The sequence below is a fragment of the Eretmochelys imbricata genome, chromosome 26 (assembly GCF_965152235.1).
Source record: "Eretmochelys imbricata isolate rEreImb1 chromosome 26, rEreImb1.hap1, whole genome shotgun sequence".
In the NCBI taxonomy this organism is placed as follows: domain Eukaryota; kingdom Metazoa; phylum Chordata; order Testudines; family Cheloniidae; genus Eretmochelys; species Eretmochelys imbricata.
This window is the reverse complement of record NC_135597.1, coordinates 13,457,757-13,566,185: the sequence shown is the minus strand read 5'-3', so window position 1 is coordinate 13,566,185 and position 108,429 is coordinate 13,457,757. Positions and strand designations below refer to the sequence as shown.

Here is a 108,429-nt window from a genome sequence, read left to right as displayed (position 1 = left end):
CTTTGCTTCACATTCTACTGGAGAGGAGGGAAGGAAACTTTCATTGTTGGACTGCTCTGTTCAGACACGAATTTGTTAAAGCTGAATGTCTACTTAGCTGTGCAGCCTACAGTCTGAAGCCAGCAATGGAGTTGGTTGAAAGTTTTCTGCCACAACTGACTTTTGAGGAAAAATTGGATTTTGAATAAACTTCCACTTTTCGCAAAAAAATTTGATTGATTTCCCAGGGAAACCTTCAATTTTTCAGGGGGGGGGGGGGAGAACAAACCTCGAAATATTTGGAAGTGTCGCTGTGGTTCCTCTTGGGAGCTGTAGCTTGGGTGTCTCCATTCTCCTTTGAGGGCCAGACTCCCTGGCTGGACTACATCTCCCAGGATTCAGCATGGTCTGGGACCCTCCCCTCTCCCATGGTGCACTGATGCGCCTCTCTAAGGGTGTAGTGCATCATGGGCAATGTAGTCCAACCAGGGAGCCCAGAATATAGAGGACAACGGGCTGATGACGCACCTGAACTACACCTCCCATGGGGCACTGCAATGGTATTTACAATTAAAAAAAAAATCAAATTTCTGCCAAAAAAAATCTAAATTTTCCACAGGGGTGGGGAGGGGAACTTTTTGACCAACTCTAGCCAACACTGGGATGCTCCCCAGACTCCAAACCAGAACTCTGAGTGGCCTATGCAGGCCATTTCCCTGGACAGCTCTAATTTCTACCAAGCATGTTCGAAACAGGCAGCGGCCGAACCCTTCCCTGTTTGCGATGTGGTGTTAGGTAAATGACCGGCTGACGGAATGCACAACCTTGGCTTTGGATCAAATAAGAACCATCCCGGTGAACCCGCTCCTGATTTTTTTTTTTCAGGGTTACAGAAGCTGCTGCTTGGTTAAACAAAGAGGGGACACGGGATGTTTACATGGATACAGACAGAGGGAGGCAATAAAGGGGATGATTGCTAGTGGGGCATAAGCCCCCTGAGGGACCCTCGGCAGAGATGGTATCAGGAGCGGGGATGCCGCTGCCTAGCTGGTTTTAAGGTTGCAGATGGGGACTGCCCAGGCAGAACTCAGACAGTCGCGAGGGAGTAGCTGCACTAATCCTGCTGGGGAGTAATTTGAATAATTCAATATAATAATTTAAATGGTGTACTCGTTGCTGAATTAGTTGGGCTGGGAAATCAGCACTGTGCTGCTGTAGCAACTCGTTTGTCTCTCAGTGAGGCAATAACTCATTCTTGGGCCCCATCGGTCCTGATCATGCAGGAGACAGAGTACGCTGGGTCGAGGGACCCAGCTACAGAACTAACTCTGAGAGGCGATCAGATGAAGCCAAAGTCTGAGCATCTTAGAAGATGCTGCAGAACCTTTCTGTTCAGAAAAATATTTCTAGCTTAAGACTGACCCCCCCTGCCAACACACACACACACTTCTGCCCCTAAACCTCAACCTACACTAAAATAAAAAAGTAAAGTAAAATCTAGAGAAATGCCCCCAATTGAAAACCCTTCCCCAAGCAGAATTTTAACTGTGAAAGGGAGAAGAAGTGCCAAAGACTATGAAATCCACTAGGGACTTCACTGTTGCTATTGACTTTATGTGAAAGGCACCCAAATCCCGTGATGCTGGGTGGCAGGATGAAACCCTAAAATAGATTCTGATCTGCCTACAAACTCTGAAAAGCAGATTCCTCCTCTGTTATGTGGCACCAAAGGAGCAATTCCTCCCGGTCCTTAAATCAGGCTTGGGGTGGTGTTGCCATTTCCAATTTCTTGTGTCACCATCTAAAGCGTCCACCTCACCTTACGGTAACATGGTTGCTTGGTGCACTTAAGAGCAGAACGGGGTGGAAAAAGGTGCGGAGTTGCAAGAGAGATAAGGAATCCCCAGGGAGCAATGAGCTGAAAAACTCGGGCCAAGACTGAGGTATGAGCATGAGGGACGTATGTAGAAGCAAAGGCTGGCGTGTCAGCAGGGCCAGAGCCATGGAGAGACTTGACAGAGAAAACAAGGAGGCTGAATGCGATGTAGAAACAGGAAGGAAGCCAGGGCAACCATTTGTGAGGAAGTGGATGTGCAACTGAGTCAGAGTGATGGCGAAGGAAGATTTTTGGCCACAGCATTTTGAATAGAGTGGAGGGGGAAGTAGCCAGGATACGGGAGAAGAGGCAGCTGCAGGGATCCAGGCAGGGGCGAAGGGGCAGCCATTTAAAGATGTTGTAAAGGGAGATGTGTAGGATGTGGCAAAAGCCCAGATGTCCCAACAGAAAGATGGGGAGTCACTCAAGTGGAGTAGCAGCAGTGATACGAAAGGGAAGGGAAGGAGGTCAGGAGAAAGGATGAGGTGGTCAGGTATGGCCAGGGTTAGGCTGAGGGAAGCAGAGAGAATGGGTGTCTGGGGAATAGTGGGGAAGACGATTTGGGAGTCATCCCTTGGAAGGTGGTAGGTGAAATTCTGAGTGGAGGAAAGTGCTCCCAAGCACCTGGGAGAAGGTAGTGAGGAAGGACCATCAGCAGCCACCAAGTGAGCAGAAGGAAGCTGGACTAGCCCAATTTCTATAAGTCTTTGGCGGGTCACCTTTACACTGGCAAAGCAGCTTTGCATTGAAACTCCTTATCTTTGAGTTGCCAGGATTTTCCAGAAATTCCCTACTTGGTCTCTGCCCCAATGGGTCTGGGGTTTTGGCGGTCAGTCCCTGCTTCCCTGAGTGAGTTCTGACACAGACCTTTCCTGCAGTAAGAAATTCAGAACCATGGGGACAGGGGTGGGACGGTGTTAGATACGGCTAACGCAGGAACATCTCAAGTAGGAAACGGGTTCTGGGCAGCATCCTTGCTGGGGGCTATGATATGATGGCATTGCCCCAGTGCTTCTGCTGGCACAGAAGTCCCATATGGCCCAGTGAGCCGGGAATGCAAAAGCCGCGAGGCACAGCTCGCAACCCTCATGCGCCACATGTCCAGCATTCAGGGAGCCGCAAAAGGAGGCAGAGCACGCTGGTGGCTGGGAGGGGCCCTGCATCCGGTAGTCAACTGTGAGCCAGCTGCTGAGAAATTCCGACAAGGAGTCCACGATATAAGCATCTACCCACAATCCATCCTGAGCCCCTCCTGGTGCATGTCAATGTACAGCTGGGCTGGCAGCATATAACAGAGAGAAGGCTGGTGGGGAAAGCTGAAGAGTAAATTCCCTGCATTTCAAGCCTTTGGGTTTTGTTAAAGGAGAGCACCCTAATACTGCCCTTTGTTTCTGGCCCTCCAGGCAGTTTGCAGCCCAGGGGGCGGCGCTCCCAGGGAAACCAAGCTGAATGCATTTCTCAGGTGAGATTCAGGGAGCCTCACAGCTCAAAAACTCATGTTGCAGCCTGGGAACCGAGTTTCCAGTTGCCTCCAGCACGACGACCTCACCAGAGACAGCGATGCAGCTACCCAGCAAGAGAGCCCCTTCCCAACAGGTTGCAACATTGTCCTTTAACAGAGGCAGAGATTCTGCCAGGAAGATGTTACTCAGCGCCAGGACCCAGCTCCGGGTACATTCAAATCCACATTTAGGCCACTCAGCAATAGGCCGACTTTCAGAGATAAGCACCCACAACTTCTGTTCAATTCACTCGGTGTTCTGAGTGCACAGTACCTCTGGCAGCAGGGTCCCTTGCTTAGGTGGCTAAATGTGGAGAGTGGTCCTTCCCTTTAGTCAGCAAGGTGAAACTGGTGGTCTCAACTGTGAGTCTCGAGCTGGCTGATCACATGGTGCTGGCTTCTCATTGCTAACTATTAAATTGTGTGGCCTAGTGGATTGAGCACAGGACTGACAAGATTTGGGTTCTAATCTCAGTTCTGGCCTGCTGGGTGTCTTGGGCAAGTCATTGTCCCTCCCAGTGCCTCAGTTTCCCCATATAGCACTTTGAGCTACTGATGAAAAGTGCTATATTAGAGCTAGGTATTAACAACTATTCCTATTAATATTAAAAGATGTTTTAAAAGTATTAAATACATCGCTGATATTAATTTTCCACGTAAGCAATCGCTATAGTGCCATGGAGATGTATGGGATTGTGAACAGGAGGGGGAGATGGCTGATGGGAGTAGCTGTGGTCTGTGCCATTAAGAATGGGAGGGCAACTGGTAGGGTTGCCAACTTTCTAATGGCACAAAACCAAAGACCCCTGCCCTGCGGTCTGCGGGAAGGGACTCTGGGCTGGGGCAGGGGGTTGGGGTGCAGGAGAGGGTTCAGGGTGTGGGGTCCCTGCGGTGCTTACCATGGCTGCCAGGTCCCTGCAGCCCCTATATGCAAGGACAGCCAGGGAGGCTCTGCACGCTGCCCTCATGCCTGCAGGTGCCACCCCCGCAGCTCCCATTGGTTGCAGTTCCTGGCCAATAGGAGCTGCTTAGCCAGCACTCGGGCAGGGGAAGCACATGGAGCCTCCCTGGCCGCCCTTGCGTCTAGGGGCTGCAGGGACCTGGCGGCCACTTCCGGGAGCCACACGGAGCTAGGGCAGGCAGGGGGCCTGCCTTATCCCCAGGTCCCTGCTGCACCACCGACTGGACTTTTAACGGCACCACCAGGGTCCCTTTTCAACCGGGCGTTCCGGTCAAAAACCAGATGTCTAACAACCCTAGGAATTGGCAGCTGGGTGATGGAGAATGGGAAGGGAGGGGTTTGTGACAATCCCAGTATAAAAACATGCTCTATGCTATGAAAACGTTTGAGGACCCCAGCTCCAAGTAGGGGGATTTGCACCTCATGTTTACCACGGGTGTAAGTGAGTCTGCAAATATGGAGGTCGAGCTGAGGCCCAGATGAAAATCCAGCCCATCACATTTATCTGTGAAAGCACACAACAATTACCACTAAATACACATGGGGGCTATGCTACCAAAACAAACAGCTTGCAAGACATTCACTTCCACCCATTGCAGCTGCCTTGGCTTGACTAGCTGAAAAGCATGTAGGCCCAAATCCTCAAGGTATTTAGGCACCCAGCTCCCACTGATTTCAAAGGCAGTGAGGGGCCTAAATACCTTTGAGGATCTGGGCCATAGGGCTTTGTTGCGTTTTACTGCCCTTCCTCACTGACCAGGCATTTGCTGTAATTTGCCGTAGAGCCCAGCTCTGGGAGCTGGCCAGTGTCTCATTAAGAGCCTGCAGAGAGTTGTTGGAGAGCTTGTTCTAACCCCTGGTGAGCGGGGTAGCATGTGCAAGGCTGCTGGTTGTTTTCTCCAGCTTTGGCATTAGGGTTACTTCTGCCACCTCCACTCCAATGGCTAATTGCAGCCATCTTGATTAAACACCCCTCTCCCTCAGCAACACCGGCTGTTCACTAATTGAAATGCCTAATGAGGTCCCAGCAGGCTCCTGCAGAGACAGAGCTAATGAGGGGCTCCTACGTGAACCCAGCTAACGGCACAAAATGAAACGAAGACTTCCTTGAACCTGCCTTTTGTGGAAGGCGGAGTAGCGGGATGCCAGATGTCCTGCTTCCCAGCTCCACACTCCAGGGCAAGGCTGGCGCTGCCCGGATTTCGGCTCGCCTGCCGAAGCAGCTGGCACAGAGGCAGAGGCTACACTGCATACATTTTAATTAGCATCATTAAATGCATCTATTTGCTAATGGTTTCTCCTTTTGATCTTTCCTTCTGACCAGCTTAGCCCTCTAGAGAGGGGTCCGGCAAAGGGGATGAGGGTGGGTTCAGACACTCTGACAAGGTGAAGACATTATTATTTCCCGAGTGAGACTCTACCGGCCGACTGTGGCCAATCAAGCCTGGCCCTGCCAAAATGCCACTCAGTAAGCCTGGTCTCTACAGCACGCTAACTGCAGGGACTGGCAGCCCCCAGGGTACTCGCATATTTCCACAGCCCATGGAAAGAAACCGTCTCAGGCCATGGCATTCCACGGATGTGTACAAGGCAGGCACTGCATGTCCCAGGACCGGCTGCACACGAGACAATTCCATCCAGCTGCTGAACGAAATGGCAACCTCGCGCGCACCGTTGATGTGAGATTGCACCGCCTGGAGGATGTCATTTTGCATGCCAGTGCATAGACGTGTCCCCACATGCTACTGGCCCCGGGAAAGAGGAATGCCAATAACATTCCTGGGGAGGAGATTTGTGAGATGACAACCTTGTGAAGCCCTCGGACCACCAGGGAATTATAAAACTCTCCCCCACCACTGCGGTCCTTTGCCTCTGAGTTAAAGAGCTGGGGAAGCAGGGACCCTTTGGAAAGTGCCAGTGGGTCGGGTGCTAACCTAGCACTTGGGCATCCTGGGTTCAAGTCTCTGCTAAGCCACAGGCTTCCTGTGTGACCCTGGGCAAGGCACTTAGGCCCAGATCCTCAGATACGGAGGTGCCCTCTGCCTCTTTAGGCACCTCAATCCACCACTTAGGCACCAGTGACATTTCCAAAGCTGCTGCTCAGCTGCCCCCTAACCTCATATGTGCCTAACTCCCCTAGGTGCCTAAGTTTCCACCAGACACAAAACCAGCTAGGGGCCGATGCCCCCCACTGCTAACAAGTTCCTCGGAGCCCAAGCTCAAGCTGAAGCTGCAGAAGCTCTAAAGCAGGATTCTCAGACTAGCCAGGGGAACACCTACCTCCCAGTGGGGCCCAATCCTGTAGGCATGGCTCTGAGCAGGTCTAAGCCCTGATACCTGCCAGCCCCTGCAGCAGGAGGGCTGGATACTGGCCATTTACAGGTGGGGGCAGCACAATACCCACACAAAGAGCAGCTGGGGGCACAGGGAAACAGGGTGATCAGGAGACAGAGACAACCGGCCTACCTAAGTAGCTGACCTGGCTCAGGTACCTTACTCCTAGCATGGGTTCATGGTTGAGGACCCTGAGTGGAAGACAGTGCTGATCTCTGGCCCATCAGTCTGCTGCACCACGTCAGCCACTTTGGCGCCTAAGCCCCCCTCTCCCTACCTCTCTTCTTGGCATCTTGCTCATTTCCCTGCTCAGCAGACCGGCTTCTAAAAATCCCTTCCTTGGATACCTAGCTCTCCCTGTGCATTGTATGGGGACCCGTGCACCTAGCTCGGGGCACTGGGCCACCAAGGGGTGAGGCACTGAAGCACTGAACAAGGCAATGCCTACATGCCTTTAAAGATCTGGGCCTTAGTCTCTGAACCTCATTGTCTCATGTGTACAAGGGAATGTCACATGGCTGGCCCTTTAAGGGAGTCAGCTGCCCAGCCTACCTGGGACAGGCTCCACTGAAGGGAATGAGCCAGCTCCACCTGGGGATGGTTAACTGCCTAAGTAGCTGGAAGGCAATTCATTAAATAAGGAGCACCTGGGCCTAATTAAAGGCTTCAGAGAGCTCTAAGGTAAAGAGAAAGGAAGCTCTAAGGGATGGAAGCTCCCAGGGAGCCTGAACTAAGCACAAAGCTCAGCTCTCTAGACAGGGAAACTGAAAAGAGACCCTGAATATTGCAGACAGGGGAAAGCCTGCAGAGTCCTCCAGGTAATGGAGAAGGCTGAGGCTGGACAGCAGAAAGAGCTGCTGGAATCCAGAGACTTTTGGTCTGCGGCTTTTGAAAGTTTTATCTGGGCTCTGAGATAAGTCTTTAAACCATGGCACAATTATCTAGTTCTTTTAACCCAGCTATTTTTTTGGCCTTCACAACCTCCCATGCCAATAAGTTCCACAGGTTAATTGTGCATTGTGTGAAAAAGGACTTCCTCGTTTGTATTAAACCTGCTGCATATTAATTTCATGGGGTGACCCCTGGTTTTTGTATTCTGGGAAGGGGTAAATAACTTTTCTTCATTTTTTCCACATAATTCATGATTTTATAGGCCTCTAGCACAGGAGTGGGCGAACTATGGCCCGTGAGCCATTTTAAGCTGGCCTGCAAGCTCCAGCTGGGGTGCAGGGTCGGGGGCCGCACCATGCGGCTCCCCGAAGCTGTGGTATGGCCCTACTCCGGCTCCTACGCACTCGAATCAGAGCTGCAGGGGCGGTGCCTGCGGATGGGGCAGCGTGCAGAGCAGCCTGGCCGTGCCTTCCTGTAGGAGCCGGAGATGGGACATGCCACTGCTTCCAAGAGCCGCTTGAGGTAAGCGCAGCTCAGAACCCGTACCTCCTAAGCCTCTCCCCATGCCCCAACCCCCCGCCCCAGCCCTGATCCCCCTCCCGCTCTCCAAACCCCTTGATCCCAGCCCAGAGCACCCTCCTATACTCCAAACTCCTCATTCCCCAACTCAGAGCCTGCATCCCAAACCAGAGGCCTCATACCCTCCTGCACTCCAACCCTAATTTTGTGAGCATTCATGGCCCATCATACAATTTCTATTCCCCGATGTGGCCCTCGGGCCAAAAAGTTTGCTCACCCCTGCTCTAGCTTATCCCTACCCTTTGTCATCTGTCTTCTAAGATGACCGGCCCCAATCTTGTTAGCCCCTCCTCATATGGAAGCAATTCCATACTCTTAGTCATCTTTGTTGCCATTCTCTGAACCTTTTCCAGTTCCACTGTATCCTTTATGAGATGGGGTGACCAGAACTGCCACATGGGGGCACTTGGGAGAGGAGTGCTGTGAGGTGCTCAGATACTATGTGGGCCAGATAAGTGCCAGGGATGATTTGTAAAATAATAAACCCCAGAACTGTTTCACCTCCTCTTAGCAACTAAATTTAACCATATGTTATATATATATATATATATATATATATAATTAAAAACAAAGCTTTATTAGCTGCCATTTCTGCAGGATAGGGCAGGATGGAAAATATATTCTCTCTGTGATCATTTGTTGTCCCCTGGGAGAGGCCTGATGATAGGCTATGGTGAAAGAAGTTGAGTGAAGCAGCAGAAAGGAGTCTGATGGAGCAGACCTTGGCTGCTGGTTATAGAGTCCCTGGACTGGAACATAAGGTAGAGGGCAGGCTTGGGTTCCCCTACCAGCCACCAAGGGGGGGTTTCACACCACCTTCCGACGTAATGGGATAAGGGCTTTTAAAAGCCCTGAGAGGTGAGGGTATAGGGACCATGGGGCTCCCAAGTTGAGGACTGAAAACCTGATTGTAAGGATGTTGGACTTCTGTTATGTCAGACTTTGTTACCTTTGAAGTGTTGGAACTAAAATGTGACCTGACCAGAGGACTGAGTCATGAGAAGAGGCAGAAGTGTGGGGCTGGAGTATCTGTTGGTAGGGGGCCCTAGAGAGGAAAGCGCTCCCATGCTCTACTCAGCTATGAGGGGGCATACCTGTGGCAAGTCCACTCTTCTACAGTGATGGACAGACAGTTAAGCTTCATGTGGTCTTCAAGCTAGAATTTTGATATATCTATTCTTTCTGGGCTTTTGAATGCAGGTAAGGCAGAGAGGTATCCCAAATTTGACCTTGAACTTCTCAGTCAGCTTTCAGCAAAAAAATCAGTTCAACAATTTTACAAAAAGATTGATTTCTCCCATGGGCTGGATATGATCAGTTAGCAGTAGTGTTGAAAGCCAGACACGAGAAGTAATTCTTCTGCTCTATTTAGCACGGATAAGGTCCCAACTGGAGTACTGTGTCCAGTTCTGGACACCACTCTTTGGGAAAGATGTGGATAAACTGGAGAAAGTCCAGAGGAGAGCAACAATAACTAAAGTTCTAGAAAACATGACCTATGAGGAAATAATTGCAAAAATTGGGTTTGTTAAGCTAGAGAAGAAAAGACTGAAGGGACATAACGATCTTCAATGTAAACGTTTCTTATAAAGAAAAGGACGATAAACTGTCCTCCTGTCCTCCGTGAATAAGCAGCAACAATGGGCTTAAATTGCAGCAAGGGAGATTTAGGTAAGACGTTAGGAAAAACTTCCTAACTGTAAGAGCAGTTAAGCACTGGAACAAATTACCTAGACAGGTCATGGAATCTCTGTCACTGTCAGGGATGGTCTAGATCAGTGGTTCTCAACCAGGGGCACATGTACCCCTGGAGGTACGCAGAGGTCTTCCAAGGAGTACATCAACTCATCTAGATATTTGCCTAGTTTAACCGACTACACAGAATGCACTAATGAAATCAGTACAAATTAAAATTTCATACAGAGAATGAAATGTTTATACTGCTCTGTATACTATACACTTAAATGTAAGTACAGTATTTATATTCCAATTGAGTTTATAATTACAGAACATGGTAAAGGTGAGAAAGTAAGCAGTTTTTCTGTAAAAGTGTGCTGTGAACCCGTTTTTGTATTTTTGTAAGCAAATAATAGTTTTTAGGGGAGGTGAAACTTGGGGGTATGTAAGACAAATCAGACTCCTGAAAGGGGTACAGTAGTCTGGAAAGGTTGAGAGCCACTGCTCTAGGTGTCAGAGTAACATACTTAGTCCTGCTTTGTGCAGGGGACAGGATTAGATGACCTGTCAAGGTCACTTTCTATGAAAGTGGATGTTATCTAGGGTCACCAGTTCTGTTTATTAAATGTTAGACAGAAAAAAAAATGCCCAAGGCAAACAAGTGCACTGGAAGGTCCCAAAGATTTGGCCTGATATCACCTTGCACTCACTATTCTGGACATGATTTTGCTCAGTTACAGGCTAGGGGATCTTCTTCAATTAGTTGAAAAGATGCATCTTTTGCTCTTGAGCAGTTTCAGCATCAGAGAAATTTGCTGTGGTAGGTCACCAGAAAGGATGGATTTGACAAATCCTTTTGACCTAAATTACTGCTTTATCATTGTACTAGAAAACCAAACAAATTAAAACTCAGCACTGAATTAACTTATGAATAACTGATTGTTTCCACAGTGTGACTTCACCTGGGCCTCCCGGGTGTGGAGGGAGGAAAAAGGGGGTAGACAGCAGCACATTCAGCAATGTTTATTTGAAAGATTTCTAGCACATCAGGCTTCCTGTGTGAATTCATTAGGATCAGCTGCGAAGTGGAAAGCTAATTTTCTGCCTTTTGATTATGGAGAAAGAACTGCTGACTCTCAAAGAGGAGCCAGGTCAGTAGGAAGGTGTATTGGTCTGATTCACAGATGTGAACATAACAAAGTCCCAGAAAAACTTTCAACACATAAATGCTATTTCTGCTCCTTGTACTAATGGTCTGAGCAAAACTGGGGAGGAGGGTGTGACCCTGGCAGACCAGGTGCCAGCTCATGCTAAGGCCCCTAGCCCCCAACTCCTGAATGCATAAGCAGGGAACCAGTCTGGCTCACCTGAGTGTTAGCATGGTTAAAACAGATCTGAGGTTTATGAGAATGTGTTTAGCCTTCATGAAATGTTTGTTGGATTCTCCATGTAGTACTCTCTCTTATAAAAATCTGCCCCTCATGTTGTAAGGTTATACTGACTGGTTGCTTTGATGACTAAAGGGTATGTCTACACTGGAAATTTCAAAGCGCTGCCTAGGGAACGCTCCCATGGCAGCGCTTTGAAATGCGAGTGTGGTCCATGAGGGGATTAGCTCAGAGTGCTGGGAGCATGGCTCGGCGCCTGTCTACACTAGCACTTTAAAGCGCTCAGGGGGGTGGTTTTTCACACTCGTGAGCCAGCAAGTCAGAGCGCTATAAAACGGTAAGTGTAGACGAGCTCTTATACAATTACAGAGGTTTACAAACAGGAAAGGAAGCATTCATTAAGGTAAAGGCTGGTTTCCTACAGAAGATGTTGGCTCCTGCACACAGGAAGGCCCATTGAAACCTTGAGCCATTGTGAAACAAATGAAATACTTTGTTGATTGCCCCCTCCACACCGATGAAGAGTTGTTGTCCCATCAGCTTGAACTCTGGGGGAAGGGAATAAAAATCCTTGACAAGAAGGACTGTATCTCTGTGCTGCTTGGACTTGGAGAGGGCAAGATTTCTAAGCAAAAGTAAGGGAACCCCAGTGGATTAGCCCTAAAGGACACTGAGCTTGCATAAAGAAAAGGAGTACTTGTGGCACCTGAGAGACAAACAAATTTATTTGAGCATAAGCTTTTGTGAGCTACAGCTCACTTCATCAGATACGCATCCGATGAAGTGAGCTGTAGCTCACAAAAGCTTATGTTCAAATAAATTTGTTTGTCTCTCAGGTGCCACAAGTACTCCTTTTCTTTTTGTGGATACAGACTAACACAGCTGCTACTCTGAAACCAGAGCTTGCATATTACAACAACAGCTTCAACCACTTTCTGAAGCCAAAGACTAATTCATTTGTGTATGTTTACCTGCTTTAACCTTGTAAATAATTTTTTCTTAGTTAATAAATTTTTAGTTTAGTTTATTCTGAGACTGGCTATAAGCATTGTCTTTGGTGTAAGATCTAAGGTGTAGTTGACCTGGGGTAAGTCACTGGTCCTTTAGAACTGGCAGTAACCTGGATATTATTTCAGAGTAACAGCCGTGTTAGTCTGTATTCGCAAAAAGAAAAGGAGTACTTGTGGCACCTTAGAGACTAACCAATTTATTTGAGCATAAGCTTTCGTGAGCTACAGCTCACTTCATTGGATGCATACTGTGGAAAGTGTAGACAGTATGCATCCGATGAAGTGAGCTGTAGCTCACGAAAGCTTATGCTCAAATAAATTGGTTAGTCTCTAAGGTGCCACAAGTCCTCTTTCTGGATATTATTGTGATTTAAGTCACAACCAACTGGGTGGTGTATCTTGCTTCTTAACAGCCTGCCCCAAGGCTAGTACTCATATCCTGAGACAGCTTGACGGGGGTACCTCCCAATCTACCCAAGTGGCATCAACACTCAGTCTCCAAGGCCATGCTTTTGACAGCATCAGTGTCACAGCAACAGGGGGCCCTTTAACTGAATACAGTAACATCCAGCTAAAGCAAGGGCCAGGCAGACCCACCTTGCTAGCCATTCAACCAGCCCTATTGTCTCCCTGAAGGCCTTTGCAAAGAGAATTAGAAGTATCATCTTAGGCTACAACACGCTCCAAACTGCAGAAGGACTCATGAGATTGCTAGGCATTAGAGGAGGAAACGGTCACAAAATGTCAATGTTTCAGCCAAAAGGGCTTGGCTTTTTGAGGCACATTCCAGCAATAAATCCACTGTTTCAACATTGTCTCCTGCCCTTTGGCCCTTTCCCAATTCCTTCCTTCCTCTCCCCTCACTAAAAGTTAACTTAATGGAAGGACAGATCAACAGAGTGTTAGAAACTCTGTCCTGGCCCAACTTGACCACCAATGGGCACCACTAATCTGGCTTTTTGTGGGTAGGCTTTAGGAAGAATACAAGTTCATGGCTTTGAACAGGAGAGTAGTTGCCATGTTAACTTTGAGGGTGTGAAGGAGTGTACTCACCATTGGTGTGCCACCTCATGGAGGGGTGTGGCTTAGCAGCTTTCCCTGCCCACGGTTGCTGGGGTCCCACGTTGGTTTCTCCTCCTGTAACTCAGCCCTCCGGCCAGGTCATGATTTAAGTTCATCCCTTCTGGGGTAACAAGATCCAAACTCAAAGGAACAAAAACTCTTCTATCCTTCAATTCTCTGCAGAATATCCTCCCTGGCTCCGCAGCATTCCTCCTCCTCCACAGAGCGCTGCCTCCCAGGGGTTTCTCCCCCAGAGGCCCAGCTACTCCTGAGCCTCAGGGCTTCTTCCCTAAAGCAGGCCTGGGAGGAGAGAGACTTTGAGAGTCTCCTTCTCCACGAAGAAAAGGAGTGCTTGTGGCACCTTAGAGACTAACCAATTTATTTGAGCATAAGCTTTTGTGAGCTACAGCTCACTTCAGCTGCCCTCTCCTCTGGTACAAGCTCCTTCCTGCAGGTACTTCTGAGATTCCCTTGCCCTTTAGTCTGAGCATCTTCCAAAGCCCAGCTTTCTAACCTTACTCCTCTTTCAGGGCTTTAACTCCCTTTTCAAAGCCTTCTCCTGGGTCCTGCCCTTCTTTCAGGACCTGCAGCCCAGGGATATTCCTTTCCCTTACAGCTCAGCTTTCCTGACCCTTTGAACAGCTTCCCATCAAGAAAGGGTTCTACAGTCTATTTTTTCCACTGGACCACCACTTCTGGCCCGGCCCCTCCCCAGCTGGGTCTCATCCCAAATTGGCTGTGGCCCCTCCTCCAGGTGCAACAGGATGCACTCATTATGCTCTCCAGCTCCTCTTAACCCCCTAAGTACTGGTGGGGGTTTATACCCTATCAAAGGGTGAAATTCTAACCCCATTTAAGTTAATGGCAAGACTCCCAGTAAGGTCAACAGGGCCAGGATTTGGTTTGAGAAAGTTTAACACAAAGCAAAGATGATTTTGTTAGATGACTTTTAATGCATGGCCACTGATAACCAAAGATGGGGGTGGGAGGGAAATCAATATTCAAAAAGACTGAACTAGACTCAAACTAACCTGCTAACATTTTAAAAAAGCCCCTAAGGGACCAACCATGCGCAGCATCTTGGAGCCAATGAAGCAGGCTCATGCTGCGGCTCTAAAAACAGCTGTGTAGTGGTTTATCATAGAATATCAGGGTTGGAAGGGACCTCAGGAGGACCTCCTGCTCAAAGCAGGACCAACCCCAACTAAATCATCCCAGCCAGGGCTTTGTCAAGCCTGACCTTAAAAACCTCTAAGGAAGGAGATTCCACCACCTCCCTAGGTAACGCATTCCAGTGCTTCCCCACCCTCCTGGTGAAATAGTGTTTCCTAATATCCAACCTAAACCTCCCCCACTGCAACTTGAGACCATTACTCCTTGTTCTGTCGTCTGCCACCACTGAGAACAGCTGAACTCCATCCTCTTTGGAACCCCCTTTCAGGTAGTTGAAAGCAGCTATCAAATCCCCCCTCATTCTTCTCTTCCGCAGACTAAACAATCCCAGTTCCCTCTGCCTCTCCTCTTAAGTCATGCGCTCCAGCCCCCTAATCATTTTTGTTGCCCTCCACTGGATGCATTCCAATTTTTCCACATCCTTCTTGTAGTGTGGGGCCCAAAACTGGACACAGTACTCCAGATGAGGAATGACGAATAGAGGGGAACGATCACGTCCCTCGATCTGCTGGCCATGCCCCTACTTATACATCCCAAAATGCCATTAGCCTTCTTGGCAACAAAGGCACAACGTTGACTCATATCCAGCTTCTCGTCCACCGTAACCCCTAGGTCCTTTTCTGCAGAACTGCTGCCGAGTCATTCGCTCCCTAGTCTGTAGCGGTGCATGGGATTCTTCCGTCCTAAGTGCAGGACTCTGCACTTGTCCTTGTTGAACCTCATCAGATTTCTTTTGGCTCAATCCTCTAATTTGTCTAGGTCCCTCTGTATCCTATCACTACCCTCCAGCGTATCTACAGTAACTCCCCCGAGTTTACTGTCATCTGCAAACTTGCTGAGGGTGCAATCCACGCCATCCTCCAGATCACTAATGAAGATATTGAACAAAACCGGTCCCAGGACCGAGCCTTGTGGCACTCCGCTTGATACCGGCTGCCAACTAGACATGAGCCATTGATCACTACTCATTGAGCCCAACAATCTAGCCAGCTTTCTATCCAACTTATAGTCCATTCATCCAGCCCATATTTCTTTAACTTGCTGGCAAGAATACTGTGGGAGACCATATTCTTTGATAAACTCAAGGAATAACACATCCACTGCTTTCCCGTCATCCACAGAGCCAGTTTAGGTTCTGAAGCCCAAGGAGGGGGCCCATAGAAGCCTAAATCCCACTGACTGTTTGACTCTGGCACCTGTCTCCCCCAGCACCTCCCTGGACCAAGAACTGTGCAGGAGAGACTCACCATTCTCTGGAAGCACTAGGGACCTTTGGACATCTAGAGAACTTTCTACCATTTTGATTGGCTGTTTGTGCCAACCTTCTTGCTCCCCCTTCCCCACAGACTCTTCACCTAAGCTTCACTCCTCACCTGCCACTCTTACCTTTTCTCCCCAGCTCTGTCCCTCTCAACCTCCTTCCTCTCCCAAGTAACCCCTCATTCAAAAAAACAGTCTCACTAACATGCCATTTGCTACCATCTCATAATTTGTGTTTTCTCCCTGTGTCTGCCTTGTCTATTTAGACTGTAAGCTCTTTGGGGCAGGGACTGTCTATCACTCTGTTTGTGCATGACCTAACACAATGGGGCCCCACTCTTGATTGGCCCTTAGGCATTACTGTAATAAACATGTTAAATAAAAAAGTTTGCCTTGGGCCACAAGATGGAGCTGTTTTACGGTTACGGATAGTGCTCAAAACTAAATGTGGCAAGGCCAACAGCGACCATTAGATGGAGCATTTGACCGCTCAATAAATGGAGAACGATTTTTCAACCTGGGATTTAACGTTACTAGAACTATTTCCCCTTCCAACGCTATTTCTATATTCTCCCCCCTTTTTTTTTGTGCTCCTAAATTTGCCTCCTCAAAACCAATTCCCCATGAGGCGATCGCTCAGGTTGCTCTTAGCACTAAGATAATTAAACTGCATTGGGATGAGAATGGGTCACCTGCTACTGAATAGACCAGTGTGAAAAGTGTCCCTTGCTAACGATATCCCATAGATGCATGCCTTGAAACTTACCTACACATAAATATTGTACCCATTTAACCACACCAGTATAATTAAAGCATACTCCCTGCCTAATGTAGAAACAGTTATGCTGGTATTAAAATGTTTTATACTGGTATAGCTTTTTGCATATGGGAAGGCAAATTAGCTGTATTGCTATAAGGCACCTTTACTCCGATATATGTGTCCATACTAGGGATTGTAGCAGGATAACTATAAACTGGTGAAAAATCACCCCCTAACTGATAGTTGTACAAGTACAAAAATTGTCTGTTGACTCGGCTTTGTGAAACACTAATGAAAATAAAAGGAAACTCTCTTGCTATGCGTAGTTGGGTCTCTATATTACTAAGTAGGAAACAGTACGTGTCAGTATTTATCTATTGGTACACATGACTAGATGTTTGAGAGAGATCAAAGGCCAAAGGGAAAGAACAGGAAAACCAGGCAAAAATTATGCTATCCATGGCAGCAGGGCCAAGTCACCTTTCCTACAGCTATATAAAACTTTTCAGGTCATTTTAACTAATATTTAATTATTCAATGGAGGGTACCCCCACCATTGATAACCCCCCTCCAGCCTCTGGAAACACTCCCTCTGCTTCCCAAAACACCCCCCCCTCAGAAACGCCCCTCGTCCCTCCAAACAGCCCCACTAGACCCCCTGCCCCTGAAACACCCCCACTACACCCCCCTCAGAAACACCCCTGCCCCTGAAACACCCCCACTACACCCCCCTCAGAAACACCCCCTGCCCCCCACTACACCCCTCTCAGAAACACCTCTGTCCCCCCAGACACCCCTGCCCCTGAAACACCCCCACTACACCCCCCTCAGAAACACCCCTGCCCCCACTACACCCCCCTCAGAAACACCCCTGCCCCTGAAACACCCCCACTACACCCCCCTCAGAAACACTCCCTGCCCCCCACTACACCCCCCTCAGAAACACCTCTGTCCCCCCCAGACACCCCTGCCCCTGAAACACCCCCACTACACCCCCCTCAGAAACACCCCTGCCCCCCAAGATACCCCTACCCCTGAAACACCCCCTGCCCCCCACTACACCCCCCTCAGAAACACCCCTGCCCCTGAAACACCCCCACTACACTCCCCTCAGAAACACCCCCTGCCCCCCCTGCCTTTCCGGTCCAAAATCTCGCGAGAGCTCGGTCCCGGCGCGCGCTGCGGGGAGGCGCCGGAAGTGGCCGTCTCGGTGTCCCGGCAGCTCCCGGAAGCGGAACGAACGGTCACGGTCACCATGGCGGCGGCGGCGCGCGGGGCTCTGCGGCTGCTGCTGCTGCTGACGCTGACGGCGGCGCTGCTCGGCGGCCCCCTGAACTCCGCTGCGGGTGAGACGCGGCGGGTTCCCTCCCTGGGGCCGGGCCCGCTCGGGGAGGCGGGAGCGGGGCGCGGGTCCCAGGTCCCGGGTCCGTGGAGCGGCGGGGGCCGGGGGTTGGGTTCTGGGCCTTGTCTCATCCGGGGCTCACGCCGCGCGCCCGGGGTAAACCTCCCCCCGCCTAGCCGGCAGCCGGTGTCAAGCGGAGCGCCCCGGGGGTCGGTGCTGGGGCGGGTCGTGTTCAATATCTGCATTAACGGTCTGGAGGACGGCGTGGATTGCACCCTCAGCGAGTCTGCAGAGGACCCTAGGAGAGGAGGATACGCTGGAGGGGAGGGATAGGACACAGAGGGACCTAGACAAATTAGAGGATTGGGCCAAAAGAAATCTGATGAGGTTCAACAAGGACAAGTGCAGAGTCTTGCACTTAGGACGGAAGAATCCAATGCACCGCTACAGACTAGGGACTGAATGGCTCGGCAGCAGTTCTGCAGAGAAGGACCTGGGGTTACAGTGGACGAGAAGCTGGATATGAGTCAGCAGTGTGCCCTTGTTGCCAAGAAGGCTAACGGCATTTGGGGCTGTATAAGTAGGGGCATGGCCAGCAGATCGAGGGACATGATCGTTCCCCTCTATTCGTCATTGGTGAGGCCTCATCTGGAGTATTGTGTCCAGTTTTGGGCCCCACACTACAAGAAGGATGTGGAAATATTGGAAAGCGTCTAGCGGAGGGCAACGAAAATGATCAGGGGGCTGGAGCACATGATTTATGAGGAGAGGCTGAGGGAACTGGGATTATTTAATCTGCAGAAGAGAAGAGTGAGGAGGGATTTGATAGCAGACTTCAATTACCTGAAGGGGGGTTCCAAAGAGGATGGATCTAGACTGTTCTCAGTGGTAGAAGAGGACAGGACAAGGAGCAATGGTCTCAAGTTGCAGTGGGGGAGGTTTAGGTTGGATATTAGGAAACACTATTTCACCAGGAGGGTGGGGAAGCACTGGAATGCGTTACCTAGAGAGGTGGTGGAATCTTCTTCCTTAGATATTTTTAAGGTCAGGCTTGACAAAGCCCTGGCTGGGATGATTTAGTTGGGGATTGGTCCTGCTTTGAGCAGGGGGTTGGACTAGATGACCTCCTGAGGTCCCTTCCAACCATGTTATTCCATGATTCTATGATTGACTTCCCGGGTGCAAGGGGCGGGCGCCAAGGGGAGCTGTGTGGGGTGATTGCCCCAAGTGACTGCCGCAAACAGAAGCCATAATTGGTGTGTTTTTTTCTCAATTCCAGCAGCCAGAAGTTCTCGAGAATCCAACAACAGCAAGACGCGTGAGAAGAGCCAGGGGAACAAGGCACCTGACGGGACCAAGGCGCCCGGGGAGCAGGGGAACAAGGCACCTGACGGGACCAAGGCGCCCGGGGAGCAGGGGAACAAGGCACCTAACGGGACTAAGGCGTCCGGGGAGCAGGGGAACAAGGCACCTAACGGGACCAAGGCGCCCGGGCAGCAGGGGAACAAGGCACCTGACGGGACCAAGGCGCCCAGGCAGCAGGGGAACAAGGCACCTGACAGGACCAAGGCGCCCGGGCAGCAGGGGAACAAGGCACCTGACAGGACCAAGGCGCCCGGGCAGCAGGGGAGCAAGGCACCTGACGGGACCAAGGCGCCCGGGCAGCAGGGGAACAAGGCACCTGACGGGACCAAGGCGCCCGGGGAGCAGAGGAACAAGGCACCTGACGGGACCAAGGCGCCCAGGGAGCAAGGGAACAAGGCACCTGACGGGACCAAGGCGCCCAGGGAGCAAGGGAACAAGGCACCTGACGGGACCAAGTCGCCCGGGGAGCAGGGGAACAAGGCACCTGACGGGACCAAGGCACCCAGGGAGCAGGGGAGCAAAGCACCTGATGGGAACAAGGCACCTGACCAGGCACCTGGCGGCCAGGGTGCCCAGGTTGCTGAGGGGAAGGCAGATGGTGGCGGCACTAGCGTTGAGACTGTTGATGAAAAGGTGGCCCCCGGCAGCCACTCTGGTGACGAGAAGATGGATGAAGCTGCTCAGCCTGCTGAGGGGAGAGAGGAAAGTGCCCCTGCTGCTCCCCCCAAAGATGAATCCGAGAGTAGCCACTTCTTTGCCTACCTGGTGACCGCAGCCATTATCGTCGCTGCCTTGTACATCGCTTATCACAATAAACGGAAGGTGAGCTTTTCTGCATGTAGTGTGGACCCCGTCTGCTTCAGGGCTTAATCAGTGCTAGTGGATGGAGAGGGCATTTCCTTGCCGTTAGACCAGTGCAGTCACAAGCAGGAAATTAGTGCTTCCTTCTTGTACTGCCAGGAAGATTTTTGATTCTAAATATCAAAGTTTCCAAAGTGTTTTGTTACTCAGGTTCTTCCTTTCCCTGTGTGTGGGTTGGTGCTTCTGGCTGGGGCGGAAGAAAACTTTTTAATACACTGACCTATTTTTGGCTTTTCTGTTGTTTAGACTTAATTTGCTGATAAATTCAGTAGGTCAGAAAACACTAACTTGGGGTTTTGTCCAACCCTCAAGTCCTGTTGGGATGAGCAACGAGAGTGTTGTATTCAGGGGAGGGTCTTAAGTCTTAGTGAAAACTATGTGGTCTTAGTCCTGGTGGTCATCTCCAGGTGTGGAACTAGGGTGGCAAGGAATGAGAGGAGTAGCAGTTAAGATGCTTTTTCCTAGTGACTGCTCCTTTTCTCTTCAGCACTGTATGAAAATTCCTTCAGATGCTGAGAAGTGGCCAGATAGGAGGCTGGACTATTGTTTAATACATAGCGCTCATAATGCGTTAGGGTTGCTTCAGGCTGGCTCAAAGACATGGCCTAGACTAGCTGAAGATCATTCTTTATGGAGGTATCCTAGTAGACCTTCCTGAGTGTTATCATGCCAGCAGCACCTTGATCCATACAGTGCAGCCTCTCTCCTATGTGCCTATGACCCAGGCTTTTAAAAGCTTTAATCCTAGTAAGAAAACCTATTTGCATTTCCTTATTGTCTGTGCAGAAAGCAGTAACCTTAAATTGAGGAATCTGGTTCAGGGAACACCTGCTAGGAGAAATGTCGTAAGGAAAGGAGCTCTTCCAGTGATGACTAGAGATACTGATCAGGGCAGACTTCAGTGTTCTGTTTCCGGCCTGATGTTCCTGGCCTGGTTCAGAAGGCCACTAGAACCGGTGCTGTGTTGTTGTTTTCAGTTTCTGTTTGACTTACAGCAAGGAGAGGCCAGACATGTTACCGTATTTCACTCTTGCCTCTGTCTGATATCCTGTTTGCCTGGGTGGCTGAAGAGGTTGGGATCTGAAAGGGTGACTTGATTATGATTATTGGAGTTTTGGTGGGGAACGTCCTGCCTATTGGGTTGTGGGGAGCATTTTGCTGTGGGGTTTGCCAGTGATGGTCACAGTGTCAAAGGCACCTACAGTAGCAGATGGGTCCTCTTTTTTCTAAATTCAAAGAAATAAATTACATTCAAAACACTATTAGTTTTTTTGCAAAGGGCTGGTCTGCCCTGAACACGTACATCAGCATAGCTGTGTCTCTTGGGGGTGTGAAAAATCCACACCCTTGAAAGATGTAGTTAAGCCAACCTAACCCCCATTGTAGACAGTGCTAGGTTGATGGAAGAATTCTTCCGTCTACCTAGCTACCACCTCTCGGGGAAGTGAGTTAACTACAGTGATAAGAGAACCCCTCCCGTTGCTGTAGTGAATGTGTATACTGAAGCGCTACAGGGGTGCAGCTGCAGCTTTGCTGTTGTAGTGCTTTAAATATAGACCCAGCCAAAGATTTTATACCTTTTTAAACCCCAAATCTTAGAAATTCTGAAAACAAGCTATAAAGGGGTTTCGCCTGTTCCCTGCTCTTCTGCATTCCTTCACTGTCATCTCCTCCTCCACCCACACTTAACATGTCTTCTAAGAAAATGTGGAAAGGTGAAAACAAGAAATTAAAAAGCGATCCCATTATTTTTATTCAGGTGATCCACTTTCCATAATCTAGCGACTTGTGTTCACCTTTGTGCATGTTTCTGTAAATCACATTGGGAAGCAGTGTAAGCTGAGTGGGGCAGTAGTGAATAAAGAGGAATTATATGGCAGTGTGGTACTGGCCATATCTCTTAGTGTAATAGGCTGGCAGTGTTCTGTGAATTCCTTTGGTTAACAGATGAAGTTGGTCTTCATGGAAGATGCATTATTTGTCAGCCTCAATTGTTCAAAAATAACTAGATTGACTTTCACGTCATTATTTTAAAAAATAAATCTTGGGTTCTTATTTGCTTTCTGATATGTGGGAACCTTTAAGTTCATGTTTTCAAGCTTTCATCACAATCATGGCTAGAAAATTACTCTTTCATTTAAAATTAAAGCTGCGATTCTTATGGAATATGATTCTACAAGGCATGGGGGCTTAAAGAAAAACCTATCGTAAGACTCATGAGAATTGGCATCACTGGGGCTCCTGCCGAGTCATTGTGTATGGTGTCATCATACCCAGATAAAGAATCGGGGGGAGGCTCTTTGGAGAGTGACGAAACCTCTGGTGTGGGTTAGGCAGTCCTGAATTTGGAAATCTAGGAGCTGCCAATCCTGGGGAAAATAGGCTTTGGTCAGGTGAGATATTTCATTGCTATGAGAGTGGAACACATGAGCAGAACTATCTGTCCCTGAAGTGGGAAAAGAGAATACTTATAATGCCTGTAGTTTTGCATCAGCTCTTTTCAACCACCACAAAAAGTGGTAACCTATCAGGATTTGCTTGCTGATTTATTTCTTCTCTTCTTTCTGTCTCCAAAGATCATTGCTTTTGCTCTGGAAGGAAAACGATCAAAAGTACCCCGGCGGCCCAAATCAAATGAATATCAGAGACTGGATCAAAAGGTAAGAGTGAATTGGGTCTTGATATAACAGCCCCTCAGATAGGCAGGGCTTGAAAATGAACTTAACTGTCCTTTGCCAGTAGCCAGGAAGATTGGGGAGTGGGTGCAGCACTGCCTACTGTTGCTTTGTGCTGTGCCAGCTGAGGAGCAAGTGCAGCAGCTGGACTCCACCTAGCCAGGGCCAGTCATGAAGTTGTCGGGAAGCCGGCTTTGGCGAGAAGGTTTTTGGTAATAGCCCTGCTGTTAGTCTGATGAGGCTTTGTTCTGCCCATTTAAGTTCTCTTTTGTTTTCAACATGCTGTTCCTGAAAAGGAAGTATCTGTGCTGACGGTTGGGCTTGTGGGCCCCACAGCAAAGAGCCTGATTTCTCAGCTGATGTAAATCAGCAGCCTACACCAACTGAGGATCTGGCCCACAGAATCCTGGAGGCTCATTAAGGCGTTGGAGGCAGATGCGGATCAGCAGGGCAGGAGCTGCTAAGCCTTGCTGTGAAGCCATTGTCATAACCTTTTCCAGCAGATGGAAATGCACTGAAACCTATTTAGTAGGTCCCCATCAATTCAGCTCCCCCTCTGCCCACCCCACACAGCTCCCAGCCCCCCATTAGTTCACCCCCTCGCCCCCCCGCCTCACTTCTGTTGCTCGGGTTCTTCACCTCGTCCCAGGCTGTGGAGGGGGGTCTTCAGTTCACTCTCCCCCTTGCAAGCTGGGGGGGCAGCTCTGAGGGCTCTCTTCCTCCCTCCCCCTTCCCTGGCCATATGCTGCAGGGAGAGGGAAGAAGCAAAAAGCCGTCCCGTCCATAGAAGGGGAGTGGGGAGGAAGGAGTGGAGCTTCCCTGAATACCTGAGCTCATTCTGCTCCCTCTGTCCCCCTCCCCTCCTTTTAGAAGAGGGGAGGGGAAGAGAGGTGAGAAAGAGCGAGCACTCTGCTTTTGGGAACCACTGCCCTAGATCTAGGGAAATTTAGCATTGCACTGAACTTTGCTTAACCTCATATAGTCAAATATGAAGCGTGTATGATGAGTCAGGTGCAGAAAAAAGGAAATGCAGAGAAAACCTGCAGAACAAGAATCAGCAGGAAGAACTTCAGAATATTTGGACGGAAACCAGGGAGTGCGGAAGGAGAGAGAGAGACTGTAATCCTCCAGGTCCTGGCCTAGATGAAGCGGAGGAGGAGGATGAACGTGAGCCATCTCATTTTTCTGTTGAGAACGTTCATTCAAGTGCAGGGCCTGTAAAACAGGATGGCATAGATAGACTTGTGCTTCATGAGTGGAAGATTAAAAATCCACCCAGAAAGAGACCAAAGGAAAACGGTGTCCCGATATACTTCTGTCCTGCACTCTTCCTAATGGAGAAAAAGTGGGACGTGACTGGATAGCAGTGACACAGCATGCTGTTCGTTGCATTCCATGTCTACTGTTCCCTCTGGATGCAACAATTCAAGGGTGTTCTTCCAGGCTTAGCCATGCTAACTGGGTGAACTGCAGATTGCATCTGGCACCAGTAGTGAATCCCTTACCATGAGAAAACAGTGCATGGAGAACATGCTATGTGAAATGGATGGACACAAGAAGAAGATTGAAAGGTGATAAAACCATCTACACATTATTGGAGACAAATTTTGGAAATAAATAAGAAAAGTGGAAGGAAGTTCTGAAGTGTATTTCAATAAAAGAACCTGCACGCATGCTCATAAGCCTGTCAGAGATCACCCCCTTCTTCTTCTGGTTGGTGATTAGTCTTTCAGACCTCAAACAGGTTTTTTTTGTGGTCACCAGTTTAGCATAGCTTCAGCTCAGAACAAGCGCTCTGTGAGTCGCTCAGTTATCCAGTCTGGGCCTATGAAGAGTATTTCCTAGAAAATCCACTTCAGAGGACTTTTTGGGACAATACATTTGAAGTTCCTAATACTCCCCAGGGATTTCATTAAGCACGTTTCTTAGAGAAGTTACATACAATTCCACAATAACACATAAACAATTGCATTTTTAACACAGTGAACTCCTAAAATACTTAATTCAATAAAGTTGAACTTAATTCCATAAGATTGTCCAGGATATTGTCGTATCTGTCACACTAATAAATTCCTTACTAGGTTCCAGTCATTCACATGGCTGTAAGCCCATTCATTGAGTGCCTGAGTACTGCAAACATGTCACCGAGGGTATAATTTGGCTTGTTGAATCTTTTACTGGTGAGGATGCGCAGGAAGGAAATCACCCAGGTTGAATCTGCTGCCATCTCTTTATTTGAAACTGAATCAGAGCGCGCAGAAATCCAGAGCCCCATGGTGCCATTTTTACAGTAACTTTCCAGAATAGTGTGTGTGGAAAAGCTGCTCTGACAAACGATTGAAAACTCTCTCCTTTTTGTCTTCAGATCTAAATTATCCCCAGAAAATTCCTCCACACTGCTGACCCGGGTAAGGACTGCTGAAAATGAAGATGCAAGGATGTCCTGTGATTCCCAACAGAACAGCTCTGATTCCCTTCAGGTCTTGGAGCGTGGGAAGAAGAGAAGTGCTTTTAGTTTTGCACTTGCACTTTGGTAACACTAACTCCTCAGTCTCTAAATATTTTTTCCCCTTCCCAGCTGCCTGATGATGAACTAGTTTCCAGCTCTGGTCTCTTGCTTCCGTACTGTGATGTCAGGAAAGCCAAGGGAAGACCCAACAAGTGGCAGAATTTTTTTGTGCCCAGACGATATGGATTTTACCTTCTGCTGTATTGACACACAGGTCTCTGTTTAGGAGAGACCTGCCTGCTGAATGAGCCTTCTGATTCTCATCCTCTAGATTCATGGAGCAGTCTTTATAACCAACATGGTTGGTCTTGTAGCTGACATATGAACATTATCCTCTTCTGTCCATTGTATTTGGACTCTAAAGTTCACAGCATGTTTGTTTGCACTAGTTCAGAAATGTTTTTGCCAAGGACTTTTATTTGATTGCTTCTTTGTTCTCTGTGGTGAAGACAATGGTGGAAGTTAACATCTGATTGTCTCTTAATGCACATCTTTGGAGATGTGTGTGGAGATGTGTGGGGAATCCCTGACACTTTGATTTTTGCTTGTCCACCCTAAATGTGCTAGCAGATTTCCTGATGGACTGTTTTTCCTGATGTCATTCCTGGTGTTTAGGTGATTGCACTAACGGTGATGAAATATTTAGAGAGTGGATGCTGTGAAAGAATGCAAGGAGTGTGTATGAAGCTCTGTGCCAAGCCTCCATGGCAAAGTCTGAGTGAACTTTGCCTCTGTAAACCTTCCCACCTCCCCCATGCTGCTGTCACAGGAACTTGGCAATGTTCAGGTGGAAGAAAACAGCGTCACCGCTTGTAGTTCATACCCCCTTCCCACAAGTCAGTTCTTCCACCCCTAAATTTCCAACATAGCTGATTCTCTTCAGTACTGAATGGACTCTCCCGCTGATAGAGGTCAGATCCATTGTACTTGTATAGTACAAGTCAATTCCCACTTTGTCTGGGGGGGGTGTCCATTTTTTTTATCCTGTATCAAAGTGCGGAGAGAGTATTTGAGTGGAAATAGGGCAAGGACGGCTGGTGACTTGGTGCATTGGACAGATGATGGCAGTATTTCATGCCTGTGTTGCATAGCAGCAGTATGGCTCCCTTAAGCAGGCAGCTTCGAAACAGATGTCTTTACAAGGCATTGATTTGCACAATGTGGAGAGCTGTGCAATATGGGCTCTGGCCTATGTCATTCATTCCTCAAATTGGGAGTGCTGTTATGCCATCGTGCACGGCAGCTCCCACACAGAGCCCATGAGAGAAGCTTGTTGGGTTAGTGCAGAAATATTTCCTCTAAAGTAAATGGCAGATTGAAAATATATAGAAAGGAATTTGTTCGATGTAACAGAATATCTTCCTGCAGAGTCATCTACAGGATGTCCCCTCTCCTCTTCCTTTGGCCTTGGCCTTCCTCAGCTCTGAGCTGTGCTTTTATTTAGTTGAACATACTTATAACCAGCCACTCCATGCAGAGCTGTTACCTCAGTGTTGTTGTGGAACTCTTAGATTCCTTGTCTGCATAAACCAGGGGCTGATGTATACTGGTATTGCTTCTATTTCTGATATAAGGCTGGGAAAAAGTGTTGAATGAGGCCCACTATTTATTCCTGTCTTTATTTTCATAGTTATATTCCACAAGGTCTTTACTTTTGAGACCAGGAATGTTTGGGAAATCTGTATATGGTGGCTGGCTGGCTTGTTCTTTTGTCTGTGGCTGTTTTCTTTATTTCTCGGTTCTGAGTTTTACAAAAAAATTGCTGACACACACACCTGCATAGGAGGAAACTTAGAATACATATCTAAGCCTGGATGTGAAAAGCTACATCCTCGCTTTCAATGCACTTGTTAGCTGATTGAGGCACAGGGAAGAACCTGGCCTCCGTCTTGGGCAAGTTGCTGGTTAATAGTTGGGTTACTTCTCTTGGCATGTTCCAAAAATGGTTGATGAGGCAAACCTGCCCCGGTCTCTTCCTCCTTGGTGTCTACAGCATTTGGTGACCTGCAGGAACACTAAGAGACTGCAGTAATATTTAAGACAGCATCTGGGCTAAGAAATCTTCACATCTGGACATTAAAGCCATCGCTGATATTTTCAGAGTTTCGTTTTCCACATAGGAGGGAGAGGGATGTGTATGCAGAGCTTAACTTATTTAAAAAAGAAAACCAAAGCAACTTACTTTTACTGAAAGACATTAGCCGAAGTGTAGGTTTGACTGCGGGGGGAATCATATATTTGTTTAAATCTATTTGGAAGCTGCCCCTAAGAAAGATGACTTTTCTGAACTCTGATATGGGAGATCCTCACAGGAGCCATTTTTGGGAGGTGGGGGGGAGCATCCTGCTCTCAGGAGGATAAACAGGTCCAGGTCTCTAATGGAAATGCACCTTCTCAAAGACAGGGAACTTGTGTGAAACATAACTGTGCTATTTATTTTTAAGATAACATATAACATAATTTAGGAAGCCTGTGATGCTGTGTTCTATGGCCCATTTATTTAAGGGGTGCAGAATTTGAGGCTGCGATTTCACGTGTGTTTATGATAGAGGCAAAAACTTGAAGACATGATAACTGTTGCAATTCTTAGCCACGTCTTCCTGCTTTCCTGGGAATTCCTGTTTTTATTTTTTACCTGCTTTGTCCCCCTTTGAATCAGAAAACATTTTGGAAGGATTTGTACCAAACCTGTTTGTTTTGTCACAGAGTCTGGAGGCCTCCTTACTTCAGTCTCTTCGACTGACTGTTTTATTTTAATCTGAAAATCTTTCTGCTTTGTTTTGGAAACGCAGCCTCATAAATGTTCCTGCAGGCATGGACTAATGAGGAACCCTGTTAGAGCTAGGGCCCTTCTGTCTATGTACTGTTAGCAGTACAGTCTGGTATGTGCAGAGAGAACTAAGATACAGGGATAGTTCCTACGCTTCTGTCAGACTAACAAGAACATCCATAGCTTGTGTGTAGGAGCATTTTCCAGTTATCTGTAGTTTGCCATGTGACTGGCGTGTGGGCTGGCTCAACAGAAATGCATAGCACACAGTGAGTGCTAACTTCACAGGGTAGTAAAGACACCACATGTGGCCAGGAACAACCAATATTTATATGACAGCTCTTAACATGGATCTGTGCAGCTACTGTGCTGTTCATACCCATAGAAACAGCTCTTCAAATGCAGTGTAGCTCTGTACATTTCCAAGCTATCAGTGAAGGATTCACACGTAGTCTCCTCCTGCTATCCTCTTAATTCGAGCGTGGACTATTTCTAGTGACAGTTGCTGTAATTCTTGAATTGTACGAAATCTCTGGGAATGGTCTCCATGTTTCATTGATTTCTGTGGTATTAAACTTGATGTAGGATATTCTACAAGTCTCAAACAGGTAAAGGTCCGAACAGTTTTGGCTGTGTTCAGATATGGCATAAACTTCAAACTAACAGTCTGCTGAATACATTTCTTGCCAAATGTCATTAGTCTGCTAGGTCAGCTACTTTCCTGGGCTGACTTCATGAGTTGTTTGGGTTCTGCTGCGGTAAAATGAGACTCGCTTTGAAGAATCAGAATTTTCTAATCCTTTGTACTTTTCTGTGTGGTGAAGTCAAGAAATGGACACAATAAAGAAATGTAATTTCACCCTTCTATTTACTGCCTGCCTCCTTTAAAGCCTCAGAACAGCAACGCAGATTGCGTTGTTGTATTGTCTGAATACTAGGCTAGAGCTGATCCCCGTAAGGAGGCAGTTGGATTCCCCATCTGCCTCCCACCTGTAACAGACCAGATGTTGCTTGTGAACACTTTATTAGGGTTGTTTAATTTATTGCATTCTCCTAGCACTGTGCAAAAGCAGCATTGTCTTGCTGATCCCAACCACCTGCTGACTTGAAAATAAAACCCAGTCCAACAAATTCTCATGATCTAACCCCCACATTCCAGTCTTTCACCCTCTTGGGCTGCTTAACCAAATAATCCCAATTTTTTTTTTACCACAAACTCAGTAATGCACTAGAATTTAAACTACACGTAAACCCAGCTGCGGCAGAGCAGGGCTGGGCAGAGTTTACCTTAAACACATTTATCTGTAGTTGCAACAGCATGTACAACAGAACCACCCAAGACAAGATTTGGCAATGAAGGGACTTTGTTGGATGGCTTACTACACTGACAGTAGTGGGAACGTGCTCTCCGTCCATGTGGATTTTTGATCTGGCGGAGGAATCTTTCCCATAGTGCGGTGCTCCGGCTGGGGGTGTGGGCTCTGGGGTGATGCCAGGGATGAGGGGTTTGGGGCAGGGTGTTGATGGGGGTGCGGGCTCCAGGAGGGAGTTTGGATGCAGGAGGGGACTCCGGGCTGGGGCAGGGGGTTGGAGTGCAGGAGGAGGTTTGGGTGTGGGATTGCGGCGATGCTTACCACTGCTCCTGGGAAGCGGCCGCCAGGTCCCTGCACCCCTAGGCGGCTCCATTAAGATGTGCCACCTAAACCAGGCTTGGGGCGTGCACCCTAAAGAGGGATGTATGTACCAACCTGGCCCTTCCTGCTAAACTGAGAGTTCAGACCCTCCTGAGCGTCAGATAGAGGGTGCAACGCGCTTGGGTGAAAGTGCCATCTGCTTTTTTATTTGATTTCAGTTTGCACAAGCTGACCCCTGGCTTCCTGCAATAAACGAGGCGCAAACTCACTTTAAACAGGAAATCCTTCCCCTCTTATCAACTCGCTTATCTCCCATGCAAACATAACCATTTGCACTTTGGTCCAGTTTGGCTGTAACTAGCAAAGCTCAGAAAGAGTTGATCAGGTGTTCCACGCTCACAGCAGATGGCAGCTAGCCTAGCATAGGATACTGCTGATCTGTGTATTGACCACCTGGCTGAGCTGAGGAACTTGTGTGGGGCCCTGGTGACTGAAATGTAAGTCACTGAGGGCCGGACGGTGTTCGGAGATACTCAGCCAGACCCAACAGACAGCACTGGGGTTGCACAGGGGCCCTTGGGTTTTGGCACAGATGCAACCGATCAGCACATGCTGTAATCTTTGATCCACACATGCAACACCGTTAAGGTTCAGGTGCTCAGCTGAGCCCTGAGCTCCTCCACCCCCTCTGGAATGGGAGTTTTCTTCCCAAAATGCACGTTGGAGAATGGGGAAATGCAGAGTATTGCGTGCACTGCTGCCTCCCACCCTTAACTCTGCCCCCTCTCGGCTGCCAAGAGTTACCGGCATCATCACAGCACCTTACCCAGCCCTTACTATTATTCTTAATATCAGATACTAGATTTCAAAGGAGGCATTCGGCTAGGAGAAGTTTCAGGTGAATCCTGCCTATTCGTTTTTTGCCATCTCTGCAAAAAAAAATAAATAAATAAAGACAGTTGAAAGAGTTAAACAGAGTGGTGGCTCCTATCTCAGGAATTCCTTAACCAAATAAACTCAAATTTACTCCACCTGCTCTGCCTTGGGCCTGGAACTGGGCCACCAGTTTTCAACCTGCTCTGATTGTGTATGGGGATTTTAGAGGCTGGAAAATTTAGTTGTAAACAGGCTGTTGCAACTTTAACGATTGCGCAGCCAGAAGCTGGCCCAGAATCAAGCAGCTGAGTCTCTAGAATACGTGTTAAATAATAGTGCAGTGCTAGTTTTATTATTCATAGAGCACTGGAGAGGTGCGTGGCCCTTTATTTGCCCATACAACACAAAAGGCCTTGTCCTGTGGACTTGGGAAGCCGTCGGGACAGAAAAGGTGCTGACCCTCACGCGCTCTGTGATTCCCCTTGCAGTGACTGGCCATGTACAGCGCTCCTGAAAGAGTTGGAAAACAGCTGGTGGCTCCCTCCGGTGAGATCTGAGTTCTCAGAGGCTGCCGGTCTCCGTGGTTTGGGTGGAGAATGGATAAACCTCTCGCACCATGTTGGTGACAAAGCAGGGCATTTCCTTGTTCCCCTTGTATTGCCCTTTGGCTTCGCAATGAAACGCGACTTTCCAGCTGATGCGGGTCATTAGCCGTGCAAGTTCAAGATGCCTCTCATCTCCTTCCAGAAACTCCAGCAAGGTTTGGAGAAACATAGAGCCCAGTGGATTTAGGAAAGCGCTATAGCCTGAAAATACCAAAGAAAGGATGTTGTCGTCTCTTGTGGGTGTAAATTCCCAGAGGGCTGCTTCTTTCACTGTGCTGGTGGCAGGGAGGAGACTGGTTGACCCACTGTTTCCATGGCCCCCTCTACACTACAGAATGGAATCAGGACCCCATCATGCCAGGTGCTGTACAAACACAGAACTGGTAGCAGAAACGACTGCCCCTGTTTGCCAGCCATGGTGCGTTGCCCTGGTGCTAGAAGAGAAGCTATCCTGGGGCCTCGGCTCAGGTCTTTCCAGCACCGTGTTGTGGAAACCTGCAGGTTTCAGTTTAAATTAACCTGCATCAAAAAATGTCTCCCTCCTTCCCCTCCAGAGGCCTGCTGAGAGGTGCAGGGCCGGCGTGGGAACAGGGGCAAGCGACTGATTGGAATGAGGGGTGCACTATGCCCGTCTGGCGGAGGAAAGCCTTGGGTTGAGGGAGTGGGAGCCAGGGGCGTGAAGGGAAGGAACAGTCACTCCCTCCTTTTTTCTGTGTCCTCTGCCTCTGTCCCACCCCCCCAAATGCAAGACAAGAGCAAGTTCGTTCCCTTCTCGGCCGGCAGGGGGCAGGGCTGGCCCTGGGGCAGGGGAAACAGCCTGGAAAATGTCTGCAGCTAGTGTCATGACTCCCGCATCAAACCCCATATCAGGGCCCCCCTCATTGCACAATTCCCCCCCCCCCAATGGCCCAACATTGTACAGTGAGCAGATATCCGTCGATACACCCCTGGGGTGATGCGGGGGCACTCTGTGGGCCACGGGCTGTGCAAGTCTAGCGGAGATCACCCTGAGCCCATATCCCTGCAGATCCTGGGCTGAGACTTGACTGTTTCCCTATGAGCCTGTGGCTCGCCTTTTCAGCGGGATTCTCCCCACCTCCTCCGCGTTTAACTGAGGAAAGAAGTTCCACGTTTCTTTCCCAAAATAGTGTGAAAGGGGGCAGCTGTTGACTCTGGCACCAGAGCTACAGAGTTGAATTGGTGGCTGTTGCTGGAGACGAGATGGCTCCCTGTGCGGCAGCAGGCCTCCGCGGCCGTTGTCCGAAGGGGATGGCTGGTACAGCACGACAGGCCAGAAGGGCATTAGACCTGAAGGAGCAGAATCACCCCTGGGGTACCAGCTTCTTCCGGCCTTGGGTCCCGGGGCCATCTCTGCTCTCACTCACCTGGGCTGCAGGCGAACATCACGGCGGTGCTGTCTGGGATGGAGAGGTAGTGCGAGAAGCTGTCTGCTGGGGGCCGGGCGCTGTCCGTCTCCACCCACACACCCGGATCCATCTCATTCCCACGGCAGGCCTGGAAACACAAGCCCCGCAATCAGCCAGCAAAGGGCAGTGCTGGGTGCTGTTCATTCCACTGATACCCCCTCTGGTCTCCTCTGGGGCAGGCCTGAGCCCCCTTTCATCTCTCCCTCCCCATAGGCCTGGAGCCCCTTTCATCTCCCCCTCCCCCCAGGCCTGGAGCCCCCCTTCATCTCTGCTTCCAGTCCCCACAGGCCTGGAGCCCCCTTTCATCTCCCCCTCCCCACAGGCCTGGAATCCCCTTTCATCTCTGCTCCCCCTCCCAACAAGCCTGGCTGGAACCCCCAGCTATCTTCCCCTCCCCACAGGCCTGGAGCCAACCCTTCATCTTCCTCTCCACACAGGCCTGGAGCCCCAGCCATCTCCCGCTCCCCACAGGTCTAGAGGCCCCATCTGTCTCTCCCTTCCCCTCCATGGCTGGCATAGAACCCCACACACTAACCCTTCCTGGCGGCAGTTTGGGGGGTCTGAAAAGATCAGCACTCTGGGCAGGGGATAACAAAGGAGACAGCTTGGAAAATGCCACTGCTCCGCCTTCCTTGGAGCAGACCCCTGCCGTGCAGCTGGCCAGGCTCAGTCTGACACCGGGGTAGCTGGTGCTGAACATTTATTACTTGTCTAGATTGCAAGCCCCTTGGGGCAGTGACCAGGTCTCTCCAGGCTCTGTTCTGCACACGCTCAAAAATAGACACCACTGGCCGGATCCTCTCCCTACTTCTGGCCACGCTGTGCCACAAAGTAGCCAGAATCTGCCCTTGATCTGGCAGGTTCATAGTGAGTGAGGTTCATTCACACCCCATGCCTATTTGGTGGCCGGTTACAGGGGTACTAGCCCTTTAAGGAGGTTGTGGCTCAGCTGAGCCTGTGGCAGGCTTCACCCACCTCCCCAGGTGAAAGGAATGAGCCCCAGGGGCAGATAATGGGAGCATGTGACTCAGACCCAGAGGCTAAGTGTAGGGGGATGCTTCAGAGAGCAGGAAGGTTGTGTGAGGTTCTTACAGGGGCTCTGGAAGGGTCTGTCTGCCAGTGAAAAGTAAAGAGCTGGCTGAAGTCCCCTGCAGTATATGTGTGGGGGAATGGATTGTGGAGCCTGGGAGGGTAACTGCAAAGCTCCAGGCATGGTGGTCTCCTTTCCCTGTGGAAGAAGGGAAACTGAGGCAGTAGTGGAGTCTGATGCTACATGAGGAGAGCCCTGGGTACATGGCCCCTATGTGACATGTGCGGTGTCTGGGAATGGGTGACGGGGATGGATCACTTGCTGTTCTGTTCATTCCCTTTGGGGAACCTCCCATTGGTCACTGTCTGAAGATAGACCACTGGGCTAGATGGACCTTTGATCTGACCCACTGTGGCCGTTCTTATGTCTCAATTTGTTATACAGTGGGATGTGTGTCAACATGAGTCCTAATTACCAGCAAGGATGCCAGTCCCAGGTAAGGGGCATCCTAGGGCTGGAAGGAGGCCTGTGGGCAGGGGCTTTATGCGGGGGGTGGGGTTGCATTGCAGCTGTTTTTCTGGTACCTGCCTATCGATAAACAAAACTTTGGCTGCTAGCACTAAAGGCTTACACGTGGCTGGCAGAATCTGTGCACTGCATGCATAGCCTGAAATTGCCACCCCCCCACCCCTTAGTAGGCACCAAACTCTCTCTGGAGCAGCCTCTATTGTTATTACGCGTAAAAGAAGTGGTTATGATACTGTGGTGGTGCCCAGAGGTTCTGAGCAGGTGTTTATTGCGCTAGTTGCTGTACAAACAAATATGTCATTAACCAGCTGACTTCCAGTAAACCCCAGCGCAAGAAGCTGGCTCAATGCAAGCATGAGCAGGCAAGTGATGTGGGTGTGTTAATGACCTTTCAGTTCTGAGCGGGGGACTTAATGGTCTGGCTCGTAGTGAGGGCATTTCTTGTACAACAAAGGATGTATTCAGTTAATCCTCTCAATGGCGTGGGCAGGGAGCAGGCACCTCCCGGGACTGTTCTGCAGCGGAGTCGCTGCAGACGGTCCAGCTCTGACGCGGCTTGCGCTGTTCATTGCGGGGTGAACACATTAGTAACCTGCGTTGCCCGGCTTGTTTCGGGGGGTTGCTGTCAGGCAGGCCTATCGTTTGACCCATGAGGTTGCGTGTGCTGCATCATTTAAAAATGCATGGGAGGGATCCCTCGGCAGGGGGGTAGCTCAGTGATTTGAGCAATGGCCTGCTAAACCCAGGGTTGTGAGTTCAATCTTTGAGGGGGTCATTTAGAGATCTGGGGCAAAAATTGGGGATTGGTCCTGCTTTGAGCAGGGGGTTGGACTAGATGACCTCCTGAGATCCCTTCCAACCCTGGTATTCTATGATCCTATGAACCTGAGGGCTAGGGAAGTAGCAGATAACACAGGCTACAGCCAGGTGCTATGCAAGCGTCTCTGTTTGTGCTGAATGGTGGACGAACGGCTTCCCCTGCTACTGCATCTCCATCATGCCTTGCAGTCCCCAGCGCTCCCTCAGCTCGGACCACCAGCGGCCCTTGCTCCTCCAGGCCTGGGTGTCTCTCCAGCTGAGATGGCCAGTCACGCAGAACAGTGCAGTGACTCGGGGCCATGGCTGTTGGCCACCATGACGATTCTCTCTTGTGTCCTGGGGTGGGATCTGAACCCGGGATGGGGTTCCTTGGCCCACTCTGCCCCCTCTCAGCAGTTAGTTCCTGATGCCCCACAAGTCCTCTTATTACGGGAACCCCCTGGGAGGTGATTATTTCTCCCCGTGTTTTAGGGAGAGAAAACATCGTTTGCCAAAATGCTGTGCTGTAGTACTCTGAGCTCATTGGCCTCTGCTAGCTAAGCGAGGTTCCCTCAGGCTAATCTGAGGATGGGAGACCTTCCCCCCCCCCTTCCAAAAAGCCACCCCCAGAGTCCTGTTAGGAGTGGCATTGGTGATGCCCTAAAGTGGAGCTCTTCTCAGATATTACTGAACTGATGCGACTGACTGGCGCTACAGGGGGCTGGAGCTGTCTCAGAGCATGGCTTTCTGTCTTGAACCACTGAGTTCATGAAAGGTCCCATGACATGTTTTCGAAGAGTTGGCACATTAGCCCTTAGGCCCTGGACCAGTTCCAACTGGTTAATTACTTTCAGCCTCTGTAAACTTCCCCTTTGGTTTAGCAGGTAAACAGAAATCATTGCCTCTTTCCAAGTGGAAAAACCCAACAATCTCCCTGAATAATGCAATGTTCTGCAGGAGACTCTTCCAACCATCGCCAAGTCCCCAACTCCTAGGCAAACAGACTGCAGACCATGGAGTCTATGCAGAGCAGGGAGACCGCCTGCTAGCACTAAGGGACTAATGGACCAAGCCTGTGGGTGAGATTTTCTAAGCCACCTAAGTCCCATTTTCAAAACTGATGTTGTCACAGGTTGCCATGGGATGGTCATTTCTGAAAATGACTTGCACAGAAGAGCCTCTTAGACACTATTGAAAACTTTGCCTGACCCTCTGCTTGTACTGCTACATCCCACTGCTGCTTTCAGCACAGTAACCGCTGTGATTCCACTGGAGAAGATGCCACAGCTCTACGCTCCAATTGTTCCTCTCCAACAGGACCCAAAGAGGGTGAGGGGGCGGGGGGAGCCCATCCCACCAGGAGTCATCCTGTCTTTACTGTTCATCAATATCTACCGGAGCCCAGGTGGAGACACTTTCTGCTAACGGTATGCCAATGACACCTGGCTGCTTATCTCCTTGTTCACAGATGCTCCAGGAAGCTAGAATGTCTGTAGATCAGCACCAGCATGAAGAATTCCTGGCTCCAGGTGAACTCAGGTAAGATGGAGAAGATGCTGTCAGAAGGGTAGGGAAGGCTTTAGGGAATTAGCTAAGACTCTGTCCTACATTTCCACTAAAGCCATCCATTGGCCATTCATGAGGCCTCAGGGAGCTGTTCGATTGCTCACTAAGTCTAGTTAGTAAGGTAGCATCACTGGAAAAGATACCACCTTCATTCTCTAGGTTACTAGGATACCCCACCCCTTCTACCATGATGAGGCAGTGGCCATGATAACCCACATGTTTGTTGCCTCCAGACTGGATTGTGTAACTTGCTATGGGGTGTAGGAAGAGAAACCAGTGACATGGGTATATTCTTAATGCATGATTTTTGGTCATGCTACAGCCACCAGTCCTTGAACAGCAGTGGTTCCAAACAGCATGTAGAATGGGATCTCAGCCCAAACACCCAATACCAATTTCCCAGGGAGCTGAGGCCCGTATGAGGCAAAGACTGTGTAAGCCTTTAGCCATTAGGCAGAGAACTGAGACTTGTGATGCTATCACATATGCCACAAAATATCTGTGAGCTGTAGAGCACTTTGGGTCATCCTGGAGCTGGTGGTAAACGGGCAAGATTGAGGCAAAGTGATCCGTTAGCCTTGGTCTCAAATGTTCAGTCCCCAGATTCACTCCAGAGCTACAGGAACTCCTCGGTGCAGTGTAAGCCCCTCTCTTTGTTAGTGAGACCTTGATGAATGACTCTGTCATTCATGGGGTGTGACCATTCGCTGAATTGTTGGGATGAATCATGTGGTGGTCTGTCGCTATTTGTATTGGGTGGCTGTTCCCATGGCATGGACGACTGACACATGAGAACACAAGAAAATAATGAAGAACGGGCAATGCACCGCACGCTTTCGGGAGCTGATTTTCAGCAGCGTCCTGCGTAATATCTGTGAACCTTGCAATGCCATAAACACTTGCACAGATGGCTGCTTATTGGAATACGTGTGGCTGTCTAATGATCCGACCCTCCCTATCAGAGCTGAACTTGATACTTTTGGTTGTGTAAATGTTTGTCAATTGGGCACATTGCTCTCCCACCAGCTCCAATCTGCCTCTCTAGCACAGCTGTAAAAGAACACAGTTGCAGCTCGAGCCGACGTACCTGAGCACATAAACCCGGTACTGATCGGATCGTACCAAATGGATTACCGTGCCAATGACAATGACTTAGTATAAGGCTAGGCAAGCTTAACAGAAATCCATCAAAATCCACCATCTGAGGACCTGCTATGTCTGGAGGAATCAGCTTTGCTAATTATTCATTGTTGTGAGTAAAAAGTGCCCAGTAAGTGGGTTTTATTTCTCCAAAGCTTCCCATGCTTCCCCCCCACCCCATACATTCCATGCTCCCCAGTATGAGAACCTCTGGTCTGGAGTAGGTTGGGAGCTTCAGTTCTCCCTGTCTGTAACAGGACAAGGGGACATTCAAATGAACTCAAAAGGTGAGAAATTCAAACCTGAGAAAAGGAAACAGTACTTTAAACAGCATGTGATTAGCCCGTGGAACTCACATGATGTCACTGAGGCCAAGAACTTGGTGAGATTCAGAAAAGGACTGGACATTCATATGGCTAACAAGAATATCCAGAGTTGTTCTAAGTAATGACATAAGTTCTGGAAGAGATATTAAACCTCAGGCTTAAGGGCTTAAACCAGGCTGAGCCCTAATGTGGAGGTCCCACATCTGCTGTTGTGGGGCTCTTACACCTCCCTCTGAAGCATTGGTGCTGGTCGCTGACAGAATACTGGGCTAGATGAACCTCTGGTCTGATCCTGTTTGGTGGTTCCCATGTTACCTGTATGAAGAAGACCTTGGGCTTTCCAGCTAGCACTGGGCACCTTTGTGGTGATAACATCTGGAAAATCCTTGTCAGCTTGACCAGCTCTCCCCTGCAGTCGTATATGGCCCCCTCCTCGCCGTGGCTGGACAGAATGCTGACAAAGCAATCACCATGTTCCTCCCGGCTCTCTGTAAAGACACATTAGCGCAGCAGCTCCTTAGAGTAGCCTGATGTCTGGCTGGTACCCACTAGGAGAAAGGATGGGCCTGTTGCTTGGGACATAGGGGAGGAATAGCTCAGTGGTTTGAGCATTGGCCTGCTAAACCCAGGGTTGTGAGTTCAATCCTTGAGGGGGCCATTTAGGGATCAGGGAAAAAATCAGGGATTGGTCCTGCTTTGAGCAGGGGGTTGGACTAGATGACCTCCGGAGGTCCCTTCCAACCCTGATATTCTATGATAGGGGAGCTGGGGTCAATTCCCTGCCTCAGACTCACTGTGTGACCCTGGACCTCAGTTTCCCTAAGTATTTTGCCCAGAGAGATCTGTAAAAATGGGAAGAATGCCCCCCTGCCTCATGGGGGTGTTGTGGGAATAAATATACTCGCTGGGGTCCTCTTTAGGGTATGTGTATGCCCCACCCCTTCCATGAGCACCTCAGTCCTCTACAGCAGTGGAACCCATCACTCAGACCTCTGATGGTAAAGGGCTCTTTAACCTAGCATACAAAGGCCAGGCAAGATCCAGTCGTTGGTCCCTGAAGTTGGATAAACTCAGAGAGGAGATAAGTCGTCCCAGTGGCCCAGCACCCTCACTGTTAACGTGTTATCTAGGGACGTGGTGGGTTCTCCATCACGTGGAGTTTCTCAATCAAGACTGGGCATCTTTTTCTAAAAGATCTGCCCCAGCGCCACCTCGAGTGATGGGGCCTGACGCAGGAATCCCGGGGGGAGACTCTGGGGCTGGCAGGAGGTCCAGGCACCTTTTCAGCCTGGAGGAAGGGTGTGCCCAAGGCAGGAACAGGCAGTAGCTGTAATGCACTGAGCTCAGGTTCTCCCCAGATGGCATATAATGATCCCTTAGGGACCAGAGCAGCTGGCACAAGCTAGAGCAGCCTCAAGACTGCTCTAAGCTGGGCTGGGGCAGAGAATCAGGGAGCTGTACCCTGTTGGTTTTTAGTATATCTGGTTCTTCCTCTCTCTTGGGCTGTATGAGGAGGGGAGCCGTCCTCAGCAAGGAGCTCCCTTTGGTGCAGACAGAACCAGCCGTGCTCCTTTCTGCTATCCCTGGGATTGTGCAGCCTGGCAGGGAAGCGGGCATTGCAACAGCCAGAACAAGTCTGTTCCCTCCTGTGATGCAGCAGGTTGCCAGCTGGGCAGGGACAGCTGTTCCCTGCGGCCCCACCAGGAGGTAATTGAGGCGACAGAGCCTCCTACCTGTGGCAATGGTGCTGACTCAAATCCTCCTGTGTGGACTCGCTAAGAGCTCATTTTCCACCCAAACTCAACATTTGCCCCTTAGGCCGGTCACCCCCCAGGGACGCAGTTTACAACCTCACATGCTACAGGCTGGTCGCCCCAGGGGTAGGTGATCCTCATGGCCCTTTCTGGCCATGAGGTTTAGGATTCCCCCCTCTCATTCTTTGGTTGCTCTCCCATTCCCCGAGACGTCCATCTCAGTCACATCTCTCCTGAAAGCAGGACCAAGCAAGGGAGGGGATTATAAATATACCCTCCCTAGGGGACTGGGGGTTGTGAGTGGCATGTGCTGCCTGGGATATGCCAGCCCAAGGGGTGTGTGTCTGTGTGTGTGGAGGAATAGACAATCACAACTGTACACAATTGATGTTCCAAACTGCAACAAATATAATGCAAGCCCCACCCATCCATCCATTGGTCCCAACACGCAGCTTCGCACACTGCCAGGAGCAAAGCAGGGGACGCGTACCTTGCTGGTAGATCTCCTCTATTTCCTTGGCTGTCTGGTCATAGTGCAACTTCACTGCATAGTTGAGTTTGGATAATGCTTTAAACAGCTTGTCTGCTTCTCTCTTGGCCCCTTTCCTGGGTGATAGCGACTCAGCCCTGCTGTGGAACTCATAATTGACAATGATGACAGCCCTGTTCTTTCTCTGCTGCACGGACATGCTATGAAATCCCTTTGGCAGTGCTCAGGTGAGGCGGGCTGGCGGCACCTAATGCTTCAGCAGGAGTGATCTCGGTTTCCTCTACCTGCGATATCTGTCTTCTCGCTCAGCGAGGGTGGAGTATTCCTAGAACAGCATATCCTGCTTCACGGGGTGACTCATTGCTAACACAGCTGTCCTACCCGGCCCGCTCCCATCCCTGCAGAGCTCACGTAATGTGCAAAGCAAGGCCAGACTAAGGCGTAGATGGGGCTGTAGACCTAGCTCCAACTCCTGGAGTCAGGGGATGACATCAGTCTTATTAGCTTTTTACTTAAATAAAAGGTAAGTTCCTAGCCCTTGGCGCGGTCAGGCTTTTCCTCTGCAATGTGTAGCAAGTGTATCTAAAGCAGGGAAAGTCTGCCTGAGTCTGCAGCCAGCCTCAGGCAAGCGCAGTGTGGCTGAAACACCTCATGTTCTTAATGGGGTGTTGGCACCAAGCCTCGATACTAGGGCAGGGGGTGGCCCTTGGGTCAGAGAGGTGCCTTTTGCTCGTCCTATGGAAAGCTGTCTAAATTTGGCCAAGCTCGAATCCTCTTGTCAAGGACTCGAACCCCAGATGGTACGGTTCGTTGTCTGACCAGAGAGAGACAGGCAACACCAGCAAGGTCTGAACACAAAGCTCTTTATTGAAGAGTGCACACAACAATAGAGAGCAGCCCATCTCCAAAGAGAACCAGCAGCCTCTAAGTAAAACTAATAGGTTTTTATAAACAGTTCCGTCGCGTCACAAATTTATTCATAAAGCAGCCTACCCCTCCCCTATATTAGTTAAAATCTTCTTTCTCTATATGCATGCACATCTACCCCCCTTATTGTAGATAACTTTTAGCAAATCATAGTGCTTCACTAACTATCTTATCGGTATGGGTGTCAACCAGGAGATGAGGAGTTAAAACAGACATAACACAAAAGTAGGGAGTGGAAAGCAGCGCCTCTGTATCTCAAGGACTGTTCCCAGCACATCTGGTACAGGAATGCAGGCCTCCCCTTTTTTCTCACTCTCTGTAACTTAAACAAATATTCCTTCATTCTACTTTCAGAGACTTTCCCAGCAGCCTCTCTTAGCCTGACTTTGGTTCGGTTGGCATAACTGCCTCCTGTTTAGCTTTTCTCACCTAACAGTCCCTCCTTTGCCCCAAGAGTGCCATAGGGGAACTCTTGGGACATACTGGTCTCTGTGTGGAGTGACTTAAAAATATTCACTGGTTGGTAGGGCACAGCTTGGTACCCATCTAACAGCCACATCTTAACATAACATACAAAACTATTAGGCCACAAACAATCACAACGGCACTCCGAAGCAAGTTATGTAACCAGCCACCTATATCTGGAACCCAGTTGAACAAATTGCTCCACCATGTGTTGACTCGCTCTTCTTCATGGTCTTTTGCAACTTGCATAAGGTGGTTTGCTCTTTCCCAGGTGGCGCTATAAACGTCCGGAACATATACACAGCCTTCTTGCCCAATTAACGTACATGTTTCTCCCTGAGAGGCCAGCAAAATATCTAATGCCAAGCGGTTTTGGAGAACCATCTGCCTTAGTTTTTTTTTGTTTGGTTGCCAAATCTACTAAGGCGTCGGCAGTGGTATTTGCCATCATCTCCAACACTCCCTGAAGTCTCGTGACTCCTTCCCCACTACGCCAGGGGCACCTCCACACGCGAAGACAAATCCTGCACAAGCACCCGTCCAGTCATTGAGGGCACACCAAGTAAGGGGGCGAGAGTCATTTACGTCTTCCTCAGCCCCCGTTACATTCCTAATTCTTCCTTTGGGGAGACATGTGCGATATACTACAGGTTGTTCTAACCAAGCCAAGTAGCAGGATCCACTCCAGGAAGGAGGGAGGGCTAGGTATGCTTTGTTACCACACACCCAGTATACTCCAAAAAGGGTAGGAGTGACTTTGGACCAGGTATTATTAATAAGTTTGTACCATCCGGTCCAAGATGGGAGGAGGGAGAATTTAGCCGCGGAGGCGTTAGAGGAACATAAACACATAGTATGAGTTGGCAGGTTATACCCAAGAGTGCAATTTATAGCATAATGGTCAATCAACTTATGATCTTTATACAAAAAACGTTTTTCCCCATGCAGACTGCACTTGTTACCCGCGAATTTATACCACGCAGAGGTGCAAGAGGTTGCCCCATCCAGGAGAGAGATATTAGGACCTCTTTTACTCCCGAAATGAGTGCCGTTAAAGTAGGCTGTGCACTCAGTATTACCCAAAGCTATTTTCCCTTCTCTTAAGAGGCACCATTGACCAACTCGTTTCCAAGCTATTAGATACCTGCTTTCAGAGATGCCAGTATCAGCCCAGGTAATATTTAAATTGCCTGTAGAATCCTTCCAGGACGGGGTCCAGGTCATATTTATTGCACTAAGGGGAATAGGAACCATGGGAAGACCTTTTTGGCTATCTGCTGGTATTAATGAGCACACCCAGCATGAAGTGTTTTGTAGGGCGGGCATACAAGATTTCTTTTCATGGGCAAGACGTATAAATGTGTTAGAACTGTGTGAGTCTATAGTCTCAACTCCTCGTACCACCAGAAAAGAAAGATAACAAATACTTAAACACATTAAAAACACAAGAACCCAGCTTAGAGAACGGGGCCATCTTTCCCTGAGAGGACACCACCAACTCAAGGTTTTTTTAGCTGCAGCCGGAGTTTCAGGTCGCCCAAAGGGGTAGCAGTCCATTTGTCTTGAGCACAGATGTCGTCTGCTTCTGATTCACCCGGTTCACGGTGGGGTAAACGTGCATAGCTCCCTTGAAGTCCGACACCGTCTGCTTCTGGGGAACCTTTCTCTAGGTCAGGTTCCCAAGCCATGCTCCTCTTGACTCTGGTATGATGGATCCAGGTGGGTAGCTCCTTCACTCGGATAGCGGTAGGGGTCACCAGAAGGGTTTCAAAGGGTCCCAGCCACTGTGGTTGAAGCGGAGTCTTCTTATATGCTTTTACCCACACAGGATCACCTGGTAAAAAAGAATGAACAGCTTCCCACAAAGGTAAGGACTGGGAGTGTGCAGAGTATTGTTGCAATGTCACTAGATGTCTCTGCAATTCTTTTGCATAAGTCTCTGTGGCTTTGGTCATATCAGTATCGTTGGGAACTGATATCAAAGGAGTGAAAGTTGGGGGTATATGTCCAGACAGGATTTTGTAAGGTGCCAGTTTAGTTCTGGCACTCGGAGTTGTTTGAATGGTATAGAGAGCTAGAGGAAGGACTTTAGTCCATCTCATATTGAGTTCCCGGCATAATTTTGTCAAAAGATTTTTTTAGAGTTCCGTTCATCCGCTTCACCTGGCCTGAACTCTGGGGATGCCAGGGAGCGTGAAAAGCGCATTTTGTTCCTACCGCATTGGTCAGTTTGTTATAAATCTTTGTGGTAAAATGAGTACCTTGGTCTGAGTCAATTATTTCAGGGGGGCCAAATCTTGGTATAATTTCGTTAAGTAATACCTTACATACAGCAGTTGCAGTCGCTCGAGCGGTGGGATAAACTTCCACCCATCCAGTGAGCTGGTCTATTATGACTAATAAATGCCATTTTCTTTCAGAGGGAGGTAAATCAGTAAAATCAATCTGTACATGCTGCATAGGCCTGTGAGCCCACCTGCGCCCCCCCCAGGTGGTGCTTGCTTATTTACACCCCTTGGGTTACATTGCTGACACAGAGCACACTTTTCTACTGTCCTTCTGGCTACTTCGTAAAGTCCTGGGGAAACAAACTGTCTTAACATAATTTGGGCCATTTTATTTGCTCCCAAGTGTGTATTTTTTGTGGATCTGTTCCATCACTGCACTCTGTTGGTTTTTAAGTAAAACAAAACAACCATCACCACTCCCACATTCCCGTGGAATCGGGCTTAGCTCCCCATTTCTCTCAGATTATTTTTTCACTATCTGGGGCTTGCTGTTGCCAGGTTAAAAGAGGTAAATTTAGTATTTTGTAAGGCAGCGGTTCTAGCAGCCTCATCGGCCAAGCGGTTACCTACTGATACAGGATAAGTGTTTTACAGATCTCACAGCTGCTTGGGCACATTCAAGCCCCCCTCTTTCTTGGCTGTTAGCCAAATCCTAGCTGTGAGTAGTGTCCTTGGGCAGGCCAGCGTCTTATCTTTGGACCGAGCCTGCCAGCTACAGCGTTGAATTAGCTCGTCCTCTGTTGTTTTTTTTTTTCTCCCCTTCTTGGCTTCTATTAACCTGCAAAGGAAACTTTCACTTTCCACTTACACACCTTTGTTCAGAAATGAACACATGTACATTGCCCCATTATACAGCACTTTAGTCTTATTGTTCAATGTATGCCACATACACGCTTCTAGGAAAATGGCTTTATTACAGAGCTTTGGAGCAACAAGCCAGGACAACCACACCCACTTTTGAGGAGTCCACTTGGTACAACCTCTGGTGTCCAATAGCTTTCCTCCCTCCCCAGCCCTCTGGCTAGAAATGTGAGGTAGTCAGGGATCCCATGTATAATATGGGGAGTGGGTTAACCTTTCATGTCCTTGCCTCCAAAGACCGTTGGTGTGTGAATTTTAACAATTTTTTTCAATTAAAAGATCTGGCCAATGAAATTTAATACATTTGCTTAAGAAAGAAAAATAAACTTTGGTATATCACATTTTCCTGATATTATCCAAACCCTTTGTATTCCAAGTTGAATAAAACAAGTATCTGCATTTTAATTTAACCCTTCTATTTAGTTTTAAACTAAACTGTCCTATGAAAAATTAAACACAGCAATTCTGGCCACAAGACAAGCACCACAAGACAGGACACATAGAACACAGAACAGAATTCCTATTGTGCCAGTAAATTCATGAGATGTTGAATTGCTTTTCAGCTGGCATCAGTTTTCTCTAATTTTCTGAAAGACAAAAAGAACATAGATCTACCCCTTCTGGGCAGTCAGTCATTATTTAAAATATTTCTTTTTTATACAAATACCCTTATTAATTGCAGGCAAAACAGAGGAATTACCCATATGTTCTTGTATTTGTTTCATAGGCAGCCCAGGTTTCAGTGGCTTTTACCTTATCAGTTAGGTAATTTACATTAAAACAAATGCTTTTCGGCTTGCTTTTGGATCCACAACTTAAAGATTTTTACTTTAAAAAGGGCATAATAAACTTTACCAGACTTTTGATTGCCTTTTACTTTTAACTCCTGTTTTCACAACACGCAACTCTAAAAAGGAAAACACCAAAACAGGAAAACAGAGTCCTCGACACTCTGAATGTAGACGTTTGCATGTGCTCAGAGCCTTAGAGGAGGCTCAACCTTGGAAGCTAAATTTCCCACAGAGAGAGAGACTCCTTCTGGAGGGAGAACCATCAGGGCTCCAGGGGCTGAGCCGGACTTTCCCCACCGTTGCTGCTCCTGGCTGCGGAGGCGTGAGAGCCAGGAGATTGTTCACATGCTGTCAATGCTCCTGCTGGTTGCTTCCTCCTTCTCTGCCCCTCTCCTCTCTGCTTTCAAGGGGGGGACAGGTGCAGAGGACAGGGTACGGAAGGGATAGTCGCAGTGGTGATGGAGGCAGGAGCGGTGGTGATAGGGACAGAAGGGGATGGGGTTGTAGGAGTATGAAAGGAGCTGGCTGAAGAGGGAATGGGGGGGGGGGGGAGATGGATCTTTAATCACGTGAACTCTCCCTTCCCGAATATAAACGAGAACAAGATTTCTGAGTCAACTCTCCTCCGCTGTTTAGCAAATAGCTGTGAAACCCACTGGCAACGTGTGTGTCCGTGCCCCTTTTGTGGTGATCCGCATAAGAGAAAAGCCTACTATTGCTACCGTTCCATTAGCTCAAGTGGTAGAAGTCAGTGCTGTGGATCTAAAGGTCCCACCCTTGCTGATGATCCATGGGGGATCAATATGGTTCCAAGTGCTGGAGCTTCTATCGTTTCAGATTTACAGTCCGTGTCACCTGAATGAGGCGGGGGAGGGTGTGGAACAGGATGTGATTGTGTAATTACAGGCTGTATCATAACGCATATGCACTAGGCTGCATGCCTGCAGCCTTCTGGTAGGGTAGCTGCTCTTAGGGACAGATCTTTGCTGGCAGCTCAGCCCCCTCACCCCTGAGCTCCCTCAGAACTCCTGAGCGTATAGAGCATGACAGGGGCCTGGCCTGTGACTTGCCTCCGCTATACAAATAATGAACCGGGCCTGGTAACTTATTGTGCCAGCACCACCTTATCTGAGCCCTTTGTCTTGAACCGCACCTTGGCTTCATTACCAGGCAAGAGCAGGTCTGGGGTAGGTATTCCCCAAACAGCTGCGGTGATGCAAAGAAATCATTTAGCTTCTCAGCAATGTCCTTATCTTCCTTCCTTGCTCTGTTTAAACCCTGTGATCCAGCCGGCTCAGAAATTCTTTCACAGGCTTCCTGCTTCGGATGCACTTAAATAATATCATTTGACTCCTTTGGCTGAGGAAAGGATTTTGGGGGCAGGAAGTGGGGAGGATTTTGGGATCAGGCTTTCCCCTTTATTCACTCTCTATTCTCCTCCCCTTTTCTTTCTCTATCGCCAACCTCAAGTGTACACAAACCATGAGGCAGGCCCCCCCAAATCAGGAGATTGGCTTTAAAAGAAAAAATAAATTCTGAGTTCATTACGTTTGCTTTCTGAGTTTTCAGGGAGTTCTTGGGTCATGCTTTCAAGCTTGTTGTATGGGGAACCAGGAAGGCTAGAAACTTCTTTAAAAAAATGAAATCTGATAGTCTCACCTAATCACATGACTCCAGGAGCTGGGACTTTAAGAAATGCACCAAGTAGTGAGACTCATGATTAAAATCAGAAGTGGCCTTGCTTCAGGGCATGAGGAGTGGTGGGCGGCAGCCTCTCTGCTGTGGGGAGGGATCTCACGGACACGGGTCTTGTTTAGATTCCAAGTCGCACCAGGCTAACTAAAGGCCTGGCCTATCCACAAGGCTGCTCCCTTTTAAGCAGAAGAGTGAGTATTGTTTTTAAACTGATTTAGTGAAACCCAAGACAGCTTTGCATGTGGAGACTCCTACACTGATTTAAGCCTGGGTAAGATGAGTTTAGCTTGCCCCTGTGTAAATTTTCAGGGACAAGCTAAACTGCTCTAACCAGGTTCAAAGTGTTCCACACTGCTGTCTGCACCGGCTTAAACAAATAAGCTAAAGGACCCTGCTGCAACTTTGTGTAGACATCTGAAAAGAAACTGTGTTAAATCAATGCAAAACCCTGTGTAGGCACTTATTGAGTTAAGCTAAATCAGGTTTTAAAATTTTGAAAGAGGGAATCTACTTTAGCTAAAGTGAGCATTAAGTCAAATGGGGCAGGGGAGCATCCACATGGCATTTTGCTGCAGTTTAACTGAACCAATGCAGTTCTGATGTAAACAAAACCTTAGTCTCTCTCTACCCCTTCTGTTCTCTGGTGGCAGGATCCAACCAGTTCTGACACCATGGTGAGTTGTGATGCATGCAGGGAGCAGAGACAGGCCAGAGCAGGGGGCATAGAGGAAGGGCTTTATGAGTAACAGACCCTGGAGTGACCCAGAAGGGGCATAAGAATGGCCAGACGGGGTCAGACCAAAGGTCCATCTAGCCCAGTGTCCTGTCTTCTGACAGTGGCCAGTACCAGGTGCCCCAGAGGGAATGAACAGAACAGGGAATCATTAAGTAATCCACCCTGTGTCGCCCATTCCAGCTTCTGGTAAACAGAGGCTAGGGGCACCATCCCTGCCCATCCTGGCTAATAGCCATCCTGGCAGCGCTATTCCTGGTTGTAGGGAGGCCCTCGGAGGTAGCTGAGAATACTTTCCAGCAGAGGGTAAGGCAGGAGGGGGCCACAGTCAGTGAGAAAGGAAGGAACTGTGACCATGTATTAAAAAACAGCTGGCACCTTCTGGCGGTGGCCATCTTAGAACCAGTTTCCTAGGACTCGATGATGGAAGGTGCTCGGCATCAGGCCCCTTACTGGATCCAAACCTGCTGCCCCTGGATTTCCTGCCTAGCTGATTACAAGCATAGGAACGAATCCCACTCTGGAGATGGTCAACCCGGAAGCTGGTGAACGCTGTTGGTTTTGGACTCTGCTCCCTGGTGCGTCCTACGAACGAGGCACGGGGTTTGGGAAGCAGGTGTGCAATGAACAGCCAAGGTCCAAGGCAAACCTGAGAGCCATTTGTAGATACGGAGGGAGTGGCGGCTGGCTCTAGGCACCACCGAGGTAGCAGTGATGTCCCTGGCTTAATCCACAGAGTTGAGCCTTTAAAAATTTGTACGGTGGGTTTTTTTTTGGTTAATTTTTATTTAAAAACAAAAGTCCTACAAGTCACGCTGTGTTACAAGTGACCAGACACCCAGTGTCTGGGCCTGAGTTAGGGCACAGCCATGGGGGAAGGGGAGCAAGGCAGAGAGGCGCTGGCTGGCTGGCTGGGTCCCTGGAGCTCAGTCTTTCTTCTTGGAGTTGTTAGCCGGGCTCTTTCGCCACAGACGCAGCATGTCCCTGTAGAGGTTGCGTTGCAGGACAGTGTTGGCACACAGGACGGCTCCTACCAGCGCTCCCATGAAGCCACACAAGCTTACGTCCTGCCCTAGGAGACAATGGCACGCCGTCACAGCCGCTTTCCCAGGCACCGCTCAGAGGGGGCCCCCAAGAACGCACTGCCTGGGGTTGCGCTGAGCCCAGTGGGGCTGGTGGAGAGCCTGGCAATCCGCCATTCCTGCAGGGGGTTACCCTGACAGCCTGGCGCTACAGCCAATCCTGGGTCCTGCCTGACCACCCACCAACCTGCCCTCTGCCTGTCCCCAAATCACTCCCACCCTATCTGCCCCCTGCCGAGCAGCCCTTCGCTTCAGCCTTCGTTGCTGCCGTATCCAACCCGCTGCGCCCTTCGCCTTCCTCGAGCTACTGGCATCTCCCTCCTGGTGCACGGCTGTGCCAGCTCCTCTCCTGGCAGGTGCTTGTCAGCATTCCTCCCTGCTGGGCACAGCTCCCCATGCACCTAGGGCAGCTCTCCGGGCAGCCCGTTAGCCGCTGGGAGCTGGGCACCTGCTATTTGTGCCTTTGGACTGTTCCCCTGCCTCCTCTTCTAGCTCCTTAACTGAGGTATCAGGGAACATGGGGCCTCATGACCCCCGCTAGCCACCTCCTCCAACACTGAGCTGCTCGGACTCACGGTGGGGACACCTACTCACCAGAGGGAGACGCTAACGTGCCGGGTGGGCAGAAGGCAAGGTCCAAGCCCACTGCTCCTAGCAGATGCTAAGGGGCAGGGTGCCCGGATTTCTACCCGGGTGCTGTCCTGTATCTCCTCTGGTTATTAGGTGCCGTTAGCTGGAAGGAAAGACTGAGCCTCCAGTGCCCCCTGCTGCTGCAAGGGGAGCGGGTCTTCTCTACTTGTGCCCCTGTCTCCATTGTGGGCCATCCTCCCCTTGACTAACACCAGGCTCTGCTGCTCGGAGCTCCAGCAGCATGAAACGGAGGGGTCTTGATGGTTCCCCTGCTGCCCGCGCGGCTCTGAAGGGCCTTGCTGGGGTCGCTCTGTGGCTTTGGCAAAGCTCTGAGCAGCAGCATGGGAGCCGCCTGCCAGCTGGCTCAGTAAGACAGCGCCATGGTGGCCACGCTCAGCCCTCTTTTCACTTGCTATGGTTCTTGCCAGAGATTTTGGGCTGCTTGTTTCCCCACTTCCTTCCCCCCCGCCCCCGGCAGTAACCTCAGCACTGCTCTTTCCTTACCCCAGCCCACCTTGCCTAAGACCGTCTGCTCCGACTTGCTTGCCTTCCCCAGAGTCTCAGGTCTTGGAGCCAGTCTCTCACTAGCCCTTGTGACATCCCTCCTTTCTCAGAGAAATCCTGGTCTGTTATGTTCTCACCATCGCATCCTTCAGGGTTTTCCGCTAGCGGACTTTAACCCCTTCATTCCTGGTTGGTTTTAAAAATTCAGGAAAAAGGAAGGGGTATTGGCAGTACTTCCCGGGACGCGGTGGTGTCAGCTACATGGGGTACAGGGTGAGCTGCTAAGAGCCACTGGGGAAGCATCTGGATAATTGAAATTCAATTTCCATCCCTTCTCTATGCTGCATTGTCCAGTTCTCTCTCCCTAGCCCTGAAGACGCTTTGAACATCACCCTCTGCTAGGTAAGGCGTTCCCCGGATAGAAAGTCAGCCCGGCAGGTTGGCTGTGGGAAACGGAGGCGAAAATACAGCCATGCTCAGGGAAACTGAGTCAGGAGTGGGGCGATCCAGCCGAGACCCCCTCGGTGTAGCGTACCTGTCAGGTAGAGGTTTGGCACACAGGTCTGAGGGCGTAACATGGCCGTAGCTTCAGCCTGCAGGCGAGAGATGCTATGGGCAGCTCCATACAGCTCTCCTTTGGGGGAAGCTATGTAGTGCTGGTTGGTGAGTGGAGACCCGGACGATACGCATTCGATCTGTTGAGGAGAAAGGCATTAAGGGAGCCCCCCAAGACCTGTGTGCAGGACACAGTAACTGAGCTGGGCCCGTGCAGATAAGGGGGCTGCTGGAGCTCCGCAGAAATCTGAAAAGCCTCTTCTGCCCAAGAAAGCGCGTTTCCTGGGGTTGCTGCTGCAGCAGCCAGAGGGAATGATCTAATCAGCCACTTCCCATTCCTACTGATTTGATTCTCCCCCAGTTTCTCCTTGGGGACTTGGTTTTCTCCTAAGTTTTGGATGGTGCCAGGATATTCGTTGCTGCTTCCGTTGCACCTTGTAGGGCACGTCCTGGGTGTCTTAGCACCTGCATTTCTGCTTTGGGAAGAGTTGTTGTAGCAGCTATAGAAATGGCCGGGAGGGGGAGGGGGGAACAAAGAGGACAGCAATGCATAACCCTACCCCACCAAGCCTGGAAAGGCCAGGTAAAGCTATAAACCCATATATATGCTGCCCGTTCTCCTAGCCGTTCAGCTTTAGTCAGTCACCATCACCAACGTCTGTCCCCTGGGGAGGGCCATGCAGAAAAAATGCGGAGATCTAGTGGATAATACACCATAATAAGCACACCAGAAATCAACATGTCCACACAGCTAAGGGCACATTGGCAGCTGGGCCTCACTGCTATCTAACTAAAACCGTTTATACACCAAAGCAACTGTGCACAACGGACAGAGTTCGCAATGCATAGCATACGCAAGCTGTGGCGTGCAGGGGATCACCTCGCCAAAGCTTTTCCTTTGGTGCAATTATTGCTTTCCAAGAGTGCAAAACTCCCTGAAAAGGCCAAAATCTCCCAATATAAATACACTGCAAAACGGGTCTGTGTTGTGATAACCCCTAGGAGTCAGTCATGGGCCAAGACCCCATTGTGCTAGGTGCTATACAAACAGAGTCAAAAGACAGTCCCTGCCTCAAAGAGCTCCCACTCTTAATAAATAAAAATATGTTTTGAAAGAAGGTCAATGGGCCACACATCTGGGAAAAAAAAAAAAAAAGAAGTGGTAGCATATTCTAGTTCCCAATATTACAGACTTGTGTTGTAACAGGTGACTGTTCCTAACGGGGAAAGAATGCTGAAATCCACTACCACAGTGGGGCATACAGCTAATACCCCAGGGATACTGACCTCAGACACTGGGCAGGGCAAAGGCTATGTGGGGTGACCTTGGCAGCTGCGGTGGAATAGGACTGAACAGCTATGGGAATGGACAGTGTATGTAGATTTTGGCTGTCGCACTGTTCCCTGCTTTGGGGGGTGGAGTTCTACGTTGCTGGCCTGGGCTTGCAAAGAGCCTCTATGCTCCAATACAGAAACTGTGATTTTTATCCCCACATCAGTACAGGTGGCTGGCTGGTCAGCCTCTTGCCACTCAGACCTGAAGAGGTCCCTGCACTGCCCACTCCCTGCGTCAAGGGAACTAGGGGGTTGACTCCCTGCAAGAGATTTCCCTGATCTGCCACCTCCCCACTGCATTGTGTGTGGAAGTCAGGCTGGTGGCTCACCCAGGTCATACCCAGAGGTTCCTGAGTCCAACATGGTCCTTCCCTGTATAACAGACTCTTAAGCCATGTTATCCACAAGAGAACACTGCTGAGCAACGGTGATTGTGTTATAAATAAAGGTTTCCTTACCTTATCCTCTATGTGAGGGTAGAGTTTCAAAACAGTCTTCAGAATGGACTCTACAATAGTGTTTTTCAGGCTCTCGTATACTGCTCCCCTCTTCTGGACCGTCTCATCTTTCCATTCCTCAAACCATTCATACTTTGCAAACGCCAAGATGCACAGAGTCGACTTGCCTAGAATGACAGAGCGCTAGGTGTTTATTGCATTGTCACCACTGGAGGACAACTGTAGCTATGGCAGGTGGTAGCTTCTGCTGTCAGGTGCCATGTGTCCCCACTCACTCCTAACAGACAGTTCTCCCTCTGTCCAGTTCCACCAGTGCCTATGTCCTGCTTCTTTGGCTTCCCGTGTTTCAGCTCCTTGGCTTCATTATGGCCTCTGCTTTTACCCACCCATCTTGGGTGTCATCTGTAGGTATCCAGAAAACGTCAAGTGAGTCTTCTTGGTGCACCATCTGTGCCTGCTTGAACCAACGACACTCGCTCAGCTCGGTGTCTCCAAGACAGAGGAGCTCCTCTTGGCCAGCATGAGCGCCCCACCCTCAGAGGCAAGGCTCTTTCCAATCTCTCGTTTGCCTCCACTGCCTGGGAGCTTAACTTCCAAAGTCTTCTTAGGAATTTATTAATTCCCACAGCAGAACAGACCACCAGCACGATGCCCTGTCTTGAGCAATGGCCCATTCTAAATGCTTCTTGGGTAGAAGCAATGAAATGCGGTGTGTAGCACCTATGTGGCAGAAGTAAGACTGCTGGGGTAAGCGGCTAGGCTTTTGCATTTAACCTCCATAATTCCAGCCCACCCAGGTAGTGATTAGTTCTAACTCCATGGGGATTTGACTCTGCTGTTGCAGGTTAATTTCCAGTTAAACCTCCAAGGGGTTAGCAATAGAGGGCAACGCAGTGCCGAACCGTCTCTTCTCGTGTCCCCTTGCTCTCTACATGAGCAGAAAGTTCTAAAACGTCAGCTTCTGATGGAGAAAACTAGCTTCCCCTCCCTCCCGCCCATGGAAGACAGTTAATTTAGTCCGCATTTGAAGAACTAGAAAGCGGCTGAAAAGACTGTTGTCTCAAACGTCCGAGAAAAATCCCTCCTTGTGGCCAGCACGCTGAAAACAAGGGCTAGAAATAGACTTCCCACCCCCACCCCATTGCAGAGTTGTTCCGGCCATGGTACAGAGACCACCCTTACCTGGGTATCTCTCCTGCCAGGTGGGGTCCTTGGATGACGGAGATGTAACAAAGAGCATAGGAATGTTCTCTGCAGCTTCTTCTCTTGAGGCAGTAAGGAGGCAATTCATGCTGCAGAGAGACAGAGAAGCCTTTCCATGAGCTCTGGCTCACGATCAACCAGGTCAGTACATGTGCACGAGGAAACAGGCAGGCAGCACCATGCTGCTGCAAACACCTCCCCCCGGCTCTGGAATCTCCGCAGCGACCATGCGGGCACCACTTCTCTGGGGTGGTTTATGCCGCACCAGAGCAGTCCCCAATGCGCTTGGGGCACCAGCAAATGGCTGCTCTCCTGCTGTTTAATTCACATCTTTCTCCTCTATAGCAAAAATGGGGCCTAAAACCATCTTGTCGTGCCCTGTCTCAGGCTGATCGTCACTTGGAGGCCTCACCAGGTATGCAAGGCGGAGAGTTTTGTTCCATGCCAGCTGGGTAATCCCTCGTTATCAGCCATGAGCAACTAACGCTATGGGATTTTCTCTCGCTGGTATTTATCCAATTGTTTTATCAGCTTCCTTTGCTGTGCTGTACAAAATCCAAAGACAGACAGCATCCCCTCAGTGCCTGAATCAGCAACTGCACAGAAGAAACCTGTGAGTGGCTTATATTTATAAGCCTTGGGTGTTCTACTGGACACTTTCCTCCTAAACATTGATCTGTCGAGCTCCTGGTTATATCTGGCGACTGGTTTCCTGAATCTACCTTCTCATCCTTGCTCCTACTGGTCAGAGAGAGCGGCCTCTGGTTTGGAAGATATGGGAACCTCTGGAGGCTGGAGGTTCTTTTTGAGTCCTCAAGACCATACCTTGCCTCGCCTCATCTGTGATGGTGCCATGCAAATTACTACTATTTATTATTTGCATTACTGTAACATCTGGGGCATTGTGCTTGGGCCTGTATATACTCACATAAGAGAGAGTCTCTATCCTGCTAACTAGACAAGACAAATGATGGGTTATCTCCATTTTGCAGGTTAGGAAATGAGGTACAGAGCAATAAATTACCCAGGGAGCCTCTGGTAAAGCAGGGAACTGAATGTGCTGTGTGATGCCAACTGGCCAGCACCCAGATTGTGACCTCCTTGCATGAACAGACATTTCACTGTCAATGCTGCTGGGGTCATGCTTAAGGTTGCGTGTGGCAGAATGAGTTGGGTGAAGCTGGGTGCCTGTCGTGCTCCCCTGTAGCACAGGTCAGACTAGGTGACCAGGGCGGTCCTTTGTGCTGGCATGAGGCAAACGTCTCCACCTTCCAATGTGTGTGACGCCCCTCCTGCTGTAACCTTTCCTGGAGGGGTGCTGCTGTCATTTCCCTGCAAGTCACCCCACATCTGAACTTAGCCATGTGATAAATTAGGGGACCTGGGCACTTCTCCAACTTGGACATTATTGGAAACTCTACTGGGCCCCTCTGAAGAGATTCACGTCTTCTGAACTGGAGACAGACTCCTGGGCAAGAACCCAACTGTTTGCTCTGAATTCTGTCCGTCACGCTTCACCCTGAAGTTGAGAGGGACAATTTTACGGCTGGGGACTGGGCGGACTTTGTCGCTTGCTCCAGCAGAACACGTAGGTGGGTAACAATATTGTGGCACTAGCCAGGGCTTGCATAGGTACCATCCTGCTTGTCAAATATAAAGTAAATCGGATGCCAACTGGGGAAGAGGCATGCTGAGCCGCAGAAGCAAAGCTTCTCCTTACGCTTCATCCAGGTTCTGATGTGAGTAGATGAAGTAGTTTGTGGCTTCCAGTCCCAGCTCTTCCTTTGAGCCTTTGAGTCCGATGAAGACACTGAACCCTGATAGGCCGTGATCCACCATGCGAAGCTGAGCCTGAATATCTGCACACGGGGGCAGCAAACAGAAGATTAATCTCCCATCCCCCATGGCTGCATCATGGAGAAGTGGTAGCTTCTCCCTAATTAAGACTGAGCCCAGCTTCCATGCCCAATTTAAATCCTGCCCTTTTCCTCCATACCTTTGGCTTTTCAAATGGGATTGGCCTCAGATTTCCCAGATTTACACTAGAGGCAAAGGAGAAGATTTCTGCCAAGTTTGAAGAATCTGGTCCAACTATTTGAGTTACAGAAGAGTAACAGAGACCCTAAATTTGAAATTTTGATTAATTTAATATTTGGCTCCCATTAGCTCACCATGTTACTGTCACTTCAAATTTTCCATGTACTTAAATCTCCTTGAAACCTCAAGTACCAGAAGACCTAGTTCAAATTTTTGCACAAAAGTTTTGTCAATAGAAAAATAACTCCCCCACACAAAACCAAAAGACTTGGCAAAATTGTGGATCATGCTTTTAAAATCAGTGTTTTTATCAAAATGCATTGAAGTCATTTTCAAAGTTTTTCGTGTACTGACAGCCTGTTCTTTAGTGTAAAACAAATGCAGTTTTTGGTCAACAGAGTTGTGATAATTCTATAACTGGTTTTGATAAAAATATGATGAAAACAATCAATTTAAAAAAAAGGAAAGTGGGTGATTTCGAACTCTGCAAAACAGAAACAACTTCAAACATTTTTTTTCCACAAAATCATTTGGAATGGAAACAGTTTTGCATCCTTAACCATAGGACTTGCTATCAAGCAACCCCCCTCTAATACCATGTGTTGAATATGGTCCAGTATTAGTGGGGAACTGATCTGGGAGGAGATTAGTACAACAAGGATTTTTAGTATTTTAGATCTCAGGAGCTGCCCGTTGTTAAGTGCAGTGGTGTTGTGGAAAAGCTTATGGTGTTTTACCAGGTGAAGTTCGTATCTCCGCTGGCAAAAGCCGCTCATAGGTGTTAAATATTCCAGCGTCAGAAATCACAATAGGAGCAAAGACGTTCACGAGATCTTGGCCTTTCTGCACGCTAACACCTGAAAGGAAAAGGTGAGATGAAAAAAAAATTAATAATCCACCCCTAGGCCACTTTCCTCTGCACTGGCCGGGGGCAGAAGCCCTTTACTCTCATGGGGCTGGAGTGACAGACACAAACGGTGTGTGATCAGGTCAGGTGCAGGAAGGAGGCTGGATCGAGTATGGGGCAGGGACTTACCACAGGAGCATTTGGACATGGGGGCAAAAACATAAATAACCGGGGAGAGCATTTATAGGCTTTTTGATGGCACTTCTAGCATTTCCAGGCGCTCACAGGTTGGGAAGTATTAGATCCATTCTCTAGATGCCAAGATACTGCCGTGGTGGATGCTATAGAAAACCCTGAGGCCAGAGATTAATGGGAGGTTTTGCATCTGTGAAAACAGGGCTGACCTTGGCTTCCTTGCCACTGATGGGAGACAAGGGGAGCTGGCATCTGGGAGGGGAATTGGGTTTTGTGGATGGTTGTCAGAAAAGGGCCTTAGCTGGAGTTGTCAGGGGAGGTGCTAGGACTGGACAGCAGGGAGGGGGTACTTGTCACTGGGAATGGGGGTTGGCAGTATGCAAATAGTTCAGATTGAGAGCCGTTGTGGGGAAGGTGTGTCTATTGGTGACTTATCCCTCCTCTTCCTCACACCCATCGCCATTCCAGCTCTGCCTTCCCCTCCTTCTTGTAAAAATGACCTCAGGGCCCAGCTGCATCTCCATGGGGCCCCAACTCCTTTTTGTCTGTGCTGGGGTGCAGACAGAATCTGGCACACTCCAGATTCCTGTCTCAGGGTAACCGAGACTCCACTCTCCGTCCAATAAGGTGCCGCTCACTTGCTTAGCCGTGCAGGTTGCTGTGAACACCCTGCCCTGCTCTCTGCAATAGTTCCCCATTCTCCATAGGTTCGTAAACCCCCGTCATCGCCACAATGAGCTGAGCGCCAGCTAGCAGTGCATTAGGCGACGTATCTCTCACATGCAGTTCGATGCCTTCACTAGGAATATTGAACATATTCCTTCAATAGAGTCCTGCGCAGGGTCTGAGATGCCATATCAGGATCTAGATAACTTGGTGGCCTGCATGGGCCCAGCATACAGGCAGCTGGGGCCAGAGCTCCTTGGAATTAGGCAGGGGGCAGTGCCAGGGGAGGGGAGGGTGAGATGGTGGCCAGCTGGCTGACTGCACGGAAAGCAGAACAAAGCCCCAGTCTCTCTACTTTGCCTGCAATGCGCTGGCTCATCTCCAGCAGCTGGCCAGCCCTTCTAGTGCTCCTTGGCTCCTCTGCAGGGCAAGCTCCTCTGCACGCATCCTCACACACACACACACGCTCTGTACTCTGCAGTTTGGGATCTGTGCAGAGGGTACCTTGTTCCTCTTTGATATAGGGGCTGACGTGAGCTTGAAGGGAGAGGCTTGACCCAGCCTCACTCACCACAGGCTTTGCCTTCTGCATTCACCAAAATGCTCTGCACCACCGCCTTGGTTAGAACAGCCCCGCCAGCCTGCTCAATCACTGGGATGGTGTGGAAGGCGATTTCACTGGGGCCACCTCGGGGATACCATGCCCCTTCCATATAGTGATTCACAAGAACTGCATGTAGGGAGAAGCTGGCGCTGGCTGGAACCACTCCTGGAAGACAGAGCAAAGAAGAGGGATTGTTCCCATACAGAACTTTTCATTGCTGCGTTTCTTCCTCGGGCAGCCTAACTGAGAAGAGAGCTGTATTAAGCTGTGGAACGGTCTCCCATCATTGGAGCCGCTGAAACTAGACAATGCATTTGAGAACACAGTGTACGGAGCAATGCTGCAATGAATAAATGACTAACAGCTCTTTTCCTGCTATGGTTTGAAGACTAAGGGAGACCATCACACTAATTTGGAGATGACACCAACTCTATCTACATCTCCTCGGACCCAATCTCAGATGCACACTGGAGGAGGAGGGAAGTCTTGGGTTAAAGATTATGCTGAGGTTACGGGCAGTGGAAGGTGCAGTCAGGAAGTATATGCAGCTCCCAGGGGAGATGTTCCTTTTGCTTAAGAGGGGTACTCTGTTTTGGTGACAGCTAGCTGAAGGAAGCTGAGACAAACCAAGAGGTACACAGAGGGTGGACGGGGATGGAAGAGGGGGTGAAAGGTGTGGCCAGTTAACACTGGCAGGGTAAACCTGCTCAGAGTAGAGATAATAGGTCTAAAAGTTAGACAGAGAAGAGCAGAGGGCCAAGAACTGCGGCACTCCAGAGAATAGGGGGCCAGACAAAGGAACAGTCTCTATCATAAAGTGAGCAGTTTGATCAGTCAGAGCACAGCCACCATAAGACAGTTCATGTTTTCAAGTTTTTCTCCCCAACCGGGGGCCAGAATTTTTTTTAAGTGAAAACTAGGCTTAAGATGTTTACAGTTACCTAATAACCTGACTCCAGGAGCTGGGGCTTTAAGACCACCAGGAGCTGGGGCTTTAAGATTCTGGATAACAGTGCAAGACTTGGCAATGCTGTCCTTTACTAGTTATAACTAATACACAATTAAACCTTTATAGACAAATCTGGAGAAATGAGATGGAGTCCTAGGACTAACTTTGTCTGGAACTTAAAGCCAGACAAATTCAAATGAGAGAGAAGGTACAAATTTGTAACAGTGAGGGTGATTAGTCAGTGGAACAGATTTCCTAGGGAAGTGCTGGCTTCTCTATCTCTAAGTCTTCAGATCAAGACTGGAAGCTTTTCTGGCAGATATTCTTAGCTAGTTGAGTTATGGGGCTCAAGACAGGAGTAACTGGGTGAAATTCTATGGTCTGTGATATGCAGGTCATCAGACAAGATGATCACAATGCTCTTAATTTTTTTCATAGTTTTTTTTTAAATCTATAAATCTCTGACTAAAGGGTGCCAGTGTCTGAGAGCAGCTTGGCATACTAAGCCAGAAGTTTTAATAATTTCCATAGCACCTCTGGTAGTAGCAATCTATGCACACACATGGCAGCTGGGTCTGCTTCTCTTTCTGCTGGGCTGGATCATCCAGACTCATGCCTGGAGAGCACCGATTTTGCAGGCAGCTGAGGATGGCAACTTGCACCACTCGGACTGACAGTTGGCTTTCTCCTGACTTTAATTCTGCAGTCATCTGGAAATTTGCATGCTAGCAAATTTTTTGTCTGACCCAGCCCAGCAAATGCCTGCGTGTGAGTCACCCCAACCATTAACTTGTATATTGCTGTCATCTCTCTTCTCCAACCCCTGCTGGTTTTTTTTTAAAATAGGGTTTCACGTGGTTTTTACTCTCCACTGATCTTCTTTTCCCACTCAGTGGGTCCTGATTCTGTTTAATGGAGTTGAAAGCGAACATGACCTTTTAGTAGTTGATAACGCACCCTGACGTGTACATAGCACCTTTCATGCGAAAATCCCTGTGTACTTGGTAGATCTGAAAAACCTATTACAAACTGTATGGTAGACACATGTTTTAAAATGCTGCACTAAAAGAGCATGATTTAGGTTGCAAAGTCAAGCCCTGCAACGTTAGGAAATGCCAGCTTTACAGTTGCCCATCCCACCTTAATTCTGCCCCCTTGCATGTCTCTCCTGCGCACTGAATGAGGCAGGGATCCTGGGGGAAACACATGGTGTTTCATCCTGTAATTAAAGACAGTCCCATATATTGTATGCACCAGGATCAGAGTAAAGGTTGCTGGGCAACCTCAGGTTGATCATTTTTTGAGTGCTTGACTTTGCAAACAATATAACATCACTTTGACGCAGGTTTTTATATGTGATTTCCTAGGTTTCTTTGGGGGGGCAGGAAAAACGTAAAAACAAATTCTGGTATGTACAACTCTGACAACCCCTGAATCATCAGGAGAGTTTGAACCCTGAACCTTTAACACTGCGGCACGGACGGCTTCCACTCAACCTGCGGGACTAGCTACGTTCACGGACGGCTGGAGAAGGCTGTTATTCCAGACAAGAGGATGGTCTGATGGGGCCAGAAGCTGGAGCTGGGGAGTGGTTGTGGGGAGTCCAGCGTCCCTTCCCCTGGTGTTGGGAGCAAGTTCCTGCCCCATGTGAGGCACCCAGAGGCAGGATGGGACACTGAAGACAAGTTCCATGTGTGTGGTTGAAGGGGGAGCCAAGCCAGCCAGCCGAGCCAAGCCAAGCCTAGACAAATTGGAGGATTGGGCCAAAAGAAATCTGATGAGGTTCAATAAGGATAAGTGCAGGGTCCTGCACTTAGGATGGAAGAATCCAATGCACCGCTACAGACTAGGGACCGAATGGCTAGGCAGCAGTTCTGCGGAAAAGGACCTAGGGGTGACAGTGGACGAGAAGCTGGATATGAGTCAGCAGTGTGCCCTTGTTGCCAAGAAGGCCAATGGCATTTTGGGATGTATAAGTAGGGGCATAGCGAGCAGATCGAAGGACGTGATCGTTCCCCTCTATTCGACATTGGTGAGGCCTCATCTGGAGTACTGTGTCCAGTTTTGGGCCCCACACTACAAGAAGGATGTGGATAAATTGGAGAGAGTCCAGCGAAGGGCAACAAAAATGATTAGGGGTCTAGAACACATGACTTATGAGGAGAGGCTGAGGGAGCTGGGATTGTTTAGCCTGCAGAAGAGAAGAATGAGGGGGGATTTGATAGCTGCTTTCAACTACCTGAAAGGGGGTTCCAAAGAGGATGGCTCTAGACTGTTCTCAGTGGTAGCAGATGACAGAACGAGGAGTAATGGTCTTAAGTTGCAGTGGGGGAGGTTTAGATTGGATATTAGGAAAAACTTTTTCACTAAGAGGGTGGTGAAACACTGGAAAGCGTTACCTAGGGAGGTGGTAGAATCTCCTTCCTTAGAGGTTTTTAAGGTCAGGCTTGACAAAGCCCTGGCTGGGATGATTTAACTGGGAATTGGTCCTGCTTCGAGCAGGGGGTTGGACTAGATGACTTCCGGAGGTCCCTTCCAACCCTGAGATTCTATGATTCTATGATTCTATGATTCCCGCCCCAGCTGTTCTGGTAGCTTCCAGATGTTCCCAGTGCAACATGTGGGAGGGCAGGGGCCCACCCCTTTAGAATGTTCATGTTTGATTATTTTGGCAGGCTGCCCACTTTACCTTGGGAGCACACGTGACAGAAGGGAAATGGTGGTATTCAGTAGTTTAACCCGAATGGAGTTTCATCAGACAAAGAAAAGGCACTTCTCTAACCTGAGGGCTTTCCCTGATGAATTTCAGAGGCCTGCTGTAGACGGCAGAGATGTCAGAGCTTCTTAGAAAGAGGTTACAAAAGTCTTTTATACTGGAAAGTGTTAGGCAGCCTAACTATAAAGCTCACTACTACTTCCCCATACAAGCCAACTGTTCTACCCACCTAAAAGCAGCCATCTCTGGGGTTAGCAGCTCAAAGCAAAAACAGGAGTTCAGAGCAGGGTGTGAAGAAAATTGTGCCCGATGGAAACTGCAAGGAAAACTCAGGGCTGCAGAAAGTAAAGGTCAGAACTGGACTCTGACCAGCACCCCAGAGCTAAAACATGGACTTCTGCGAAAGGGGACAAGGAATGGACAAGGTTTCCCATGCACCACAGGGCAGTCCAGGCAGGATATTTTCGGAGAAGAGGGTTTATACCAGAAAACTGGTCTGTCTGCTAAAAACAAGTCACCTACCATAAGTGGGAAAGATATAGCTAAATACCGCTCTGAGCTCTTCGTTTGTGGTGAGTTCACTGACCACGTCTGTCAAGCTTCGGGACGTCATCTTAAAGAAAGGGGAGAACCATGCCAGCAGGCCGGTGCGGCTCAGGAACTTGACCAGGGGCACAGGCAACATTTTCAGAACAGTCATGTGCGTAGTTCCTTGAGCAACTCTCTGAAAGGGGAAAAAGCAACAGCTGTGAAGTATCACAGATGGCTTTGGGGACTGGGCTGGAGCAGAAGTTCCGTGAAGTTTTGCCATTGCAAGGCAAAGGGCCAGAGAACTTGGCTGAATAGAGGGAGACATTGATCACACAGCAGCTCCCAGAGCTGCCCACAAGCTGCCTTCTTGCCAGTCACTTGATAAAGTACCAAAAGGCCAGCTCAGTCTCCCACTCTGGCTCAAGAATGTTAGTTACCCAGCAGCTCTGACATGCAGGACACCCCAGGGATCTCTGATAACACCTTGGCCCAGGGGTCATTTCCTCCGACAGGACGCGCTTGCCCTTAGGCAACCCCGGTAGCCGTACCACCTTGAGGACAGTCGTCATCTTACACCCAAAAATCCAATCCTTTTTAAAATCACAGCATCCCAGTGGGAAGAGCTGGACACTCGTGTATCCCTGTGTTTGAAGTGCAGGGTGTTGTTCTAGCTGGATGACCATTGAGACTCGGAGAGGAGGAGTTAACATCATAAAGACAAAGCCAGTGTTACCTTTACAAGTCTCACAAATTTCTCAATAGCCACGGCTTCATCTGGAAACTGTTTCTTTAGCCCTTCGACATACTCCTTCTTCCCGCTGTACAAGCGATACATTTTGCTGTTTCCAGGCTCCCCCAGAACTACTGCATCAAAGACAGACGGCATCTTGGACCACTGCAGCTGCCCTTCCGTGAGCTGGTCCACAAGGAAACGCATCAGGGACCTCTCCCCTATCTGCCCTATGTAATGAATACCTGGAAGGCAACGGCGAATGGTTACACAAGAAAGCCACAGCCCAGAGATTAGATTGCAATGGGATGTGGCTATGTGACATGCTAGATACAGTAGAATCTCAGAGTTACGAACACCTCAAGAATGGAAGTCGTTTGGAACTCTGAAATGTTCGTAATGCTGCACAAAACGTTCTGGTGGTGCTTTTAAAAAGTTTACAATTGAACATTGACTTAATACAGTTTTGAAACTTTACTATGTAGAAGAAAAATCTTTTTTAAAATTTTCCCTTTTAGTTTTTAGTAGTTTCCATTTATTACAGTACTGTACTGTATTTGCTTTTTTATTTTTTTGGTTCCTGCTGCCTGATTGTGTACTTCTGATTCCCAGTGAAGTGTGTGGTTGACCAGTCAGTTCGTAACTCTGGTGTTCGTAACTCTGAGGTTCTACCGCACATGCAAAAGGCTAGAGGGGCATTTTAACAAATACATTTGTGACAGGAAAGGCTGCAACAGGACACACTCCACCCAGTCAAATCCTCAAAAGCATGGAAATAAGAAGGTAAGGGTAAGATTTCCAGCATTCCTTGTCCCACACCTCCTATGGCTCTGTTGATAAACACTCCATGAGGCTTTCACTTCCACCTCTAATGCCTACTGAAAAGCAGCGTATACCCCACCTTCATCCTGCTTGCTCTCACACAGAACCTGAAGGGTGACCCCATACTCATGTATCTCAACAAATCAACACATCTGACAACCTCACAGTCTGTACCTTTGGAAAATTATTCTGCTTTCATATTGCTGAGGTCACTGTTAAAACTGTAAGTCTAATGTGTCTTTAAAAAAAGAGCCAGTTGAATCAAATCTAGGAACACAACTTGATTAAGGGTAGGGTTGCCAGGTGTCTGATTAAGGGTAGGGTTGCCTGGCGGCTCTGGTCAGCATGGCTGACTGGACTGTTAAAAGTCCAGTTGGTGCAGGGCTGGCAGACTCCCTACCTGGCTCCGCACGGTTCCCTGCAAGCTGCAACGTGTCCCGTGGCTCCTAGATGGAGGGACGGCCATGGGGCCTCCGTGCACTGCCCCTTCCCCCGGCTCTGCAGCTCCCATTTGCCAGGAACTGCATCCAGTGGGAGCTGCAGGGCTGGCACCTGCGGGTGGAGGCAGTGCGTAGAGCCGCCTCACCGCGCCTCCACCTAGGAGCAGAGTGATATGTCGCTGCTTGCGGGGAGCTGCCTGAGATGAGCACCACCCGGAGCCCACACCCCTCACCCCCTCCCACACCCCAACCCCCTGCCCCATCCCTGAGCCCCCTCCCACGCCCAAACCCCCTCCCAGAGTCCGCACCCTCACCCCCTCCCACACCCTGAGCCCCCTCCTGCACCCTCACCCCCTCCCATGCCCTGAGCCCCCCCCCTGCACCCAAACTCACTCCCGGAGCCCACACCCCAACCCCTGCCCCAGCCCCAAGCCCCTTCCCACACCCAAACTCCCTCCTGGAGCCCGCACCCTCTCCGTGCCCCAACTCCCTGCCCCAGCTCAGAGCCCCCTCCTGCACCCCAAACCCCTTATCCCCGGCCCCACCCCAGAGCCCTCACCCCCAGGCCCCAACCTCCTGCACCAGCCTAGATCCCCCTCCCACACCCTGAACCCTTCATTTCTGACCCCATCCCGGAGCCTGTATCCCCTCCCGCACCCCAACCCCCTGCCTCAGCCCGGAGGCCCCTCCCACACTCCGAACCCCTCGGCCCTACCCGCCAGCCCAGAGCCCCCTCCTGTACCCTCATCCCCAGCCCCACCCCAGAGCCCGCATCCACAGCCAAAGCCCTCCTCTCCCCCCACACCCCAACCCCCTGACCCAGCCCAGTGAGTGAGGGTGGGGGAGAGTGAATGACAGAGGGTGGGGGGATAGAGTGAGTGGGGGTGGGGCCTCAAGGAAGGGGTGGGACCTTGGGGAAGGGGCAGGGCAGGGGTGTTCGGTTTTGTGCGATTAGAAAGTTGGCAACCCTAATTAAGGGCTGGGCTGGATTCTCCATCACCGCCAATTTTAAAATCAAGATTGGACATTTTCCTAAAAATAGTTCAAACCGGAGTTGTTTTGGGGAAATTCTCTGGCCTGTGCGATACAGGAAGTCAGTCTAGATGATCACAGTGGTTCTCTTCTGGCCTTGGAATCTGAATTTACAATTGTGTGGTTATTGCATAGCATCACTGCAAGACAGAGTTAAGTTGGTTGAGTGACTTAGCTGTGCATTTCTTACTCTAATATGTCTGGATTTCTTTTAAGTTTAACCTTACCTGTGAATTCCCTGGGTTTGAAAGGCTAGCTTTGGAAAGAAATGCAAGATCTCTAATGGTTTTTATCTCTAAGTGACTTATATGTACTCTCAACCTTAATTCCAATTAACTATGTTTTTATCCGGGAATTAAAATTATCTTAGTCACCAACATTACTGTGACTAAGAGAGGTAGAGACATTCCCTGCTGGGTATTGTTTCTGGCACTTCCTTCATGTCTCAGAATTCTGTTTGCTCCTATGAAAACAAGCCAGTATCTGAAGGGCAGTCAATCAATTATCTAGCTTACAGTGGGGAAAAGGAAGAGCAGCAAAATCCATACTCAGAGCATTCAGGCTTCTCAAAATCCAGATCTAAGATTATGTTAAAAGCAATGCTTACATAATAATCACGTGTCAAACACTTGCATGTTCACAACTAATATGAAGACCTTACAGGGATTTTAACAATACTCTTACTACATCTGAGATTAGAGGGGAAAAAGTTAAATTTGAATGTCAAATCAAGCATCAATATCTGTCTATTTTAAAAAAGGCAGGCATATTATAAAAATTTACCTTAACTGCAGGTGTTCATATCTTAAAATCTTTCTTACGTTATATAATTAGGCCTCGAAGACTAGTTTTCAGGATATGTACAAAATATATAGCGTTTATACAGGTGAACATATATTGTTTAAACAGTTCAAACTATTTCCTAAATTCTTGCTAAAATGTGTGTTCAGGAAGACCTGCTACATACCATAAATATTTATAGTTAGAGGCCCCAATCTAATTTTCATTTTAAATCAGTGGGAACCTTATAGGAAAGGGTATTACTAGAGATGTGGAGGAGGACTTGTGGCACCTTAGAGACTAACAAGTTTATTTGAGCATAAGCTTTTGTGAGCTCACTTCATCAGATACATGCAGTGGAAAATACAGTGGGGAGATTTTATATACACAGAGAACATGAAACAATGGGTGCTACCACAATAGTTCACCTTACCTGATCACTCTCGTTACAGTGTGTATGGTAACACCCTGTCAAGGTTCCTCCCCCACTCTGAACTCTAGGGTACAGATGTGGGGACCTGCATGAAAACCTCCTAAGCTTACCTTTACTAGCTTAGGTCAAAACTTCCCCAAGGTACAAAATATTCTCCCCGTTGTCCTTGGACTAGCCACTACCACCACCAAACTAATACTGGTTACTGGGGAAGAGCTGTTTGGACGCGTCCTTCCCCCCAAAATACTTCCCAAAACCCTGCACCCCACTTCCTGGACAAGGTTTGGTAAAAAGCCTCACCAATTTGCCTAGGTGACTACAGACCCAGACCCTTGGATCTTAAGAACAATGAACAATCCTCCCAACACTTGCACCCCCCCTTTCCTGGGAAATGTTGGATAAAAAGCCTCACCAATTTGCATAGGTGACCACAGACCCAAACCCTTGGATCTGAGAACAATGAAAAAGCATTCAGTTTTTTTACAAGAAGACTTTTAATAGAAAATAGAAATAAATAGAAATAAAGAAATCCCCCCTGTAAAATCAGGATGGTAGATATCTTACAGGGTAATTAGATTAAAAAAACATAGAGAACCCCTCTAGGCAAAACCTTAAGTTACAAAAAAGATACACAGACAGAAATAGTTATTCTATTCAGCACAATTCTTTTCTCAGCCATTTAAAGAAATCATAATCTAACACATACGTAGCTAGATTACTTACTAAAAGTTCTAAGACTCCATTCCTGGTCTATCCCTGGCCAAGACCAGCATACAGACAGACACAGACCCTTTGTTTCTCTCCCTCCTCCCAGCTTTTGAAAGTATCTTGTCTCTAAGGTGCCACAAGTACTCCATTTCTTTTTGCGAATACAGACTAACACGGCTGTTACTCTGAAACCTGTCTCCTCATTGGTCATTTTGATCAGGTGCCAGCGAGGTTACCTTTAGCTTCTTAACCCTTTACAGGTGAGAGGAGCTTTCCCCTGGCCAGGAGGGATTTCAAAGGGGTTTACCCTTCCCCTTATATTTATGACACACCCATTGTTTCATGTTCTCTGTGTATATAAAAATCTCCCCACCGTATTTTCCACTGCATGCATCCGATGAAGTGAGCTGTGGCTCACGAAAGCTTATGCTCAAATAAATTGGTTAGTCTCTAAGGTGCCACAAGTCCTCCTTTTCTTTTTGCGGATATAGACTAACACGGCTGCTACTCTGAAAGTAGAGATGTGTTATTTGCAATTCCTTTTAAGCGCACACCAATTAGATCCACAAGGAAAAAAAATATAATGGTAAGAGGACCTTTCAGATGGCAAATGTTAGCACCTAAAAAGGAAGGAAATGCCATGATCAAGACTGCAGAGCTGATCATCCCTGCTGGGCACCTTCTTATGCCACTGACGTCTGTACCAACTGGGTGTTCGAGGCCCCCAGATCAGATTTATACACTTGCTCTACGCTGTTGTAAATGACACACCAGGTATAAGGCAGTGGATTCAGATCTTGCCCCTACTCCATGTGTGTATTCATTACAGTTCAGTCTTTTTAAGGACATGAACTTGTTCTCAAATAAAACAATAGGAGACAAGCTTTTCTACAACCGCAGCCAGAGGTGTGACTGCAGCATGTGTCGTACTAAGAGCAGAGAAGGAGCCTGAGGGGGGCAGCTAGTCTTACAGCTATCTGGGGTATATCTTCAGTCACACCCCCCGGCTGCAGTGCAGACTCACCCTTAGACACACACGCAACTTCTTAGAATACGGTTTCGTTCTTGAATCCTTAGACCTGGTGCCAGATTCTCAGCAGCACGCAATGAGCAATGGGTGCAGCTGAAGACTGGACTGCAACAGAGCCATTTGTATCTCCTTGCTCATAGGATGGGATTCGGCCCCAGCCCTAACCCTGTCCCCAGCATCTTTTTAAGGAGCATGAGGGCTACTCTGAGCTTTGCTAGTTACCAGTGACCCCCGGGAGCCATTCAGTATCTGCCGATTGCCAGAACATTTGGAAAGCACGTACTACGCATTTCTTCTCAGCCCACCAGCGCTGCCTTGCTCAGGGATTGCAATGCAGGGGCTGGGGTAATTAAGCACGAAGCTAGCTTGCTGTGCGAGCGTAAGCTCTCTGCTGCCACAAATAAATAGACATATGTTCAGGGTGTTACTGCAGGGAATGAAAACGTTGGCTTCCTTTAGGGGTGAGATGGGAAAACCAAAGGAGTGTTCTACCTGCTGTTGAGCTACTTTGCTTATGCTTAGGGGTCGGTTAAAACCTAAAATCACTAATACAACACAGCCCATACTCAAAGAACCGTGTTTATCCAATAAGCACTGCAAAAACATTGACAAGATCTACTCAATTCATGCTCCCTGGCTTGTATCTAAGGGCTGGTCTATCCTGTGAACTACAGGGATATGATTTCTAAAGGGCACTAACATGTGCATTAATTAATTGCTCTGTGTAGAGCCTGCTGGTACCCACTGTTAGAAAGAGTACGACGTTAAAGTGCACTAGGGAACATCACAAAGAGATTACTCATTACAATCAGACATGCCGAACCCGTGAAAAAAATGCAGAAATTGGGCTTGTTTTTGGCTTAATTGGCTTGGGAGTTGCTTGTTGGCTAGTTTTTGGCTTGTAGCTTGTTGCTTCTTTTTGTTGATCAGCTCCCGGCAAGCAGGGGCAGGGGGGGAGGGGAGAGAGTCGGGGTGCACAGCGGGCCCACCACAGTCCCAGACTGCACGCTGTGGGGATCTAGTCACATAGAGAGTTGGGGTTCTTAGGGATTGGCTGGTTTTGGCCTTGTTTTGAAACGGGATTTGTTTGATTTTTGGCTTATTGTAAAAGTCGGAGTGCTTATTTACCGTGTGAAAGTCGGCAACTGTGATTACAATATATACGCGTTACTCATTATAGTATATACCAGCTGTGGCCAAACTTACTGACCCTCTGAGCTGCATACAATAATGTGCAGGAGGTCAGACTAGATGATCATAATGGTCCCTTCTGACCTTAATATCTATGAATCTGTGAATCCTCAGAAGTTCGAGAGCTGGGTGTGCCCCAAGCCCCAGCAGGCGTCTAAAGCCTGAAGCTCTCCCCCCCCACTCCCCTAGTAGGCGGAGAATGGAGGTGGAGACCGCCGCGAAACGCACTTTAACTGTAAAAGAGCCACATGGGGCTTGCGACCTGTGGTTTGGCCACCCCTGGTACATACAAAGAGAAAACCTTGAAACCCCCTGAGTTTTGGACATCCACGCAGAACTCAAAAATTGCTACAAATAAACCCTGAAAAACAGAAGCCTGCTGCTGTCTGCTCCTCCCCCTGGACTAATGGGGTGAGGGGTGGGACAGGAGAGAGTAAGCAGCATTCTGGAAAGGGGTGCCACAAAAGTATTTAGGTGTCTAACTCCAGAGGATCTGGGCTGGAAGTCCTTGAGGATCTGGACTGAAGTAATGTATTCCCACCCTACACCCCCGCACCACAAGCAAGAGTGAAAGAGGGGGTGGATTGTGCCCCAAAGCACAATCCCTTGCCAGAGCTCCTCCTCGAGGCAGGACAGCGACAGGCCACCTGTCAACCCAGCTCAATCTAGTCCTTAGGGAACATTTTACAAGCTCAGCAAACAATCTGCTCCCTGTGCTCAGGGGGTGATTTTTCAAAGGTGTGTAATCCAGGCAACATAAACCCGTTTGCCTTCTGAGTCCAGCTACATGCTACTGTGTGGGGAGGGCTAGCTTCACGCCGACTTCACCTTTCGGCCCCCGGCCAATGCGGTTGCTGGGAGACTCGGAAGAGTCAAGAATGGTTTTATAACTGGGAAGCCGGTTGTTGGCCCCTCCTCTGGCTCAGAGCCGGCTGAGCGGCTGCCCCGCCCATCACCAGACTTGTCCAACTTTACATAAGCCACCTTTGACCAACAAAATGTCAAGCATTTCAAATAGCTCTGGGCACACTGCAGGGGAAATCCTACAACCTATTTGTGAATAGTCCGGGAATCTCCTTTTTCGTCTATTAAAAAAACCTTCCAAAATGCCGCCGTGCTGTTTCTGCCTCCTCCCATCAGCATTTGTAAATATTAGTTTGCTTGAAAAGTAACAATAAGAACACCCATAGTGTTTCTGTAGCACCTTCGACAGGTTGGCCTCAGCTATTCAATATCCCTTATGTGGCAAAAAGAATGCAGGATTACTTATCCCACGCGCTTACGCACAAGCCAATGCTAGTCTGGGGCCAGTGATGTGGGTGTTAAAAATCATAGACTACTTATTAGCAGGGCAGGTTTACACCTTAGAGTGAGTAGGAGGGAGCCAGGGAATCGTATGCACGGAACTCACTTCTGGATGGATGGGCCAAGGGGCATACGGTGACTTTAACAGAAGTTGTAGTTTACAGTCCAGCCCCTGGAAACTCTGCAAGGCAGGAACTCCAACCGCAGGGCTTATAGGCTCACAGAAGTCCCAGCTGCAGAAGTTCTCTGCTCTTATGGGGCCAATCAACTCTGCAAGCTATCTGGACCAAGTGGGTCTCTGTGCTCTTGCAGATAGGCACACTCCTTGCTTTCTCCTTTCCCACTCCTCCTCGGGCTTGAGAGGATTTTAATGCAGATCAGATAGCGCCCTTTCACAAACCAGCCCTCCGGGCCGCTGTGTGATGGACCGCTCTGTCACATGCTTCCTTCTGGGAACGCTCAGGAAGAGTTCTCTCAAGACCTGGGCCTGTTTATTCACGGTCGCTACCAAGGAAAGGCACTGCCTGCCCCCTCCGCCGGGGCCCATTTCTCAACGGGTGCCATCTGATTTCCCTCCTGGCTGGTTTCTGGGCAGACTCACCTACATCAAACTCAAAGCCGTTCTTGCTGAAGGTGTGGCAGCAGCCGCCCGCCTTCCCATGCTGCTCCAGAACCACCACTCGCTTCCCAGCTTTGGAGAGGAGCACGGCTGCGGCCAGCCCCCCGATGCCACTTCCGATCACAACAGCATCCAGGTTCTCGGGGACCTTGGCAGCCGAGAAAGCTGAAGAAGAAGGAGAAAGTTGTCATCGACACGTGGCTACCTCCAACAACTGGGTCAGTAACTCTCCTGCTGTCTTCCCCTGCTCATTCCTAGGACCAGACCCAAATTGGGCCATTGTTTACCTTCTAAAGGATTTGCGTGTTAGATGCGGGCCTATTAGCATTCCCTGGCTGCTATACAAATAGTACAGGAACTGCTGTTCTTTCCAAACCTGCTGGAACTGGGAAGTGCAAGGCGGGTCACAAGGAAGCTGCTTCTCAGGATGGAGGCCCGGGTCCGACACTCTCCAGTTTTGGGGAGGGGCATTCTTGTAACAGAGGTGTGAGACTCTTGGCAAAAGAGCAAAGAGCTGGTTTCCATATTCACTGTGTAAAGTGCAAGACTGTAAGATTAGTTTTGGGATGGTCCTGGCTAAGCTGGCAAGATCAAACCGATTATAAAAGGTGGGGCATTGTCATGTATCCTGGCAGCAGATTACCCTCCCGAGAGTGGGGCTACTAAAGAAGCTCAGGTTCATCACCCGCCAGTAGGGTCATTACAAATTGCCCCTGGAAAAACCAAGAGTGACACCAGTCTTTCACAGCCAGGCTCAGGATCAACATTTCTCCTGCTTCACCAGTTCAGTTTCACAGATAGAATCAGAGCTAGAAGAGCATCCAGATCATCCTCGGTCCTTGCCAAAGGGCTTATCATCTAAATACACTCTCCAGTCAAGCTGTAAACATCCCATACAATAGGATTGTCCGATTGGTCCAATAAAATTGGTCCCCCACCTTGTCTCACATTTCCCCTGGACAGACCCTTTCCCGGAGGACCAGATCTCTCTCTTCTCAGCTTTACCTTTATACTCCTACCACCTTCATACCACACAGTAAACTATTTCTCCTGCTCCTTGGTATTTATACCTTTCATCTACACAAATAACCAGTGGCAGAAGTAGGCTGTTATCTTCCATGTGGAGCAGCCTGCTGAGGGAGACCTGATACACTTTGTCAGCGGGTTACACAGCAGGGGAATGTTGAGTATTAGGATTTCCTGGCTCTGGGAGCCGTGTGCTCTAGTAGTCGGTTAGCGCACAACCAAGCACATAGCTTGGCACAGTCCTTCTGAAAGGCAGCGTGGCAAAGTGGGGGAGACTTGGGTCTGTTATATTAGAGATGAGGGTTCTGTCGCAGCTCTGTCTGACGTGACGTTGCATAACCTCTGTTACCTTATCTGTAAGATGGATCAATGATAGTTACTGCCCCTAAAGTAGTGGTCTGAGGTCTTGGTTAGGAAGAAATATTAACAGCAGCCCAGGGGAAGAGAACTCATGGTGTCTTGGGTTGCAGCTCAGGGCGCTTCTCCTAGGAAATCTCCTAGGCTATGGGGTATTTTGCAATGGAATCTGACTCCCTTGACATTTTTTTTGGACGTGGGCACACATGACTAAGTGCCAAATGCCACACGTGATGCTTGGAAGATCTGATGAAAGATAACAGACAAGCTTGGGGGCAGGGTCTCTTCCTTCCCCATGATGTGGAGAGAGCAGTACAATTTCCAGAGGTGAAAATAGACACTGTTAATGTTCATGCAAGATTCTGTTCCTAGTTCTGGTGCATTCCCCCCAGAGATGGAACATGCCCCTTAGTGCTTTAAGAAAAGAAGCTGTCCCAGAGGCAAAAGTGGAAGTGGGTAGGTGGGTAGGGAGAACCAAGGAGCAGAGTTATAGCCTACCCTCCACAAACAGAACGCTTCGTTCCAGACTTTGGAACATGAGTGAAACATATGCGGATGATTGAACTGCACACCAGCCCAGTGATTTGGCATTACCTAACAGGGTGTGGGCATTACCTGGGGGCAATGAGGGTCGGTTATACAAACCACCGCATGGAATCATAGAGGTTTATCTCTGAGTCACAGCTCTTTGACTGTATAGAGAAAGGGGAGGGAATGCACTTAACTTGAGGAATAGCAGCCTTGATTTCAGGCAAATTACCCAATCAAGGGATGAATTAGGCCAGCAGAAAGGGGTAGGGTGCTTTCACCACAGGGAGAGAAAAGGCTGGAGGGTGCATACAAGTACTCCTGGCTATTGGGGAGGGGGGCATGGGCACTGGCAGGTGTTGGTGGGTATGGGGTATATGGAACTGACTTTCAGATATTGGTGGATGTGGAGGGGTGCAAGTGGGCAGGCACTAGTGAGTATAAGGAGGAAGCGTGTGTGTGTGTGGACAAAGGTGACAGGGAGGTGGAGAAGGAGATCTGGAAAGCGGCTAATGAGAGAACAGCTGTGCAGAAAGATACAGCTCCCAGTTCGAAACTTTCTTGGCTTGCCTCTGCCCAGACAACCTGCTGGGGTAAGGGGCCGTTTTCCCTCTATGCACTCCCCATCACGCCCACCCCCCTTCCAGCTGTGGCTGGAGCAGGTGCTGCCAGCAAAAGCACTTTCAGGTACCTTGTTTGATAACCTTTTTCCGAACATCCTTGTCAGTCACCAGAGGGGCAGGTGGCCTCCTGCAGTCAGCAGAGAAAGGGTTGGGGGAGCTGCTGCCCCTGAGGAGCCTCCTGAGCACTGCGAGAAGCAGGAGGGCGAGCAGGACCCAGTACAGCCACATAACTGCTGTGATTTCTCTCCGAGGAATGCCCCTGAAAGCTGGGCAGCCCTTTGAAAGGGCACCTGCCCCTCCTTCCAGGGGGAAGTCCTCCGCTCTCATTCAGAAACTTCCCCTTAAAGGCACAGTCAAGAACTGAGTCTGTGCCTGAACCCCGAAGAGATTTGAACACCTATTGAGTCTCCCTCTCTTAGGGTTAATTTTTAGGGCTTGTTTACATGAGGAAACTGACCAGTACAGTGATGCCAGCATAATATTACTTCAGCTATACCAGTGTAATTCTCCATGTGGCTGGTCTATCAGTGTAATTATACCAGTGTTGCTTGGCCAGTAAAACTCCTCATGTGTATGTGGTTTTGGGGCGTTAAGAGTGCCTTTTTTTAGTTTAGTTTAAGCCGCTTCCAAAGAGTCATGCGCTAAAGGTAATCCACATCAAGAATGTCTGCTCGGTTCTCCCCCACTTTTGCGGGAGGGTTTCTCGGCGGTCTCACGCTGTGTACGGTGACGTCTTGGACGTCGGTTCAAAGTAGGGTCTCCAACGGTCCCCCTATCTGGGGAAAAAAATTTGGGATTAGGTCCTGCTCTGAGCAGGGGGTGGGACCAGGTGACCTCCTGAGGTCCCTTCCAACCCTGATCTTCTGTGATTCTATTACAGCAAGAGCCGGAGTTGCTGAGTGCTGCAAGAAATATCCCTGAGGAACGTAGGCGAGTTATGATTAATGGTGATAACAGTCCGGGTAATAACAGCTGCGGGAGGAGGGCTGGGGCAGGGTGCTCAGAAAACAATACAGTGTCGTCGGAAGCAAGGCGGTGCGGCTCCTTGCTCTCAGAAGCCCTTTCTCCCAAGCGTTAATGGGGCATCGGAGTTAAATGGATTGTAACTGGTGAAAGGCCCCCCCCAACCCCAACGGGCCCCGGCAGCCCCCTGGGCGTGTCAGTGGGGCCAGGGCACTGGGCTGGCCCCCAGTAGTCGATGGCTGGGGGTGGCCGGGAGGCGGGCCCCTGGCTGGGGCTCAGATCCCTTTAAGAGCTTCCCCGGACGGACGCGTCGCCTCTTCGATTGTCCCTCCTCCGACGCCGTAGATTTTGCCGCGCGGGGGGCCTCTGGGAACTGTAGTCGGGGAGGGGAGGCGGCAGCCGCGCCCACTGGGCTCCGCGGTGCCTTCTGGGAGAGCGAGGCTCCTGGAACCACAACTCCCGGCGTGCAGCGCGGCGTGCGCGCCGGCGCTTGGCGGTGGAAGGAGCCGAGGTGGGGGAGAAAGTGAGGTGGGGGAGCGTCTGAGGCTGGGGCTGCGAGGAGTGGCGAGGGCGGGGCTAATCAGACGGGCGGGGGAGGGGTGACTGAGGGGTTCAAAGGTCGCGGGGAGCTATAAAGGGGGGAGTGGCCGGGGGGGGGCTGTAAAGGGCCAAGGGGTCGGGGGAAGCAGAAGCCTGTGAAGGGGGGAGGGGTTGGGGGAAAGGGGGGCTGTAAGGGGGGGGGGAAGCAGAAGCCTGCATGGGGGGAGGGGTTGGGGGAAAGGGGGGCTGTAAGGGGGGGGGAAGCAAAAGCCTGCATGGGTTGGGGAAAGGGGGGCTGTAAAGGGAGGGGAAGCAAAAGCCTGCATGGGGGGAGGGGTTGGGGAAAGGGGGGGGTCAGGGGGTTGCAAAGGGGTCAGGGGAAGCAGAAGCCTGCATGGGGGGAGGGGTTGGGGAAAGGGGGGGTCAGGGGGCTGGAAAGGGGTCGGGGAAGCAGAAGCTTGCATGAGAGGTGGGGTTGGGGGAAAGGGGGGCTGTAAAGCGGGGGGCCAGGGGGCTGGGGAGGAGTTCTAAGGTCAGGGGAGCATGTGGGGAGAAGAGGCCAGGTTGCCGGGGGGGCCATGGGGCAGCCCAGCATATGGCTGTGGGGAATGGGATGCGGGGAAGGGGAGAACAGTGCTGGGACTTGAGGGATGAAGGGTGGGAAGGGCCCCGGGCAGGAGCTGACCGGGGAATGGGTGTCTTCCACCTTCCCTGGAAGTAGCTGGCTCCAGCCACTTGCAGGGATGGGCCCTGGGCTGGAAATTCCTTTTCTCCCTGGTTGGAACCCCTCAGACGGCTAGGCAGGGCCAGGGATGAGGGTGAGCTTGGCCATGCGCCTCACTTACACACCGTTCTGAAGTAAGGATGTCTGACCAGGAACCGGGAGGTGTGATTCTCAGCTCAGGTAGACCTACACACGCTAGCTGTGCTCAAGCTAGCATGCTAAAAACAGCGGTGGGGCTGCGATGTTTCAGGCTGGTTGCCTGAATACAATCCTGGTAGAGGTCTAGTTGTGGATGGATGGTGGATGACTAGCCTGGCATGCCTTTACTTTTAGCATGCCAGCTTGAGCACAGCTAGTGTGTGTACCTCTGCCTGAACTGGGAGTCGCACCTGCCAGCTGAAGTGTAGACATGCTTTATCCTGGCTGCAGGGACTGATGCTTTATTTGCCTTATAAAAGGAGTACTGGCAGCAACCCTTGTAATTAGGTTGCCTAATGCTTCCCATTGTAAAACAAATTCTTGCAGCCTTTATCTGAAGGGCTCTCACTCTCCCTGGTTTGCAGCCAGACTTTGAAATTTGTCCTGGGGATAGCACTGGGGTCGAGGAGGTACCTTTGTTGTTCCAGTAGAAATGCATTCTTTTAACTGAAAATTACTATTTCCCATTTGTGTTTTGAGCTTGCTTTTGCACGATGACTCTGTTGTTGCATATGCACTACCCCAGAATCTGTGTTTGATACATAGCTCAAGTTCTGGATGGGATTTCCACCTGCTGCTTTTCCTCCATCAAAAATATTCTGACCTAGGTCGTGTGTATTGCACTCGGAACCAGATACCATGCGCTCCAGACTCACTTCTTCCACAGACTGATGCTAACAATTTTATACCTTTCACCTCCCTTATTATTCAGCGTGGCTTCATACGGGACCAAGAGTCTGCAGAAACTTGAAATAAAACCTAGCTCTGTTAATATGGCAGCTCCAAATCCCATTCAGTCAGAGGCACTGCCTCAGAAAGAAAGAACACCTGCCATATTTTTGTCCTTGACTGTGTTGTCTGTAAAATTAGGTGACTTGTGAATAGGTAGTCCATTACTTGAGTGTGTTATCCTGGATCCTCCTCTAACATCTGGTTCACATAGGGTAGGAACTTTGTCCGGCTACCAGCCAAAGTAGTTAGTGCTTAGCTCAAGAAGTAAAGCTCTGTGTTGCAATGCTGAAGTTTAAGGGGGGAGGAAGAAGTTGTTACATGTGCACATAATAGAATTTTTTATCTTGCTCCTTTCTAATCCCTCCCCAGTGAATTATATACAAAAACTACATTAAACTGAGGGTTTGTAGCCACTGAAAGCCACTATTTAGCGCCCCTGTATCAATGGCTCCAGTGGCCCAGGGCAGAACTGGCTGGATGCAGGTCTGCCACTGCCATGCTTCCTCCAGCCCCCAGTGTGCCCCCAATGTTTTGTATGGTCCTTCCTGGAATTCCCCCTGTGTTGGGGGCAGTTTTGTGAATTGGAATATAGATTATGGGCCCAGGAAGCTGGTTTAAGTCACAGTTTCCCAAACCTTTTAAAGTGAGAAAAAGCGAGACATCCTTTTTTCGGTATAAGCTGCAGCTCCACTGAACCCTTTGCAGCATCGACTAGCTCTTACCTAAGTGATTTTTTAATAGTTATTTGCTAAGTGACAACATTCATGTTTTCTCTAACAAAACATCTTGAGGCAGCCCTGAAGCTAGTTGCCAACATGCGTGACCATGTTCTTCAGCACACAGCTTTTCAAACCTAGGTTTTATTTTTGAGAGGGTGACGTAGCTCCCATTCACTGCTGACTTGGGCAAAGTATTTGGTCTTGAAGACTGCTACAAAAGAGAACCCTGTCTCACAGTGGCAGGGCATTGCAAAGGGTAAGAGCATATCCATTGCTTTGGTACTCAGTGACGCCCAGTAAAATTCTGGAAGTAATTTTATGAATGAGTGGGACAATTCACACCTCAGAGCTATTTACACTCTCTGCAAGCTCAGGCATGTATTACGACATTATTTACACTTAGGTCAGGTTATGAAGGTTTTTTTTTTTTTTTTGGCAACTATAACAGGATTTTAAAAAAATGAAAGCTGAGACTCTGAAGAACAAATGAGAGGTCTGTTAGCAGACCCTGGCTAGTCCTTCGCACTTTATGAACACCCCACGCTTTGGGAAACACAAGTTTAAACAGACTTTTGTTTATTGTAACATTAGAAAGTTATTTGTGGTTTGAACTTTTCCTTAAAGAGTCTGTAGCTTTTATTCTTTCACTAAACACACAAATAGAAAAAACAGCAGTTAAAACAATTGAAACTTTGAAAATTAGGTGAAATTTTCATGTTAACAATTTTTTTTATTTCCTTCCCGTTTGATTGTATCTGCCAGAACACCAAACTCCATGCTTGCACTGCGTAAGTATTATACATGCATTACAGGAACTTGGGCCACTTTAGGAAGTGACTGGTTGGTTGTTCCCTGCTGACTTTGATTTCATTGTTTCATTAGGGCATGAACAGATGCACCGCAGATACCCGCCAGTCTGAAGAGCAAGGTATCTTCCTTCCTCCAGCTGTCAAATCCGTACCTGTGCGTATCTCAGATAATTTCATAATTTTCGGCAGCCTGAGACTAAACTCTAGCATTAGACACGTCTCGCTCTATTATGTGCAGAGACCTGCATGATGGGCAACATTAGGCATTAATTGTAATTGCATAAAGAGTTGGGAATATAAAGTCCCTTTGTGTGTGTGCATTCCATCGGGGTTTTCAGGGTACAGCTGTACCCATGTGTGCATTTACAAAGTGGTATGGACTGTACTCTGCGTACACTGAAAGTTCTAGAAAAAGGCATGGTTGCAATGTATTATAGCTGCAGGTAAAACCCCAGCAGCGCTATCCTACTATTGCTCATTGTGACATGATGCTGGTGCACACGGTGCCGGTGTTGGGCCTGGGACTTGCAGTTGTCAGAAAGCACAAGCCTCTTGCGTACGTGCTTGAATGTGATACCAGAAAGCAGGCTAGCTTAGGCCTGCCTGCCCTTCTATATCGGCTTTTTTGGAGGGCTAAACAAGGGCCTCCCCAGTTCTTCAAACAGCTCTTTTCATGGGAGAAGAGGGGGGTAGATCCAAACTCTCCAAGCTGCTTCCCTGTTCCTTTACCAGCTTGTCTCAGGTGGGCTAACCCATTTCCTTCAGCAGTGACACCATTCCTCTACAAACCCTTCTTATGATGAGGGGCAGACTATTCCTCCCTGACTGGCTACGCCATTCCTTGTGCAGCTTGTCTCATGGCAGGGGAAAGGGTGAACTCAAGCAGCTCCAGCATGGGAATGCTGGGGAGACCTGTGATGGGTGAGCAGGGTGGTGGCTGTGGGCTCTTTATTGGGGGAACAATCCAGGAAGGTATCACAATGTGTTAGCCACAGAGAACCTTCAAAAGGTTCCCTCATTTCCCTGGACACCACTCTGCACACAGTGTGTCTCCAGGCTTTGGATGTCTTGTGTGGTGTTGTGGCGTAACAACAATAGTGCATGCTGGGATATTTCCCAAAGTGAGAACGGGTCATTATGGCTTCAGGGAGACCGCAGGTGTGGGGAGGGAAATAGGTCTTTAAGATCCCTTATGTGCTGAAGGCTCCTCTTCTCTGCTGCTGTTTGGGGGCACTCAGCACATCGGGCTAGAAAAAAATCCTTTAAAAACAACAGGAGGTGTAAAGTGCATTGCTCCTCCTGACTGTTCGCTCTCTGCGTAGATCTCGGTGCTGAAGCAGAATGGGCTCCTGCAGGCTCTGGCGGAGGGAGCCAGTGGGTGCACAGAAGCTGGTAAGCTGTATTTGAATGTTTCTATTTAATAGCCTGTTGCTTTCCAATTCTGGAGGGGACGGAAGTGCTCCAACCAGCACAGCACTGCTCTTTCTGTCTGCTGAGCAAATCCTGTCTGTTCTGCTGGTGGGCTTGGCCAGAATCTCACTATAATCGTCCCATTCAGATTGTCGAGATCCTGATACTCTTGGCCAAGTATTTCTCCTCATTGCCTCTAGACCGTCCAGGAAAATTCACGGCATTCCTCCAAGGCTTTGGTCAGGCGTTCTGTCCTGTCTGTCTGCTCTGAGATTCTGTCTCCAACATGTGGGTCCGCTGTTGCCCTGTATCGCCAAAGCAACATTCAGTTTTTCTGTCTATTAACTAAGCACGTGTCTCAGAGCCATGACTCCGAACCGTTCTGCTGGGCTGCTGTGCCGGTGGCGGTTTTAACTCTGGAATCTCAATCAAGTGAATGGGGTTGTGTTCTCATTTTTCTTCCCCCGCAGTTCAGGCCTCTTCCTGTTCATGGAAGAGATGTCGTACTCTGAACTTCCCTTCTGCAGTGTCCAGGGTGGGGTGGGGGAAGGCAGGCTGCTGATTGAGACATGGAAAGGCTCTGCGGAATTCCCCTCTGATTTCCTGTACTATCCTTGGGCCTGATCGTGCCTGTTAGGCACTGGCCCATGTTGGGACAGGGTCAGAACTGCATTGCCCTTAGGATGATGCAGTGGAGGCTGGCCAGAAGAACTGCTGGGTAGGGCCATGACCCTTCCTTCCATGCCCCCTTTGGGGTGGCTTGGACTATTGTACCTGGCCATTTTGCAGGTGTGCAGTGGAGAGAGGGACTTACCCGCAGCACCCCCGAAAGAGCTAATCACAATCTCCCCCTACACTTGCTGATATTCTCTCCTCTCTGTGGGACTGGGTGAGTTTGCTGCAGGCCTCTGGGCAGGAGCAGGTAATCAAGGCAGGAGCTGTCAAGGAATCTGCTGTTGTTAAGCTTTATATCAGAGGACCCCAACTTGGTCGTGATAAAACTGAAAATTAAATGAGACCCCAAAGGCGGGCGAGCGTAAGGTCACAGGAACCATTGCACTTTTTGTCTGCTGGCTGATGGCGAAGCAAAGCAAACAGCTGGCCTGAGAGTTACAGCTGTAGCTAACACCCTTCATGACTCTCTTTTGCCAGATCCTAGCGCAGAGGTGCTGCGAGCCCAGGAAGAATGGGAGGCCGTGGAAAATCTCCAGTCAGGTACAGATAACTGCAATGGAGCTTACCTGGTATCCTGGACAGCTGGTACCAATTAAATATCGTAGGGGCACTGAAGAGAGAGACAGATGGTTTGTCAATGACGAGGCACTTTGGGAACTGTCAGGAATGTAGAATGGGAAACTGAGTCACACATCCACCCAATTTAGGCTTAATCGGTTTTGCCTTTGTTAATACAATTTCAGATAGAATTGTTGTCACTTAGTGTCTGGACATACATTTATGCCAGATAAGTAATAACAGACAAGACAGAATCTAGGTAAATGGGCCCCAGTTACTGCATTCTGTGGCACTGAGAAGTCCTCCTTTCCTCCATGATGGTCATCATCTTGCCTGGTCTCCTGGTCTGGTCCTGTCTCGTTCCTCAGTTTCTGGTCTGGCGTTTCTTCAGATTTTGGCCCATTTTCACATGTATTCTTATACATTTTTACATGCTCAATTACCCAATTTTCGTCCAATCAGCATGCAACACATTACCCATTGATTTTTACATAACCCGTACATTCAGCATGCGCAAGCTTTAATCACCTAATGTTTAAGTTTTTCCTGCTAAGTTTGCAGTTTCTGGGTCGGGTTGCCCTGGGTCCCCTGTTTAAGTTTCCCAGAAAAGGGAGGTTTTGTTTATCATTACATGTTTGTATCTCTTACTTACATCTTCCAAAACAACCTATTACTTATCTTGCCAACAACATCATTTCAAACAAATCAGCAAATTATATAAAAAGGAAATTGACAAAAAAAAAAATTTATGGCAGGCAAAGCCCTTGGCCAGTGTGTTATCCTATCTATATATTTATTCGCTATCTATAATTACAGTTTATTAAAAATATAGCTAATGAAGCTTTCAAATCTTACCATTAGCAATCCTTCATTTTGAAGTCATAGATCAGTGTGTATATATTATCTTTCCCATAATCATAGAATATCCGGGTTGGAAGGGACCTCAGGAGGTCATCTAGTCCAACCCCCTGCTCAAAGCAGGACCAATGCCCGATTTTTGCCCCAGATCCCTAAATGGCCCCCTCAAGGATTGAATTCACAACCCTAGGTTTAGCAGGCCAATGCTCAAAACACTGAGCTAGCCCTCCCCCTTAATCTTTTAGGAGGGGGGTCTTCGAGAGCACAATAGGATTCTTTCATATGTTAACATTTCTTATCTTGTGCAAACACAAGTTCGTCGGGATTTTTACTTTACTCAAAGTCCAAAGTTTTTCCTGTTACAGATTTTTAGATGCTCTGGTTTCAAGGCCTGGAGGTTGTTTTTTTTCTTCAGTTTATTTTAATGGTACCCCAACCGGTGCCTTATTCTAAATCAGTCACCAGGACACGGTTTGGTATCTTAGTGCAGAGGGAGAGATAGTGGCTGGTCTGGGGTCCTGATGCCAGCGTTAGCCGTACGGTAAGGCTGCAGAGCTGGGGAATTGACATCTTCAAAGGCACGTGAAGCACCACGAAGAGACTAGAGGACTGAGACTGGCACAGGCAATGGAGTGTCTCACTGGCTGATGCTGACACAAATCTTGCTCTCAAGCCCTACTAGCAGGCCTGCCTCTGGGGCTGTGTCAAAGAAGCAGCTAGTCAGTGAGGTCTGTCCATCCAGCTTCCTGCCAGGTCTGGCCTGGTGAAGACGCCATACATATTGTACTTGCTCTGAAGATCCCAGTGTGGTGGGAAGATGAAGGACCCGATTCTCCTCTTGCTTTATACAAGTTTTATGCTAGTGCAACTTCACTGGTTCCTTTGGAGCCTCTCTTGCTTCTCTGGCAGGAGGGGTGCCCGCATGTGTGCGGTGGCAGTCTGTGTACCAAGTTCCATGGGTATGGATTGAGGTGGTAGGGGTCTGTGTGTATGTCTGGATTCTGGAGGCGCCTGTGTGTGTTTGGATAGTTACTTGACTGAAGGGGAAAGGCAGGAGTGTGTGTCTGTGTTGAAGAGGGTTTGTGGGAGATGAAAGAGGATGAGAGTCTCTGGAGAGTGTGTGGTGTTGTGGGGCCCCACTTCTCTTGGCCCTGCGTTGTGCAAGGTGCTGTACAAACACATACAGTAGGAGAGAGAATCCCTGCCTTGAAGAGCTTTGTGTCTAATTTAAGACCAGACACAACAAGGGATGCAACCCACTCCTGGGAGGGCAGGGGTCACAGTAGTCACATTGTGTGGTTATGTAGGTGTGGAGTGTGCAAAACTGGATGGTTCGGACTTCAGAGTCATCTAAAAGATTTTGTTTCTCACTATAAATACTGCATATAAACATCTACATTCAAAGGATGTTAAGGTTGCAAAGTAAAGGCCTCAAAAGTTAGGAATGCTAGAATTGAGATTGCCCATGCAACCTTACCTCTGCCACCTTGTGCGTGTGCCTGATGGCATAGACTTCAATTACCTGATCACATACTATTTTTGCCATGAGATCTATGCCGCTCTCCTTGCAGTCCTGGCACAGAGGTGGACAGCAGGCATGGCTGGAGTGTGCTGTGTTCTGCCTATGCTCAGCTGGTAGATGGTCCCTTAGGGGCCATTGCCAGGGCTGGGCAAAGAGCCAGGGTACATAATTTTATAATTGAAGTGGAAGCTGGGCATAGTAGAGAATTGGGCTCATAGACCTTGAACCAAATCTGTGTGGCTGATGCAGACTCTGCACGGGTGCCTCCATGTAGCTGAAACTTTCCTCAAGAGGAGAGAGGCTGTATTAGTGACATGCCCAAAATTTGAAACACACCCCTCCGAAATGTGATCACGTTCTGCTTAATGTTCCCCAATAGCATTGTCTCAATGATCTTCCAAACTCAGGGCTGTGACCGCTGATCAAAGTCCCACGGATATCACAGATCTCCTGAGCATGCTCCGACTCTCCCCATTCACTCTTCTTATGAACCAACAGGGGAGGGGCCCTGGCAAAGAGAATCTGAAATTGTGACCATGTCCGTCTCTTGTCCAAAGTGGCATGGGCGAGTTGAGTGGGGTGACCAGCGCATGTAACGAGACTTGTCATGAATCCCAGGCAGGGCTGTTTTCTTTCGTATTTGCAGGGATTGTGGGGACGTCTGCAGGTCCCGTGCCCCTGATCGCCTTCAATGAAGCACTGCAGTATTTCCAGACAGCTGACCTGTCAGAGTGCAGGGTATGTACGAACCACCGGGATTGAACAATGTAGCGTTATGCGTGTTGGTAGCACTCGTTATTCCTTGGGACGCTTCCCTGCGGTATTTTACTGAGGCACAGGGAGGTGAAGTGGCTTGTGCAAGGCCACACAGTGAGGGTGGGCTGGGCTGAGGTTAGAACTCAGGGTTTCCTGACCAGAGGCAGCCTCCCCCATTTTCCCCTGTTTCCTATTACCCTGTCTTCTGCCCAATCCCAGTCACCACTCTATCCGCTTCCTGCTTGTCCTTCTCTGGTCCTATCCTTCCCAGCATATGCCCGCTACTATTTCTGCCCCTGATCACCCTGCGTTTGAGTCAGATTTCTCCCTGCTCTGTGTCGTTCGGGTGCTAAGAGGGAGAGCCTGGTACCACCGGAAGGAGTCTTCTTGCACTCACTCCTGGTGCTTGGTGCCCCCGTGCCTGTAATCTGGGAGGAGCAATTCCAGGAAGATTGGTGCCCAGCCCCTTCACTTCTGGGCTAGAGCATGCAAGAGAATGTTCAGAGAACGTAGCTGCCACAGTCTTGCAAACCTCTTCTGAGCGGCTGCAAATGGTGATTTAGAAAGGCGTGTAATGCAGCTAAATCGTGGTGAATTTTCATGGAGATAACCAAAGACCCGAGGTCTTCCACGCTGCCAGATTTCAAGCCCTTCTTGCAAAGTGCCGAGATGCCGGAGCTCCTTAAAGGAGCAGTTGTGAGAATTTTTTTAATGTTGACTGATCAACCTATTTTTCTTCTAACTTCATTCTCAGAAGCAGCTGAAATGGGTTTTGCTGCAACTTTCCAAACCTGTTCAGTCTGAAGTCAAGACCCGGCATGGGAAATTTAATCGCGAGAGGGTAAAGTTTGGCAAAATCATAGGCAACTGAAAACAGGGTCTTGTAATGGAAGGTGTTAGGCAACCTCAACTCTTGGTGTCACTATCCAATTAATTAACAAATTCCCTTGCGAAACAGGATTTTCTATCCTGTTCTCTCCCAGATGGTGCCAAGGGAGACGGCAACTCCTACCCCACCACCTCTCTTCATGTATCATCCTTTTCGCAGAAAAAGATCCAGCCGACAGTGCAAAGGCGAGGGCTGTCTGCCGTGGCTCACTTCTTCTTCGGCCCCCCGCGGCTCCATCAGCAGCTGCAAGGCGAGCGGGATCTGGCCCTGGCGATAGCCCAGTGTGAGTATTCCCTTCTAAGGAGGAGGATGAGCTCTGCCCATCCAGTGTAATCAGCCTCCCTCAGGGGATTGTTTTTGATTAGATAACAATCATTGAAGTGTGACCCACCCCTCCCCTCAGCTGGTGTCCTGGAGCGCAGTGCCTTCCCCCCCACTCCTGCCTGCGTACCTTGGACTGAAGACTTTCAGGAGTCATCTTGTGCCCTCTCTCCCTGTTCCCTGCACATCTCACTAGCATCCTCCCTCTCCATCAGACCAGACATTCTGAGTCACTGGGTCACAAATTCTTTCTGCAAAAAGAGGCAGCGTTTGTATTGGGGTCTCTTTATTGAATAGTGTTTGAATATGACCCCTGGAAACACCTGCTTCCTGCTGGGACATGTCAGGTTTATCAGGTACCAAATCCCCACAAGGGTCTCCAAGATCATTGTTTGAATGAAGATTTGGGGTGGTCTCTGAAGGGGCTTAGCAGGTTTAGAAATCTTTTCAAAAAAGAATCAGGGAAGTCAGTTGTTGTGATCTTTATATGTCCAACTGGTATGTGCTAAGAGGAAGGATGGTCCAGTGGTTAGAATGCTAGCCTGGGACTTCCCTGCTCTGCCACAGACTTCCTGTGTGACCTCAGGTGAGTCACTTTGTCTCTCTGTGCTCAGTTCCCCATTGTACAACAGGGATAATAGTACTGCCCTACCTCACAGGGCTGTTGTGAGGATGGATCTATTAAAGAGTATAACAATTTCAGATACTATGGCTGTGAGGGCCAGATAAGTACCATAGATAGAGGGAAATAAACGATCCAAACTTTGATCAAGTTAAATGAACTGTTGTCACAGAAACATAAGCATTGTCTCACTGGGTCAAACCAGTCTTCTCTTCTCTTTTCTCTTCTCTTCAGGTTCTTGTACTGTGCTCCTCACTGTAATATCCGAGCAAGTTCCAGCAGTGCATTAAGCAACTTGACTGATCTGTCAAGTGGTATTTGTTCTCTCATCCTCTCCTGGGGGAAGAAGTGTGTATAGTGAAGTGGCTTGTTTTGGTTGGGTTTTTTGTTTAAATATACACATTGCTCTGTATTCATGTAGAGGACAAAGCCAAAGAAATGCACCTCGTCCTGGGAGTGGAAGGTGGGGAGGATTGGGGTAGTCCCTAGTTTCTTGCAGAGTTCTGGGGCTGGCCTCTGAGAAAGTTCTGTTTCCTGCACAGAGGCTCTTTACCCTTACTGGGGAGTTCCATTGTGCAGTATGAAAAGGAGTACTTGTGGCACCTTAGAGACTAACCAATTTATTTGAGCATAAGCTTTCGTGAGCTACAGCTCACTTCATTGGATGCGTACTGTGGAAAATACAGAAGATGTTCTTATACATACAAACCATGAAAAAATGGGTGTTTACCACTACAAAAGGTTTTCTCTCCTCCCACCCCACTCTCCTGCTGATAATAGCTTATCTAAAGTGATCACTCTCCTTACAATGTGTATGATAATCAAGGTGGGCCATTTCCAGTACAAATCCAGGGTTTAACAAGAACGTGGGGGGGGGGGAGGGGGAGGTAGGTTACCTTGCATAATGACTTAGCCACTCCCAGTCTCTATTCAAGCCTAAGTTAATTGTATCCAATTTACAAATGAATTCCAATTCAACAGTCTCTCGCTGGAGTCTGGCTTTGAAGTTTTTCTGTTGTAATATCGCAACTTTCATGTCTGTAATCGCGTGACCAAAGAGATTGAAGTGTTCTCCGACTGGTTTATGAATGTTATAATTCTTGACATCTGATTTGTGTTCATTTATTCTTTTACGTAGAGACTGTCCAGTTTGACCAATGTACATGGCAGAGGGGCATTGCTGGCACATGATGGCATATATCACATTGGTGGATGTGCAGGTGAACGAGCCTCTGATAGTGTGGCTGATGTGATTAGGCCCTGTGATGGTGTCCCTGAATAGATATGTGGGCACAGTTGGCAACGGGCTTTGTTGCAAGGATAAGTTCCTGGGTTAGTGGTTCTGTTGTGTGGTATGTGGTTGCTGGTGAGTATTCGCTTCAGGTTGGGGGGCTGTCTGTAAGCAAGGACTGGCCTGTCTCCCAAGATTTGTGAGAGTGTTGGGTCATCCTTCAGGATAGGTTGTAGATCCTTAATAATGCATTGGAGGGGTTTTAGTTGGGGGCTGAAGGTGACGGCTAGTGGCGTTCTGTTATTTTCTTTGTTGGGCCTGTCCTGTAGTAGGTGACTTCTGGGAACTCTTCTGGCTCTATCAATCTGTTTCTTCACTTCCGCAGGTGGGTATTGTAGTTGTAAGAATGCTTGATAGAGATCTTGTAGGTGTTTGTCTCTGTCTGAGGGGTTGGAGCAAATGCGGTTGTATCGCAGAACTTGGCTGTATCTCTTTTTCAGTGTCCGCAAAAAGAAAAGAAGTACTTGTGGCACCTTAGAGACTAACCAATTTATTTGAGCATAAGCTTTCGTGAGCTACAGCTCACTTCATCGGATGCATACTGTGGAAAGTGTAGAAGATCTTTTTATACATGCTTTGCTCAAATAAATTGGTTAGTCTCTAAGGTGCCACAAGTACTCCTTTTCTTTTTGCGAATACAGACTAACATGGCTGTTACTCTGAAACCTGTCATTTTTCAGTGTCCAGCATCAGCTGTGTCATAGGAAGGTGCAAAGAACCCCTGCACCAGGCTGTTAACGTACCTACCGGGAAAGAATCTTTCTAATGCTGTGCAGTATGAGGATTGGCTTGTGCTCTGAAACTTGGAGGTTTCCATCCTTCTCAGAGCTCCTGGATTTTTTTTCCTAACTGGATGTTCCTGGTATCCACATAAATGTCTAGTTCTTCTGTGAATCCATTTAACCTGCAAGGTTTGGGGTTTTGTTTTTTGCCATGTCTCCACGTTGGTGCATTAGAAAAGAGGGATGTTCAATGTCACAGAGGGATGATCGGTGTTTTCCATACAGGTGGCTTGGATAATAATGAGAAAGTGCACATGAGGATCCTGCAGACCATCTACAAGAAACTAACAGGCTCCAGATTCGATTGTCCCCGCTACGGAGCCCACTGGGAAGAGCTGGGCTTTCAAGGTATGGTGAGGCAGTGAGGAGAGGGTGGGCTCTGTAGTGCAGAACTTTGAGGGTGGGGTCCCCTACTATCACTCCGGCCCTGTGGCTGAAGTGACCCAACACTGATTTAAAGGATTCTGGGTTTGTTACCTCCATCTCCCTACAGCAGCTCTTCACTGGGTGGCTTTTTTTTTTTTTTTTGCAGCTTCTGATCTGGCATCTGTTGCTGTCTCAGTCAGCTGTCATTGGTGTGGCAGCTGGACAGTCAGATGCCAGTTTCTGCTGCCACCACTGGCATAGCTACTAATTTCCCAATGACTGCTGGCCCAGTGAGATGCCACTGACATAGCTGGTTGACCACGTGTACCTGGTTGGCCACTGCTGCTTGTTGGTTGATGATCTCTGAATAAAAAGCCCTTTCTGAGGGTTTGATTTAGTAGAGAGGCACTAGTTGCAACTCCATAGCTAAGGCTGCATTTCAGTTTGCATATAAAGCAGGGATTCAACCTCTGTTTTGTATATTAAAAAAATACAGCACTTATCTTCAGCTACAGAACAATTTTCTGAGACGTTACAAATAAATCCATTAATTAGAATTGCACTTGTATTAAAAACTGGATTCTTTAAGAAATTTAACATGTCAGTCTTTTCTTTGTCTGGAATGAGTTTAACAATGGAATAACACAGACTCTTAAACTCTCCACATAGTTAAAAGTTAATCAAACTCTTGTGCATAGCCTGCATTTGAAGAAATTAAGTTGTAATTAAGGAAAGTTGTTAATGATTGTTGTATCTAATTGCTATGATCATATGGAATGTGGACAGACAAAAGGCTGGTCTATGCTACAAAGTTAGGTTGATGTAAGCCACCTTGCACTGACCTAGTTGTGCATGTGTCTACACTTAAATTTGGTTCCTACCGAGGTGAGCACCCCATTGTAACATCACCTCCCTGAGCTATGTTTAGCCCTGGTCAATTAACCGAGGTTGATGCCGTGCAAGTGTAGACACGGCATTACCTAACAGCCCTCTAGCAGCTGTCCAACAATTCTTGACCCTCACTGCTCTGGTCACAATTGTGAACTCCACTGCCAGGGGTCAGAGAGACCAGAGGGCCGGCTTTCCTAGCACCTTAATTGAATGCCTTTTCCTGATTGTCCAGTGCGATGACCACACCTAGCAGCTCTCCACTGTTGAGAGCAACTGCCCAGCCACCCATGCTGGCTATGCGCTCCAGACACACTCTGGCCTGGAATAGATATGGGATCTCCTTGGACTGTGGAGAGAAGAGGCTGTGCGGGCACAGCTATGGACCAGCTGAAGAAATGTGTAGATCTCGGAGCAGATTGCACGGGGATGCAGGAGAAGGGGGATGACAGGGATCAGCAGCAGTGCCACATGAAAGTGAAGGAACTGCGGCAGGCAAACCGGCAGGCCAGAGAGGCCAACAGTCAATCTAGTGATGAGCCACAGACCTGCTGCTTTTACAAAGAGCTGCATGCCATACTTGGTGGAGACCCTACCACCACCTCACAGAGCACTATAGGTACTGCTGAGGAGTCTGAGACACAGACCCCTGCCATGAACAGCAAAGAAGAGGAGGAGGATGGGAGACATGCAACCAGCAGGGTCCAGCTATGCCACGATCCAGGCCCTGTTTGAGACGCCCCCACAGTCCAGTCAGTCCTGGCACTTGCGCATGGGTGACCCAATGCTGGGGAAGGAACCTCGGGTAAGTGTGTAAATGTATTTCACGTTACAATGATGTACCGATAGTGCTCCCCACTTAGCAGGACACCGCTGTCGCCTTTTCGTTCATTTATTCTTGCCAGAAGAGGTAGCCGAAGAGAGGTAGTTATTGGCTCTTCAATCCCCTGTGGAGTTAGGTGCGGGGTGCCATGCATAGCAGTGTGTGTCATGTACGCCGGGGTTGTTGTTGAATCCTCCTGAGAGATCTTGATGAAATTTCCATGGCGGTACCTGTAGTCCTCTCCCAAAGATTTCTAGGATGGCAGCCTTTTTTCCTCTGCCGTAGGACACTTTCCCATGCCGATCGGCAATAACTTCAGCAGGCACCATTGCAGTAAACAGGCTAGTGGCATACGGGCTCAGGCAGCTCTGGGACGTCAGCAGCAGCTGTGTTTTCTGTGTCTTTGTTATCCTCAGGAGTGAGATGTCAGCTAAAATCACCACCGCCTGTGGAAAATGCTGCCAGTATTCAGCACCAGTGCCCTGTACTCCTAGTTTCATGCAACCGAGCAATTCCCTCCTAATTTCCCTCGCCCCTTGTGGGCCATAGTAACCACAGCTGGTGCTGTGAATGGCGCTGGGCACAAGCACTCCGAAGCAGAAGTGTCAATGTTTAAAACTTGGTCATGTTTAAAACTTTAGGGGAGCAAGGGAAAGGAGTTCTGAACCTTAACTTTTGCTTTCCGTTGTGACTATGCTAACAACGGTACCTCTGTATGCTTTATCTATAGACGCTGCCATGGCCTTGAGGGGTTCCCCCTCCACACCTGCAGAATGCTTGAAGTAAATGAGGAGAAAGAAGAGGACTCGGGATGATATGTTCAGTGAGATCCTGCAAGCCAGTGCTGCATCAGACTGTGAGCAGAGGGCCTGGAGGGTGAATGTTGCAGGCTGTAAGGAGAGGGAAAGAGTGGACAGGAGAGCGGTCCAGGAGTCCCAACAGTCAAAGGAGAGAGAGATGCACCAGGGCATAATGGGGCTTCTCTGGCAGCAAACACAGATGCTGCAGACATTTGTGGACCTACAGGTTCAACAATAATGGGCTCGCCTCCCTCTGCAGCCCTTAGAGAACTCCATTTTAGCACTTCCCTACATTCCCCCCCGCCCCAAACATTCCACCGGGCATCAGGTGCCGCATCCCTACCCCTACTGCTTTACACCAATGGACAGTAAGGACAACAACAACAGCTTCACATACACTGGCCTGTGAGAGCCACAGTTGCTGTATGTGTAGCCAAAATGGACAGGAATGTTCTTTCTCCTTGTTAAGTTCTGTTCTGTTAATTTATTAGGGTTTTAATGTACGTGCTTTTAAATTGCACAGATTTTTTTTTTGCACTGGTTTTGTTACTCAATAAAATTATATTTTTTGGATAATAATTCATTTTTGTTAGTTCCCAACATGCACTGCAGAATGCCTAGCAGTACTGAAAGCACCCACTTACTTTGTACAGTGTGACACAACTCATAGGATCAGTGACAAACACAGTGTAGTAATCATAAATGTACAGAAAGCACCGCAAAATTAATAGGTGCCTCAACAGTGTTCTAGTCATGGATGTACACCTAACAGGCCCCAAAACTTCAGGGCCAGGTAGAGCACAGTCCATCACAATGCATTATTGTGGCTTACTGGCAAAGGGTTCTTTCAAGGCTGCCTTCAGATGTATAGCTCCATGTTGAGCTCTTCTAATAGCCCTGGTGTCTGGCTGTTCAAATTCAGCAGACAGCAGCTCCACATCCACCTTTCTCCCTTTGCCTCACAGATAGTATGCAGGACACAGCAGGCAGCTATAACCCCTGGGATTTTTTTCTCACAGAGATCCAATCAGGTGAGTAAACAACGTCAGCGTCCCTTCAACTTACCAAAAGCCCATTCTGCATCAGCTGAGCTGACAGCTGAATCTTATCTTTGGTGCTGCCAAGGTGGCCAGTGTATGGCTTTATGAGCAAGGATAGGCTGGGTCCTCCAGGATCACTATGGGCATTTCAGCATCGCCAATGGTAATCCGCTGGTCATGAAAGAAAGTCCCTGCTTGCAGCTTTCTGAATAGTTCTGTGTTCTTAAAGATGCAAGAGTTATGCACCTTCCCTGACCAGCCAACATGGATGTCAGTGAAGTGTTTTTAGTAATCAGCCAACGCTTGCATAACCATAGAAAAATAGCCCTTTCTGTTGATATACCCTGTGGCCAGGTGTGCTGGCTATTGCTGCACTACAGTTCAGGAACTCAGTTGCCACAAATCCATCCACGATGCCCTGCACGTTGCTGAGAGTCACAGTCCTGCGTAGCAGGAGACAGTTCGTGACCCTGCATACGTGCATGACAACGGCCCCTCTGTGGATTTTCCAACTGCAGAATGATTTTCCCACTGACCTGTAGAAATCCGGCATTGCAAGTTTCCACAGTGTTATTGCCACTTGCTTCTCCACTGTCAGTGCAGGTCTCAGTTTGGTGTCGCTGTGCTGGAGGGCTGGTGTGAGAGTGGCGCACAGATCCAGGAATATGGCTTTTTGCAGCAAGAAGTTCTGCAGTCATTACTCATTCTATAAAAAAAACCTGCATTATGATGCGATCCCGCCAATCTGTGCCTGTTTTTTGAGCCCAGAAATGGCACTCCAGTTTCTACAGCTGCTCAGTGAACGTCAATAACCACCTTGAATTGGCTTTCGTTATGTCCCACAGCTATCTGTTGTCCATGAAAGCATCATGTTCCCTGCTGATTCAGTTCTTCTTGCCTCTCTGCAAATACCAGAGGATCGTGTACCCTGTGCATGCAACCCTCATGACAATAACGCAGAGCTGTACAGGCTCCATGCTTCTGTCAGAGATGGCGAACAGAGAGGAGCGCCACGTGGGTTCCTGGGAGTTTTAAAAAAGGCATGAAAATGGTGGGATATGGGTGACATTCTGGGATGGCGAAAGTTGCGTGCTGGGAAGTTGACCCTTTGTTCCTGGCCACCCCTGTGTGGCTTGTTTCTGCCCCACCGTGAATTACCAAAATCTCCCAAGACACAGTGCACTGGAAGGTGGTGGTTTGCAAACTGCGATACCTACCCATGGTGCACCTCACTCTGCATTGACACAAGCACTCCTGGTGAGTATGCACATCGCTGACACAAGGAGTCAAGTATACACGCGCACAAGTGGTATACTAACTGCAGCAGCATTATGCCAGCATAATTTGAGTCAGCCAAAGTTTGTGGTGTAGATGTATCCTAAGGTAAACGACTTGGGCAACTGTTAAGTGACGTCGGCGCTAACTCACCAATCCTCACACCTCCTCTGTAGCTAATTTGCGTGTTGCGCTTCCATTCGTTGTACTTGCTGAGAGCAAATTAGTTCTCACTGCCTTGAATTCAGAGATTAACTCCCTGATATTGGTTTGAGTGGCCAGTTAATTTTCTTTAGTCTTGTTTGCTTTCCTGGCTTTGTAAACCAGGACTTACTGGCAGACATGGATTCCTTTTCATGCTACAAGCCTAAAACGCTCTTTGATGTTCCTTGTTTTAATTTTCAGGTTCTTTGGGAGGTATCCATCCTCTGGCCCCTGTGTTCTGCTTTTGGGGGTGGGGGTTGAAGTGTGTTTAAGGAGAGAATGGAGGCAGCTTATTCTGCTGTCCCTTCAGAACCATAGATGCCTGTTCAATTCTGTCAATACATTTGCCTGCTATTCTGTGCTATAAAGTAACACCAGGGAAACTGCCGTGGGGTTTTTGTTTTCAGGAGAAGATGCCACGAATTCCTTTGCTGCCTTGTACTGTGTAGATGCTGCTGTTTGGCACAGGTTGTAGCAGATACTGCATGCCCTAAACGAGCTTGTGTCTTGTGCTCTTGCAATAAAAAATGCTTTTGTTTTTATACTTAAACTCCTTGCAGTCTGTTTGTCCTAGGTTACATAATAATACTAATAGCATGCTCTCATACAGCATTTTTCATCCAGAGATCTTCAGGTGCTTTACAAAGAAGGTCATCTTTAGCCTCATTTTACAGATGGGGAAACTGAGGCAGGGAGCGGTGCAGTGACTTGCCCACGGTCACGATGCAAGCCACTTGCAGAACTGGGACTAGAACCCAGTCTCCTGAGTTTGTCCAGTTCTCTCTCCACTAGGCTGTACTGCTTCTGTTTTCTTGGACTAATTTCCATTACCTGAAAGTGGGTGAACTTGAATAGGACAGGATGGGACTAATCGGCATTGCATCTCTAGCATGGTGGTAGTGTGAGGAGGGTTGGCTGAATCAAAACAGGGGTAGGTAGTGGGTGACAGGCAGGGAAGACCATGACAGGTCCTTGCTGTGGCTGGAAAGGAGGATGGAAAGCGGTGGACAGGAGAGACGTAGAGCATTGATGATGAGAAACAGGGATTGATGCTTCTGCTTCTTCTGTAGTTATATCTGCCTATTTGCATATGCTAATCATAGTTCCCAGGAGAAAGTTTTCCTCAAACTTCTTGAAACCTTGTCCTCCCTTGATTTCCAGAACTCGGTCCTCTCCTGGTTCTCCTCCCTCTCTAATTGGTCTTTCAACATGTCCTTTGGAAGATCCTCCTCATCCTCTGTCCAACTTTTTATGGGGGTTCCACAATTCTCTGTTCTTGGTCCCCTCCTCTTCTCCCTCTACACCTTGTCTCTGGGTGATCTCATTCACAAGCATAGCTTCAGCTACCATCTCTATGCTGATGACCCTCAAATATACCTCTTCGCTCCAGATCTGCCTCCTGTCCAGATGAAAACTCTGGCCTTCCTCTGACATCTCCTTGTGGATGTCGAGTCATTAGCTTAAGTTCAACATGACCAAAACAGAGCTTCTGATTTAACCGATGGCTCCTCCCCATTCTCTGCGTTTCCCTGTGGACAACCCCACCATTCTCCCTGCTTCTCAGACCTGTAACCTGGAAGTCATCGTCAACTCGGCCGCTTCTCTAGATCTTCATCCTCAGGCTGTGTGAGTGGCCTGCCTTATCTACCCACACAGGTAAAACTCTCATTGTCTCACATCATCAACTACAACCTCCTCCTCTCTCTGGCCTTGGTATCTCCCATCTTTCCCCCTCTTCAAAACACTGCTGTAAAGATCGCTTTTGTGGCTTGTCACATTGACTGCATCGCTCCTCTCTGTGTCCCACCACTGGCTGCCCCTTCTCCATCCGGTCAAACACAAACTACTTGTCTTCCCTTATACCTAACCAGCCACTGTCTTCTGTCTGGTATCAACGTGTTCATCACGCCTCTGCTTTGCTAATGATGCCAACTTTCATTGCTCATCTGTGACGTTTTCCAACAAGCACCTTGGGAGGCTCTCTCATGGTGCTCCCGTGCGTGAGGGGCTCCTTATGCCTATTCAAAAAAGCCACTTCCATCAAATCCCTCCATCATGCTCTCCTCCGCCATGAAGCCTAAAAAAAACTTGACAGCTGGTGTGCTGAGACCACTGGTCATCTTTTAACTATTGTTTCCTTGTGCTCCCTTATCTGTCTATGTGTATCCACCTGTTGTCTCTCATCATGTACTTGGATTAGAAGCTCTGTGGGGCAGGGTCCTGCTCTTTGTATGTATGTACAATAGAGCCCTGACCTCTAGGTGTTCCTGTACATCGGCAGCCATGTTGCACTTTGATTGGTTGATGGAGTTACTTCGGCTTGACTGTCAGCAGCAGATCCTACCTTAATGTTGACGACATCTGAGAGTTGGAGTACTGTCAGTATTTTCCCCCTGTCTGTACGAGGCTTGGCTGCTTTCACTAGTCACAGTGACACACACAGGGGTCACTGGCACGGCAGCTCGAGGTGGAATTTCCTGCGGGGGTAGACGTGTGCATACGAGCGTTTGATCTTGCTAACATGCTACAAATGGCAGCTTAGTGGCAGTGCGGGCAGTGGGATGGGCTAGCTGCTCACGTACATACCTAGGATCTCGGACAGGATTGCACTCGGGGGGCTAGGCTGTCTCGCTGCCTGCACCACCATGGCAGAGCTGCTATATTTAGTGTAAGAGCTTGATCAGCACTAGTGTGCACATGTCTACCCAAGCTGGAAATTCACCTCCAGCGCCAATCCCCTCTGTGTGATGTTTGGCCCGGGTTGGGTAGGCCAAGGTTATGAACAGCTTCTTCCCATGTCTGTTTTGAGCCTGCTGGGACATGACTATCTTCTTGGATGTCCACGACACTCTCTCCATGCAGTCTTCCGTAGAGAACAATTTTAGGCAGCTGGGACAGGGATCATCTGGACATCTAGCAAGATGGCCCAATCATTGGAGTTGGGACCTTTTGATGATTGTAGTCACTTTCAGTCTTCTACAGATGTAATTCTGTCATCATCTACCCATCTTCGCCATGCCTAGGATATGGCCCAAGCATGTCATCTCCAATGTTTGCAGCTTTTGCTCCAGACACTTTGTCAGTACCTACATTTCACAACCATAAAGTAACATGCAACACTCATTGTACCCACATTAATCTGATTTTAGCTGTCATGGACAGCTGAGTTAAGGTTCTAAGCATTTTATTTAGGCACGCAAACATTCTGCAGTTTACTAAAACAATCCTCTGAATTTGTAAACTCACGAGGTTTTGCTCGAAGAATTCAGTGGGGTCTTATGTAAAAATGATCTCCAATTATCCAGAGTCTTCCAGGCTAGATAGGATGGAGAAGAGCTGAATTCTATAATCTAAAAAATAAGCATTTAAAAAAAAAAGCTTTAGCACCCTGCCTACCAAACAACAAAATGCAATCACCTCATTAGTCATCATAAAAACACAAAGCAAACAAAGCACGAGCCCCTCTTTTTCTCCATTTGTTCTCCAAATGGCTCGCTACTTCCTGTTTTTAATGGCCCTAGGCACATCCCAGAATCCTTTGCTAGCTGGTGTGGCAACTCTTCTGAAGCATCAAGTGGCTAAAAAGCATTCTGGTGCGAGCTTGGGCCTGAGCCCACTGGAGAGGAAAGTTGGTCTGCAAATGGTGGATCGATAGAGGAGAGGGGTTGTGACCCCTCTACTGCCTGGCTTCATGGAGCAGTGCAGGGAGCCTGCCCTGGCATCCAGTTAACTTCTGCTGGGTGTGAAAACTGGAGAGCAAGAGCAGCTGCGGGCAGGTCCAGGGAGATGAGGGAGACAATATATTCGGTGCCCAGTTGCAGCAAAATGGTGAATTCCATGGTGGAAATGCAGAATTCAGTGACAGATTGGGGAAAAATGCCAATTCCATGAGATGAATGGGGCAGTTCACACCACTTAGAGCCGTTGTCGCAGGCTGACTGCAAATTCAGGCGGGTATCACTGGCTCAGTTAATGCGTGGTAGATACTTTTGAGGTTTTCTCAGCAACTATAAGGACTGGCAATGGAGTTTGTCAGAATATACATCATGCTCCAAAGCAGGCACGTAATAAGACAGGGAGAGCATATACTGAGTGATTCAGGACAGGAACATGCATGGCTTACCTGGCTGTATGTTTTTATATTAAAGGTATGGATCCTGGGACAGACCTGCGTGGGACTGGATTGCTCGGGTTAATGCAAATTCTATATTTTGTAATGGACTCTCGGACATTACCCCTAGCTCGAGATGTTTTCAAGCTGTCCCAGCATGAATCACAGGCATGTCCTTCCCTCTTCAACTCTGACTCTGGATTGGTATTTATTTATTATTATTAAACTTCAGGGAAAGGTAACCATGGAATCCTGCTTTTCGATTGGCTGCTAGGAAAACTCTTTCACGTCCCAGATTCTCTGCTTCATCCAGTTTCTGATCAATAGTGCTGTCTTTCCACAGCCCTGAAAGACGTTGGCTACTCTGCACCTTGAATAAATCTGACGGTGTCAATTCCACAGCCTCCCTTTAGCCAAACTTTAGTCCCATTCGCCAAACAATTCTCACTTATAAAACGTTCCCCATGGTACATGTTAATTTCCTTCACTTGTTTTACACCCATCATTGCTTATTTTGTTTTGGTGAGGGAGAAGATGTTTTAATCAAAGACAGGCCCAAATTGTATCCCAGAACCAAACCCCAGCTCTGTTTGGTCATAGGCTCTTCAGTCAAGCAGACAAAGCTATAACCTGATCCAATTGGAAGTTGAAACTAGACAAATTCAGACTGGAAATAAGGTGCTAATTTTTAACAGGGAGGGTAACTAACCATTGGAACAATTTACCAAGGGCCGTGATGGATTCTCCATCAGTGCAATTTTTAAATCAGGATTGAAAGTTTTCCTAAAAGATCTGCTCTAGGAATTATTTTGGGGGAATTCAATGGCCTGTGTTATACAGGAGGTCGGACTAGAAGACCACAATGGTCCCTTCTGGCCTAGGAATCTATTAATCCAGATCCAGACTTTATATCTTCATAATGGGAATGGGTGGAACCAAACCCTCAGATTAAAATGTGCGTTCAATAACTGGAGCCAAACTCCGGGTCAGGGCTGATTGGGTTTGGCCCAATGGAAAGATAGGTTTGAGCTGCCAACTCTGACCCGAGTCTGTATCTGTATTTATTGATATCACCAGAGTGCCTAGGAACCCCAGTCATGGATCAGGGCCCCACTGTAGTAGATGCTGTACAAACCAAACCAAAAGACGGCCGCTGCCCCAAAGAATTTACAATATCCAGGGTTTAGATCTGGGCCCATCTCTAACTATAACAGACCTAAGGAAGGGCATTGTCCAGGTGCTGGAGGGAAGAGGGGTCTTATCCAGGAGAACAGGGGCGGAATCACTGATTTCATTCTGTTTCTTTTCCAGAATTTCCCTTTCTGTGTCATGTCTATAAATATCACTCGCATCGTGATCCAGGCCCTGAGGGAAGAGCATCTTTCTCGGTGAGTTCACAGCCCATTGTGGCCCTAGAGCCTGTGTGTAGACCCCAGGCTGCATTACGAAAGGCTCATCTACACTTCATGTACCACCATGCCAGGAGACCCAATTACCTCTTGGTTTTGAGGTGCTGCTTTGTAGCGCAGGCGGGCCTGAAATGTGAGCGCATGCAGAGAGGAAAGAGTTGTACCCCAGTAAAGCAGGCAGGGACTTTCTACTTAGCTGTGCATCTGGAAGTAAAGGCATTGTATATCCAAGGGTATTGCGTATGCTGAAGGATTGCTTCTGTCTCTGGCTCAGACAGGTTGCATGCGTCAGGCTGTATATGTATTTAGCACTCTTATACATAAATGAGTGTGTGTTCCAGTGTCTGATGTGGCTTGATACTGAGGAGAATTGGAGCACTGCAGGACTGGGGTTATATCCAGGCACTGGTATAGTTAGTTATTTAGGTTAGTCAAGTGCAGAGAGGACTACAGAGAACTTCAGTGGGACTTAATTTGGGCATCATGATGGCAGATGATTTGCAGTGTTGACAGATGCAAAGAAATATTTGACCCTGGAGGTAGGGATAAAATCAGAAAGGCAAAGCCACAGAATGAGTTACAACTAGCAAGGGATATAGGAGTCAATAAGAAGAGGTTTTATAAGTACTTTAGGAGCAAGAGAAAGATGAAGGAACATGTAGATCCACTACTTAGCAGGGAAGGAGAGCTAATAATGGACAACACCAGGAAGGCTGAGCTGTTCAATGCCTATCTTGCTTCAGTTTTCACTGAAAAGGTTAATTGTTGACCAGATACTTAACACAATTAATATTAACCACATGGGGGAAGGAACACACGCCACAATAGGGAAAGAATGGATTAAAGAATATTTAGATAAATTAGATGTGTTCTAGTCAGCTGGGCTCATTGAAATTCACCCTGGGAGCTAGCTAAAGAAATTCACCCTGGGAACTAGCTAAAGCAATCTCGGAACCATTAGCAATTATCTTGGAGAACATTTGGAGAATGGGTGAGGTCCCAAAGGACTGGAGAAGAACAAACATAGTACCTATCTTTAAAAAGGGGAACAAAGAGACCTTACAGACCAGTCAGCCTAACTTCTCTGGAACAAATAATTAAACAATCAGTTATGCACCTTGAGGATTATAGGGCTATAAGGGATAGCCAGCATGGATTTGTCAAGAACAAATAATGCCAAACCAACCTGATTTCCTTCTTTGAGAGAGTTACAGACCTAGTGGATGGGGGGAAGCAATAGATGTGATATATCTTGATTTTAGTAGGCTTTTCACACAGTCCTACATGACACTCTCATAAACAAACTAGGGAAGTGTGATCTAAATGAAATTACTATACGGTGGGGGCAAAACTGGTTGAAAAACTATCCTCAGAGTAGTTATCAAGGGTTCACAATCAAACTGAGAGGACTTGTGTACTGAAGACCTGTATAGTTCAGTCCTGGGTCTGATATTATTCAACATTTTCATTAAAGACTTAGATAATGGAGTAGAGAAATGCTTTTAAAATTTGCAGATGCCATCAAGCCGGGAGGGGTTGCATGTACTTTGAAGGACAGGAGTAGAGAACAGAATGACCTTAACAAATTGGGGAATTGGTCTGAAATCAACAAGATGAAATTCAGTAAAGAAAAGTGGAAAGTACTGCACTTACAGAGGAAAAAATCAAGTGTACAGCTACAAAATGGGGAATAATTGGCTAGGTGGTGAGTACTGCGGAAAAGGATCTGGGGATTATAATGGATCGCAAATTGAGTATGAGCCAATACTGTGATCAAGTTGTGAAAAAGGCTAATATCCTCCTGGAGTGTATCAACAGGAGGTAATTGTCTACTCAGCTCTGGTGAAACCGCAGGTGAAGTATTGGGTACAATTCTGGGTGCCACACTTTAAAAAAGATGTGGACAAATTGGAGAGAGCCCAGAAGAGGGCAACAGAAATGGTAAAAGGTTTAGTAAATCTGACTTGTGAGGAAAGGTTTAAAAACCTGTGCCTGTTTAATCTTGAGAAAAGAAGACTGAGTGGGACATGAGAGAGACAAGGTAGGTCAGGTAACGTCTCTTATCGGACCAACTCCTGTTGGTGAGAGAGACAAATTCCTGAGCTTAACAGAGCTCTTCTTCAGGTCTGGGAAAATATACTCAGAGTATCACAGCTAACTACAAGTGGAACAGATGGTTTAGCATAAGTACTTAACACATATTTCAAGGGACGCTTCAAGGTGAAATGATCCCCGCTATGACAGTACTGCACGGGGACATGAGAACAGACTTCAGATATATGAAGGGCTGTTATAAAGAGCGCTGTGATGAATTGTTCTCCATGTCCACTGAAGGTGGGACAAAAAGCAACGGACTTAATCTGCAGCAAGGGAGCGTTAGGTTAGAAGTTAGGAAAACACTTTCTAACTCTGAGGGCAGTTAATGTTGGAATAGGGTATCAAGGGAGGCTGTAGAATCCTCGTCGTTGGAGGTTTTTAAGAACAGGTTAGACAAACGTCGGTCAGGGATGGTCTAGATGCATTTCCTCTTGTGTTAGTATTGGGGGATAGGCTGGATGACCTCTCACGGTCACTTCCAGCTCTACATTGCCATGATTTAGACACTTTGCAACATTCTAAATGCAGTGGAAAGGAACCTGGGCATCATTGCAGACGGGCCAACAGAGAGCTATGGTCCACATATAGCCGTGGTGCTCAGAGTTACAGTCGTTAATGTCAGCAAAAAGAGTATTGGAAGAGAGAAAAAACCTCATGCTTCAGGACTTAAGCCAATCTCTGTTAGAGATCAGGGTGAGACCTAATGTGGGGGCACGTCATCCCCCGTCTGCTATTGCAGGCTTCTTACCCCTTCCTCCGAGGCTTCCATGGTGCTGCCATTGTCCATGTCGGGAAACTGGGCTAGATGGGCTTTGGGTCTGATTCAGTGTGGGGGTCCCTGTGATGCTGAAAATTAAGCTTAAAAAAAAAAAAAAAATCAGTGGCAGCGTCCAAGCATGGGAAACTTCTGCTGGAAAGGTTAAAGTTTGTCAAAGGTATAAACGGTTCTAAAGGGGGTTTTTAACAGACAGTGTTAGGCTGATTTAATAATAGCCATTGCAACTACTGTACCACTTATCATTCAAGAGGGAACTTGTTTCCTTCATTAACTCCCTGTGTTCGCAGGGCCATGCAGGAACGAATCTCTGGCTGGCGTAAATCTCTCTTTCGGGTGGATCTCTAGGGCGGTGTTTCTGTAGCTCTTGCCTCTGGATTTGCTGGGAAGGCAGAGGGTAGAGATAAGCATTCCCATCCTTGTCTCTTTCAGAGAGTGTAACCGCAGACAGCAGGTCATTGCAGTGCTGAACGATTTGTATGTGGCCACCTCTCTGCGCCTCTACGTCATCTGGAAAACGCAACAGAAAACAATTTCTGACTCTGGCTTTGTTCTAAAAGGTGCGTTTCCCTGCGTCTTTTCTAAGCAAGGGACAATAACTTGAAGGTATGCAGGACAAACGCTGCTTGTTCCATACACCATTTGTGAGAGACTGGCCTGCCGACACCCAAGCTAGGCATAGAGGAGGGAGTCTTCATTAACTCTTGGTTCAGAGTCATTGGGCTTTAAAAGATCCTGTACCCAAGGTAACTGGGATTTTAATAGCCACATGGGATTGTCTGTAGCCCCACCTAATCACCTCTGATCATGTGTTGTAATTACAGTGGCTGCTCTTTAGGGATAGGGCTTTTTAAGAATACGTTTTGGAAAACGTAGTGTTTATTATGGAGGGGGGTGGGTGATGCTAAGACTTCACTACACCCTGCTTTAGGCTGCGCCTCTGCTCAGACAGAGAAGGCTCTCTGCGTGTTACATGATTGCAAAATACAGAGGTTGGCCGCTAGCTACAAGGGAAAAGTTAAGGGGGTGATGTAACCTGGCCGACGTAACCTGGCCGACGTAGTGGAAGGTGTATGTGAGTAGAGAAGTAGAAGTTATATATTTTAGGTGTGGTGTTAACTCATTTCCTTGCTTGTGTGGTTTTCTGCCAAGTATGTTTGTGTGGGTGTTCATGTGGGTGTGAAATTTCAATGTTTCACCCTTAATTGTAAGCCAAGTTGGCAGTGAGGCCTATGATTAAGGTTGCTTAACACTTTCCATAAGACCCTGTTTTCATTTGGTTAAGACTTTACCAAGCTTGAATCATTTGGGCTGAAATTTTCCAAACCAGGTTTCTGCCTTGAGCTGAATTTTTTTTTTTTTAATAGTTCAACCATTTCTTAGGTGAATATTTGTGAGGCGTTCAGATATTACAGCGATGAGCACCCAAAAAAACCCAGGAGGAAATTAGCCATCGTGTGCTCCCTGCAGGGTTGGAGTGGTGTGCATCAAATTAGACCTGCGGCATTCACTAAATCGGATAAAAAGAAATCTTGAATAGCCACCCATTCACTGAGTGAGGCCAGGGTCTGTGGAAGAAATAGGATGTAATCATGTAATTAAGGACTGTATCATAATGTCTACAACACAAGCGGGCTGAATTAAGGTGTCGTGGGGCAACCTTAATTCAACCATTTCTTAACTTTTCTGTGCTTGACTTCACAACCAGATTAACAATTTTTTAACATATTTTTAATGTAATTATATATGTTGTAGCACTGGGCCTTAGCTACAGCAATCAACCCTATTTTCTTTCTGTAAAAACCAAATCAGAGGCACAGCAGGGTAATTTATCTCTGAGCGCAAAAAATAAAAAGAGGGTAAAACCTGCCTGGTGAGCAGCAAGATGGTTGTGTTTAGTAGGGCTGAAAAAGCATCTTCAAAAAGTGAAGCTTGGGTCACCACAAATGCATCCGATGAAGTGAGCTGTAGCTCATGAAAGCTTACGCTCAAATAAATTGGTTAGTCTCTAAGGTGCCACAAGTCCTCCTTTTCACAAATAGTTTGGGGTTTCTCCCCCATCCCCACCCATGTGGTCTATGCTCTTCCCTGGAGACCTGGGGCTTTCCCATCTGTTATGATCCATTGGGTGTATTTCAGTTGGTTTCAGGGTGAGACCCCAAGCTTGGACAATGAGGAAATGATTTTTCCAAAGATGTTTTATAGCTACAAGTTCCAGCCCTTCGTAGCCATTGTGGTTACATGCTCTGTCCTGAGAGAGAAGCACATGCCTAAGGAGACAGTGGACCAAACTCTAGGGGTAAAGCTTAAAAATATACCAGAATAGTGTTACCCCAGAAAACACGTGGGGCTCAGGCTGCCCCATCTCCATCCCAGTGTCGTGTCCTTTTATGTTGATACTAGATTTTTTTTCCTCCCCTCCGTTTTCCCAGACCTGGAGGCATTTGCCAAAAAGAAACCGAAGCAGCTTCTGAGATATTTGGAGATCTACATGAGTGGGAGAGCTGTGTCAGTAATAGATGGTGGTTTTCAACACCCTTCTCCCTCTTCTGGTGTACGCAGTCCCAGCCTCAACTCTGCCGTCAGCAAGAGCAGCAAAGAGATAAACTTCACAGGAGTGTGCGACCCGCAGGTCAAGATGGAAGGAGAGGCCCGGCTGATCTGAAACCAAGGCAACTCCGCCGGCTGGGAAGATTCTTGTAAGACACCGATAGACACTCCCGTTGGCAGATCTCATTAGTGGCTGCTAGTCCCCTGCCCATCTGTTCACAGTCACTTGTGAAGGGCTGGGAGGTCTGAGATGGTTCTAGAGTAAGTGCAGTATCCAAGCCGCTAGGCCAGATGTCGTGGGGCATGCCCGGGGGAAGTTGGTGGAGTTTGCGATGGAGACCTAGACGTCCTACTTCATTGTAGATGCTTCAGTTCTCAAGAGTTTCAGTTTGTGAGAGGCTTTAAGGAGCCCAAGCTGTTGTTGCTGAACCGTGAGGGAGGTGAGCAATTGAAGCAAACTGCAGGCCTGAATTCCCTTCAGCTAGGATTCTCCTAGGGGGAGTTAGCAAGTGGGTAGGAGATGCGAAGCTGGCGAGGTGTGTGTTTTATTCCAGCCATCGGGCTAGATGGGCCCAGAGTCTCCGTTGACGGCACCCACTGAGAATATGGCTCACGGTTTGTAGGGGATCATCAGCGTTAAGCACTAGATGTGCTGGAATTGGGGTTGGTCGGTCTGTCTGGCTATCATAGGCCATTGCTGTACCATCCGAGCACCTCACGCTATTTAATGTATTTGTGCTCACGCCCCTCCCCTTCAGGCTGGGCAGTGCTGTTGTCCCTATCTTACAGATGGGACCTGAGGCCCAAAGAAACTTGTGACGTGCCCAGGGTCACACAGGAAGTGTGTGGCAGAGCAGGGGATGGAACCCAGTCTCCGGAGTCCAAGGGTATTGTCCCAATCACTGCACAGTAAGGTCCAGCTGTATGTGCCGGTGAGACGTTCTCCCTTGTAGTGTCATGTGGTAGCTGAACAGTTCAAACCCCCTGCGGTTTGGGCTTCCCTACTCCAAGTTAATGCTGTTTGTACCGTCCCTGCTTCTCCTTCTGTGCATCTGCTCAGGAGTCTTCATCCAGAGTCTCAGTAAAGAATGATGAGCTTTACTGAAACTCGGAATGGGCAAGATCTGTCTGGATTAGGGCCTGAGAGAGCAATAGTGAGACGCAGACCCCTGGCTTCCAGCATTGCCACCGGCTATCAGTTCAGACACTCCTGACTCTTGAGCAAAGTACAGGAGAGACATGGTCATTCAGGTACATGGCATCCACCTGGATAGCTGCGGGTGGGCGCTCCAGCCTATGGGGGTACATCTGCACTGTGTTGTACACCCGGGTCTGTGGGAGCCAGGCTTTTGTACTCTATTTTTCTAAGCCCATGCCTGAGCTTCCACACGGCGTTGTAAACCTGGGTTTACAGTTGCTGGACCTGAGTCTCACACCCGTGCTAGTGCGTCCATAGTGCATGACGCAGACCTTCTGACTCGGGTCTGCAGCTTGACCTGCGTCCACGCTTCACAATGACAGGGACTGGATCCGAATCACAGTCGGACATGGGCTCTGACCCACCTCCCTTAGTAGGGTCCGAGGACCCGGGGCCCGAGTGCCTGCTGACCTGAGTCAGACTGATCTGTGTGTGAACAGAAAGGGGGGTTGGGCTCAAACCAGAGTCAAAGTTTGGGCTTAGCGTGCCTGAGGTATACACCGCAAGAAAACATCTACACCTGACCCGTGTCAGCCGACTCGGGCTGCAGGTTTATAAAATTGCTGTGTAGACATTTGCAGTCAGGTCCAGCCCAAGCCTGAACGTCTACACTGCAAGTGTATAGCTCTGCAGCCTGAGTCCCGCAAGCCCAAGCCAGCGGATGTGAGCCAGCCGGCGCGGGTGTGTTATTGCCGTGTAGACATACCTTGAGAGAGTAAGGCAGGGAGGAGCTGGGGCAGGGAGAGCAGTCCCCATAGGCAGCTCCGGGGGGATACATGGACGTAACACTAGAGTTATGATTACAAGAGAATTCCCTGTATTGTTTGGGCTCAGAAATTTCTGAAGTTCTTTGCGCCCCTGGCTGGGTCTCAGCTCAAAGGCGAATATTTGCTGGAAAGTTTCAGGGAATTCCTGTTCAGACATTTTTGAATGATTGACAGAGAACAGATTTGTCAGCTTTACGCTTGTCCCCGCCCAAAAATGCTTGCTCCACAGAAACGCCAGAGTTGCCAACTCTCGTGATTTTATCACGAGTCTTGTGCTATTTGGTGTACTGATCAGCACGAGTTCAAAGGGAGTTAGGTGCCCAGGTGCTTTTGAAAATCCCACTAGCTTCCTATCTTCATCTCTAGGCACCTGAACGCCTTTTAAAAATCAGGCCCTTGGAGACTTGCCCAGTGTTTCAGGGGAGTCCAGGGTTTTGATGTGATCACAGCCTACAAGTACCTACGTGGGGAGAAGATTTCTGAGAGTAGAAGTCTCTCTAATCTCGTAGAGAAAAGCATGGGAAGATCCGGTGTTGGGGGGGTGCGGTTCCAATTGGAAATAAAATGCAATTTCTTAACAGTGGATTAAGAACAGTGGAGGCAGTTAAATGGATAATAATTAACCAGGGGAACAGCTTCCCAGGGGCCATGATACCCTAGGGTCATATGTCTTCCTAAAAGTTTTGGGGTGCAATTCTGGGCGGTGGAGGCACAGCCCAGAGGTGGGGTGAGGGGAGGGAGATAGCTCAGTGTCAGGTCTGCAGCCCTGCAGTTCTGGGCTGCTCCAGTGGCCAAAGTGGTCTCTGCATAAGTCACATCCACCGGCAGTAGCTCGCATTTTGCAGCCCAAGATCCTGTCGTGCAGAGACCTGCCTTCCTGTCCTCCCCAGCCCTGTTCCCAACAGGCTAGGGAAGGGAGGGCAGCAGCTTATGGTAGTGCTGCACTGGGGGAAGTTCTTCCATGGTGTGTTACACTGTTGGAGCAGCAGGTAGGGCCCAAACCTGTTGTAGGCTGCAGTTCAACCCGCATTGGCACAGCAGGGAAGAATAGTCCCCTCTGCTGCAGGTGTGGCCAGGTGAGGGTCTCTGGCCAGTGTTCTGTAAGAGGTCCACTGGCTGATGAGAGGGCTTCCAGCAAGCCTGAACTCTATGAAAAGGCCAGTTAGAATGAGCAGCTTACTGTAACAGATGCATTTTGCAGCAGAGGCAGGGGGATACAGTGGTCCAGTCTTCGTGATCCTGAAGGGTGCAGGGCATGTTCCTTAGGGGATGCATCTCCTGAGTGGCAGAAGAAGTAGTTTGCTTTCATAGTTGCCTTGTGCTTCATGGAAATCCAGTGTGTTCCTACTCTGCTGAGGCCCCATCCCTAGATGGGCCCTTTCCCACTGCCTTTCCAGCTGAATCTTTGTGCCTCTTTAGCATAGCACATAGGCCTGTTGTCTCATATCTTTGGCTTGGAAATGTCTCTGTCTCGGCACTGCGGTGCATGCAGATAAGCTCCATAAATACAGGCCTCAGTGGTGTGCCACGCCACATGCCACTACCCTGGGGCCGTGTACACTAATTGTAACCGGATAGGCACTTCACAATAAACCGTTGGCGTACTGTTTCCTCGTCTCTGTGCTTACTGATGACAGGCTTGGCGTTCGTTTACACGCCTGCTTCACTCACACAGCCTGAAAAGGGAATGGCCTTCCACCGCCAACAAGTACTGAGTCAGCAGGAAAACAAAAGGGGCCCCTAGAGGTGCGAGTCTGTGGGCCTCTGTGAGCTCTCCCTCCTGTAGGCAGTAATGGCCACGGCAGTTAATGGGGATGAGATCTGGGAATGATGGCCAGCTTGGCACCCGTGGGCCCTGAGACCCTGGTTTATTTTCATTCCCTTTGGGCTAGAATCCTGAACTGGAATTCCATG

General features: G+C 48.7%; 4 protein-coding genes across 10 annotated transcripts; 2 read left to right on the top strand and 2 right to left on the bottom strand.

The window, feature by feature from the left end:
* Positions 1-17,684: 17,684 nt before the first annotated feature.
* Positions 17,685-28,840, top strand: TGOLN2 (trans-golgi network protein 2). The gene is made up of 4 exons (XM_077805721.1): positions 17,685-17,797; positions 19,073-19,980; positions 22,596-22,679; positions 25,060-28,840. Exons 1-4 carry the CDS (start codon positions 17,707-17,709, stop codon positions 25,063-25,065), a joined length of 1,089 nt encoding a protein of 362 aa, XP_077661847.1. The 5' UTR covers positions 17,685-17,706; the 3' UTR covers positions 25,066-28,840.
* Positions 28,841-31,044: 2,204 nt separating this feature from the next.
* On the bottom strand, positions 31,045-40,352 carry LOC144257580 (caspase-7-like). The gene is made up of 4 exons (XM_077805564.1): positions 40,148-40,352; positions 38,219-38,391; positions 32,474-32,603; positions 31,045-31,289 (listed from the first exon to the last, which is right to left on the bottom strand). Exons 1-4 carry the CDS (start codon positions 40,344-40,346, stop codon positions 31,045-31,047), a joined length of 747 nt encoding a protein of 248 aa, XP_077661690.1. The 5' UTR covers positions 40,347-40,352.
* ELMOD3 (ELMO domain containing 3) lies at positions 36,349-108,124 on the top strand. 7 transcript variants are annotated; one of them, XM_077805988.1, is made up of 12 exons: positions 75,272-75,334; positions 78,482-78,507; positions 78,602-78,682; positions 79,851-79,920; positions 81,091-81,153; positions 84,198-84,289; positions 85,356-85,479; positions 88,438-88,560; positions 97,757-97,887; positions 99,031-99,107; positions 102,433-102,560; positions 104,433-108,124. In XM_077805988.1, the coding sequence occupies exons 3-12, from the start codon at positions 78,605-78,607 to the stop codon at positions 104,663-104,665; spliced, it is 1,119 nt and encodes a 372-aa protein (XP_077662114.1). In that variant the 5' UTR covers positions 75,272-75,334; positions 78,482-78,507; positions 78,602-78,604; the 3' UTR covers positions 104,666-108,124. The 7 variants fall into 7 exon arrangements, with proteins under 7 accessions (XP_077662112.1, XP_077662114.1, XP_077662107.1 ...); XM_077805981.1 differs by having other exon boundaries at positions 84,174-84,289; XM_077805982.1 differs by having other exon boundaries at positions 75,301-75,317; positions 84,174-84,289.
* Positions 48,761-74,080, bottom strand: RETSAT (retinol saturase). Its single transcript, XM_077805980.1, has 11 exons — positions 73,912-74,080; positions 71,292-71,474; positions 62,953-63,194; positions 62,211-62,412; positions 57,991-58,188; positions 56,449-56,568; positions 55,395-55,533; positions 53,654-53,763; positions 52,472-52,638; positions 50,659-50,818; positions 48,761-48,979 (listed from the first exon to the last, which is right to left on the bottom strand). Exons 1-11 carry the CDS (start codon positions 74,069-74,071, stop codon positions 48,834-48,836), a joined length of 1,827 nt encoding a protein of 608 aa, XP_077662106.1. The 5' UTR covers positions 74,072-74,080; the 3' UTR covers positions 48,761-48,833.
* Positions 108,125-108,429: the final 305 nt, after the last annotated feature.

Bases quoted from the DNA above. Each gene is read 5' to 3' on its own strand.
- TGOLN2 (XM_077805721.1), top strand. From the start codon at position 17,707: ATGGCGGCGGCGGCGCGCGGGGCTCTGCGGCTGCTGCTGCTGCTGACG. The intron at 17,798-19,072 runs GTGAGACGCGGC...TCTCAATTCCAG, and splicing joins CCCCCTGAACTCCGCTGCGG to CAGCCAGAAGTTCTCGAGAA. The intron at 19,981-22,595 runs GTGAGCTTTTCT...CTGTCTCCAAAG, and splicing joins CTTATCACAATAAACGGAAG to ATCATTGCTTTTGCTCTGGA.
- LOC144257580 (XM_077805564.1), bottom strand. From the start codon at position 40,346: ATGTCCGTGCAGCAGAGAAAGAACAGGGCTGTCATCATTGTCAATTAT. The intron at 38,392-40,147 runs GTACGCGTCCCC...GTGTCTTTACAG, and splicing joins AGAGGAGATCTACCAGCAAG to AGAGCCGGGAGGAACATGGT. The intron at 31,290-32,473 runs GTGAGTGAGAGC...TGGTATTTTCAG, and splicing joins GATGTTCGCCTGCAGCCCAG to GCTATAGCGCTTTCCTAAAT.
- RETSAT (XM_077805980.1), bottom strand. From the start codon at position 74,071: ATGTGGCTGTACTGGGTCCTGCTCGCCCTCCTGCTTCTCGCAGTGCTC. The intron at 58,189-62,210 runs GTAGGTGACTTG...TCTGTCTTCCAG, and splicing joins CTATATCTTTCCCACTTATG to GAGTGGTTCCAGCCAGCGCC. The intron at 55,534-56,448 runs GTAAAACACCAT...CCCCGTGTGCAG, and splicing joins GGAGATACGAACTTCACCTG to ATATTCAGGCTCAGCTTCGC.
- ELMOD3 (XM_077805986.1), top strand. From the start codon at position 78,605: ATGAACAGATGCACCGCAGATACCCGCCAGTCTGAAGAGCAAGGTATC. The intron at 84,290-85,355 runs GTATGTACGAAC...TCCTTTTCGCAG, and splicing joins CTGACCTGTCAGAGTGCAGG to AAAAAGATCCAGCCGACAGT. The intron at 99,108-102,432 runs GTGAGTTCACAG...TGTCTCTTTCAG, and splicing joins AGGGAAGAGCATCTTTCTCG to AGAGTGTAACCGCAGACAGC.